Source organism: Malus sylvestris, chromosome 15 (assembly GCF_916048215.2).
Source record: "Malus sylvestris chromosome 15, drMalSylv7.2, whole genome shotgun sequence".
NCBI classification, from domain to species: domain Eukaryota; kingdom Viridiplantae; phylum Streptophyta; class Magnoliopsida; order Rosales; family Rosaceae; genus Malus; species Malus sylvestris.
Window position 1 is genome coordinate 23425225 of NC_062274.1, and position 110576 is coordinate 23535800.

Sequence of the window (110576 nt, forward strand, 5' to 3'; positions counted from 1 at the left end):
GAGCGGGGATGGTAGATCGGTGCCCATTGTGGAAATGGATCTAGTGGGTGTGCTGAGTGATTTGACGGGTGAGGCGGTGATACCTCTCTTGGATTAACCTAGCGAAGAGAGATCTTTGAAAAGGTGAGCTATTGAGGCGAATACAGGGGAAGAGAGGAAGAGATGACGGAGAACAAGTGTTCGAGAGTTTTCATTTCTGCATCTTTGAAAGATAGGTTTGCAGTGACTTTGATTCCTGGGTTTCTGTTGATTCACGGTGGATACTGTGGTAAGGTTTCACGGTGGTGAGATGAAAAAATGAAAAAGAACCGACATAGCTTTTCATGTCGTTTCCCACAAACGGCGCCAAATGTTGATGCACAGAACTGGAGGGGTCTTGGAACAACATAAATCCGACCGTGAATCTGCAAGAAAGTAAAGAACACAAGATGTATCGTGGTTCACCCCAATGTTTGGGCTACGTCCACACTGATGTTGATATTGTTTCACTCTGAATGGTGAATATACAAGAAGGCTAGAGACAATGTGCTTTCTAGCCTATTTTCTGTGTTTGCCCTCTCTGAGATGTTTTCTCTCTTCCCATGGCCTAAACTTTGACCTCCCCTAATGAGGAGAGTGAGGAATCCTTTTATAGAATAAGGGCTCCTAACTTATTACATATTTGCCCTTTCATTTATTACATAATTACATTTGAGTCCCTCGAGTATTTATACGAGGTCTAAATACGGAGGCCTTAAATATGGTACAAGCAAAAGGGTATAGGCAATGATGGATGGTTTAGGTTTAGGTTTATTTTTTTATTTTTTTATTTTTTTAATTTTTTTTTAATATTCATGTGGGCCCATATTGACGCATGGCGCCCAATCATTATCCACATGGGTGCCACGTCATCAGTCAACGGCAAACTTAACAGCCAACTTAACGAATGTATGAGACTGTCTCAAAATTAAGATTTGAGGTATGATGCTGGGACGAAAAAAACTTTATGTACCAAATGTTAAAAACCACGAAACTTTAGGGTAGTAAACTATGATTAACCCTATATTTTAATTAAATTTTGATCATTTAGTGATCTGGTGTTAGGCTCACTTTAATATAATTATTATCCAATGTAGCATGCCCCTTTGTATTTGATTCATTTCCTTGGGGAGGCTTGAAATGATGTCCAAACCAACCTCGAAAATTCTACACTGAATTGATGAGTACGATGTATTGGTACATTGAACGGCTGGATTTGCATGTTTTGATTTTGACAATTGTACTCTTTAATTAGTACTTTATTATTTTATTGAAACTTTGTCTATGATTTTATGTAATGAGCAATTCCTTCTTACGTACAAAATATAGCATTACATGTAAGCAAATAGTTTAACTATGTACTATAGTCTCTTCACACGTAAGAAGTAGGGATGGGCAACGGTTATGACGGCCGGGTAACCGTAGTTATTTACCCATAATCATTTATGTTCAAACCCACATAACCGTTTACCCGTTGGGTAATTGCATAAACGGTTATACCCATATCCATATCCGTTTATAAACGGTTAACCATACCCATAACCGTGTACCCATTTAACCATAACCGTTTACCCATTTAACCATAACCATTTCTTTTAAGTTTGAAAGACCAATTCTTTTATACAGATACATAGCGTTTTATTCAAACAATTCTCTGTTTCCTTCCTCTCATGTAATGCAAAACCAAAGAAGTCCAATTTAATTTCCATTGCAGGTTCAATAGAATATTATTGATGCAAAGTAATCCTCGAAAGAATTTTTTTTTTTTTCAATAGATATAGAGTACCTGGTCAATCAGGACCGATGGATACTCTTTATAACCGCGGGTAATACGCATAACCGTGGGTAATACGCATAACCGATGGATACCCGTTATACTGCCCATTTAAATTTCACGGATAAACGGTTATACCCATAACCGTTTGTTCGTCTAAACGGTTACCTATAACCGTAACCTTGAACTTTAAATGAGCGGATAACTGCAGTTACCCAAACCCATAGGTATTTTGTTCATCCCTAATAAGAATTAATGGCGCGTTTACTAATCCGTAATCAAATTGAGGAGAATTGAATTGAGGAGAAATTGGATTAAGGAGGAAACATAATTAGATTCATGTTGGAGTTGTTTACTAAAACTGTCTGGAATCGGAGTAGGAATGACATCAATTTATATAATCTGTTTACTAATTCATTTGAATCGGAATGAAAATTAACATGATTACTAAAATACCCCTAGTGTAACTAATCTAATTTATATGCTAATTATTCTTAGTTAAACTTTTTTATTTTATTTTTTATGGTAAAGAGTATAGTTTTTCTTTAGTAAAACTTTTATTCTTTTTCTTTTTTCATTTTTTATTGAGACCCTCTCCTTCCCCATCTCTATCTTCCCCTTTCTTTTCATTTTTATCGTGACCCTTCCTATGTCCTATCCCATCTCTTTTCCTTACCCCATAGCCATAGTCTTTCCAATCATCACCAGGCGCCTGCTCTCTCTCTCTCTCTCTCGTCATCTGTTCTTGATTTTGTAAATGTTTAATTTGGGTCGTCACTGACGCACGAGTCGATGATGAATCGAAGTGATTTTAGTTGTTGCCGAGGAAGTAATTTGGGTCGCCACTAAAGCACCAGTCACCTGCTCTGCAAATTCCTCATCTTCTTCTCTTCTAATTTTGGTCATGAAACCATAATCCCGCAGGCCATGAAACCTGGTAAATCTTCTTTTGATAGAGAGAGCAGAGACAGGTTGAAAGAAGAAGGAGATAAGGGTATATTGGGCAGCAAAAGTTGATTCCGGATGGATGCTTTCTCCGGGAGTTCGAATACCACCTATTGTTCGGTAGTCCAATTCTGGGACAATCAGTAACCTGATTCCCCATTTTAGATGGGCCCATCGACACTTTCATTCCGCCAGTTGGTAGACACCGAAATCCTTTAAAAGTAGTGCAATTCCCATTCCCTTCCTTCTATTCCTGTTATGTAAACATGCCCTAAGAAGTCATTGTTACTTATCCGCATCTTAAATTCTTAATCAAGAGTGTTAGAGTAAGTAGTTTTTAAACTGTTGGGAAAATCCATGGGAGTGAGGAACAACCTACTTCTGGTGAGACCAGTACAAATTTTCAACTCCCCGTATGAGTTAACAGAAAGCCACAGTCCTCTTTGTAATTTGGTGGGCCAACCCTCATAAGGTATTATTGGATGTCAGTAGTTCATACTTCGGAGCTTGTGAAATCCAGAATATTATGAGGACTCTAGTATTTGGATTTTTGTTTTGTCCAAAATATGAAGTATTTGGTTTCTAGTGAAGCTTTACCAACATGAATAGTCTTTTTTTTTTTTTAACATTACAAACCCTAAAATCTAGGTTCCAATTAACATGCATATGTTTTCATTAGTTTTTCTCTTTCAAGTGATATTGCTCTTAACGGGTGCATTTTTTGCTCACCTCTTTCAAGTGGTAATAATGTTCGCCACTCCGTTTCTCACCGTTAGATGGGTTTAAATTTTAAAATTTATGTTTATCTACTATATATATCTCATATTTTAAACTAATTTAAAGATAATAAATAGGATGGTGAGATAGCAAATAGAAACGGTAGTGATTTTATTAAGATAACAAATAGATCATATAGAATCAAAGAGGGCACCCACTTCAAATTCGGGGGCTCCTCAAACCAACAAAAATCAGAGGAAAAAGAAAGAGCCAACTTGGCCATACAATGTGTCGCGACGTTAGCAGACTGGTAAACATAGCAAACCTACGAAGCTTCAGATCCCTGCAAGCTAGTTCGAATGTCATCCACCAATAAGTCCATGTGAGACGCACCTTGCTTGAGGCTGCCAATAGCTTGAACAACCTGCAAAGAGTCACTTTCTACAATAATTCGTGGCAAATTCCTTTGCATAGCCCAACAAACACCATCACGAACAGCTAACAATTCAATCATTGTGGGGTTAAGAGCATGGGATATTTGACGAACGAAACCTCCAGCATAGCTATTGGCTTCGTCGCAAAATACCGCACCTACACCACCCAGGTTCGAGGCTGCAAGAAAAAAACCATCTACATTGATCTTAATCCAACCAGTTAGAGGATGACACCAAAGGGACGGTGCTTATCGCTCTTAACTACTTGAATTACAAGTTGATTGCAATATTTTATTTGTTTATTGATGATTAAAATTTGAAAGAAAGTGAGGGAGCTTCCCCTTGTTTTTGAACAATGTGTTTGAAAGGCCAAAAAGGGGGGAAATGGATCCTTCGGATCCTTTCCACCTAATCCACCAAATTTGGATATCTGGATCATTGAAATTTGATCTAACAGCTAAAATTATTATAACTTTTAAAGTGGGTCCCTGTTTGTAGCCGTTTGATCAAATTTCAATGGTTCGAATATCTGAATTTGATGGATTAAGAGGAAGGGATCCAGAGATTATCCCTAACTCTCATGCATTTATACCAAGATATCGACTAGAAGTAGTGTTGGACGAACACATATCATCTCTGGATCTGAGCCTAGGGATCAATAGATTCGGACCATTGAAATTTAATTCAACGGCTACAAATAAGAGCCCCTAAAAGTTATAATAATTGTAGCCGTTAAATCAAATTTCAATGGTCTAGATCTATTGATCCCTAAGCTCAGATTTGGAGAATATCTATGTCCATGTTGGACCGTTATTTGGTCCTTTGCATTTATGGTTTACATTAATGAAACAGACGGAGAAAAGCAGAGTGCATTTAATGGTTCCATGCACCCACTGAGAAAACTGGGAGTTGTTTAAATTTGAAATTGGTCACATCATAGTATAAAAGTACTAATCTTTTGTTTTTAATGTTAATCAAACTACCCGTTAATTAAACATGATTTGTTTATCTTTGGTTATTATATAGAATTATTTTATTGTGATTAGAAGGGATGGAGAGATGGTGATGATGATGATGTCAGCCATAGGGACCAGTGCCACTGGGAAGACAAACAAACTCTTCCATCCGGAAAAGGATCCTCATCGGATTCTTTTTCTCATGGTTCTAGGGATCTCGTGATCGTGACCATTTATCATACGTCGTGCATAATGTATGATGAACGGTTACGATTATGAGATCTCTAAGATCCCCAGGAAAATTATTCTACTTCCTCTCCACTTTGCTTCTGACTCAATCTTGTCATTGATTTAAGAAAATAAATAATGTTAAGAAGACTAAATTTAGAAATTAAATTTGTAAACTAAATGATATGTCATCAATAGAAAAGAGCATGTTTATCAACATTTAAGTAATAAACCAATCATTAGCTTTCATATTTTTTTAGTTTATAAAATTTAATTTACAAATTTAGCATCTCTATCATTACCCCTTAAGAAAAATGTTAAAGAGACTCTCTTAATGTTAGATTTTTTATTAACTTTCTGGCACCCCATGTTTTTTACACAATAATTAATAATATTGATATGAAAATTGTACCAAAAACAAGAGGTAGCGAAGAGTTTGAAAAATCTCAGTTTTGAGGTAAAATCCTTAACATTTCTCTTGATTTAATAGTAATTAGATGCTTTTCTTTTTTAATGATTTTTAAGTGAAAAGAGAGATGAATCAATCATACAAATAGTGGACTAATTGTGATTGATTAGACCTTTGTATTCACGTTGTTTGGTAACTAATGATTAGATAAAAATGAACTTTAACGAAAAGCACCCGGTACTGTTCACTTTAACGAAAAACCACATTTTTACACTAAAAAGTCAATCCTGGTACTATTCACTTTACCCTTTATTTTGTCCTTATCATTAAAACTCAAAATTTTCAAGTCATTTTCATTAGTTTTCCTTAGATAAAATGCATAAAAGAAGGATGGGGAGGCTCATTTGAGCACAGACCAACTCACGACCGATTCTAAGTGAAAAGACAATAAGATGCCAAGCTATAAAAACCCAAAAATGAAGAAAATGGAATGGAGCTTACGTGGTTTTAGGCGTTTACCCTGCATCCAAAGTTGTTATGTTTGTTTTCCTTTTATTTTTTTACATTGCTCGTATATAACATTAAATTCGTCGAAATAGGAAAAATTTTATAATGTATAATTATGAATGTATACACTCGATTACATGACATAATCTATCTTTCAAAAGTCTAATGTGGGTCACAATGTTGATTTGGGAAGATTAGAAAGCCCCACTTCTATAAATTCATAATATCCTTCATCATCTTCATATAATTTCAAATCTCTCTCTCTCTCTCTCATCAATATTGCTCATTAAACAATTACAAGTGGGATTAAACGAAGGGAGCACAAAAACCATGAGAAACCAACCATCCAAAGAAAGGAAGACATAAAAAACTAAGTTTGACAAAAAGGTCGTGTTTGTTATGTTCGTGTCGTTTTTGCATTATATATGTTATCTTAGCAAGTCGTGTTGTGTTAAATCTATTATCGTAATGAGTTTTCAACATGTGATCGATAATGACCCGATTCGTTAACGGGTCTTGTCAAGTTAACATGTCATGCAAAAAATTGTCATGCCTAATGTCTAGATCTGACTAATCGAAATCTTAACGAGGGATTCGATAACGATCCGACTTGTTAAGAGATTCTTAACAGGTGATCTAATAATGACCCGACTCGTTAATAGGTTGATCCGAAATCTGTTATTTTCGTATCACTTCGTGTCAGATTAACGAATTGTGTAAGAAATTGTTAAGGCTAATCAAAACCCATGACGGGGTAAGCTGAATCATTAAGGAGCAGCATCCACAAGATTAGAGGGAATATATAATTCTAGTTATTGTTAACATTATTCAAATCCAAACACGAGAAAAATAAAAAGGCAGGTTGGAGTTGGTCAAATGCCTCTTGACCATAACCTGCACATTATTCCAAATTTAAATTAAGCAAAACCCTAGATGAATACGATGATATTCATCCCAAACTGGCTTTTTAGCTACCATTATTCCAAATCTCTATTGCTATTATGCTACCGCAGGGAGGAGACACCTGCAAGCCACTTACTTACCTGCACATAGAAATTACTATGGATTAAACCCTAAACCCTAATTTATAATAAACATAGATATTAACTTAAGCCATTCAAACAAAACAGACATTATATTGTTGGATGGTATAAGATATCATTTGCTTGACTAATATCGAAGTGTGATGGATTCAGAAATTTTTATTCACAAGGAGAAAAGAATAAGCTCGTGCATCCCTTTGCATAGTTTCCCTTGCCTCCTTACCATGCCTTAACCTCTTTGAGGCATTTTGTCGAATATATGGTCCTAGGAAGCCTTAGTCAAGGAGAACATCAAAGTAACATTGAAAAATTTCATGTATAGTAACAATGGAGTTGGTGGCAAATCCATTGTAGCACAGCGATATCATTCATGTTATATTACCATATTGTCGGGCAATGTATATAACATGTTATTGTTGTTAGATTGTAAATTTGAACAATTAATTGGATTAATTGTTGTCGAAACTTATGATTTAGAATCACGTACACTATGTTACTGTATTAAATTGCTAGATTGTATAACAAGAGAACATTGTCTTGTTTAATTAAAAGTGGGTAAACACATATGCCATGCTTAAGGTCTAACATATAAAACATACCAAATATTATATGTATGTGTGTGTGTGTAGTACCACTATTACACAATATCATATGAAGAAAAAAAGCATGAAATGATGTTAGATAATATACATATAGATAGATACCTGAGGCAGAAGCCAGAGATTGTTGCTGAGTAGCTGTCTTACCCTGATGCTGGTTCGGTACGGCAACACCAGGCCATGAGCGGCACATGCAATGCTTTCCCTGCTCGATGCCAGCGTAGAGATCCTTCAAGTGCTTCCCACATCCTCCCCACGACGCCTTCCCACATTGCTTGCATTCCACTCTGAAACACATCCCTTTTTGATTTCGACAACAAACAACCCTTGATTTTTACTCCAAGTTTCCTGCTTTCTTTCTGTGGAGATCGGGTGGATGTTTGTTTCTTGCTTTGCTTCCCATATTATCCAATTCCAGTTGTATATATGCAGTCTCTTTCGCTTTGATGTCATCGACTTTATTTGTCCCAATGCTCTCAAATGCCCCTCGTTACTTAGTGTTGAAGCCATCGCTTATTGTTATACTCTTTGCATAGTATTTCACATATTTTATTGGCAACAACCAAATGCATTTTGAATAATTTCGGCACATGTTTTCGAATGTTACAATGTGTTTTGGTTGAGATGCTTTTATTCTCCTATGGTTTAATTTTTTATTTTTGATCGTCCTGCATCGTTGTATGATAATTGAAATCGTTCATTTTTTAGGAATGAATAAAATTGAAAATCGTTTGGTCATTTAATTAACAAATGTGATAATTTTGTGTTTGCAATATATTGGACTCATTTATTTATTTAATATCAGTTGGACTTAGATGACTGAACGATTCCAATCAGTAATATCATTTAGATAACAATGGAGGACGGCAATAGTGCCTCAAATGTGAAATGGACCCCATGAAGCATTGAGATGGTAGGAACTAAGAACAACTTTGTCTCACATGTTCATCAGCTGCTCCTGCGTTCATAAGAAATGTCAATCATAGCAATAAATCTGGCTCCAGTCCAAATTTTTTTATTTTGACTAAATTGAAAACCAGAGGCAAACCGATCCGTCCAGTCGAGTGGCGATAACCAGGTCCAAACCCTGGCTTAAATGGCCACCCCGATGTTGAAAATGAGGTGGAAATGGAAACGAAATACGTTACGTAAGTATAAGCTTAAAATCAACAACAACAACAACAACAAAGCCTTTTCCCACTAAGTGGGGTCGGCTATATGAATCCTAGAACGCCATTGCGCTCATTTGTGTCATGTCCTCCGTTAGATCCAAGTACTCAAGTCTTTTCTTAGGGTCTCTTCCAAAGTTTTCCTAGGTCTTCCTCTACTCCTTCGGCCCGAACCTCTGTCCCGTAGTCACATTTTCGAACCGGAGCGTCAGTAGGCATTCTTTGCACATGTCCAAACCACCGGAACCGATTTTCTCTCATATTTCCTTCAATTTTGGCTACTCCTACTTTATCTCGGATATCCTAATTCCCAATCTTATCCTTTCTCGTGTGCCCATACATCCCACGAAGCATCATCATCTCCGCTACACCCATTTTGTGTACGTTGATGCTTCACTGCCCAACATTCTGTGCCATACAACATCGCTGGCCTTATTGCCGTCCTATAAAATTTTCACTTGAGCTTCAGTGGCCTACGACGGTCACACAACACACCGGATGCACTCTTACACTTCATCCATCCAGCTTGTATTCTATGGTTGAGATCTCCATCTAATTCTCCGTTCTCTTGCAAAATAGATCCTAGGTAGCGAAAACGATCACTTTTTGTGATCTTCGCTAGATTGCTCCGGTCATTAGTGTGGATAAGTATATAAATGGATAGAGATAGGAAAGCAAACACAAGATGTACGTGGTTCACCCAGATTGGCTACATCCACGGAATAGAGGAGTTCTCATTAATTGTGAAGGGTTTACACAAGTACATAGGTTCAAGCTCTCCTTTAGTGAGTACAAGTGAATGATTTAGTACAAATGACATTAGGAAATATTGTGGGAGAATGATCTCGTAGCCACGAAACTTCTAAGTACCGGAGTGTGGTATCGTCTTGACTTGCCTTATCTGTCTCATAGGTAGATGTGGCATCTTCTCTGGAAGTACTCTTCCTCCATCCAGGGGTGGTATCTGTAACTGGTGGAGATGCACAAGGTAATGTATCAATTTCACTTGAAGCTTACTTGTAGTTTCATGCTTGGTCAAGCGAGATACAAACCATGTAGTAGAAGTCCCCCAAGTCGCCGAGCTGGGGGATCTGCTGAAAGAGGTGACAAACAAGGTAAGCAATCAGAGCTCCGGCTGATTGTTCACATTCTCCCTATCTTGCAGGCAGCATGAAGGATAAAGAGAAGAAAAATGAGGAGAGATGATATGGGATACTTTTGCTTTTGAAGAAGTAACTTTCCACAGGCTTATTCTTGAACTGGGCTGGAGGGTTTTCTGGTTTCCTCCAGAGTATAAGGTCGACTGAAGAATTTGAGGGTCAAAACAAGTCCATCAAATCTAGAGTACGTTCGACCCTGCTGATATGGGATACTTTTGCTTTTGATAGAGTAGTGGATGTATCGGCACGTGTGCTGTTACGCTTGTCTCCACATGCTTCCTTGTATCCTTCTCACTTGCCCTATATGTTCCTCAGGCAGATGCGGTATCTTCCCTGGAAGCATAAGATGTTGAAGATGAGTACTCGAGAGCAATGCCAGGTAAGTAATCAGGTAAGGGGTTCCAGGCAGTCAGTTCCTGGCTGGAAGCTTGATTCCAAGTGCTGACTGATTGCTCTCTTTCTCCTTGTCTTGCAGGTAAGAACAAGGCCAAAGGAAAAGACAGAGAAAAAGCATGATATGGGATACTCTTGCTTTTAACCCTGATGATATGAGATATTCTTGCTCTAGTATAGCTTGTTTACAGAGGTATTATCGGGGGGAAAGAAAGCTGAATATTTCGAAAGGCTTTGTTGGGAGTGCCCTCTCAGATAAGAGAAAGGGTTGAGCATTTTTGCAGGTCTGCCTGTCCGTTAGGGATGGAAGTCGACATATATAGGAGTCTCCCTAACATCAAGTAATAATGCTATTCCTTTACCCTGCTTGGTTATAGCACGGTAGTGGGAGCTGCCAGCTTCACATGTTTTAACTCTGTCAGAGCACTTTGAAAAAGTGGTTTGTGGTATCTGGAAAGCTGATGTTGCATGTGAAGATTATAGACCTGTCGGGGGTCTGGCTCTCGAGATTCGGAGAACGATGCCTCTTCGATTTTTGAGAAAGCAATCCTGCTGGGGGTCTGGCTCTCGAGATTCGGAGAGAGGTGTCTCTTCGATTTTTGAGAAAGTAATCATGTTGGGAGTCTGGCTCTCGAGATTCGGAGGGCGGTGCCTCTTCGATTTTGGAGCAAGCAATCTTGTTGGGAGTGTTTTCTCGAATGTGAGTAAAGGTTGGGCATGTTTACTAGTCTACCTTGCCATGAAGCACAAAGGTTGACACACAGGGACTTTCCAATTATCCAGCAGTGGTACTGTTCCTTTACCCTCTCTTCGATTTTTGAGAAAGTAATCATGTTGGGAGTCTGGCTCTCGAGATTCGGAGGGCGGTGCCTCTTCGATTTTGGAGCAAGCAATCTTGTTAGGGGTGTTTTCTCGAATGTGAGTAAAGGTTGGGCATGTTTGCTAGTCTACCTTGCCACGAAGCACAGAGGTTGACACACTGGGACTTTCCAATTATCCAGCAGTGGTACTGTTCCTTTACCCTTGTGGGTAATAATATGGTAGCTAGACCTTCAAAATTTATGTGTCTAAACTTTGTTAGTGTTGTTTCTTTGCAATTCTTTTACCCTTCTTGGTCAGAGCGATTTAGTGGGAGCTGCAAGCTTCACGTGTCTCAACTTTGTCAGAGAACTTTGGCAAAGTTATCTGTGGTACCCATGAGCTACTGTTGCGTGTGGGAAGTGGGTGATTGAACAGTACGATTCATGTGCTTTCTAATTCGCCAGAAATCTTCGACATAATGCCCATAATTTCCGCAAAGCTAAGTGTGCGTGTGACAGGTGCTGACAAGGCTGGAAAAGTAGGTGCCTCTTCGATTTCTGAAATCGGCCCTCGTGGTCTCTGAGCAGCCCAGCTTTTGAGAAAGCAAGCCTCTTCGATTTCTGAGATCGGCCTTTGTGGTCTTTGAGCAGCCCAGCTTTTGAGAAAGCAAATACCTCTTCGATTTCTGAGATCGACCCTCGTGGTCTCTGAGCAGCCCAGCTTTTGAGAAAGCAAACGCCTCTTCGATTTCTGAGCAGGCGCCTCTTCGATTTCTGAAGTTTCGTCGAGTGCAGATTTTTATAGGGGCTGACATTAAGTTCCAAAGCACACTTGAATATCCACCAGTAGAAGCTCCATTCTTGCACTTCTAAGATCTTGATTTGTCCGACCTCTTCTCTCTTCAACACCTTTGAAAATGTCTGGCCCTTCCGACCGTCGTTTTGACTTGAACCTTGTTGAAGAGGCAGCCCCGCCTTCTCCAGACAACATATGGCGCCCATCCTTCGTCTCCCCTACTGGTCCTCTTACCGTTGGGGATTCCGTGATGAAGAATGATATGACCGCTGCGGTAGTGGCCAGGAACCTTCTCACTCCCAAAGATAACAGACTACTTTCCAAACGGTCTGATGAGTTGTCTGTTAAGGATTCTTTGGCTCTCAGTGTTCAGTGTGCAGGTTCTGTGTCTAATATGGCCCAACGCCTATTTGCTCGAACCCGCCAAGTTGAATCATTGGCGGCTGAAGTGATGAGTCTCAAATAGGAGATTAGAGGGCTCAAGCATGAGAATAAACAGTTGCACCGGCTCGCACATGACTATGCTACAAACATGAAGAGGAAGCTTGACCAGATGAAGGAATCTGATGGTCAGGTTTTACTTGATCATCAGAGATTTGTGGGTTTGTTCCAAAGGCATTTATTGCCTTCGTCTTCTGGGGCAGTACCGCGTAATGAAGCTCCAAATGATCAATCTCTGATGCCTCCTCCTTCTAGGGTTTTGTCCAGTACTGAGGCTCCGAATGATCCCCCTCCGGTGCCTTCTCTTTCTGGGGCTCTACCGACTGCTGAGACTTCTCCTAAGCAACCTTTGTGAAGGCTCCCTCTTGTTTGTTTATTTTGACTCAAGTATATGTACATATTTGTAACTTATCGGGGATATCAATAAATAAGCTTTCCTTCATTTCAACGTATTGTGTTAAATACACCAAAGCCTTCTTCGCTAAGTTCTTTGAATTTTCTTTTGTTGAAGCTTGTATGTTGAAGCTTTGTGAGTGGAGCATATAGGTTGAGGTAGTGTTCCCTTAATTTCCCGAGTGAGGAAAACTTCTCGGTTGGAGACTTGGAAAATCCAAGTCACTGAGTGGGATCGGCTATATGAATCTTAGAACGCCATTGTGTTCTGTCCTGTGTCATATCCTCCGTTAGATCCAAGTACTCTAAGTCTTTTCTTAGGGTCTCTTCCAAAGTTTTCCTAGGTCTTCCTCTGCCCCTTCGGCCATGAACCTCTGTCCCATAGTCGCATCTTCTAATCGGAGCGTCAGTAGGCCTTCTTTGCACATGTCCAAACCACCGTAACCGATTTTCTCTCATCTTTCCTTCAATTTCAGCTACTCCTACTTTACCCCGGATATCCTCATTCCTAATCTTATCCTTTCTTGTGTGCCCACACATCCAACGAAGCATCCTCATCTCCGCTACACCCATTTTGTGTACGTGTTGATGCTTCACCGCCCAACATTCTGTGCCATACAGCATCGCCGGCCTTATTGCCGTCCTATAAAATTTTCCCTTGAGCTTCAGTGGCATACGGCGGTCACACAACACGCCGGATGCACTCTTCCACTTCATCCATCCAGCTTGTATTCTATGGTTGAGATCTCCATCTAATTCTCCGTTCTTTTGCAAGATAGATCCTAGGTAACGAAAACGGTCGCTCTTTGGTATTTCTTGATCTCCGATCCTCACCCCTAACTCGTTTTGGCCTCCATTTGCACTGAACTTGCACTCCATATATTCTGTCTTTGATCGGCTTAGGCGAAGACCTTTAGATTCCAACACTTCTCTCCAAAGGTTAAGCTTTGCATTTACCCCTTCCTGAGTTTCATCTATCAACACTATATCGTCTGCGAAAAGCATACACCAAGGAATATCACCTTGAATATGTCCTGTTAACTCATCCATTACCAACGCAAAAAGGTAAGGACTTAAGGATGAGCCTTGATGTAATCCTACAGTTATGGGAAAGCTTTCGGTTTGTCCTTCATGAGTTCTTACGGCAGTCTTTGCTCCTTCATACATATCCTGTATAGCTTGGATATATGCTACTCGTACTCCTTTCTTCTCTAAAATCCTCCAAAGAATGTCTCTTGGGACCCTATCATACGCTTTTTCCAAATCTATAAAGACCATGTGTAAATCCTTTTTCCCATCTCTATATCTTTCCATCAATCTTCGTAAGAGATAGATTGCCTCCATGGTTGAGCGCCCTGGCATGAACCCGAATTGGTTGTCCGAAACCCGTGTCTCTTGCCTCAATCTATGCTCAATGACTCTCTCCCAGAGCTTCATTGTATGACTCATTAGCTTAATTCCCCTATAGTTCATGCAATTTTGTACATCGCCCTTATTCTTGTAGATAGGCACCAAAGTGCTCATTCGCCACTCATTCGGCATCTTCTTCGTTTTCAAAATCCTATTGAAAAGGTCAGTGAGCCATGTTATACCTGTCTCTCCCAAAACTTTCCACACTTCGATTGGTATATCGTCTGGGCCTACTGCTTTTCTATGCTTCATCTTCTTCAAAGCTACACCCACTTCTTCATTCCGGATTCTTCGATAAAAAGAGTAGTTTCTACACTCTTCTGAGTTACTCAACTCCCCTAAAGAAGCACTCCTTTCATGTCCTTCATTGAAAAGATTATGAAAATAACATTTCCATCTGTCTTTAACCGCGTTCTCTGTAGCAAGAACCTTTCCATCCTCGTCCTTGATGCACCTCACTTGGTTTAGGTCCTTTGTCTTCTTTTCCCTTGCTCTAGCTAGTTTATAGATATCCAACTCTCCTTCTTTGGTATCTAGTCGCTTATACATATCGTCATAAGCCGCTAACTTAGCTTCTCTCACAGCTTTCTTCGCCTCTTGCTTCGCTTTTCTATACCTTTCACCATTTTCATCGGTCCTATCCTTGTATAAGGCTTTACAACATTCCTTCTTAGCCTTCACCTTTGCTTGTACCTCCTCATTCCACCACCAAGATTCCTTTTGGTGTAGGGCAAAGCCCTTGGACTCTCCTAATTCTTTTGCTACTTTTCGGATACAACTAGCCATGGAATCCCACATTTGGTTAGCTTCCCCCTCTCTATCCCACACACACTGGGTGATTACTTTCTCTTTGAAAATGACTTGTTTTTCTTCTTTTAGATTCCACCATCTAGTCCTTGGGCACTTCCAAGTCTTGTTCTTTTTTCTCACTCTTTTGATATGTACATCCATCACCAACAAGCGATGTTGATTAGTCACGCTCTCTCCTGGTATAACTTTGCAATCCTTACAAGTTATACGATCCCCTTTCCTCATTAGAAGAAAATCTATTTGTGTTTTTGACGACCCACTCTTGTAGGTGATCACATGTTCTTCTCTCTTCTTAAAGAAGGTGTTGGCTAAGAAGAGATCATATGCCATTGCAAAATCCAAGATAGCTTCCTCATCCTCGTTTCTCTCCCCAAAACCATGGCCACCATGAAAACCTACATAGTTGCCTGTCTCCCTGCCCACGTGTCCATTTAAATCTCCTCCTATAAATAACTTCTCCGTCTGAGCAATTCCTTGCACCAAGTCTCCAAGGTCTTCCCAAAATTTCTCATTCGAACTCGTATCCAACCCTACTTGAGGTGCGTACGCACTAATCACATTGATAAGTTCTTGTCCTATTACAATCTTGATTGCCATGATTCTATCTCCTACCCTTTTGACATCTACAACATCTTGTGTCAAGGTCTTGTCCACGATGATGCCAACACCGTTTCTCGTTCTATTTGTGCCCGAATACCATAGTTTAAACCCTGAGTTTTCTAGATCCTTTGCCTTACGACCAACCCACTTAGTTTCTTGTAGGCACATAATATTTATCCTTCTCCTCACCATAACTTCTACTACTTCCATATATTTTCCCGTCAAGGTTCCTATATTCCACGTTCCTAAACGCATTTTGCTCTCTTGAACTCTACCCTTCTGTCCTAGCTTCTTCACCCTTCCCCGTCTAATAGGATCAAAGTACTTCTTTTGTGTGTCCCGTGTAAAGTTGATAGGAGCATATGCTCCCAAACAACTTTGAGTGGAGTCGTTCGAAAAGAAGTTTCTATAGCCCCCTTGCTCATTTAACACTGTATTCGGGTGCCGATGGAGATACAGCGACCCTTGCTCACTTATCACTGTGCTCAGGCCACACAGCGCGCCACTTACGGGTGACGCCCTAGCTTTAGCGCGATTTCGTTCTGGATTCATTTTCATAAGGATTCGACGTGATCATGGAGTGCCGGCTGTCGACTACCTGACGCCCTCCCCCTCCTCCTTTATCCGGGCTTGGGACCAGCAATGTAAGATAAACTTACACGGCGGAGTTTATAAGCTTAAAATCATTTGAGAAAATTCAAAGTTGATGAGTTATCACCATATGGGTTTCATAGTCTCATCTCGTTGATCACCGTGGTAACTAGGGATTCACGGTCATCTACCTTTGAATTTAATATCAATGATACAAATTGAAACACGAAAGCACATACATTCATTCTTCACCTCTAACATCAAATATAAGAGTGACTGCGCGAGTGCCAAAATAGAGAGAAACAAAATTTATTAGGGTTTCATTTCGCATTCAATTTTCATGGACTCGGTACAATTTTTCACTTGAGTAAATAGAATTTCAAAAATAAATCCCCATGTAAAAGGACCTGGCAAGATTATGATCCATTACAAACCAGCATCAACTTTAATCTTTAATCGCATGGAAAATATCCCACTAACCACGGCCTTCAAGGAGTTCATGATCTCAATTTCTAAATATTAAATAGTAAGGTACATCACATACAACTAAAACTACAAGTCTGCTTGAACTTAACTAGGAATCCCTTCGCGTATAATCCTGGAATCCAGAATATAACCTAGATTTCCCAATTCTGTTCATACAATTACGGGAATCCACGACCTTCATGACGCATTTCCCTCACCCTTGTCTTGCGATGAATCCAAAGCAGGTTTCTTCGATGCGCTTGATTCTCCCGAGCCTGTGTTCATCAACACTCGCTTGACTCCTCTTCCTACCACACCAAGATGTGTGACTCCAGAAGCTCCATTCGTATGAGCAGTAGATACAGTTGGGGAGTCAAAACCTCCATTGTTGTCAGCAGTTCCCATCCTTGAAGAGCTAATCACTGACGGAGATTCACTTTTCTCAGTGCCTTTTGCCTTGGCAGACACAAATCCCATAATCTCAGCGAGAATGGATTTTGGGTTTGACGCCAGTTGTTGCAGATCTTCAAGCTACAAACTCAATAATGCAAAAATCAGAAAAAACATAAACGTGACTGTCTTCCATTTTTAAAATTAAAGGATGAAATATTATTAGATACCTTCTTTTCCAGATCTCCAGCGAGTCCAGTTAGTGTTTCGATCTCTGCCTGTATATCTGTCACAATATTATCAGACTTGGTCATATTTGAGGAGAGCGTGACACCTGGCTCCAATACAGAAGCAGGCAACAACGTTGTGGATTCCGTCAAACTCCTTGATTCAAGCATGAGCCGCCGCACACAAGACTTGCAGGTTGATATAGCCTTCTGGCAATACAGAATGGCTTCCTCAGGCTTAGAGCCAATCTCTAGACACAAACATATCCGAAAATTTCTGAATTCTCCAGTTAAGGTTGCGAGTCCCTGACCCAGTGGGAACAGGGGGAAACCAGAATAAAATAAAACAAAAATATAGAAAAGAATCTCTTATTAGTAACAGTTATGAACTCAAAGGCTATATGTAAATCCCGAGTAGGATACAGTTCAGCTATACGTCGACTATCAGGCTCAACCAACTGCTCCAAAATGGAAAGTGCTTTCTGGTAGTCACTGAGAGAAGTTTCAATGTCCTCTACAAGGAGACACAATGTAAGGCCAAATAAAGATGTTTTCAGAAGAAATGAACCAAAAATTATAGTGAAGTTCAAGAACCTCTTCAACTACTATACACAGATTTCAATTCAACCAAACTGAGTACACAACAGACCTCTTTCCAGTGCAACTTCTGCCAAAGCCGATAATATGTCGACCTTCTCCAATGTGTCAGCCGGGTTTTTTTCAACAATGGCTCTTGCCACATCTAGCATTTTCCATGCCAAATCAAGGTCAGTTTCATCTTCATCTGCATCTGCTTCAGCCAGGTCTTCATCATCGCTATCATCATCTTCATCTTTGTCTTTTCCACTAGAAACTGCCTCAGAAAAGAAAATGAACTATTAAACTTCATAATGTAATGATAACAAATAATGATAAGTTATTCTCAAAAATCCGTTTTAGGACAGCAAGTATCATCTGACAGGTCTGTATATACCTAATCTTATGTCCTTTATATCCTTCTTAGCTATTTAGACTCTATTTCTCCGTATCTTACATGGAATATACTGTCAAATGAGTTGCTTAATACACACACTAAACAACAATCCAAAACATTGACGATATGATGCTACGATTCCTCAAGCATCTAAACCAGAAGACATGCACAAACACACACAGAGGATAGAAGTTTAGACTTTTACCGGTTCATCAATGTGCAAAACAGTGTCTCTTGGCAGATTTTATTATCTCAAAATCTTTATAGGATATGAGACTCATGATATGTTCCCAAACAGATGGCATGATTCGTTTGATTTTCCAATAGATTTGAGGTCAAAGAGTAGTAGTGGAGTAGATCTGTATGAGCAGCTATGGTACCATCAAGGAGAGGTAGACACAGTGTCTCATGCACATCAATAGTTATCAATGACGCCAATTTTTACAGGAATACATGACCGCAATATCATTACATTATATGTGATGACGATATCATTATACATGTGCAACATTTATGCAAAAAGCAAAGAGCTAGATTGAATGGCTTTTACTTCTAGTTAAGCAGGTTTGGAATTCACTGCTCTATCATTCCACAGATGTTCATAATTGACTGCCAACAGAAATTCACATGTTCTATTAGACAATTATACTCGAGAAGCATCACAAATGACATACCACCATCAGCATCTGCTCCCTCCTGATTACTCAAACTTGCATCCTGTTCAGCATTACTTGAAACAGCAGCTGTGGAAGATTTACCATTTACAACATTCTTAGCAGATTCTTGCTGCGATTCACCCTCCTTCTTGGGTACAGCACCCAATGGATCGGTCTCCTCTTGAGCTTTGTAAAGCAATGCACATCCATATTTATAGTAAGCATTGACACACTGAGGAGCAAGTTCTCCGAAATGTGCAACCCTGCATTTATTCACATAATCAATAGTAATTACTAATTAGCATACCTAACGAGGTTCTAAAAAAGAGAAGCACCTAAGAAAAGTGCACAGGTCGTCTGCAAATTAACTAATGCAGATTATATGAGAGTACAAATAATAGCAAAAATTAAATGAGAAAGTGAATATGAAGAAATGCAATGGATAAACAAATGCAATACAATATAACAGAGTTTAATACCATAACTAATGCATCCTGCGAATTTGAAATTTTTTGAAGCCATGGTTAAACAAATGCAATACGATGTAACAGAATATCAAAATTGAAAAAGCATAATTCATAGTGTAAACCTTAACCGACGGTAAACTGACCTACAGACAACAATTAGGGTTTATGTCTAGGGAAGCAAAATCCACGAAATATTAAGAAAAGCAGCAAAATTTAAAGCATCACAGAGCCCGAAAACTCAATTTATAAGCAAACAAACAGAATGTGAAGTAAGGCAAGCAAGAAAAATCAGGAAAATAAAAAACCCTAACCTGATTTCCAAAGCACGGCTGAAGCACTCGGTGGCCTCGCCGAAATCAGAGTCCTTGACCGCCTTGGAGCCCTTCTCCATCAGCTCGTCGGCAAACTCGAGCGACTTTTCGCGATCGCCATTGGAGCTGACAGCTGAAGCTTCCTCGCTTTCGTTGTTGCAAGTGGACTCGGTGCCTCCCTGAGCTACCTCCGTGATGGTGGCCTCGTTGGACCTCTGAGACTCCAAGGCTGTGTTTTGGGTTAGTGTTTCGCTCGCCGTCGCCGACGCCGACGCCGATGCTTCTTCGACCATCGCTCAAAAACCCTGTCTTTCTTGGCGCAAAAATGGAGAGCGCTCGATTAAGAAAAAAACCGAAATTTTATAGAGGGAAATTTTGTCTTTATCAACCTCGAAACGCAGCGTTTTGTTGCGTACGGGTGTGGTGCACAAATCCAAGGGTATATTCGTCTTTAAAATTTTAAATATAAATAAATAAAAATGCTAGAGGATTAGTTAGTTAGTTAGCGTGTGGTATCAAAATTCGCAAAATTTTCTGAGAGAAGAAATGGCAGCAAGAGCATCAGTACTAGCTCTCCACCAAGTAAGCAATGCGCACCGCACCTCCACCTCCTCCCCGGCGCACGCTTCCAAGCCTGCGCCGCCTCGTGGACTCGCATTACCCGGGCGGAGACAGTTGGCGCTGTCGCTGACGTGGACGGCGGCGCTGGCAGCTGTGGCTGCGAAGGAAGTGAAGGCGGAGGACATTGGGCTGTTTGGGCTGAGGAGGAAGGTGAAAGAGGCGGAGAAGGAAGTGGAGGTGATAGTGAAGGAAGGGTTCGAGGCGGCGGAGAAGGGGCTGGAAACGGCGGAGAAGGGGCTAGAATCGGCGGAGAAGGGGATAGAATCGGTGGAGCGAGGGATTGAAACGGCTGAGGAAGGGGTGGAAGCGGCGTTGAGCTTCGGGGGTTTGGCACAGGCTGGAGCGGTGGCAGGAGCGGAGGCTGTGGGGGTTTTGGTGGCGACTTCGATTGTGAATGGGATTTTGGGGCCGGATAGTTAGTTAGGAATCGAGAAGTGAAAACTCGATTTCGATTGTGTGGGTTATGTTGTTTTTTTTTTTTTTTTCTTTGTGAAATTTGGATTATTGGGATTGTGCTTTAAGTTGTAAACTTCAAGTATCTAATTATGAGCTAATTAACGAGAATTATTGCTAATAATGCATGTAATTACATTATGATGGTAAATTTCGTGATTAGCAACTTGTAAGGCATTTCTATATGCCACTTAGTAATATTCTTTAAGTGAGAAATCTTAGGTTCGATTTTTATTAAATGCAAATTTGAATTACGTTATTGTTAGTCTATTATGAGACTTACTTCATTCCGTCACTTCTTAGCATGGATAGTATCGTTGATTCAAAAAAAAAAATATATCGTTTATTAAAAAAAAGTCTTTAAAGACTGACAATCTCATACTCAACTGAAGATCGTGCTAAAATCCAACTCCTTTCATGCTAACAAAAAAAACTAATCATGCACAAACCATGATTAATGTTTGGGGAAAGTACAAAAAATTACCTTAACTATTGGTTTCACGACACTTTCATACCTTATCTTTTAAAATTGACAATGTCATACCTCATCTTACGAATTTGTATCAATGTTATACCTTCTGTTACTTGGCTGTTTACTTTTCAGTTAAATGCTGACGTGGCTTGATTCGGGGCCCACTTTCTATTAAAAACTAATTACAATATTATTAAAAAACTAAAAAAAATTTATTTAATTTATTTAATATTAAAATAATAAGAAAAGTAAATTAAAAAAAAAAACCTTTGTTCGTCCCTCCCCCTCCTCATCTTCCTACAACCTAGAAAGAAGAAGGAGGAGGAAGAAGAAGCAAAAGAAGAAGAAGAAGAAGAAGAAGAAAATAAACCTTTGTTCGTCCCTCCCCTCCCCATCTTCCTGCAACCCAGAAAGAAGGAGGAGGAAGAAAAAAAAAAAAAAAACTATCAGATTCGATTACCCTCCCCACCCCCACCCCTTCCTCTCTTTCTCCCATGTTCATGTTCTTCCCCAAATCCCCATTCTTGCAACCCAAAAAAAAAAAAAAAATCCAGTTCATCTTCCCTCCGCACCCGCACCCACCCTCCCACCCTCCCTCCCTCCCCCCCCCCCCCCCATTCTCCTTCCCCTATGTTCATCTTCTTCCCCCAAAACCCCTTCCTGCAACCCAAAAAAAAAAAAAAAAAAATCAACCCAGTTCATCTTCTCCCTGCACCCACTCTACACACCCAACCCCCCCGGGCTCAAATCCCTCCCACGCCTGCAACCCAAATCCACCACCCCCCTAACCTAATAAAAATGCCCAATTCGTCCATCCTCCGTCTATCCCCCCCCCCACCCCATCTTCCTGCAACCCAGAAAGAAGGAGGAGGAAGAAAAAAAAAAACTATCAGATTCGATTACCCTCCCCACTCCCCACCCCCCACCCCTTCCCCTCTTTCTCCCATGTTCATGTTCTTCCCCAAATCCCCATTCCTGCAACCCAAAAAAAAAAAAAAAAAATCCAGTTCGTCTTCCCTCCGCACCCACACCCACCCTCCCTCCCTCCCTCCCTCCCTCCCCCCCCCCCCATTATCCTTCCCCCAAAACCCCTTCCTGCAACCCAAAAAAAAAAAAAAATCAACCCAGTTCATCTTCTCCCCGCACCCACTCTACACACCCAACCCCCCCCCCCCCGGCTCAAATCCCTCCCACACCTGCAACCCAAATCCACCACCCCCCGAACCTAATAAAAATGCCCAATTTTTCCATCCTCCGTCTGTCCCCCCCACCCCCACTTGCAGAAGAAGAAAAAGAAGAAGAGAGAGAAGAAGGAAAAAAAAAAAGGAAACCCAAAACCCAGTTCGTTCGCCCCCCAACCCACCCAACCTGCAGAAGAAGAGAGAGAGAGAGAGAGAAAAGAAAAGAAAGAAAGAAAGAAAAAACAGGTAGGGGAAGAAGATGGGTTTTCAAATTTGGGCCGAGAGGGGGGGTTGAGAGAGAGGGAGGGGGGAGGGGGGAGGGGGAGGGGGTTTGACGAGATATGGGGGGGGTGTGACGGGATCTGGGCGGCAAGTTCAGGTATGGGGTTTCCGGGGGGGGGGGGGTTGATGGGTTTTCAAGTTTTATTTTATTTTATTTTTTTGTTGAAGATTAAGCAGGTAGGGGAAGAAGATGAAGGGGTAGAAGGGAGAGAGGGGGGAAGGGACGAAAGGGTTTTTTTTTTAATAATTTTTTTTTACTTTTTTTATTATTTTAATATTAAAAAATATTAAATAAATTTTTTTTTACTTTTTAATAATTTTTTAATAAAAAGTGGGTCCCAGATCAAGCCATATCAGCATTTAATTGAAAAGCAAACGGCCAAGCTAACGGAAGGTATAACATTGGCACAAATTCATAAGATGAGGTATGACATTGTCAATTTTAAAAGATGAGGTAAGAAAGTGTCGTGACACCAATAGTTGAGGTAATTTTTGTACTTTACCCTTAATATTTTGATTGAAATAACATCGATGTGGTTAGTATTGGGTTCACTTATTCAAAGAAGTATTTTGGACAAGGGAGGGTCAATTCTAAACTTGATCTTTAAGTTTAGGCGCAAATTAAGAGATAAAAAAGATCGTGTTTAGAATTTAAGAACGACATTCGTGCATGTCGATTTGAGGAAAATTTGGTGAAACTAGAAAAGACATGGTGTGAGCCGAGAGGGAGTGAGGGATGTAGAAGAAATGTCGAGGAAGAGAAAGCAAACATGGTTTGTTCGTTGACAAGTTTTTCTTGATTAATTAGGCTCTTCCACTTGTGACAGTCTTAAATTACAAAATTAATATATTTATCGACACACGCTCTAATAGCGGTGAAAGTATTTACAAGCATAAGATCTTAAATTTACTTACCGCGCTTTGGAGGCTTGGAGCGTGAAAAGTGAGAAATGACTTGAAGAAGTCCCAACCCTTTCTCTCATCCACAAAAGAAGTCAGTTTTCGGCCCACTGTTAGAACAGTATTAAAATCAAAAGGGCAGTCGCAGCAGGATTATCTGCAAAATTACAAATGGGTCGCGTGGCTTCAAACCCGGTTAGCCTCCATAGATCCCGGCCATGTTTCCAAACTCCTCGACTTCACCACTACGTTAAGCCCACTCTCCACTTCCCAAACCACCACCGCCGATTTCCGACCGTTTCTTGCCAGCAAACCCCCAACCCACCTGACCCCTCCACAACGGTACGCTTTTATCTTTCCCTCTAAAATCTCCCATCTTTTTGGCATAAATCACTATTTCAAGAGCTCCCTTTCAATAATTTGCATATTTCCCAATTTATCCTTACTGGGTTTCAACTGTGGAGTACAAAGTTATTGTTTTGATGGAGAAAGTTTGCATTTTAGGATTATGGAATTTCCATGATTTTCACATTTATATGAAATTTGGGATTTGGGTAATTTGAAAGTGGTTTATTGTCTTGATTTTTGCTCTGTGGGATTGGAAGTTTGGTAATCTGGTAAATATATGCAGCATTTCCACTATTAATAATTTGACAAGCTTCTGTGTTTTTGGTAAAAACTTCCCTAAATTATGCTGCGTGTATTTTGTTGGTTAATCGTTGCGTATCTGAACCGTCGTTTGCTCAATTTCTTGTTCGAATAGTTTTTCGAGTTGAATTTACAATGTGATTGGTGTTATGTTCATCAACTATTCTAATTCAGGAGAAGTCGGTTGCTGAGCCAGGCTCTGTCAGTGATAGCAGTAGTCAAGCTACGACTTCCTCTACGAGCTCTGGCCCTCCGGAATTTCCAAACAAGAATACCAACAGGCAAGTAGCGGTGGTTTCCACTCTTGCGGCGGTCGTGCTTTTCTTATCAGGAAGACTAGATTTTGGTGTTTCTTTGAAGGACCTATCTCTTGCTGCATTACCTTATGAAGAGGTTCGTCCTATTAGTTATACCCTTTTTACTTTGTCCAGCATCATGAGGTGTTGTGGATGGGTCGGTAGGTGGTTGTGATGAGCATGATTGAGAACCTAGACAAGCATATATCCTCAAAACAATAGCTTAGATATTAAGTTTAAATCAACCATTTCAGTGGTGAGATTCAAACATTATTCCTCAACGGATCATATACGTCCTGGAACTTGGACAATGTAGTAATTTGAACATCAGTCACTCTTGTACTTTTTCAGAAAAGCAAGGCACATATTTGTTGCCTTTTATTTTCTGAAGTTTACGAATCGCATATAGACACATCTTGGTTTGTTAATCCCCGTGACTTCAGTTAGCTAATTTGTGTTTTCCAGCATGTATATGTGTGTCAATGAATGTAGACATAATCTTCAATGTGAAATTTGTGCTGTTATTTTCTTACGATCTTCTGTAATTTATGGTTGATTAGGCTCTTTCGAATGGGAAGCCTACTGTTGTCGAGTTCTATGCCGATTGGTGTGAAGTATGCAAGGAATTAGCTCCAGATGTGTATAAAGTTGAGCAGCAGTACAAGTATGATCTTCAAGTTATAACTTGTTATTGCTTATAATTGCATATCTTTATAACGCGTAAATATAGTGAATGCCATTTTTGGTTATTTATTTTTCTGAAATACTTGAGAATCTAAATATCTGAGAGTTCAGTTTCTTCTTTTGATAATAGTAGATTCTTCATTATCTACCAATTCTTGTATGCAGGGATCGTGTAAATTTTGTTATGCTGAATGTTGACAACACAAAGTGGGAACAAGAGCTTGATGAGTTTGGTGTTGAGGGTATTCCACACTTTGCATTCCTAGATAAAGCGGGAAATGAAGAGGGGAACGTAGTAGGCAGGCTTCCAGAAAAGTACCTGCTTGAGAATGTGGATGCTCTTGCCCGTGGAGAAGCCTCCATACCTCATGCTCGTGTAGTGGGGCAGTTTTCAAGTGCTGAAGCCAGAAAGGTTCACCAAGTTCCTGATCCAAGAAGTCACGGATAGGTGCTCACTAATTTTGGAGAAGAACCCATCAGGTTGTTAAAGGAATTACATATAAAGGTAATCAGTTTCCACCTTGCTAATAAAATGCTGTGAATTTTTTAATTACAATCAAGTTTCTAGTTAGAAACCATTTTATTCGTGGAATTAATTAGTTAGCTGAAGCTTATTGAATTGGAGAACCGTAGATGCCATTTCGTCATTCATTAGCAAAGGATTCCATGCTCGGTACCATGTTAATGAACCCCATTATATCTGATTGGATTGCACCAGATGTGTAATCTGATGAAATTGCTCTTAACAAAGGAATCTGAGTTATAACCTACTTGATAGAGGTAATTTTAGTCGATCTCCAGCACTGTATTGGAAGAAGGTTAGACAGGCTGTTGGCGACCGCATGTATTGCTTTTAGAACTTTATACAGTATCACTACTCTAGCTTGTTTTGCCTCTGTATTTCAGGGGAGGCTGAATCTCGATACTATTTGACCTGCAGGTTAAACATCGCCGAATGATACTAGTTGCTGCCAGTCCTGTTCATATGCCTCTTGTGAGTTACTTGGCTTACTCTTGCGACTCAGTTTTCAACTTGCACTTCAATTGTAAAGCCCCGTAGAGGAAGAGAATCCTTGCATTGCAAATTTATTACTTTGCTAAGACATCTTTCATACTATATACCTTACTTGAATAAATTCTTTGTGGAGTTCCTCTACCATATTGGACACCCCATAAAATACAACTAATAGAAATTGATGGTTTTGATAACAATTAAGATCGTGATGATAAACCACAATTATTTTGTATATGGTGACGACTAAATCATCGTTTAGATGATTAAGAAATCAATGGTATCTACTATGAATCTATGATTGAGTATTTGTTGATCACAACTGAGTTGGAGAACCCTTAATCAAATGCAAGCAAGTTTCAATGGTTTGAAACAACCCTAAGTATTGGCATTTAGTTGGGTGAACCATTTTGAGTAGGAAAGCCTTGTGGATGTAGTCTAATCAAGTTGCAGGTTAACAATGGAATCTTGAGTTCTAAAAAACCCTTAAACCCGTATTGACTTGGGAGCTAGGTAGTTGCCTAGTTGGCTTGAGCATGCACATGCAAAGTTCCTCCTTTCTCAGATGTGGGATTCACTCTCAACCAAGAGTATGATCGGTTCAGGAGTAGATTTTTTAGCATATCCAAGAATAAATGTCAAAGTGAAATGTTAAACTTGAATAAAAGTAACTTGAGTGACAATCTCACATTTGAAATTTTTTGGGACTCCAGTTGAACAGCGGCGGAATGTCAAATGAAAGTTATTTATTTTACTTTTCTAAAAGTAAATGGATGAGATGCAACAAATGTATACGAAATCTAATTCCATTAAATTGGAAAGTGGTTAAACTATTACTTGTGGGAGATAGAGTTTGCATTAGATGGAATTGATGCACAATTAATACGTTTAAAATCTCTTTAGTTACATTACTACTTTTTATTTAGAGCTCTTGGATTCTAGGTGTATTAGCATGGATCTTTAGCAATAAATCGAGGCTTGCTTTTTCTTGTTATAAAAACCCTGCAATATTTTGACCTTGCATCACCACCAAATTGTATCCCGACTCTCTTTCAAGTACATCAATGGCAATCAAACTGCAGTTGGTTTTGTTTTGTATGGTCTTCATAGCTCTCTTGGCTCTTGCCCAATGTAAAACGACTTCCCCGCACTCTCTTTTTCTATCTGCACATTTCTGTTTTATTTTTGTTCTTTGATTTACACATTCCGAATGGTGCCACATATAAGAAGTAAATGTGCGGAAATCATTATATGCATCTCTATATAGGCTTGTCAAAGAAAATTACACTTTCTTCTTGTTTTTGATCTTCGATCTTCTTTAATTTACATATTATATTTTAATTAAACAGGCGATGAAGGAATTGGGATTAGTAGCAACAAGAAGGATATTGTAGTGGAGAATTTAAGAGTGAAAGGTGATGGTGAGAATTTAACGTTTTGTTCACAAGAAACATGTAGCTCGGGCACCGGATTGGGTACAAAAATATGTTTTTGTTGCGCTTTTTTCACTATGTGTTGGGATACTTTCGAAGAATGTAAGGCAAAATGCCATCCCTAGCTAATCCATCTCTTCATCATCAACTTTTAGAGATGGGGACTTGTATTACTATTAGGGCTTATTACTTTGTCTCAACTTTGTAGACGAGCAATAAATAACTTGTGATGAGCCCTTTTCAAGGCTTCTCCTTCTACTTTAATTAGGTTTAGTCTACATTAACAACCAATAATTATCTCAAGAATACATGCAATTATCCTTAAAAATGTTATTCTTACAATCTATTGGTACCACCATTTGTATAGTTTCTATAATAAAGATGAGACTCATATGTGTTGGTAGATCCTACGTTCATTAGAGATATGGTATAAATAGATGATAAATGCAGCACTACTCATTAGTCCTTGAGGTCACCACCCCACCTATACATTTTTGCGAACGTATCTATCGTTAAAAGACTTTTTAAATTTGACTCATTTACTCTCCAATATAAACGAAAAAAGTTGGGAGTTATATATGACTTTGGTACCATATATAATCAAATTCATTTCTGACTTCGGATATAACTCTAGGATTAAAAGTGGAACCCCCACATTTAGCTAAAAAAGAAGTTATATTCAACTCTAAAATTGACTTAAACCCTTATATAACCAAAAAATAACTATGCAAGTTGTATTTCATTGCATGTAAAAGCGCTTTGGCATGCCAAAAGCGCTAATCAGTTGGTATTTTAATTGGAAATTAATCACTCATTTGGACTCACTAAAAATATGTTTTATAATCTAAACTAATATTTTTTAGGTTAATATTGAAAGATCTCCTTGCAAAATTCACTAAAATCGGAAGCCACTTGGTTATCTAATTGTGATATGACATATAGACGATAATAGAGTTGTCGATAAACAATGAAATGTATACAATAATAATTAAATGATTTTAATTCAAATGAAATTTTGTAAGGATGATCTTGTAAGATCCCACATCGCCCAGGGGTGTGGATCCTGTAAGTCTTCTATGTATATTCTCATCTCTACCTAGCACGAGGCCTTTTGGGAACTTACTAGCTTCGGGTTCCATCGGAACTCCGAAGTTAAGCGAGTTTGCGCGAGAGCAATCCCATGATGGGTGACCTACTAGGAAGTTCTCGTGTGAGTTCCCAGAAACAAAACTGTGAGGGCGTGGTCGGGGCCCAAAGCGGACAATATCGTGTTACGGCGGAGTCGAGCCCAGGATGTGACAATTTGGTATTAGAGCCAATCCCTGACCGGAAGTGTGCCGACGAGGACGTCGAGCCCCTAAGGGGGGTGGATTGTAAGATCCCACATCGCCTAGGGTGTGGATCTTGTAAGCCTTATATGTATATTCCTATCTCTACCTAGTACGAGGCATTTTGGGAACTCACTGGCTTCGGGTTCCATCGGAACTTCGAAGTTAAGTGAGTTCGCACAAGAGCAATCTCATGATGGGTGACCCATTGGGAAGTTCTCGTGTGAGTTCCTAGAAACAAAACCGTGAGGGAGTGGTCGGGATCCAAAGCGGACAATATCGTGTTACGGTGGAGTCGAGCCCGGGTCAAGATGTGACAGATCTAGTAATGATAACCTAAATATGAACGGACTGAATCATGAAATTACATTGTAGAGTGGACTTAAACGAGTGGTTATTGCCATATTAAAATACTAACTAGTCAGTGGTTAAGTGCTACAACAATATACTTACACTAAGGGGTAAATGAATAAATTAGTTTCAAACTCGTCATTCTCAACATTCAAATGTAAGACCTCTTACTTACCATTGAAGAAGAATACACCGTAGCACTAGTGATGATACAATAACTAGTGTAATGACTTTAGTTGGCAAGTAGAATTTGGTAAAAATAAGGAAAAGTCAGATAGAGATAACATTTGCTAGAGATAAAAGTGGAACATGTGCAATGTACCACACTATTTATTTTGGTAATTGTATCACACAACGAATGCAGGTAAAGAGAGGGGAGGAATATTGGTATTTTTACTTTCACCTTGATCTTGTGTGTTGTAATGAGGTAACAACCATACCTCTATATATAAGGGTTTTCATCCGACACAACCTTACATGCATGGAGAAAAATTTTACCTCCCTACTTTTCCACCCAAGGCTTTCAATGGATGTCACCAAATCTATTTTGGTTTGCTTCATCATATAATCATATATGTGACATTCACACTAAATTTCACATAAAATTAATTTATTAACTATTGTCAAAGAAGAGAATTGTTTTGATGGACATCTATGAAAACCTAAAATGAGTCCAAATATAAATTTATTTGTTAAACTAAAACTCAATGTCTACATTATAGATTTTTAGAGGTGTTCTACACACCTTTTTTTACTTCTCACACTTTTTGTTAATCTTTGTCCTGTGATCTTTTTCAATTCATTCAATTTGACGGTAAAAAATTGAGAGGGTGTGTGAGAGAATCAAAACATAAAACTCAAGGGAGCTCAGCTAGCTTTGAGATTAGATCTAATATATTCATGAGGGTCTGCACACAAAATGATTTCTGTTTTATGACGTCACTTTACTACATTGCCTAATAAGCTATTTGTTGAAGGTGAACTCTGTTCACTTAACCAAGGATCGTGTACAGAAACAGGAGAGCTATCCTTGTCCTCTTCCATGGAAGCTAGAGAGCTATCTACCCTCAGTGAAACTATTGATCTTTGGCTTCGTATACCGGCCTTCTTAGCCGTCGCACCTCCGAATGACTTCTCACTTCCATTATATGGTGATGAACAAGACGACGCCACTGATGATCCCATGCATATGTTTTCCTTCATTGTTGCCCACCCGCTGCGCCGGACAAACTCCAGTTCTTCTGCCACCTCTGTCATAGAAGGCCTCATGTCACTGTGAAAAGCAAGGCATCGAAATGCAAGCTCAGCCACCTTGTTAACAGAATAAAGAGTCCATGCATCCCTATCTGGCTCAAGAAAGGGATCAACTATCTCGTCCACGCATCCCTTCCCAATCCTATCGATAGCAAGTGCAGCCAAGTTAACTTCACATTGAGGTCGAGCAAAATCAACCACCTTCATCGCGGTTATAATCTCTACTAATACTACCCCAAAACTGTAAACATCACTTTTATCGGAAAGATGGAAGTTTTGATGGTATTGAGGATCCACATAGCCCGGAGTCCCTTGTGGAGCCGTTGATATGTATGACGATTCTGTCATCCCAAGTCGAGAAAGACCAAAATCTGCTACCTTTGACTTGTAGTTGTAATCCAGGAGTATATTGGTGGATTTGATATCTCTATGATAGATTGGTGGATTCATTTCTGAATGGAGATAAGCTATAGCATTAGCAGTTTCAGAGGCGATGGTGAGCCTTATGGTCCACGGAAGTCCTTGGCCCCTCTCTCGTTGAAGATGTTCAGATAGAGTTCCATTAGGCATATATTCATAGACGAGGATCTGTTCACCTCCCTCTATGCAGCAACCTAAGAGGCGCACCAGATTCGGGTGGCTCACAGAGGAAAGGAGTTTGATCTCATTCATGACTTGATCAACGCCATTGGTGTCTCGACGGTTGATCTTCTTTATGGCAACCCACTCATCGTTGTGGAGTTTTCCTGCATAAACTGTACCAAAAGCCCCTGTGCCCAGCCTTTGTTTTTCAGCGAAGCAGTTAGTGGCTCTCGCTATTTCTTTATAGGGGAATAATGAAACATTAGAGTTGCCTGCCGCTTCGCTTAGGAGGCGCCTTGCGCTCATTCGGTTTCTCAAGCAAGTTGAACGACGTCGAACAAAGTAACAGAGAAGAAATAGACCGGCCATTAAGAAAGCTCCAGCAATAACCCCTAAGACAAAAGCAAGGCCACGCATGTATTTAGACAAAGCACAAGATAACCAAATATATGAAATTTTATCAAGTACTACCGGTCATATTTGATCAATATCTCAGCTATGCAACAAGGATTGTATCCCCAGTGGATTTACAGTTCACGCACTCGTGTCTTTAAGACTTATCATGTCTAAAAATGAGATACGGAGAAGGAAGAAGCGGAAACAATTTGAAGAGGGGAAAAAGAGGTAACATACCTGAGCATATGTAAATTTGAAAAGGAGAGAGCAGAAAGTTTACCTCCAATAAGAGCACCAACTCTAGTTGTTCCCCCACAGCGACCAGACATGTACTTTGATGGACTGCACTCGGAAACTAGAGGCACGGAAACCAGTATAAATAACGATTAGAACAAAATAAGCCGGGATTGAAATTGTGATGCTATGCACATTTCAGTTTAATTTAATTTAACCCCATTTCCCCTTAATTAATTAACTGTTTGGTTATCTCACAAAACAAACCCATAGAAAAACATGCATAGTGACGTGGTAGCACGTCATTGGCCAAGTCCAAAATCCCCACCCAAACGGAATTGTCTACTTTTCCACCGCTCGTCAAGGACCATGACTACTAAAAATTTCCGAAGAATCAAAATGCCCGGATGACTAACCTCTCCGGCAACCCCACCCGAGATTGAACCCGTCGCCGTCGAACCCATCATTGCATCTACATCGGTACCCTTCCGGCATCCCATCGCCGAGCTTCACCGTAGTACACGTGGCATTCGCATCGCAGTCGCAGGGTCCCTCGACCCACCATCCCAACTCCACCGTCTCGAACTCCAGCGAGAGAGGCCACTCCCCACCCGACTGAACCGCAAACGACCCGAACAAGTTCTTGCACCCAGTCCGAGTCAAGTCCGAAATTCGTATAACCTCCGACTGATTGTGCTGCTGCGACAGGCAGCTGATGTTATCGGCGCTGGACCTGCAGCTCTCTAAATTGAACTGCTTCCGAACGAAATCGGCCGGAATGATGCAGCCGTTTTGCGGCGCCGAGCAATTCTGGAGGAGAAGGCTGTTGTTCCAAGTCGGGCTGAAGTTCGAGCTGAAGAGTCGGGCCACGGATTCGACCCGACGGTTGCATTTTGCAGGGAGGTTGACGAAGATGCCGTTTGGGGTGACGTTTTGGACTCTGAATTTGCCGAGTGTGATCTCGTTTTTGTCAGAACAGTTCAATGGGATTGCGCAGCTCGGTGAGAATCCAAATGGATAGCGAACAGTTTTGGCTGATTTTCCCGATCCGCATGTGGGTATGCAGGAGCTCGAGTTTTGAGCTTTGGCTATGGCGGCTATGGAGGTTGAAAGGGTAAGGACGCTGACGACGGTGATGAAAGCCAGAGACTTTTGGTGGAGAATGTGGAGAATCATATCCAATTGAGATTAAACTGGGTTTTCATCAGTCATCAAACCTTCTGCAAATTCAAAGATCAATCGGAGTGAAAATTTGAAAAAAAAAAATGAAAATTTGAGATTCTGGGTTTTATTAAAGGAGAAGCAAGCTTAAAACTTGAGAGATTAAATATGGCAGTAGGGAAGCCATCTGCTTTTGTAAATGCAAAATCTTTACCTCTCTGAGAGCTTCTTCAATGATGGGGTTGGATTAATTGCTTCCTACAATTAACTGATTGGATATGTAAAGTTGCATGAAATTTAATGGACTCTGCTAATCTGCCTCTTAATTCAGCTATGTTGAATTTCTGAATTGGCAGCTGTCTGCAACTCCAACTCCTAAAACGTAAAACACATGTTGGGGTGTCAAATTGTCAAATGGTTTTGTTTTTGCTGAGATGTCTGCTGCCTCTTGGTGTTTCTGCAAGCAAAACAATTCGAAATGCCTCGGTTTTTTTGGAATAGGCCCGAGTCCAATGGCAATGATTCGAAACACTTTTTTATTTTATACACTATTTCGAAATCCAATAAATGTTTTCTGACAGAAATGACCTTGAAGGCAATGGGAAATTACAGATATCGGAATGTTGCTAAATTATAAAGGGTTTGACTGACACAAAGGTTGTGTGTGGACAGCATATTAACACACACAGATTTTATTTTATTTTTTATTAAAAAATTGTTTGATTTGATGAAGGTGGGAAGGTGGGAAGGTGCGTCTAAATGATGTTGTTCCAACAGCATCATCTTCCACTATATTATTCCATATGCTTTTTTTTTTCTTTTAAATAAACAAACAACTGCAAAAACAAAAAAAATCATATGCTTTTGGAATGGGCATGTTTTCACTTTTATGTGTAAGTGTGGTAGGATCATAAAAAGGCATACCGATCTTCCACAAATTAGTCTTAAAAGTGTTTGTATGGTGTAAAGGGAAGGTGAAATTTTAATAAACAAATTTAAATAGTCTTTTTAATGAAAATTCCTTTAAAATACATGTCTAAGTAACATTTTCTATGACATTTATCCAATAACAAGTAAGAAACGAGTGGTTTGATGCAATTATTATTGCTCTCTAAAATATAATTTTAATTTGTGTTTTCATTAGTACATGTGATTTTATGTGTGATATTTCAAAGTGGTGCTGTAGAACCTAATCAAAATGCTTCACCAATGTTGTAGTTGCACATGAGATGATGACTTTTGACGGATTCAAATGGCCGTTTTCGAAGTCAATGCAAAATACGTGGAATGTCAAACCAAGTGTATATTGTGATTAGATTCATGATCCCACAGACGCCTGCCCTCTGTCAGCCGTGAAGAAAGAAAAAATAAAGAGGTCAAAGTATTTGACGATAGCACCCATGATGGCCCAAGTTGTCGACCATCGAGTCCCACACTCCAAAACACGAGAAAGCAAGGAAAGAAAAAGAGTGTAATGTATAGTGTAAAACGATCATGAGAAGGCATGTAGATGCTCTCCATCTAGGATCTACTAGGACAGACGGATGTCGATTTGCTTACGTTTTGGAGGAGGATCTCCATCCCTCCAACACAGCCACAGGGCTACATTTTCTCAAGGTTTTCATCCTTTTTTTATTTATGGATTTTTGGCTGTGATTTACATTCCCAGATACTTTATCATAGTTTCTTACCAATCCTTTGTTTACGTCAACGAAACACTACCGCTCATCCACCATATGATATCCTCAAGCGCCAAATAATTCTTCAAATAATGAAGAGATTTTTCAATGTGACAGGAACAATAGATTATACATCACGTGTCATTATACAAATAGTGGGATATGTGTGTTAAAAAGTTAATAACTTAAAAAATACAATTTCATACCACTTATATAAAAACACGTGATGTACCATCCGTATTCTGATCACAATGAATTTTATTTTCTTCCAAATAATGGGTACGTGATGTGATGCAAAAATGTTAATCTGCATGGCAAGTGGCAATCGTGAGGCGTGATTGGATGGAGGCACTCCTGACTGAAATCTGATCGTCTAATTAAGTTTGTACACAATGTTTTGTCCCTATCCATACCAGTACCACCCAAGCCAAGTGTGCCAAATTAATTAGGAGCAAGTCCTTTAGGAATCACAATGATTAAATGGTTTGCCAAGCACAAGGTATTTTGAGTGAATGTCGGATGTCTATTTCAAATGTGCCAGTTTATGGTTATATTGGTAAATCACTTTATAATAATATAACTGATTGAATCATATTATTATACATATGTGAAAGGTTTTTTTTGTAATTGGCACTACGTGCCTTTAAGTGTTTAAAAATAGAGAAAATAATATAACTGATTGATTCACATTATTGTGCGGGTGCGAAATATCTTTTTTATTACCGGAGATATGCGGCTCTTAAGATATTTTAAACGTGTTTAAAAATAGAGAAAATGCACAAGGTATTTTGAATGAATGTCGGATGTCTATTTCAAATGTGCGAGTTTGTGGTTATAGTGGTAAAACACTTTAGAATAATATAACTGATTGAATCATATTATTATACGCATGTGAAAGGTCTTTTTTTTTATAATTGGCATTACGTGCCCTTAAGTGTTTAAAAATAGAAAATAACATAACTGATTGATTCACATTATTGTGCACGTGTGAAAGACTTTTTTATTACCGGCGATATGCAGCTCTTAAGATATTTAAAACGTGTTTAAAAATAGAAAAAATAATATTTAATAAATAACTAATTGAATCACAATATTGCTAGCTCATGGTGAGGCTAAGCCCACCCCCCCTTCTTTTTAGCACTGTTCTAAAAATCCCCGCCTAGCTCCGTCTGGACCCTGCCTAGGCGCTAGACCCCAGCCCACCGCTTAGACCACCTAGGCACCCGCCTAGCCCGCCTAGGCACCCGCCTAGCCTGCCTAGGCACCCACCTAGATCCACCTAGGTTGCAACTCACTTAGATAGAAAATACATAACTTTCATTTTGCATTTTGTTTTTTTCCAATAAATTGTAAGAGACTTGTTGCATACTTGAGTGAACAAACATTATATCCTTATTTCACATATTTTCATTATGTTCCAATACTTCATGATCTATATGCATTATATTTTGTAGTTTATGATGAAATTATATATATTTCAAGTAGAAGCAGACACTTATTTACCTGAAATATGATAGATTTACTTAAATCCGCCTAGGCGGGCGCCTAGTCCGCCTAGGCCCCGCCTAGCTGCCTAGGTGCTAGGCCCCAGCCCGCCGCCCGACTAGCGCCTAGCGACTTTTAAAACCTTGCTTTTTAGTGTAGATAATATCGTTTGTTCGAAAAAAAAAACAGTCATTTGACAACTAATTGAATCACATTATTATGAGTGTGCGATTTTTTTTTTTGTAACCAGCACCACACACCTCTTAAAATGTTTTGAACTTGTTTAAAAATAGAGAAAATAATATTTGATAAACAACTGATTGAATCACATTATTGCTAATATATTGTGAGGTACTAATTATAAAATTAAAAAAAAAATGTACCAAAAAAAAAAACAAAAATAATTAATTATTAAAAAAACACTATTTATATAACGGAAATACCCATGTATTATTTGGTGCATTATTTTGGATTGCTTTTGAACTTTTTTGTTTGGGGAACATTTATGTTCACTTTTTTTTGGTGAAGCTTGTGACCCCAAAAAACCTTGTTCGCAAAAGTATAGTATCCATTAACAAAGTAAGTTGTTTCCAGTTCAAATACTATTTTTACGATGAATAGTGATTTTTTCGTTGTCGGTGTCAAATTTGGGCCCAATATATCTTTTCAAAAAAATGAATAGTGAGTTCAAACGGTGTTTTGCTGCTACTAAAGACGTCTTTTGGCGTTTTATCAATGTTTAGTATGTCAAAAATAAATTTTATTTTGAAGGATACTTCTGAAATTTTCGTAATTTCTTGTTCTATTTTTCTTTCTCATCTAGAGTATGTTAAAGATTATTTAAACAACTATTAAGGTCATATTTCGTTTACCCTATGATATTATTCAATAGAAAATCGACAGTTTCTTTAAAGATTTTGGAGTTTTAGAAACCTTTTTAAGAGTGACCACTAGTGAACTATACCTCTAACTTCCGTTTTGTCATGAACCAAAGAGCTTAAGTTTAGGATTTGTGAAAGCCCATTAGAATTAGGTTTTTGTTTAGAGATTAGGGTTTAGTTTATTATAAATAGGATGTTTGTTTGTCACATTGTAGTCCTTTTAAGTTTTTTTGACATCTTAGCATTCTTGTTTATTGTTTTCCTGTTTATAATATTAATAGTTTTATACTTTGTTTGTTCGCTTATTTGGTACTCTTGTGTTCAATTTACATTGGGGGTACTAGATGCCAAATCCATTAGCAACAATAAATTAGCAAATCTTATGAAACTTTGACCTAAAACAGTGGATTGGAGGAGGGGACAAACAGCCGTTGGAGCTGGTTAAGGGTGGGCAAACGGGTACAGGAACCGTGGGTCGGGGCAGGTAATCAAGGTTCGGGGTGGGTACGAGCCGGTTCCTATTTTGTAAAAACAGAAACGAGGCGGGGTGGGGCGGGCCTTCGAAATTTTCGGTTCGGGCCGGTTCCTGAAGTATAGGAACCGCGGGTACCCGGACCAGCCCGTTTGTAGTTAGAATGGACGGATGGGATTGAAGAGATCATCTCTCCATCCAATCTAAATCGTTGGTTTTAGGTTTCCTCGTCCTCAACCTATCGAATTCTACTGTCACTCTCACTCTGTCGATCGAGTCTTTCTCGTCGTCTGCAGTGCGTTGTCCCCTTCCCTTCACCACCCCGACAACACGACTGCTCAGGCGACCACCATCTTCTTGATTTGTCACCTCTCTTTCACCTCTCTCTCACCTTTCTCTCGCTGTCTCAATTTGACATCTCAGGGACCAGACTTACAGAACCCAGCCACCCCACTACCCATCTTCTCGATTTGTCACCTCTTTTTCATCGTCTCGAGTGCGTCATCCCCTCCCCTCATCGAGGAGGACGGGATTCAGATCCTGCAGGTTTACTCCAAGGAGATTAGCAAGCGCATGCTCGACATCTCAGAAGAAAGTGAAGGGAAAGTAAGTTGAATAATCATTGAAGAGTCTTGCGTATGTAGTCTATACTATCATGTCATTGATTATTGTCTTCGGTAATTTATTTTCTTTGAAGAGATAAATAGGAATTGAATTTTTGAAGAGATAAATAAGAATTGAATTTTTGAGCTAGAATTTCTTTTGTTTAAAAAAATGTAGGATGAATGCCTTTAATTGGTTATGATTATTGCATGAGTAAAGTAAGATTTTGAAAGTTCTTACTGGTGCTTACTTGTTTAATCACAAATTTAGAGGTCGCCATGCTTCTAAAATAACTAAAGAGGAAGAGGATGAAGAGTGCCTTAAGGAGGAAGACGAAGGTTTGGCTGGGGCTGGAACCACACGGCTGTTGACACAACCTTCTTGTGAGAGATTTTTCTTAAATCTAGTTGATTTTCTCTAACTTTCAGAAGGCTGAATTCAAATGACGTACTTCACATTTTAAAGTTTTGGACTTTTCTTTTTTCCTTTTGTCTCAAGGGAATATGAGGTATTGCCAACTGGCTGGTTTGAACTGGCTCATACGACTCTACGAAAATGGAATAAATGGAATCCTTGCATATGAAATGGTAAGCACCGATTTGCGGCTAATAGGGTTAAATCTTTCCCTTCTTCCATGTATTGAATTGTGTATTTACTTTGTGTGAGTTGTCTTAATGATGAATATGTTTTGTTCTCTTCCATCAGGGGCTTGGTAAAACATTGCAAACCATCTCCTTATTGGGATACTTACATGAGTTTAGAGGAATAACTGGCCCTCATATGGTGGTTGCTCCAAAGTCAACTCTTGGAAACTAGATGAATGAGATTCGGCTTTTCTGCCCCATCTTGCGTGCTGTGAAGTTTCTTGGTAATCCTGATGAAAGAGTAAGTCATTCTGGTGTGATTTGTATGGGTGAGTTATTTATGTTTTGGATACTTTGTTCTAGATTTCATTACTTTCTATATCTTGCAGAAGCATATACGTGAGGACCTGCTGGTTGCTGGGAATTTTGATGTATGTGTTACAAGTTTTGAAATGGCCATCATGTGTGTTAGGTCACTCTTAGCTTCGTATTAGGGCTTTCATATCGAGATCTATTCGTATTTATCATGGATTTCTTGTGATGCCTATATACCTAATGACCTGCTAAATATTTAAACTTTGTTAATTTAGCTATATGCTTCAATTTTATGTGGATTATATTATATGGGTTTCTGTTGTGAGTATTGATCTACTGAGTCTTGATCTGCTTTGTTCGGAGATGTTTATGCTCAAGATTTTATAAGGAAGTGGGTGCATTTGGAATTGGAAATTTTTCGAAATCTTTCCTATTGCATTATCTGGGTTCCCTATTGCATAATTTGGGTTTCCTATGCATAATCTACTCCACTGGTGAATCTGTGCAATCAGTGCAAATTCCAGTTTTCTTTTTTTTTTTTGAAAAAAAAACAAAAAAGAAAGACCCATGGACCCGGCCTGATTCGCCCGTTTCAACCGGGCCGGGTAAGGTCCGGTTCCTATATAACAAAATGTAATCCCCGGCCCGTGCCCACCCCTAGGTTCATCGACTTGTCCACAATTAGCATGTTGTTTTGGTACTAGCTACTACAAGGACTACAACGTTGCGTCTCTTTTGGCTGGGAGTTAAAACGTTGTTTTCAATCAAGTATCAAATTACAAATTAGTATTTGGTCCATGATATATAATCTGCTTTATAGACAGAGCTGTATTTTCTGACCGTTGGTGTGACGTCGGTGCCAAAACGCCAGAAACCTACAAAAGCTAATACAAATTAAATTAACAAATCGTTTCACTGAGATAATATTGTATATCACGGCTGGGGATGGTAATCTGCATGACGAGTATCGACATTGCCGTGTAAAATAGACATATTCATGCAATTTGTTTGACTTTAGCTTGTTTTATTTCTTTAACGAGCCCAACTCGATCCAAGTTAGAGCTAATCTACTTATTTAATGGAATAAATTGTAACAATGATCCTTTAACTTTAACTTAATTAGAGTAATGATCCCTCAACTCATCAAACGTGCAACTATGGTCCCTCAACTAAAAATATATTACCATTATCCATCAACTTTAATCCAACTAGAGAAATAGTCTCTCAACTTTAACCCAATTAGAGCAATAGTTCTTCAACTTTAACCCAATTGTAGCAATAGTCATTCCAACATAACTAAATTCTGACAAAGTTGACGAAAATGACCATAGTTATATGTTTTGATGAGTTGAGGAACCTCAATTGTAGCAATGGTCCTTCCAACATAACTCATTTTGACAAAATTTTGACGAAATTGACGAAAAGAATCATAGCTACACATTTTGATGAGTTGAGGGACAATGGTAAATTGGTAATGAATTTTTAGTTGAGAGACCATTGCTTCAATTTGATTAAAGTTGAGGGACCATTGCTACAATTTACTCTATATAATGGGATGAGTTCTTTTATTATATACCCTAATATGAAATAACTCTTTAGGCATATAAGATTTTTTTTTTTAAATCCCAAATTATTATTATTATTATTTTTTGGTCAAGGAAACTTTAACTACAAGGAAACATATTTAGAAATGAAAGGCCTAGAAATAGGAAAACATAAACAAGCAAAAAGACGGGCCAAACACCAAATGACCAAGAGCCCAACCAAACAGTTGAGGCCGAAAAACAGAAAAAAAAAAAAAACCGAGGAGTCTGCTACTACCTCATCCTCCAGAATAGTGCATCTTGACCTGCATAAATCCATGCTCACCACTAAACATTGCCTCGCCGATCTGATCATCCAACACCGATCAGCTCCTCGAGCACAACCATGTAACCAGAAATTGAAATAAATCAGTTGGCTATCGATAGAAAGAAGCCCATGGAACACCATGAGTAACATTGCCAGAACGACAGACAACAGAGAGAAGGTGGTGGTGTTGGGAACACTCGAGTTGGTTGAAACACCGAAAGTTGAAGCACCATCTCGAAAAGTATGGTTGAAGGTCGAAACTTAGATGAAGGATGAGAAGGGATGTTAGCAAGGTAAGAATAGGAGGGCAAATCAAGATGAGGAGGGGGAAAAAGCAGCAGAGAAGGGGAAAAGAGGAGAGAGCAAAAGAAAGGGAAAAGTGACAACTGACCCCAGCCAGAGCTAGAGTCGGTGTCAAAGATCTGAAACAAGATTGCAACCCTCACCAAAAGGGGGAAGAACTCTCAGAGAGAGAAGCTCTCTCACGGAAGGACAGAAGTTGATTTTATGTAATCCCAAATTATTTTTGACGTGGAGTCTAATATTCTTCTTCTCTATTATTTAATAAAACTCTAATCACTAAAATTACATTAAGTTAATGAAAAAATGTTATTTTTGATGAATGAACACAAAATCAACGCTTTAAAGGCTGCAGATGAGGTCATACTTTTCAATATAACTCCACGTTCTCAAGTATTAGATTGCGGACTGTAATTTAGAGGCCTTCGATTCTATATTTGCTAATAAACACAAAAGAAGTCAAGAATCAGAAGACCAAGGCTCAAAATTATCTTGAAATGGGCTCTTGGTTTTATTTTGAGCGGAACAGCAGGTCTTCAATGAACCGGAAATTTCATAAAGAAAATGCTACGAAGACAACATTTCGAATCAGCATCATTTTCTTCTAGTAGGTTAAAATCTTAAACTTCAAGCCTTAAACCAGAAACCCTACGTGTAGCTTAAACCCTCCCAACAAAAGGAAACGTTGGACTCCAAGTATTTCCAATGTTGAATGGAAATACTTGGGTCCAATTACATTTATTTTATTTTATTGCATTTTCTTTTAAAATTTCATTGCACGCCATGAGAGTCTATTAAGGAACCAGGATCCTCTCCTGAGCAGTTCCCTAGGGATCCTAGGGATCCCGCAATCTTGTCCGTTCATTTTATATCGTGCGGTCAGTTTTTGTTAGGTACTATTCATATTTGAATTTTAAAATTTAAATTTTAAATAATTTCTGACCGCACGATATACGATAAACGGATATGATTGCGAGATCCCTAGGGAACTGCTCAGGAGAGGATCTTGGTTCTCTATTAAGATATACTCCTCCCTCTCTCCGCACCGTTGACTAATATGCACCAACGACAATAGCGATCATATTTGTTTCCGATCAAACTTGTAAAACTATAAAATAACAAAACCAACGTTTTATGTTTTAATTTGCTGTGTATTTTATTGCAGGAAGGCAGTTATAATTAGGCCTGGCAAACGGGTCGTGTCAGTCGTGTTCGTGTAACACCTGTTATCTTAACGGGTCGTGTCGTGTCACATCTGTTATCTTAACGGGTCCTTAGGTAAAGTGATCAGACCCATTATGACCCGTTAAGAAAAATATTATTTTTCCTTAAATTTGCACATACCACGCATTGTCACATAAATATTACTTCAAAACATTAAAACACATTTGTCGTTTAAGTACTACATCTACACTTGAAAATAAGAGCCTCATAAAAAATACATCCATACATTACTAATCTATTACAAATATTAAATGTGTAAGGATATGCAAAATGAAAGCGTTTTTGTTTTCAACGTTGTGAAGCCTTTCTCAAAAGTTTAAACCTTGCCAATAGAACTCAAATCTTAATGAAAGTGACCCACTAGTGTGTTTATTCGTACTTTCATTAAGTATAACATAAGATTTTGTGGTATCCACTAGTGTAAATATTTTAAATTGAAGATCGAATTCATTCATTGTATTCATATAGTCTCAAGGAGTGTAGTTGTAAAAAATCATCAAAATTGGAGTTAAAATAACTGTTAAATTGTGAATTTTTGTTTATAACCGTCGAAAAGTTTTGTCCCATTACTTAATCTTTAAATGTTTGTTTTTTGCAATTTTTGGCGTATGTGATCTCGATGCATATACAAACAAGTATGACGGTTAGATCGTTGAAACTAGTTTCGTAGAATGCATATCCTATCAAAATAATAGATTTACTAACACGTAAGAGTTTATTCTTATTTTCATTAAGTATAACATAAGATTTTGTGGTATCCACTAGTGTAAATATTTTAAATTGAAGATCGAATTCATTCATTGTATTCATATAGGGTCAAGGAGTGTAGTTGTAAAAAATCATCAAAATCGGAGTTAAAATAACCGTTAAATTGTGATTTTTTATTTATAACCATCGAAAAGTTTTGTCCCGTTACTTAATCTTTAAATGTTTGCTTTTTGCAATTTTTGGCGTATGCGATCTCGACGCATATACAAACAAGTATGACGGTTAGATCGTTGAAAATAGTTTCGTAGAATGCGTATCCCATCAAAACAATAGATTCACTAACACTTAAGAGTTTATTCTTACTTTCATTATGTATAACATAAGATTTTGTGGTATCCACTAGTGTAAATATTTTAAATTGAAGATCGAATTCATTCATTGTATTCATATAGGATCAAGGAGTGTAGCTGTAAAAAATCATCAAAATCGAAGTTAAAATAACCGTTAAATCGTGATTTTTCGTTTATAACCATCGAAAAGTTTTGTCTCGTTACTTGATCTCTGAATGTTTGTTTTTTGCAATTTTTGGCATATGCAATCTCGAAGTATATACAAACATGTTTGACGGTTGGATCGTTGAAACTAGTTTCGTAGAATGCGTATCCCATCAAAACAATAGATTCACTAACATTTAATAGTTTATTCATACTTTCATCAAGTATAACATAAGATTTTGTGGTATCCACTAGTGTAAATATTTTAAATTGAAGATCGAATTCATTCATTGTATTTATATAGGGTCAAGGAGTGTAGCTGTAAAAAAATCATCAAAATCGGAGTTAAAATAACCGTTAAATTGTGATTTTTCGTTTATAACCGTCGAAAAGTTTTGTCCCGTTACTTGATCCCTGAATGTTTGTTTTTTGCAATTTTTGGCATATGCGATCTCGAAGCATATACAAATAAGTTTGACGGTTGGATCATTGAAACTAGTTTCGCAAAATGCGTATCTCATCAAGACAATATATTCACTAACACTTAAGAGTTTATTAATATTTTCATTAAGTATAACATAAGATTTTGTGGTATCCACTAGTGTAAATATTTTAAATTGAAGATCAAATTCATTCATTGTATTCATATAGGGTCAAGGAGTGTAGCTGTAAAAAATTATCAAAATCGGAGTTAAAAAAACCGTTAAATCGTGATTTTTCGTTTATAACCTCGAAACGTTTTGTCCTGTTACTTGATCTCTGAATGTTTGTTTTTTGCAATTTTTGGCGTATGCGATCTCGAAGTATATACAAACATGTTTGACGGTTGGATCGTTGAAACTAGTTTCGTAGAATGCGTATCCCATCAAAACAATAGATTCACTAACACATAAGAGTTTATTCATACTTTCATCAAGTATAACATAAGATTTTGTGGTATCCACTAGTGTAAATATTTTAAATTGAAGATCGAATTCATTCATTGTATTCATATAGGGTCAAGGAGTGTAGATGTGAAAAATCATCAAAATCGGAGTTAAAATAACCGTTAAATAGTGATTTTTTGTTTATAACCGTCGAAAAGTTTTGTCCCGTTACTTGATATGCGAATGTTTGTTTTTTGCAGTTTTTGGCGTATGCGATCTTGAAGCATATACAAACAAGTTTGACGGCTGGATAGTTGAAACTAGTTTCGCAAAACATGTATCTCATCAAAACAATAGATTCACTAACACTTAAGAGTTTATTCATATTTTCATTAAGTATAACATAAGATTTTGTGGTATCCATTAGTGTAAATATTTTAAATTGAAGATCGAATTCATTCATTGTATTCATATAGGGTCAAGGAGTGTAGCTGTAAAAAATTATCAAAATTGGAGTTAAAATAACCGTTAAATCGTGATTTTTCGTTTATAACCGTCGGAAAGTTTTGTCTCTTTACTTGATCTCTGAATGTTTGTTTTTTTACAATTTTTGGTGTATGCGATCTCGAAGTATATACAAACATGTTTGACGGTTGGATCGTTGAAACTAGTTTCGTAGAATGCGTATCCCATCAAAACAATAGATTCATTAACATTTAAGAGTTTATTCATACTTTCATCAAGTATAACATAAGATTTTGTGGTATCCCCTAGTGTAAATATTTTAAATTGAAGATCGAATTCATTCATTGTATTCATATAGGGTCAAGGAGTGTAGCTGTAAAAAATCATCAAAATCGGAGTTAAAATAACCGTTAAATCGTGATTTTTCGTTTATAATTGTCGAAAAGTTTTGTCTCGTTACTTGATCTGTGAATGTTTGTTTTTTGTAATTTTTGTTATATGCGATCTTGAAGCATATACAAACAAGTTTAACGGTTGGATCGTTGAAATTAGTTTTGTATAATTCGTATCCCATGAAGTTCAATGGTGTGTGTGTGTGTGTATATTTATTTATTTATTTATTTATTTATTTATTTATTAAGTAGATTTAAATCTATTTATTTTGTATGTATAATTATTATAGTTTTTTAGGGGTATAAAATTTAATTTAAAATTTAATATATATATATATATATAAATATATATAAATATAACTATTATAGTTAATATTTTGGGGGTATAATTATTATAGTATATATAATTATTATAATTATTATAGTTAATTTAATATATATATATATAAATATAATTATAGTATTTTTTAGGGTTATAAAATTATTAAATTAATATTCTGCTTATCGTGTATCGTGTTACCCACGTGTATACCCGAACCAACCCATTATCTTAACAGGTGCTTATCGGGTTACCCGATAATGACCCGTTTCGTTATCGTGTCGACCCGAACACCTGTTAATTTCGTGTCGTGTCGTGTCGGGTTATCGGGTCGTGTCAGGAATTGCAGGCCTAGTTATAATGGAAACAAGAAAGAGACTGGATTCAAATTATGTTGATCATCAAGCTTTTTATTTTTTGTTTTTTACAAATGGTAGAGTTGGTGCGTTAAATTGTTAGTTGGTAAGAGGAGAGAAATCGGTAAAGATCGAACACGCACCAAAATGCATATGCATCAAACTTCCTTTGTTTTTGGACCTCATACAAAAGTACATGTGGCATAAAGTTGAAATGCTTAAGCCCTAACTATGTTTCTTTTTTTTAGAAAATTTCATTTTAATCCTTAAAAAAGATGAGTTTTAGACTATAACCTTGTGTAAGATTAAAATACAATTTTAGTCCCTAGTACATTTAATCATCTCATTTATTAGTTATATTTTGATGTTTTATTTATCTTTTTATTTTTATTTTAATGTATTAATTATATTTTATTTAACGAAAAACCACATTTTTACACTAAAAAGTCAATCCTAGTACTATTCATTTTACCCTTTATTTTGTCCTTATCGTTAAAACTCAAAGTTTCCAAGCCTTTTTCATTAGTTTTCCTTATATTTTAATGTCTACATTTAGGCAACTAATTTTTTTATAATATATATTCCAATAACAATTTTGTATGTTCTTGAACTGATGCTCGATATGAGGCGGTGCTCGCTCAACTAGAAGTAGCACACGCTGCGAGGTTGCGAGGCTCATGGCTTATGTTGCCTTGGTTGGCTCGGCTTATGGCTTTTGACGGTGAGGGAGTCCCTTTTATAGAATAAGGGCTCGCTCCTCAATACATGAATGATGGGCTAAGAGTTGATGCTTGCGGCGAGGCGGTTCCTCAGCTGGCGGCGATGCTCTTTCTAATGATGGTGAAGGAGTCCCTTTTATAAAATAAGGGCTCACTCCCCAATACATGAATAATGTGTTGGAGTTGATGCTCGCGGCGAGACAGTTGCTCAGCTGGCGGCGATGCTCTCTAATGATGGTGAGGGAGTCCCTTTTATAGAATAAGGGCTCGCTCCTCAATACATAAATGATGGGCTAGAGTTGATGCTCTCTAATGGTGGTGAGGGAGTCCCTTTTATAGAATAAGGGCTCGCTCCTCAATACATAAATGATGGACTAGAGTTGATGCTCTTTAATGGTGGTGAGGGAGTCTTTTTTATAAAATAAGGGCTCGCTCCTCAATACATAAATAATGGGCTAGAGTTGATGCTCTCTAATGGTGGTGAAGGAGTCCCTTTTATAAAATAAGGGCTCGCTCCTTAATACATAAATAATGGGCTAAGTCTCCCAAGTATTTTTCATGAGGCCCAATATATGGTACATAATGTAGTCCCCTAAGTCTTCAGTCAATAGAGTCTGTTGGCTGGAGACTTCAAATTGAATCCATGTATAGGCCGAAGTGGCGGTTGTTCGGAGGCGTTAGTTGTATACCCTGCGTTGAAGCTTTGTAGGTGAAGCTTTGCAAGTGAATCTTTGAAGCTAGAGCTCTGTAAATGAAGCTTTCGAAGCTGGAGATTTTGTAAATGAAGCTTTTGAAGTTGATTGACATGAGTGATGCTCACGAATGTTTATGTTGATTGACATGAGTGATGCTCATGGATGTTGTCATGAGTGATGCTCAAGCATGTTAACATGAGTGATGCTCATGAATGTTGACATGAATGATGGTCATGAATGTTTATGTATGATTGTCATGAGTGATGCTCATGAATGTTTATGTATGAATGACATGAGTAATGCTCATGTATAATTTGGAGTACTGTGTATACTTTTGATCACTTGGTTGGTGGTATGAAGGAGAGTACGGGTTGTACATTTCATCACCTGGTTGGTGGCATGAATGGCTAGTTGCCAAATGATATTAGAGTACGAGTTGTACATTTCATCACCTGGTTGGTGGTAATAGCGGCAGGTTGCCGAATAATTTTGGAGTACTGGGCGTACTTTTGGTCACCTGGTTGGTGGTAATAGCGGCAGGTTGCCGAATAGTTTTAGAGTACTGGGCGTACTTTTGGTCACCTGGTTGGTGCTATTTTGGGCTTATGGGCCTTCGCCTTCTACAACATGCCAGCCCATTTATTTTAGGCTTTGAAGTTTTTTTGTTTTTTTTTACCCTCTAATGGGGTTTATACAGATGTCTCCAAAAGCTAAGAAAAATAAATCACATCATACAAAAACAAGAAAAGTAAATCACATCATTCTGGTGGGGTGCTTATTCCTTGCTTTTGCTTTCTCTTTTGCTTTCTTTTTCTTGTCGACTCGGCCGGCTGAACTGAATCTCTCTCCAACTTCAAGATTTGAATGGCGCATTTCGTGAATGATAATAACATTGCTTCTGTCAGTGCTTTTGCTTTTCTTCTTTGTGAGCACATGACCCCTCCATAACTGTCCCACTTTTTCTTTTCTCTTTTCCGCTGCACGCTATATGCCTCTTTCCACCTCTATTTTTGCTTTAATTATTCTCTTTCTGTCTCTGGGTTGTCGTGCATGTGCACCCTGTGCTAAAGTAAGTATTGGAAAAGAACACCCCCTGTGCTTGGCCATGGTTAGCCATTGCAACTTCTTATTGGGATCCTTGTGATTGCATTGCTTGTTGGCTACATTTTCCTGCAACTTATAATAACTCCATTCAGTCCGGTCACCAACTGTGTATGAAAGGGGATCGTCACTGCAAAATGCAAACTTAGCTGATGACAAATATAAAATTCCCATTACTGGGCCAGCAGATATGGATAGGCAGCAAGCAAATGTCTTTAGAAGTTGCTCCTCTATGACAGTCTCAAAATTGTGTCGAAAGATCTTCTCATAATCACCTTCTGCAATTACTTTTGTGCTCTGAGCAATTCTTGTCACAACGGCATCAGCAAAATTGGGTCCCGTTTTCAAATGTTACCATATGTTGCCAGCAAGTTCCTCGGCCTTCTTAGTAGCCTCCGCAGCCTTCTTTCCCCATTTTCCAAAAGCATCTTTCACTGAAATCATCGATTTCTTGCCGGATGAGGGGGAGGCGGTGCAGGAGTGGCGACAGCTCTGTCATCTCCGACCATTGATCTTCCTCAAATTTCCCAATTTTCAAAACCAGAGGGTGGGGACGATGAGGCGGACGAATCGGTGTTGAGGATTTCGTCAGTCGTGCGGTGGGGGACGGAGCTAAGGTCTTCATCGTCGTCTTTGTCGGAGAGGAACGAGTGAGCTTCTTTGGTCATGCTGGTGTAGCCCAAGTCGTTGTCGTTGATCCGACTCGAGAGGACTGAAGGTCGTCGATCCGACCTGAGAGGATCTTGGTTGACTCGGTGACAACTTTGTGTATTTCACCTGCACCTCCCGCAACGTCTCCACGTCGCCGCTGCCCTCGATAATGTGGCAGCTCTTGACTAAGTGTTTGTACGCCTGCAGGTTGTCGAAGCGTCGCACCATCGACCATACGGTCCACCGACCACACGGTAGGCACGGACGCCGCTCTACCTTTCACATGAGAGAGAAATCAGATCCTCCTCCTCTTTGGTTTTGGTACTGTGACGACGCCGTGTTCGATGTCGTTGAGGTGGTGGTGTGGACACGGTGGATTAAGACTGAGGATTTAGGCGGGTTGGGTGGCATCTGAGTCATTTCACTCTGGAGCAGATTTAGGGCTGGTTTGGTATTGCTGTGCTTTGAAAAAAAGCTGCTGTGAGAATAAGCGACTGTGCTGTGAGAATAAGCGGCTGTGAAAAAAATCAGCAGAGTGTTTCGTAAACTTTTTTGTAAAAGTGCTTTTGAAAAAAAAAAAGCAGTCTAATTGTGGGTGTTTTCATTAAAGGAGCACTGTATCTCCGTGTGCTTTGAAAAAAAGCCAGTTTTCCAAAGCTACAAATAGCAGCTTCAGCTTTTTCCTTTGATTTCAGCTTATTCTCACAGCAGCTTCCAAAATAAGCTCTTTTTTTTTTCAGTTTACCAAACACCTAAAACCCTCACAGCTTTTTTTCATGGGTGTTTTTTTTAAGCACCTCACTCCCGAACCACCCCTTAAAGTGGTATAGTTTTTTTTTGGGTTTTGGTTATAAATGGTAAATTTGGAGAACTGCTTCTGCTGTAGAGGGAGGCTTTTTGGGGAGATTTTGTTTGCGTTTGAATACAGCTATACACCAAATGTTGAAATGAGATTTGAGTGTTTTGATTTGTTTGGTAGATGGAAATGGAGATTCGTAGGTGTTTTGGATTTCAGGGAGATTTTGTTGTGGTTTTTCTTTCTGGGTTTTGTCAAATTTTGCAGATCCACGGCGGAGGTGAAAAACTGAAAGATAACCGACATAGCTTTTTGTGTCGTTTCCTATAGACGGCGTCAAATGTTGATGCACAAAATCGGAGGGGTCTTGGAACAACGTAAATCTGACCATGAATTTGCAAGAAATGTAAATAACACAAGATGTATCGTGGTTCACCCCAAGGTTTGGGCTACGTCCACACTGATTGTATTTCTGAGTAAGAGAGAGCTCTGAATGAGAGTGAGACCTTTGAGAGGGGGTGAGAGAGCCTAGGAATTGGCCTCAGGAATGTCCTCCCCCTAATTGTGAGGGTGAAGGGTCCTTTTATAGAATAAGGACTCCTCACTTATTACATATTTGCCCCTTCCTTTATTACATAATTACATTTAAGTCCCTCGAGTATTTATACGAGGTCTAAATACGAGACCTTAAATATGGTATAAACAAGATACATTAATTTCGGTGTGTACATTTTGGTACATACATTTCGGAATTGACATTTAGGTACATTAATTCAATATAATACATTTCAGTACATACATTTCGGTATTGACATTTAGGTACAATAATTCAATATAATACATTTCGGTACATACATTTAGATTCATTATAATATATTTCGATACAGTCATGTAGGTACAAATATTTAGGTACAAAAAAGTTAATTTCATATATTTCAGCTGTCACAGCCCGTCCCGAATTATTGTTATCGATGGTGTGAAAAGACGAAATTGCCCTTGGACGTTTTGTGTGAATATGTGGTTTAAGTTTAGAAGTGAACTAATACATTAAGTCCCTAATATTTTGGAACCAATTAGGACTTAAAGTTATTATGGTTTTGTGGTTGTTTGGAAGTAAAAAACAATTTTTGGACCACACACACACTCCAACTCCCTATCTCTCCTTCATGTGTACTCTCTCTCTCCTCCCTCTCGATTCTCTTCTTTTTCCGTACAAACCGTATGGACAAACTCCAACCCTCACAAAGCCTTGCAGATCAAACCTTTAGAGGCCATGTTTGAGTTCCTTGTAACCTTAGGATCTTAACTATACTATTTTTAGGTCGTGAAAGCTTAAAAAACCCCGTGAACTCGAACCCCAGATTTCATGCACTGTTCATGCACTAATTAATGTGACGTTTTTAGGTGTTTTGGAGGACATAGGGAGCTTCAAATCATCCTCACGAAGCTCGGAGAAGAAAAACCAAGTGATTTGGACGTTGGGAAATCGATTTCGACGAGTTTTAAGTTTACGCCGGATTATCGAGCTTTCTTTGGCGAGTTTTCGTGGATTTCAAGCCTTGAAATTGGTAAGGATGTGTTCTTCTAGTTATAAGCTTTAAATTGAGACAAATTTCATGAGTTTTGGTTAAGAAATGACTAAGATATCAAAAATTTTCAAATTCCCAGTTTTCCGGCGACGGTGACGGTCACTGGAGTCAAGGAAGAGAACGAGCGAATATTCCGTCAACTTTGACGGAATATTCTAACGGCGTCAGGTTAGTTTTAACGGTATATGCTATTATTTAACAGAATATTCCCTAACGCCGTTAGGGTTACCGTCAGTGTACCTGGCACGTGCCAGTGCGTGGACGGTGCGTCTGGCAGTGCCTTGGCCGACGGGTGACGGAGCGTGGGTGGTTGGAAAATTTTTCTAAAAATATGGGGATGTTCGTGAGGTTGTGTGGGTCACGTTGGTATATTTATATACCTCATTTGAGCAATGTATGAGAAGTTATTAGCCAACATCGGTTATGTGTTTTAATTAACATTTTTATAGTTGTTTCGCATATAGGGGAGACTTATCTCGAAGACGAGCGCAGTCAAAGGCAGCTTGGGGGCTACGACCCTTCGACATACTAGTGAGTGGACTTTTGGTTTTCAGTATATACTTATATACTTGATATTTCCCAGAAAATGCGTTTAAATGAAAGTATGCTTTGAAATACCATGCATATAAATTTATATTCAGCATATGAATTAGTATATGATGCATAATATATAGTTGTGGTGCTGTGGATGCTAAGGTAAGCCCAGGTGAGTTTATGAATTGTGAACGTGAATAACGGTTGTGATTAATTGAGAAGCATAGAGCTCATAAACCTGCACCCCGGGTGATTGTGATTTAGTTAGAGATATGGTACATGCCTGTTTATAATGTTACCTCCCGCACCCTATGCTCACATTGGATCCAATTTAGGTGCACAGTCTTGTCGTACAGACCATCATAGGTTGTTCCGACTCATAAGTGACTAGCGATTTATCGCATAGCTATCATGAGTGCATAGTATTGAGCATAACTATATTACACCCAGTCTTGTCATATAGACCCTTACAGTGGTTCCGACTCGTGTGTAGTGTAGTTTCGTATAGGTCACTTGTAGTGACTCCGGCTAGATTGATTAATGAGCTATGAATTCAACCGTATAGACTTCTGCAGGGGTTCCGGCTAATATGTTATTTTCACTTGAGTTACTTATTTTGTTTTATATTTTGGCATGGCATACTTATGATTATGGATATGTGAAGCATGATTTGATATATATATATATATATTTTTTTTTTTTATTTATATTCTATTTCTGGGAAAATTATACATGTTTTACAGCAAGGGGTTAGAGCATTTGATAAATGAAATGATTTTTGAAAAGCTTTGTTTTTGCCCCACTCACACTTTCTGTTTTGCGCCCCTCTAAGTTTTAGGTAGACTTGCTGTTGGTGACATATGTGGATCTTGGCGGTTCTGACAAAGTATATTATTTGTAGAACTTCTTCTGGTACTGTATAACTAGTACTTGTCCTACTGGACTGCACCTAGACTTCTATGCTCTGATTAAGTGTATTTACACTTGTATCTCATTCATAGCAATTTCTGCTTATTAGTGCACATTAATTAGCTTTTGGTTCTTATTTATTCGTATATTTCATATCCTTATTGCTTCCGCACTATGCACATGGCTACGTCACCCTCACGTGACGGCTAGCATGCCTTGATCTTTGGTCGGGGTGTGTTATCAGCACAGTCATTTTTGTACACTTATGTATTTATATATTTTTGTATCACAAATTTCTTTTAATATTTTCTCCTTCATGTTCATTTATAATTAAAGAACTAAATACATGCATATTAATACAATTAAAATTTAATGTGGAGAGATTACATAAAAATACACATTAAATAACAAAAATTGAATATAAATTTTGATAAAAGTACACTTCAAGGGATTAAATTGAATATCTAATCTAGCATCATGTTTTTTTGTTTTTTATTTTTTTTATAATTTTAATCTTTTGCAATAACTAATGTTCAAACACCCCACCCCCCCCCCCCCCCCTATTTTTTTTTTTGGCCAAGAAGCGGTAACTAGTTGAGTTGAGGCCTACGAATTGAAAGATGAAACGCATTAGCGTGAAGCATTTGGTGCCTTTTCTTTTTATTTCTTTGCTTAGCAACAATCTGCACCCCAACTCAAATTCCACCCAACCAAAAACAACCCAGCCAATGCTCAGATGGCAAAAAGCACTGTGTGCTAGTTCACGGAGCCGGTCAGGGAGCATGGTGTTAGTATAAATTGGCAACTCTATTGAACTCCATGGGGCACAATGTCACATCTTTAGACTAGGTAGCATAATTTATGTTGCTGTGTTTGTCACCGCTTTCATGCCTGGCCCTGCTCTTAGTTATTCCACGGTAGTTAATGAGGTATTTGTAAAATTATAATACCTTGATTTCATTGATAACACAATATTATAAATATAACTAGTCACTTGACTTTGAGATACAAATATATACTAGGCCACTGGGCAAGTTTAATATTATTTGAGGTGTTAAGAGAAATGATTATGAAAAGTGTCACGGGCTGATCCCGACGTATATTCAGGATCAACATGTGACTTCACCAAGTACTCGTATATCTAACATACCTCGCCTTCGGGATATGGACAAAGCACAACTCAGGATTCGAATTGCGTAGTAATTTTTCGTTTACTCTATGGTTGCATCTAACCTCTTTGTTAGACTGCCTACATACCCTCCGACAAGATCAAGCCATTCGTGGTTCATCATTTTTTAAATTCTGAACTTTTTGTAAAACACTTCTTAACAGAAACATATAGTACCACACTACACATCAACCATAAGCCAAATAGGAGTTGTCATCATGCACACACACATGTGTTTTCCAACACCATTTCACAATCACATCAATCAATAACACGTACAATACACCAAAATGCAGGGCTAGAGCGACACCGGCTGAAGCCTACATCTCTAAAGAATGTGATTTCGGACCACTCAATGAAATCCAACAACATCGAGTTCCAGACCACTCAACGGAACCAAAATATCAAGCGGGATTTCGGACCACTCAATTGAATCGCAGAGTAGAAGGGATTCCAAACATCTCAACGGAATCCGAGTGGATACGATTCTGGACCACTCAACGGAATATCGGAGTACAATGGATATAAGACCACTCAACGAAATCCAAGGCAGGATACAATTCCGGACCACTCAACGGAATCTCAAAGCACGAGGGATTCCGAACCACTCAATGTAATCTAGACGAAGTAGGGAACCAGACTCAATGGAACCGAGCGGAAGTCCAAGAAACATAACAACAGTAGAAGAAATAAGACATGAATCAAGTGCTCAATTTACAAAAGCTTAACGAAATGAAACAAAGCACAAGTACTCAATTTAGAACGAATCAAGAAGCTGAAAATGAACAAGTGTCAAAACAACAAATCCCCATCAAAGTGGGTTAACGATCCATTACTAGCCCTCACATTTCGCAAACAATCCAACAAGCACTTCAAATCACATTTCACAAATATTTCTAATGCACAAGTCAAATCATATTTAATAAAAATAGATCGATGATCAAATATAAAAATAACAATTTTTATAGAAAACATATTTATAAAACCAAGTCATATCCACAAGGGATACTAATATAAGAAATCAGGATAGTAACCATATCACATATATTAAAGTCACTCACTAACCAATGTAGGCCCACAAGACTTCACTTAGTCTCTAGTAGTACTAGTTTTAGTATTTAAGAACAATTTAAAACATGTTAACCAAAAGTCAACTCTCAGTCAATGGTGGGGTCCACAACCCTACGTAATTCGATCCAGAATATCCGCCCCTGGATTCCCATCCGTAATTTCCCAAGAGTCTCATTTATCTTCTAGAACAATATTCTAACGGTTGGATCTTCGCCAATTGCTAGAATTAGGTGGCGGTCAACAATTAGTTTTACAAACTTAAATATTCAATTCATCAAGATCCATACGTCGGATTCCTAATCCGTCAGTTTCTAATGTCCTCAAATATTATGTGCTATATCGATTAAAGTTGGGTGACGATCCAACGATTGGATCGTCGATGGTTATAATGATCAAGAGGCGGACCATAATGAAACTAGGTTTAAACAATCAAATCACATCAAATGGATATCAAATCTAAAATCAGGATATCTAATCAAACTTAAAAAAGGCATCATTGGCCCACTGGCCACGCGCCACCGCAAGCGGCGATTTCCGGCAACTGAAACCCAACTTTCTGACAAACTCCAAATATTACCAATTTTCACAAAAATGTAGAGCAAATCAAGGGGAATAATTTTCATACCTGGGCCGAAATCCAATTTGGTTGGGAAGTGGCTTGAAAACGCATCGATCCACCGGAATCCCTAGAAATGGATGTTCTCAATTTGATGCCAAAACGAACTCCGACTCCTCAACCAATGCATGGGCTTTGTTCCTAAAGTTGAGCGGAGTCTATTGGTGATGCTGGTTGATGAAATTGGTTTTAGAAATGGCGGATTGCCGCCATGGGACCTCGGCACCACTAAAGCCGTTCTTCGCAAAACTAGAGCCAAAACTCGTCGGGTTTGAGTAGAAATGCAGGAAGGAAGGTCGTGGAGTTGGTTTGACAAATTTCGTTGGAAAAATTGACGATTTCACGTCAAAAATTCACGTAGGGACCGGGTCGGGTCACGCGGGTGTAACAGGTCGAGAAGTGACCCGGGTTGGCTGTTTTTCCACTTCTCTCATTTCCCTTATTTCTCCCCCCTGATTGGCCCGTCTCTCCCTTCTTTCCCTTATCTCTCCATCCTAGCCACACATGTGGCACCAAATTAGTGCTCCAGCAAATCTGGAGCCTTCTAGATAATGGCCAAATGACCATTTTGCTCATGTCTTTGCTCGTTTATATCTCATTCGTTATAACTCTGTTTGGTGAACGGTCTCCACCTATGCACTCATTATGTCGAGCTCTATCCAAATATGTAAATAAAAGTGACAAAATATATAGGAATTAAATACGTCCTCGAAAAGTCCGTTTAGTTCATTAAGGGCATTTTCATCATTTTGCTTATAAAAAAAAACTATACGCCGTAATTATAAACGTGTCGAAACTAAGAATACGAAATATGTAATTTTAAAAAGTGAAATCCGGGGGTGGGATTTCACAAAAAGGTTGTAGGAGTTGCTTAAGAGTTAAAAACAGGGTTAACACGTGACCTAAAACCCCTAATTTGTTGAGTTTGGTGGGAGATCCACGTCCAACTCAATACAAAGTCAACCTCTTTTATCTCATTTTCTCAACGCGTAAGGCATTTAATGTATGCTTATATTTATATAGTAGAGCGCACTAGACTTTATTATTTGTTTTTGCCTACAAATAGGCACACACTATGGATAGTCTCTGGAAGGAGCTCTCCCTCTTTCTTTTCCTCTTCCTCTTCTTCCTTTTCCTCGTTCCTCTTAATTCAAGTAAGTCTCTTTGTTTCACTGGTTTTACTCTCTTCATGAGGAAATTGTTGTAAACCAAATTATAAAATGGTGCCTTTCAAGTAATACTAGCCTTCATGCACGCGCTCAGTGAATGCAGACGACATTTTTTGAATCATGGCGTTCTACACGCGATTTACACATTTTAAATGTATTTATATGTGTGAATTGACAAAAGGAAAGTCAAATATTGGAAGTAAATGAATAACCTTAGATCAAACTAGAAAAAATCCCTTACAAACCATTCAAAGCAGCTGAATTCACATAATAAAACCGGTCTTTCAATTTCCATCGACATTCTTTTGAATTTACATTAAGAATAGAGAAAATAATATTTAATATATAACTGATTGAAATACATTATTGCTAGCTCATTGTGAGACTAAGCACACCCCCTCTCCCTTAGCGTAGATAATATTGTTTGTTCAAAAGAAAAATTATTCGACAACTAATTTAATCACATTATTATGTGCGTGCTGAAAACCTTTTTTATAACCGGCATTACACTCATCTTAAGATGTTTTGAACGTGCTTAAAAATAGAGAAAATAATATTTAATGAACAACTGATTGAATCACATTATTGCTAGCCTATTGTGAGGTACTAATTAAAAACAACTGTTAAAAAAAATTAATTATTAAAAAACACTGTTAAAATGATGCAAATGCCCTCACATCTTATTAGTTTAAAAACTAATTATATATTATAGACTCACATCTTATTAGTTTAAAAACTTTGATTCAAGTCCTCCATTTATTATATTGTGAAAAATTACATTTTGCTAGCTCACCTTAACGATGAACATATATGCACCTTAAATTACTAACCTTTCCGCTGAGACCTCCAAATTATCCCAAATTTATATCACATATTAGTGATATCAAGCACACCAAATATCCATTTAATTTGATTTTCAAATTTGAAAAATTAGCACTGCTTATTGGTGGGTACAACCTAGCCAACTAGAACCCACACACAATTTTCTTCTGTAAAATCACCCAAGCAATCCAAAAGATGCAGAGTACAAAATCATAACACCATTAATTGTAGTATATTTGTGGTACAATTGTTTATGTTTCAATCTTTGTACCCATGAACCAAAATTTTCTTTTGTCTTTCTACCCACAAAGTGCAAATTAAATCTACCTTTTGTGTTCATCTTTGTACCCATCTATAATATTATCTCAGATTTATATGTACACATTGAAATTGTACCCCAACAAAGGAATTGTGAGAAAGAATGTACCAATTGTAATGTGGAACTCAAATATACACGTTATAAAAATTGTATATGTAACAAGTCCAGAAAAACCATAACATGTTTATGGGTGCAAATATCCCAAATGCATCAATGGGTACATTTAAATTCACATGTACCCGTTAAAGAAATAACTTGAATTCAAACTAAGATATAAACGAAATAAAAAGCTATGTACCAAAACATATTTTGTTTTGCCTAATATGTAGGAATTGATTAGTTCTCAATAATCTTATGAAATTTTGAAAAGATTTGAATTAATTATATTTATGGGTGGCCTAAAGTTTTAAATGTAAATATGTTGATGTGTATAAATGAGACACCCCGACCGAGGTCAAGGCATGCTGGCCGTCACGTGAGAGTGACGTAGCCATGTGCACAGTGCGGAAGCGATAAAGATAGCAAATATATGAATAATTAAAAACCAGATTATTCGAGTGCACTACTAAACAGAAAGTGATAGGAGTTAATTACAACAGTAAACACTCCTAATTCAGAGCATAAAGTCTAGGTGCAGTCCAGTAGGACAAGTACTAGTTACATAGTACCAGGAATGTCCTACTATTAATCAAATATGTCAGAACTGCCGAAGATCTCGAGCCACCAACAACAATCTTACTTAGAACCCGGAGGGGCGCAAAACAGAAAACGTGAGTGGGCAAAAACAATTGTTTTACAAAATCATTTCATTTATCAACATAACTAACCCCTCGCTGTAAAACATGTATAATTTTCCCAGAATCAAGATATAAGCATATACATACATATATATATATATATATATATATATATATATATCTGAAATCATATCAATTCAATTCATGCTTCACATAATCATATTCATATGTAAACCATGCCAAAATATAACAAAGTAAACAATTCAGGTAAGAATGATTTCATGGAAATATGATATGTTAGCCGGAACTCCTGTGGTAGTCTGTACGGCTGAATTCATAGCTCAAACTCAATCTAGCCGGAGTCACTACTATGACCTATACAACAATATACTGCACATAAGTCGGAACCATTGAAAATGGTCTGTACGACAAGGTTAGGTGTAATATAATTATGCTCAATTTTACTCTCTCAATGCTAGCTATGCGATAATAAGTTAGTCACCTATGAGTCGAAACCACTTATAGTGGTCTGTACGACAAGACTGTGCAACTATTTGGATCCAATGTGAGCATATGATGCGGGAGGTGACATAATATACAGGCATGTGCCAGCTCTCTCTCTTGCTAAATCGCAATTACCCTGGTGCAGGTTATGAGTTCAATGTTCATCAATGCATTTATAATCATTCTATTCACAACTAAGTCTCACCTATATGCGAATTAACTATAAAAACGTTATTTTAAAGCACATAGGCAAAACGAACTAATAACTTCTCATACATTGCTCAAAATGGGTATATGAATATACCACAGTGATCTACACAACCTCACGAATATCGTGATATTTTTAGATAAATTTTTAGGTGGCTCATATGTCCCCACGTGCCGGGGAGGGAACAGCCTCACGCGCCCAACATGCCCATCATCTTCAACCTCCAGACGTCGGAATAGTGTCGCCGGCGCTGGATTATGGGCAGACCTGTAACTACCTTTTTCTCACTCGTTTCTTAACCATTTTTCATGCAATTTATATCAAAATGAAGCTCTTAACTTGTAGAACACGATCATACTAATTCAAAGCTCTAAACGTCACGGAATCTCACCAGAGAATTCTAAGAAAATTGGCCAAACTTCGTCCACACGATCCTGACGCCCAAAACCTTCAAACGAAGCACTCCGAGCTTCCTTGGGACCTCACCAAGCTCGCTATAAGCTTGGATTATCCTAAAACATAACCATTTAAAAGTTCGTGAATAGTGTTCAACTTGGAGCTTGAATTTTCAACGTAATATCGAATGAGTTCTTACCTGAAATGGGTACCTTTGAACTCGTATGGTTCTCACGAACACAATGGTACTAATTTTGACCACGATCCGTGAAGTTTCAAGGGTCTTGGGTGCTTGTCCATACCATTTCGAATGAGAGAGAGAGTGAAAATGAGAGAGAAAAGAGATAGTACGGGAGATTGAGAGAGATAGGTTGTGTGGTCCAAAATTTTGGGTCACCAATCAAAACAACCCATTTTCCTTACTTCCAATTGGTTCCAAAATAATAAGAACTTAACACATTGGTCCTCAACCACACATAGTCCCACAATGCCACAAACACTCAAGGGCATTTTAGTCTTTTCACATCAACGATAACAAAATAATGTACATTTCCAGGACGGGCTGTGACAATCTCCCAACTTATAAAATTTCATCCTTGAAATTACATACAACCACTACATCTACTAATAATCATAAAACAAGCGTGGATACATCTTTCTCATTCGATCCTCTGTCTCCCAAGTAGCTTCTTCCACTGAATGATTTCTCCATAATACCTTCACCAGGCGCACGGTCTTGTTCCTTAATTCCTTATCCTTCCAATCCAATAGAGTCACTGGTTTCTCATCATAAGTCAAATCCGGATTAATTTTCAAAGGTTGAGGAGGAATCATATGTCAAGGATCTGAAACATAATGTCGAAGCATCGAAACATGAAATACATCGTGCACCTTGGATAACTCTGGAGGCAACTCAAGCCGGTAAGCAACTTCGCCGACTCGCTAGGTGATCATATATGGTCCAATGTACCTAGGACTCAACTTTCCTTTCTTTCCAAATCGTACAACACCTTTCCAAGGTGATAGCTTTAGAAATACCCAATCACCTACATCATACTTCCGATCAGTGGCATGCTTGTCTGCTAAGCTCTTTTGTCGATCTTGGGCTGCTTTCAGGTTAGACTTAATTACCTGCACATTTTGTGTAGTCACATCCATAATCTCAGGGCCCACTAAAACTCTTTCGCCAACCTCTGACCAACATAGAGGCGTATGTCAAGATTTCCCATAAAGCGCCTCAAATGGTGCCATCCCAATGCTCGAATGATATCTGTTGTTGTAGGCGAATTCCATCAAATCCAAACAATCATGCCAACTATCTCCAAACTGCAGCACTGAAGATCTCAACATATCCTCTAATGTCTGAATGGTCCTTTTAGATTGTCCATCTGTCTGAGGATGATATGCCGTATTATAAAGCAATCTCGTACCAAGAGCTTCCTAGAATGCTATCCAGAACTTGGAATAAATCTGGGATCTCGATCCGAGATAATATTAACTGGCACACCATGGTACTTCACAATCTGTGAAATAAATAGCTTAGCTAATCGGCTTAACGAATACTTCTCCCTTACTGGAATAAAATGTGCTGACTTCGTAAGCCGATCAACTACTACCCAAATGCCGTCATAACCATTATGTGTACGAGGAAGCTTGTACACAAAATCCATAGTAATATTTTCCCATTTCCACTGTGGAACGGGAAGCGGCTGCATCAATCCAAACGGCTTCTTCATTTCAGCTTTAACCTGTTGGCAAATGGCACACCTACTCACATATTCGACAATTTCTCTTTTCATACCTAGCCAATATTAAAATGGTCTAATGGTATGATACATTTTAGTGCCTCCTGGATGCATCGCATATGCCGAAATATGTGCTTCATCCAAAATTTCTTTCTTTAACTCTGCATTATTCGGCACATACATTATGCTTTCCTGCATAAGCATACCATCAGTTTCTTGAATCTCAAAATCTTTCTTTTTACCTTGATGCCTTGCTTGAATTATTTCCTGAGTCTCCTCATCAATCATCTGAGCCTCAAGCACATGATCAATTAAAACTGGCCTAACCTGAAAATTAGCAAGTAAGGCTTCTTCTCGATCTTCCACTCCTAGCTCCACTCTAGTGGACCTCAAATTTGCTAGGAGAGGAACATGACAATCATAGATGGAATTAAGTCTGACTAGAGTCTTCCTGCTAAGTGCATCAGCAACTGCATTTGCACGACCAAGATGGTACTCAATCGTGCAATCGTAGTCACTAAGTAACTCAATCCACCTCCGCTGATGAAGATTAAGATCTCTCTGAGTAAATAGATACTGGAGACTCTTATGATATGTGAAGATCTTACATTTCTCACCATAAAGATAATGTCTCCAAATCTTCAAGACAAAGATGATAGCTACTAACTCCAAATCATGTGTAGGGTAATTCTTCTCATGAGGTTTCAATTGTCTCAAAGCATAAGAAATTACCCTACCATGTTGCATCAATACACAACCCAAACCATTTAGAGAAGCATCACTATAGACCTCATAATTACCGCTATCATCTGGAAGTGCTAGAACATGTGCATGGGTGAGATAGTACTTCAACTGCTGGAAACTTTGCTCACATTTACTATCCCACTCAAACTTAACATCCTTTCGAATTAACTTCGTCAGTGGTAAAGCAATCATTGAAAAATCCTTAATGAACCGTCTATAATAACCTGCTAAGCCAAGAAAACTCTGTACCTCGGTGACGGTTTGAGGTTGCTCCCAATTCTCCACAGCTGCTACTTTCTAGGAATCCACTTGAATGCCTTGAGAAGAAACGACATGTCCCAAAAATGCTACTTGATTCAACCAAAATTCACATTTGCTAAACTTAGCATATAGTTGGTGTTCCCTCAAACTGTTCAATACCAACTTCAAATGTCTAGCATGCTCAGCCTTAGACTTAGAGTATACCAGAATATCGTCAATGAAGACAATAACAAACCTGTCCAAATATGGCTGGAATACTCGATTCATCAAATCCATAAAAGCTGCAGGTGCATTAGTTAACCCGAATGGCATCACAAGAAACTCATAATGACCATATTGAGTCCTAAATGTGGTTTTAGGGACATCTTCATTTTTAATCTTCAGCTGGTAGTAACCCGACCTTAAGTCAATCTTAGAAAATACACAGGCACCTCTGAGCTAATCAAATAAATCATCTATACGAGGCAATGGATAACGGTTTTTAATTGTTACCCAATTCAATTGCCTGTAATCAATGCACATCCTCAAAGTTCCATCTTTCTTCCTCACAAATAAAACTGGAGCTCTCCAAGGTGAAGTACTCGGCTGAATAAAACCTTTATCCACTAACTCTTGCAACTGTACTTTTAATTCTCTTAATTCAGCAGGAGCCATTCTGTACGGAGTCAATGATATAGGATTCGTACCTCGAAGCAGATCAATAACAAACTCCACCTCTCTATCTGGCGGCAATCCAGACAAATCCTCAGGGAATACATCCGGCAAATATCTGACCACACGAACATCCTCCACACTACTAGGAGTATCATCATTCAGCACCACATGAGCCAAATAACCTTGACAACCTTTCGACAACATTCTCTTTGCTTTCATGGCTAAAAAAAATACCATGTCTCACCCCACTAGGCTCTCCTACAAATGTAACTTCAGGTAATCCAGGACAATGAAATGTGACTGTCTTCCCATAACAATCTATCTTGGCACGATTATAGTGCAATCAATCAGTGCCCAAGATCACATCGAAATCCATAATATTCAACGGCATAAGATTAGCCGGCATAATAACATCCTCTACTATCACTGGACATCCTAGATATACCCGATCCACAAAACATCTATCCCCTTTAGGCATAGAAAACTCTAACTCATATTCTAGAGGTATAAGATGGGGTTATGTCACTTGAGCAAATGTATGAGAAATAACAGAATGTGTAGCACCACAATCAATCAACACTCTAGCAAAATGACCAATAATATTTAACGTACCCATGATTAAATCTGGATTATTCTGAGCATCTTGCAGTGACATGTTGTAAATACGCCCCTGGTTCTGCTGTCGTCCACTGCGACCTCTGTTGGCATGAATACCACATCCCTGCCTCTGCTGACCCGACTGCCTCGAAGGTCCTGTACTACTAGCAGCAATCTCTCCCTGTTGGGGCTGTCCCCCTTGATACCACTGAGAACTTCAGGCTGAATGAGGCTGAGAAGACATAGATCCTTCCTGGTACTAAGGGTACCCACTATGATACTGAAGATCCTGAGAATACTGCTGATGCTGTCCTAAGGTGTAGGGAGCGGCATCACCCTGGTAGTGATAGACACCTCATCGCCCCGTCTGAGTATAACCACCAGATCCTGAAGCGTACTGGGTAGGTGCAGGTGGTGGGAAAGAAGGCTGCTGGGGTCTCTGCTGACTCTGAGGGCATTGAGCAGCCCTATGACCCATCTGTCCACAAGTATAACATCCATTGTTGCCTCTCATACACTCCCCAAAATGCCAATTATTACACCTGCGGCATAAGGGAGCACCAGATCCACCTGAACCACCACAATCTCTCCGCCTCTGGAACCTAGGGCCTCTAGTAAACCTGCCACCTCTCTTCTGCATATTAGTACTCAATCCCCCTCTAGAAGAGCTGGAACTGCCACCACTCATCTTAAAGTTCTGGGTCTTGCGGGGTCCTTGAAAAGCTTGCCCTTTTCCTTTATTATCTCGCTTCTGGCCCCCATTATTTCCTTCCTCGTCCTCACTCTCACTAGGCATGCTCTTTGAAACCTTAATTCTCAATAGAATCTCATAAAACTCCTGGTAAGAGGCATAGTGAGTCGATGTTGCTATGGAACGCCATTTCTTCTTAGTACCCAAGCTGAAATGGAGAAGCATCTCTACCGGATTAGCAGCAACCTCCAGATCATATCTAGACAGATCAGTAAACATCCTGTAATACTCATTAGCGGACATTTTTCCTTGCCTCAGATGAGTAAACTCTTGTTTCTTAAGATCGATATATGCAGGAGGAATGAACCTTTTTCCGAAACCGCTCCTTAAACACTCCCCAGTCCACATTCTCTTCTGGGGTCATCTCGTAAGACTCCTGTCTCCACCAGGATGCAGGCTGTTCCCCCAAAAACCAAGTAGTCGTCTCGACCCACCTATCAGGAGGAAGATTCCCCTGACTCTGCATCACCTGAAAGGTCTTCTCCACATGATTCAACCATTTTTCCGCCCCTTCATGACCTTCATTTCCCATGAAGGTATTCAATTTCAGATTATGAACTGTCTCAAGAGGTGTCCTCTGAGGAGTATGGAATGCTAAATGGCAGAAACTATTACTTCCCCTAATTAGGCAATATCGGGGAATCTAGATTCAGCTGGTTGACGGGGCTCTCTACGAGGCGGCATAGTTCTGACATAAGACATTACAAGGATTAGAACATTCAAGAATTATACACGACTGCTAAACCTAGGCTCTGATACCAAACTGACACACCCCGACCAAGATAGCAAATATACGAATAATTAAAAACCAGATTATTCGAGTGCACTACTAAACAGAAAATGATAGGAGTTAATTACAACAGTAAACACTTCTAATTCAGAGCATAAAGTCTAGGTGCAATCCAGTAGGACAAGTATAAGTTACATAGTACCAGGAATGTCCTACTATTAATCAAATAGGTCAGAAGTGTTGAAGATCCATAGCCACCAACATCAATCTTACTTAGAACTTGGAAGGGCGCAAAACAAAAAACGTGAGTGGGCAAAAACAATTGTTTTACAAAATCATTTCGTTTATCAACATAACTAACCCCTCGCTGTAAAACATGTATAATTTTCCCAGAATCAAGATATAAGCATATACATATATATCTGAAATCATATCAATTCAATTCATGCTTCACATAATCATATTCATATGTAAGCCATGCCAAAATATAACAAAGTAAACAATTCAGGTAAGAATGATTTTATGGAAATATGATATGTTAGCCGGAACTCCTGTGGTAGTCTGTACGGCTAAATTCATAGCTCAAACTCAATCTAACCAGAGTCACTACTATGACCTATACGGCAATATACTGCACATAAGTCGGAACCACTGAAAATGGTCTGTACGACAAGGTTAGGTGTAATATAATTATGCTCAATTTTACTCTCTCAATGCTAGCTGTGCGATAATACGTTAGTCACCTACGAGTCAGAATCATCTATAGTGGTCTGTACGACAAGACTGTGCACCTATTTGGATCCAATGTGAGCATATGGTGCGGGAGGTGACATAATATACAGGCATGTGCCAGCTCTCTCTCTGGCTAAATCGCAATCACCCTGGTGCAGGTTATGAGCTCAATGTTCATCAATGCATTTATAACCATTCTATTCACAACTAAGGCCTTTGTCTCAATTATTGTATGACTGCATCTAATGTTTCGTTAGACTGTCTACATACCCTGAATAGGGATCAAGTCATTCGTAGTTTACATACTCAAAGATAGCTTACCTGAACTTACCTGTGCCTCCACAGAACCACATTTATATATATAAGCAACCATTAAAAGCATAACCAAAATATAAAGGCATTTGGCATGGAAATTCAAGGCATACTTTCATTTAAATGCATTTCTAGGAAATATATCAAGTATATAAATAACCCATTTTCCTTACTTCCAATTGGTTCCAAAATAATAAGAACTTAACACATTGGTCCTCAACCACACATAGTCCCACAATGCCACAAATGCTCAAGGGCATTTTAGTCTTTTCACATCAACGATAACAAAATAATGTACATTTCCGGAACGGGCTGTGAATCATCACCATAGGGGGTACAATCAAAAGTATAGACTAATCAATCTTCATGAGTCTATCTGAAATAAATTAAAGAACATCATTGAAAATGCATTAAAAAGCTGAAAATATGCTGTAAAAAGGCATCCAGCTCTGTATTTACTTGCAAAGCTTCAAAGAAGAGGCCTGTTATATTTTGGCACTTGGGTAATCAACTCGTTACATCATTGTTCACTTGCCTAGAAAAAAAGAACAGAAATGAAATAAATTGCAATATATTTGGAATACTGGTAAATAAAACGTAATTTTCAAATTAGATTCAAGTTAATTGCAATGCCAATCATTTTCAAGTAAGCTTTGGCAATATTAGGGTGTGCCATAAATAGGAAAAGAAAAAACAGTGAACAACAAAATGTAAGTCGTAAGCTACAAAAGATTTATACCTTGACTAACCAAATGAATAGAGAGTGAAAACATCTAAAATCCTATTAATTAAGTACAATTAAAACGGGGAAGGAGAAATGAAATAGATTTGCAACTGATGGTTGTGCAACAGAGTTGGAGAGAAAGTATAGAAGGACATGCAATACAATGGTCTACAACTGATCAATCATGTAAAAAAACTGTCTAAAAGTTGTAATTACATTTAGTTGTTGAAAAGCTGTAAGGGGAAAAGCTTAAATTTGTCACCTTCAGTATAGATAGTTTGTAAGGATGCGGATGCAATTGAGAAAAACAAAGGGGCAGGGTTATCTGAAACAGAAAACAAAATCTAATTAAACGCCTACATGGAGATGCATTTTTCAGATGCCGGAAAAGCAAAGGACAAATGTACTCCCAGGCATGTAACTTACAGATATTTGTCAGCTTCGGTGTAGATAGATTGCAAGGATGCGGATACAACTGGGAAAAACAAAATGGCAGGGTAATCTGAAACAGAAAACAAAATGTAATAGTATACCTACCTAGAGATACATTTTTCAGATGCAGGAAAAACAAAGGACAAATGAATTCTCAGGCATTTAATTCAAAGAATAAACAAAAATTTTAAACTTAAGTACAAAATAAAATTGAAAAGTGAGAATTTGAAAGTAAGGATAAAGCATGAGCACCTAGGCATTGTTATCTGGACTTTTATCGCCAAAGTTCATATAATCTTCCACAATTTTTACTAAAAAAGATAAATAGGAAAAGGAAAATAAATAGAACTTAAGCACAACACACTATTCACTAAACACCAAACTTGTAAATAAACAAAAAATATACATATATATATATATATATATAATAAAAACATACCGATTCTATTTTTCTGAAAAAATGCTTGACCCTTATTTATAAGATTATGATTCTCGTCGTCAACATACTATTCACTAAACACCAAACTTGTAAATAAACAAAAAATATACATATATATATATATATATATATATATATGATAAAAACATACCAATTCTATTTTTCTGAAAAAATGCTTGACCCTTATTTATAAGATTATGATTCTCGTCATCAAATATTTTTTCAACTGTGTTATCAAGATTATTTGATAAAACTTACAACTTGTTTCCTCTTTTGATCAGAACCATGAACCATTTTTTTCAATATGTGTAATGTGATGTGCTTTATCATAATTGACATCTTTGATAGCATATTGCATAACAGTTGATCTGCTAGGACTGCACTGATGTTTAAACCGTGAAGTTCAATAAAGAAATGTATCTGTTTCAGACGAAACAGTACTTTGACAATTTTCGATATAACTGCTTCTATAAACTTTTTTGGCTAGTGACCATATTTGACTAAGAGATTATATTGAGTGTCACTATTGTTTTGTTTTTGCTTTATACCATCATTTGTTGATGCATTTGTAGATCTTTTAGACATATTGGAAATAAATTGTTATAGCCAATTCAAAAACACACAGCTGCAAAAAGATTGGAAAAAAGGAAAAAAAAAATTAACAAAAACATGACACAGATACTAAAACAAATAACATTAAATGTAAAGAAAGCACCACAATCCAAAATTTAATTCAAATATAATTAAACCTAAAAAGAATATGAAACTTTATTCAAATTGTAAAAAATAAGACCAAAGAAGATACTAAAAATTTGAACTTAACAATTCCAGTAGTTTAAATCACATACCTTTAGCGTAGACAGCCATGCAACACAAATACAACTAGGTTAAAATCCAAAAATGCCGCGTTGTCAAACTCTACGAAAAATCAACATAAATATTATTCAGCAACAAATTCATTGACATGTGAAGTAACAAAAATGGACAACCATCAACAAACATGTTTTCACCTCTGTTTCTAATTCTAACCAAAAAAAAGGAAGAAAAAAAAAGTTTCAAGCACATCAGCTCATGGAGGATATACGATATGATCTAACTAATTTATATTGCTTCACAAAAATAAAACACACCAAAAATGACATAAATGAAAATATAATCTTAACGTGCTTTTATGTGCCAGAAAATTTTCATGGACCATACAAATAGCAGCATATATATATATATATGTGTGTGTGTAAATAATTATCAATATGATTAATGAAGATTTGTAAATTCTAAATTTGTCACTGCTTGGTGGCTTGACTCACCGTTGTTTTTTACTATTTCAGCAAGAGCACTTTGTAGCTTATATAAACTGCTTTGGTAATAATCTGCAATAGAAAATGTAGTTACAAATCAGATACACAAAACACCTTTTTTTCTTTTTATTTTTTTATTTTTGCATTCAAACCATTGCATAACTGAGAAATCTGTATTTCTAAGAAAGATTAAAACTTTTTTACAAAGCACACTTACTTTAAAACCTCACATTAATAAACAATGGAACTTTTTGTTACAATTTTGTTTCTTTAAGTTGTTCAAAGTTAATTTCCTCTCTCTGTTTTTCAAGCTTGACAAAATTATCAAAACACAAACAACAACACTCAACCCTATTACCGATCATATAAATCTGAACCCAGTATATCTATTTAGCGACACAATTTACCTCTCTCTATTCTTCCCCCTCTTTAACCATATAAAAACTCATTTGTCTCACTAAATAAAAACCTCAAATTTGTTTTTTCAAACCTGCAACAACATCACTAAAAACACCAACAACAACAACAACAACAACAAAGCCTTTTCCCACCAAGTGGGGTCGGCTATATGAATTCTGGAACGCCATTGCGCTCGGTTTTGTGTCATGTCCTCCATTAGATCCAAGTACTCTAAGTTTTTTCGTAGGGTCTCTTCCAAAGTTTTCCTAGATCTTCCTCTACCCCTTCGGCCCTGAACCTCTGTCCCGTAGTCACATCTTCGAACCAGAGCGTCAGTAGGCCTTCTTTGCACATGTCCAAACCACCGTAACTGATTTTCTCTCATCTTTCTTTCAATTTCGGCTACTCCTACTTTACCTCGGATATCCTCATTCCTAATCTTATCCTTTCTCGTGTGCCCACACATCCAACGAAGCATCCTCATCTCCGCTACACCCATTTTGTGTACGTGTTGATGCTTCACCGCCCAACATTCTGTGCCATACAGCATCGCCGGCCTTATTGCCGTCCTATAAAATTTTCCCTTGAGCTTCAGTGGCCTACGACGGTCACACAACACGCCGGATGCACTCTTCCACTTCATCCATCCGACTTGTATTCTATGGTTGAGATCTCCATCTAATTCTCCGTTCTTTTGCAAGATAGATCCTAGGTAGCTAAAACGGTCGCTCTTTGGTATTTCCTGATCTCCGATCCTCACCCCTAACTCATTTTGGCCTCAATTTGCACTGAACTTGCACTCCATATATTTTGTCTTTGATCGGCTTAGGCGAAGACCTTTAGATTCCAACACTTCTCTCCAAAGGTTAAGCTTCGCATTTACCCCTTCCTGAGTTTCATCTATCAACACTATATCGTTTGCGAAAAGCATACACCAAGGAATATCATCTTGAATATGTCCTGTTAACTCGTCCATTACCAACACAAAAATGTAAGGACTTAAGGATTGTTGATGCACAAAATCAGTGAGGACTTTGGTACAACAGAAAGTATTAAGTTTGTGATCTTCGCTAGATTGCTCTGGTCATTAGTGTGGATAAGTATGTAAATGGATAGAGACAGGAAAGCAAACACAAGATGTACGTGGTTCATCTAGATTGGCTACGTCCACGGAATAGAGGAGTTCTCATTAATTGTGAAGGGTTTACACAAGTACATAGGTTCAAGCTCTCCTTTAGTGAGTACAAGTGAATGATTTAATACAAATGACATTAGGAAATATTGTGGGAGAATGATCTCGTAATCACGAAACTTCTAAGTACCTAAGTGTGGTATCGTCTTCACTTGCCTTATCTGTCTCATAGGTAGATGTGGCATCTTCTCTAGAAGTATTCTTCCTCCATCCAGGGGTGGTATCTTTAATTGGTGGAGATGCACAAGGTAATGTATTAATTTCACTTAAAGCTTACTTGTAGTTTCAGGCTTGGTCAAGCGCGATACAAACCATGTAGTAGGAGTTTCCCAAGTCGCCGAGCTAGGGGATCTGCTGAAAGAGGTGACAAACAAGGTAAGAAATCAGAGCTTCAAGCAATCAGTCCCAGATCAGAAGTTTGATTTCGAGTTCCGGCTGATTGTTCTCATTCTCCCTATCTTGCAGGCAGCATGAAGGATAAAGAGAAGAAAAAGGAGAAGAGATGATATGAGATACTTTTGCTTTTGAAGAAGTAACTTTCCACAGGATTATTCTTGAACTTGGCTGGAGGGTTTTCTGGTTTCCTCCAGAGTATAAGGCCGACTGAAGAATTTAAGGGTCAAAACAAGTCCATCAAATCTAGAGTACGTTCGACCCTGCTGATATGGGATACTTTTTCTGTTGACAAAGTAGTGGATGTATCGGCACGTGTTCTGTTACGCTTGTCTCCACATGCTTCCTTGTATCCTTCTCACTTGCCCTATCTGTTCCTCAGGCAGATTTGGCATCTTCTCTGGAAGCATAAGATGTTGAAGATGAATACTTGAGAGTAATGCCATGTAAGTAATCAAGTAAGGGGTTCCAGGCAGTCAGTTCCTGACTGGAAGCTTGATTCCAAGTGCTGACTGATTGCTCTCTTTCTCCTTGTCTTGCAGGTTAGAACAAGACTAAAGGAAAAGATAGGGAAAAAGCATGATATGGGATGCTCTTGCTTTTAACACTGATGATATGAGATATTCTTGCTCTGGTGTAGCTTGTTTGCAGAGGTATTATCGGAGGGAAAGAAAACTGAGTATTTCGAGATGCTTCGTTGGAAGTGCCCTCTTAGATATGAGGAAGGGTTGAACATTTTTGCAGGTCTGCTTGTCTGTTGAGGATGGAGGTCGACATATATAGGAGTCTCCCTAACAACAAGTAGTAATGCTATTCCTTTACCCTGCTTGGTCATAGCACGGTAGTGGGAGCTGCCAGCTTCACGTGTTTTAACTCTGTCATAGTACTTTGAAAAAGTGGTATGTGGTATCTGGAAAGTTGATGTTGTGTGTGAAGATTACAGACAAGCATTATCCAAGGAGATCTGGCTCTCAAAGTTGAGAAAACGGTGCCTCTTCGGTTTTCGAACAAGCAATGTAATAAATTTTTTAAAAAACCAATCCAATTTAAGTCGAGAAGCAAATGACCAAACTTTCTTAATTTCTTCTTAAGTTATAACAATACACCACATCCACAACTACAAACAACAAAACAAAAAACCAAAAATAGGTTCAACTTAAATTTCTTTTTCTACCAGAAATTGAAAAACCATGTGATTTATAGCCATGTCATCAACAGTACCACCACATCTTAAATAAATGAATGACAATATACTAACTGAAGCTTAACTAAGAATCCCAAGCTTGAACACAAACCAAGACATAAGATACTCACCAAACTTTTTAAATGACTCAATTGTTTGCTTAACTTGACAACTTTTTCCTGCAATTCGTAAATAAGATCATTCGATGTAGTAAATAAAAATTATAAAAGCAAGATTCTTACCTCAGGTATGCAAGAGAGGTTAAATTTCTAATGTAAAAAAATATAACTCTTCCATCTAGCGAACCTAGTTAGTCCTTAACACGAAACAAACAGATTTTAAGCAGTTAAATGCACATCCAGCTACAAAGAAACCAATTCAAGGCTTAAACCTAGCTTATGAGTACATTGAAATGACAAAGAAAGTCCATATTAACAAAATGATAGAAACTTGTTCCACACTACTAATATAGAAAATCTTACTAATGGCCAGGCCGAAACGAATACAACAACAAAGCCTTTTCCCACTAAGTGGGGTCGGCTATATGAATCCTAGAACGCCATTGCGCTCGGTTTTGTGTCATGTCCTTCGTTAGATCCAAGTACTCAAGTCTTTTCTTAGGGTCTCTTCCAAAGTTTTCCTAGGTCTTCCTCTACCCCTTCGGCCCTGAACCTCTGTCCCGTAGTCACATTTTCGAACCGGAGCGTCAGTAGGCCTTTTTTGCACATGTCCAAACCACCGAAATCGATTTTCTCTCATATCTCCTTCAATTTTGGCTACTCCTACTTTACCTCGGATATCCTCATTCCCAATCTTATCCTTTCTCGTGTGCCCATACATCCCATGAAGTATCCTCATCTCCGCTACACCTATTTTGTGTACGTGTTAATGCTTCACCGCCCAACATTCTGTGCCATACAACATCGCTGGCCTTATTGCCGTCTTATAAAATTTTCCCTTGAGCTTCAGTGGCCTACGACGGTCACACAACACGCCGGATGCACTCTTACACTTCATCCATCCAGCTTGTATTCTATGGTTGAGATCTCCATCTAATTCTCCGTTCTCTTGCAAGATAGATCCTAGGTAGCGAAAACGGTCACTTTTTGTGATCTTCGCTAGATTGCTCCGGTCATTAGTGTGGATAAGTATATAGATGGATAGAGATAGGAAAGCAAACACAAGATGTACGTGGTTCACCCAGATTGGCTACGTCCACGGAATAGAGGAGTTCTCATTAATTGTGAAGGGTTTACACAAGTACATAGGTTCAAGCTCTCCTTTAGTGAGTACAAGTGAATGATTTAGTACAAATGACATTAGGAAATATTGTGGGAGAATGATCTCGTAACCACGAAACTTCTAAGTACCGGAGTATGGTATCGTCTTGACTTGCCTTATCTGTCTCATAGGTAGATGTGGCATCTTCTCTGGAAGTACTCTTCCTCCATCCAGGGGTGGTATCTGTAACTGGTGAAGATGCACAAGGTAATGTATCAATTTCACTTGAAGCTTATTTGTACTTTCAGGCTTGGTCAAGCGCGATACAAACCATGTAGTAGGAGTCCCCCAAGTCGCCGAGCTAGGGGATCTGCTGAAAGAGGTGACAGACAAGGTAAGCAATCAGAGCTCCGGCTGATTGTTCACATTCTCCCTATCTTGCAGGCAACATGATGGATAAAGAGAAGAAAAATGAGAAGAGATGATATGAGATACTTTTGCTTTTGAATAAGTAACTTTCCACAGGCTTATTCTTGAACTGGGCTGGAGGGTTTTCCGGTTTCCTCCAGAGTATAAGGCCGACTGAAGAATTTGAGGGTCAAAACAAGTCCATCAAATCTAGAGTACGTTCGACCCTGCTGATATGGGATACGTTTGCTTTTGACAGAGTAGTGGATGTATCGGAACATGTGCTGTTACGCTTGTCTCCACATACTTCCTTGTATCTTTCTCACTTGCCCTATATGTTCCTCAGGCAGATGCGGTATCTTCCCTAGAAGCATAAGATGTTGAAGATGAGTACTCGAGAGCAATGCTAGGTAAGTAATCAGGTAAGGGGTTCCAGGCAGTCAGTTCCTGGCTGGAAGCTTGATTCCAAGTGCTGACTGATTGCTCTCTTTCTCCTTGTCTTGCAGGTAAGAACAAGGCCAAAGGAAAAGACAGGGAAAAAGCATGATATGGGATACTCTTGCTTTTAACCCTGATGATATGAGATATTCTTGCTCTAGTATAGCTTGTTTACAGAGGTATTATCAGGGGGAAAGAAAGCTGAATATTTCGAAAGGCTTCGTTGGGAGTGCCCTCTCAGATAAGAGGAAGGGTTGAGCATTTTTGCAGGTCTGCCTGTCCGTTGGGGATGGAGGTCGACATATATAGGAGTCTCCCTAACATCAAGTAATAATGTTATTCCTTTACCCTGCTTGGTCATAGCACGGTAGTGGGAGCTGCCAACTTCACATGTTTTAACTCGGTCAGAGCACTTTGAAAAAGTGGTCTATGGTATCTGGAAAGCTGATGTTGCGTGTGAAGATTACAGACAAGTTTTATCCAAGGAGATCCAGCTCTTGAAGTTGGGAAAGTGGTGCCTCTTCGGTTTTCGAACAAGCAATCCTGTCGGGGATCTGGCTCTCGAGATTCAGATAACGATGCCTTTTCGATTTTTGAGAAAGCATTCCTGCTAGGGGTCTGGCTCTCGAGATTCGGGGAGCGGTGTCTCTTCGATTTTTGAGAAAGTAATCATGTTGGGAGTCTGGCTCTCGAGATTCGGAGGGCGGTGCCTCTTCTATTTTGGAGCAAGCAATCTTGTTGGGAGTGTTTTCTCGAATGTGAGTAAAGGTTGGGCATGTTTGCTAGTCTACCTTGCCACGAAGCACAGAGGTTGACACACAGGGACTTTCCAATTATCCAGCAGTGGTACTGTTCCTTTACCCTCTCTTCGATTTTTGAGAAAGTAATCATGTTGGGAGGCTGGCTCTCGAGATTCGGAGGGCGGTGCCTCTTCGATTTTGGAGCAAGCAATCTTGTTGGGAGTGTTTTCTCGAATGTAAGTAAAGGTTGGGCATGTTTGCTAGTCTACCTTGCCACGAAGCACAGAGGTTGACACACAGGGACTTTCCAATTATCCAGCAGTGGTACTGTTCCTTTACCCTTGTGGGTAATAATATGGTAGCTAGACCTTCAAAATTTATGTGTCTAAACTTTGTTAGTGTTGTTTCTTTGCTATTCTTTTACCCTTCTTGGTCAGAACGATGTAGTGGGAGCTGCAAGCTTCACGTGTCTCAACTCTGTCAGAGAACTTTGGCAAAGTTATCTGTGGTACCCATGAGCTACTGTTGCGTATGGGAAGTGGGTGATTGAACAGTACGATTCATGTGCTTTCTACTTCGCCAGAAATCTTCGACAGAATGCCCATAATTTTCGCAAAGCTGAGTGTGCGTGTGACAGGTGCTGACAAGGCTGGAAAAGTAGGTGCCTCTTCGATTTCTGAGATCGGCCCTCGTAGTCTCTGAGCAGCCCAGTTTTTGAGAAAGCAAGCCTCTTCGATTTCTGAGATCGGCCTTCATGATCTTTGAGCAGCCCAGCTTTTGAGAAAGCAGACGCCTCTTCGATTTCTGAGATCGACCCTCGTGGTCTCATAGCAGCCCAGCTTTTGAGAAAGCAAACGCCTCTTCGATTTCTGAGCAGGCGCCTCTTCGATTTCTGAAGTTTCGTCGAGTGCATATTTTTATAGGGGCTGACATTAAGTTCCAAAGCACACTTGAATATCCACCAGTAGAAGCTCCATTCTTGCACTTCTAAGATCTTGATTTGTCAGACCTCTTCTCTCTTCAACACCTTTGAAAATGTCTGGCCCCTCCGACCGTCGTTTTGACTTGAACCTTGTTGAAGAGGCAGCCCCGCCTTCTCCAGACAACATATGGCGCCCATCCTTCGTCTCCCCTACTGGTCCTCTTACCGTTGGCGATTCCGTGATGAAGAATGATATGACCGCTGCGGTAGTGGCCAGGAACCTTCTCACTCCCAAAGATAACAGACTACTTTCCAAACGGTCTGATGAGTTGGCTGTTAAGGATTCTCTGGCTCTCAGTGTTCAGTGTGCAGGTTCTGTGTCTAATATGGCCCAATGCCTATCTGCTCGAACCCGCCAAGTTGAATCATTGGCGGCTGAAGTGATGAGTCTCAAACAGGAGATTAGAGGGCTCAAGCATGAGAATAAACAGTTGCACCGGCTCGCACATGACTATGCTACAAACATGAAGAGGAAGCTTGACCAGATGAAGGAATCTGATGGTCAGGTTTTACTTGATCATCAGAGATTTGTGGGTTTGTTCCAAAGGCATTTATTGCATTCGTCTTCTGGGGCTGTACCGCATAATGAAGCTCCAAATGATCAACCTCTGATGCCTCCTCCTTCTAGGGTTCTGTCCAGACCACAACATTGTTTTCATTAAATTTAAGTAACAATATGTCAAATTCATAGATTTCACCTCGAGGCCAATGTTACTTGAGTACAAAAAGCTTTGAAGCCTGCAAATAAAAGCCCCAAAATCTGAAGAAAAAAAAGAGACTCCTGAGTCTGAAAACTAAACCAAATCAAACACCAAGATATACGATCCGAGGTTAGAAACAAAACCCCCAAAATTACAAAAACGAAATTCGAACACAAAACCTATTTTTAAAACATAATATGCAAAACACAAAATTACCACTCAAATCGGGTGAAGAACTCACAGAAGACAATACCTTTTATGGGCTTTTTTTTTTAATCGACACCAATTCACCGTTTTCAGCGAGAGGAGGTTATGGTGTGTAGTTTATGAAGGAAAGTACCATCAACAAAGTGAAAGAGAGAAGTCGAGGATTAAGAGCGAGAGAATGGTGAGAGAGAGAGACGAACCTTCTTGAGGAGGCTAGGGTTACGTGCTTGAGACAGAACCCGAGATATCTGTTATGGAATCAAATGGAAAAGCTGATGGAATCAAATGGAAAAGCTCACCTTTTCCATCCTTCTTCAATTCCATGATGAGCAACAAGTGTAAAGAGTCTGGAAGCAAATGGAACCGCCCGACTTTTCCATCGCATAGAAGCTGACAGATGCGCAATGAGGAAAAAAGTGAGGAAGAGAGAGCTAACCAACGGCATTCCGCCCTTTCACTATTAATGAATATTGCTGAAAACTGGGTTTTAGTATATGTATAATTTGTTTGGGAGTATGTGTATCCACATGATGTAACATTAGTAAAAATTGCCCGCTCGATGCTGCGGGTTTTAAAACTATAAAAAACATGTTAAAAGCTTTAAATATATATACAATAGACAATACTATTTACATACGTGTTTACAATAAGGAACAAAATAGTTGGCAAATGCATCTCCAAGAGGATAAAGCATGGTTGGAACCACAATATTGTTTTTCTGGAGGCCCATTAAAACATGAGATGCCACCTTAACCAACCAATATCAACAATTAGAGGGACTATGTGTATCACATGAAACAAATAAATAGCAAACTGATGACTTCAGGATAACACGAAACCTATTTCTATTTTTTAAGCAGTGCAATGGCTGCGAGAAGAAACTTAACATCTCCTTTATCCCTAGCCTTAGATTGAAGACATTTGGAAGCAAGTTCAACCATTTTTGTGGCATCATCATTCGCATACTGCCATTCAATGATGAATCCATCAACAATAATACATTTTTCCCCCTTATCAAGTCCAGTGCCTGAAGATACAATAATCCATTAAACAATCCTCATATCTTTTAAAGCAGTAAACTAAAGAGAATTATTTTCCAACTTTATATTCCTAAAAAAGTTCGGGTTTAATGCAATTTGAGCTCAGGAAGATTCATAAAAGTAAAAAATATTCAACATAAAAGTAGTGTTTTGAGTAAACATAATGAACCTATACTATTCATGAAGTCCAATTTTTACTTGTTTGTAGATGGGATTTCCAAATTAGACACTAAATTCTTAAAGAAAATGCAAAAATAATGTTTTGTGAAAAATTGAGTGATTGATAGCGAAAATCTGAAATCAACACAACATGCATGAGCTCTACAAAGGTTTCAGAGAACGACGTCAGAAGCAAGGGAAAATGGGAAGTGGCGAGATTGCAGCAAAGGTCATGGTGAAAAGGAAAACAGTGGACCAACATAGGAGCGACATATGAGCAAGTTTGGGGTTCTGAGTTTCAAATTTCTAGTTCAAGGGAAATGGAGGAAATAAAATAAACTAATTGGGGATAAAACTGGAAAGACACTGTTCTTATGAACAATAAAACAATGTTTTTTCAATTTTAGTATAGATTGAATTTGTTTGGGTGTATGTGTACCCACAAGATGTAAAATTAGCAATATCCTTGGTAAGATTTTTTCCGATCATCAATGAGGAAATAAAACTCACCAAGGAGAAATATGGGTTGATTCGTAGAGTATTTATCGTGTATAGGCAAGACAATACAATAAAGGAGGATCAGCAGAGGTGGATGATCGAGAAAAATCCTCCAGATGAAGTGGAAGTGAAAGTGATAAATGGCTCTGACCATATGGTTATGTCTTCCAAACCACTGGAGTTGGCCTTTCACTTCCGAGTCGTTGAGAAATAAGGGTAATGCTAGCGACACTAAATTTTTAAACTAAATTAGTAAACCGAATAATGTGGTTGTTGATAATTAGATTATTACTTAAGTGTTGATTTTGTGCTTATTTCTTATTGGCGACACATCATTTAGTTTACAATTTTTGTCTCTTTAGCATAATTCGAGAAATAATGTCCTAGCTACCTCTAGGAGCTTAATTATATGCTAATTCAACAATGAAACTAGTAAATCTCAAGTAAAGTATGTATTTTTGTTTGATTAAAATATAATGTTGTATTAGCTTTCATGAAGTTTCTATCGGTGAAATCATGTTCTTGGATTTCATGTATTTGCGGAATTTTATATTATTTTTGTAAATTTATTTTAATCTTATTAGTTTTAGATTTTTTTATTATACTAGTTAGAAAGTTTGGATTTTGGTCAATGGTCGTTAAATATTGATAGACTGTTAGGGATTAAAGTTAATATTTTTTTTATGGAGCTCGATCCCACGAATGCATAGGCAAAGTTTGAGAAAGAGAATTATGACGAGGGAGAAATAAACAAATAAAGGTTGGGGTATTTTGTAATTAGGACATTTTATAAATGGAATGTCTTAGAATCTGGGAGGGGGAGATTCCCTGATCTGGAAACCTACACGAGTCGACCCGATGACCCAATTGGCTGCGAATTTAACTTGTTTCTAGGCAGGGTTCTAGGCATCGTTCACAATGTTTTCCAATGTTGATGGATCCGACCACCACTTGGGTTCAACTCATGACAACGCCACGGTCATGTGGCATCCAATTTCTTCCCCTTCTGACCATAAATCACGACGGATTGAGGCTTGGATTTTGTGAGTTTTCAGAATGACGATTGCAATTTCTCTATTCATATCAACGACAGTTACCATCAACAATCAATTATACATGATCCAAGTTGCATAACTCGTGGCTCAAACTAGTCATTAAGCACTGGTGAGCTCACGGAGAGAGGCGACATTTCCAGGAAATCTGAGAGTCTCCAACATATTTCAATGTTCTCCGACCATATTTAGACCCCCAACGTAGGTATGGAAAATGCTCCCCTCTTCAATATCTACAAATTGGTGTAATTTGAGAAAATTTGGCATTGATTGGAATTTTTGGCAAGGTTTGGCCGCTGGCCGCCACGTGGGCCAGTGACCTGACCTTGTCATTATAAATAGAGTTCGATACTCTAAGTCCAATTTTGACATCCGTTTGACGAGATTCGTCCGTTTGAACCTAATTCCATTAAGGTCCGCCACTTGATCCTTGTAGTGAATGACGATCTGATAGTCGGATTGTCACTAAACTTTGATATGTTATTATACGTATTATTTGATGACCTATGAGCTTATGGATCAAAAATTTTGATGTACTGATCTTCCAGATTGAAAATTAATATTTGAGAAATTTAGGAACTTACGGATCGGGAATTCGACATATGAATTTTTCTAGATTGAATTTCTAAGTATTAAGGAAACGTCATCGCCTCCTAAATTTGAGATTGGCAGATATTTGACCATCAGATCATCAAACAATTTTAATGTATTGTTATAGAAACACATTGAAATCCTTAGGAAGTGACGGATCGGAAATCCGGTGGGGGGATCTTTCAAATTGGATTACTAAGGTGGTTGACCGTTTCATTGACCACATCGACCGAAAGTTGACTTTTGGTCAACATATTATGTCGAATATCAGAGTATTTAAGTTTTGTTGCTTGAATCTTATCCAACTTTGACTCAACTAGTTTTATTTCTTTAACAAGCCCAACTCGATATAAGCTCGAGCTAATCTAGGATGAGTTTTTTTATTATGTATCCTAACATGAAATGGTTTTTTAATCCCGTAAGATTTCCAAAAAAAAACTATTTTCTGAACATCCCAATTTATTTTCAACGTGTATTCTAAGATTCTCCTGCTTCATTGTAAAACAAAACTCTAATAACTAAAATCACAAATGTGATAGTGAAAATTCACCATCGTCAATCTTAACGAATTTGTACCTACATAACAATCAACACCTTTGATGAAAGACAGTCTCACGCGCCCACAAGAAGTTAGGGGGAAAAGTGGGGATTTGGCTAGTGGATCTCTAATGCCGAAGTTAGTTTCTCTAAAAGGAGTGAGTGTTTAGGGCTTGTAAGGGCAATAAAAGCTTACCAAAATTTGGTAGAGATTGAGGTATATATAGGTAAGGGGCCAGCCATGGGTGTAGGATTTTGCCATGCACATAGCGGCATCATATTAACCATGGTGTGTCATCTGTTGGATGAATGAGGAAAAAATATTCCCAAGATATTAATTAGGCGATAATATCTTGGGATAATGGTGAAAGTATCCCTAATTGATTGGAATATGGATTACTTACTTGATGAAGTTGATCACTACTACAAAATTAACTATAACTGGCGGTTCAAAAATCGACAAAAAAAATATATTACTATCGGATTTTAAGCAAAATCCGACAGAAAATGGATGCAGTGACGGATATAATAAGTGACAGAATTGCCTGCGTCAGGAAATGAATTTTCCGACAGAAAATACTCTAAAACAGACAGAAATCCTGTCGATTATATCCGACAGAAATCCTGTCGGTTATAACTGACAGTCTATATATTTATTTATTAGAATTTCTGTCAGTTATACCGACAGATAATTTATTATAAAAATAATTAAAATCATTATTGTCGGATAAAACCGACAGAAAATATATTAATAATAAAAAAAAATTTTGCATTCACCATCCGAAACCTCGCCAGAGCTCGATCTCGAAAGCCTCAGAGCCCTGAAAATCTCGAAAACCTCAGGGAGCAATGGGTAAGAAAACACATCAGATCCCTCAAGAACTTGAACAAACACCCAAAAACCTAAGAAAACACACACAAAAGCTGAGAGAGAGTAGCAGAGAAAATGCTTACCAGGTCGTCCTTAAAGGTAAGGGATTTCTGGCGTTTGTGGGTTTTTCAGATCTAAAAGAGTGAGTGCATGTTCTTCCTCAGTGCAATCTCTGAGAGTGTGAGAGTGATGAAAGCTAACTAAGGACAGAGAAGGAAATATTTTTCCAGGAAAACCCATCCATAGCCGCTCTCTTTGTCGACTTAGAATTTTGGTTGGGGATGACATTTTCGTTCCTACACCAGCCTGCCACATCATCTCTACATCCAGCCGGTTCCAGTAAGATAAGACCAAAATTTCGTGCATAAATGCCATCCCCAAAATAAAACTTCTTGAAAAATACAAAATAAAACTTGCCTCGCTTCCTCTCGAGCTCTTCATCAAGCTCCTGTTTCCACTTTCTTTGCATATCAGAAAAGCTTGCACTGAAATTAAACCCATCTCCATTAAGTCACAGCAGAATAGTGGACATTAGCTAACCGAATGGCATCAAACATCAAAGACAAACCTTAGACTAAATGATTCTTTCTGATCATGAGGGAGCTTTTTCCAATGTGCAATCTCGAGCAACATCAGCACCATAATGCTGTGCTAACCATTCTGAGCGACGACATTCGCTCGTAGCACCACCACCAACATCATCCAACCCACTGAAACAAACAACACAAAATTATTCGCCATATGAGAGACATAGAGTATATTACTGAGAGAGAGAGAGAGAGAGAGAGAGAGAGAGAGAGCGAGAAGGAGAGTGTTACCTTCTTATTCGCCTTATTCGAGATAGCTAATGAACTTTGGTTGCAAGTGTTCGAACTGGAAGTAAATGAGGAGAGGAGAGGAGAGAAGGAGAAGGAAATGAGGAGAGGAGAAAATGGGGAAGGGAGAAGCACCGGCGCAAGGAAGAGATGGAGGGGTTATAATGTGGAAATGTTCATTACTGTCGGTTTTAACCGACATAAATGTTTTTTAAAATAAAAACCGACAGAAACTTTTCATTAATGTCAGTTATAACTGGCAGCAACAAAATGGCGGCAAAAATCCCTCCAAAATTCCCTCTGAAAATTTTAAACTTTCCCCCAAATTTTAAATTTTAAACTTTCCCTCTAAAAACATATTCTATTTAAATAAATAATATGTATTTAAATAGAATATGTTTTTAAAAATTAAATAAATAATTGTTTGGTTTGATAGATAATTTTTACATTTTTGGTTTAATAGATAATTTTTGCATTTTTGGTTTAATAGATAATAATTCATGTAAAATATGCGATAAAGAAATAAAAAGAGAATTGTACAATGAAAATGTCTTCACACAAACTAAATATTGTCTAATCAATACTTGAAAAACATAAATAAAAATTTAGCACAAATTACTTTTCCCACTTCAAAATTTTGGCAAATTTATGCATTCTACAAAACTAGTTTCCAGAATCTAACCGTCAAACTTGTTTATAGATACTACAAGATCGCATATGTAAAAAATTGTAAAAAAAATCATTCAAAGATTACGTAACGGAACAAAAGTTTTCGACGGTTATAATCATAATTTAACGGTTATTTTAGCTCTGATTTTGATGATTTTTTACAGCTACACTCTACGAAACTAGTTTCAACGATCCAACCGTCAAATATGTTTGTATATACTCTGAGATAGCATGTGTAAAAATTCGCAAAAAACAAAAACATTAAGAGATTAGGTAACGGGACCGTGAGTGAAAAAAAAAATTAAACCATTTGTTTATTTATTTATTTATTTTTAATCAATCTAACATTTTAAAATAATAAAATAGTCAATTTTTGTCGGTTATAACCGCCACCATTAACTTAGAAACCGCTAGAATATGTTAAAAATATTTTTTTAAAAATCAAAAATACTGAGGGTTATAATAATTTTAGAGTTCATAGCTTCTGCTTTCTGCTTAGTTGTTATCTATGGTATGTGTTAATCTATTTCTAATGCACACGAAAATTTAAAGTTAAAAGTTATATTTGATGTAAATTTCACGCATTATCTCTCCAATGAACCGGAAAAGTTGGATCGTATATGAGTTTGGTTCTTTTCCATAACTTTTTCCCAACCACTTCGTCCTCCATTACATTTCATTCTTTTCCCAGACAAAATACTGTCCAGTTCGTCAAGCTCTCCGACTCTGTTGACAGAAATTTGTGATTTGGGAACATACTTCTTCCAACAAAATTTCACCGTGATTAAAAAAGAATACGGTTTTATTGTTTATGTTGGGACCTATTCAAGATTAAATAATTTTTTAATTACAATCTCTTGTAATGACGACACAAGAGAAACACCCTTTGATAAGTTACGAAGAAACACCCTTTAATATTTTTTTTAAAATATTAAAAAATAAAATAAAAAATATTGAGGGTTATAATAATTTTATGGCGGTTAAATCTGCCAGTAAAAATCCGCCAGTAATTTATGTCGGATATATCCGACAGAAAGTAACTTTAATCTGACAGTAAATAAATTATGTGTCGGATATCTTTTATCCGTCAGAATGGCTTATTAACCGCCAGGATCATCCGACACCTAAAGCTAATATTGTAGTAGTGGATCTTCAATTGGAAATGTATTAAAGATAGAATTTGGTAATTAATCCTTATCTTTAACCTTTGACTTTTTCATGCCACGAGCATGAGAGCTTTGAGCAGTCGTAGTCCCCTACTTAAATCCCAAGATATTAATTAGGCGATAATATCTTGGGATAATGGTGGAAGTATCCCTAATTGATTGGAATATGGATTACTTACTTGATGAAGTTGATCTTCAATTGGAAATGTATTAAAGATAGGATTTGGTAATTAATCCCTATCTTTAACCTTTGACTTTTTCATGCCACGAGCATGAGAGCTTTGAGCAGTCGTAGTCCACTACTTAAACTTCTAGGGATACTGAAATGCTTGCCCACTACTCAAACCATAAACCAAAATACATAATATGGAAATCAAAGTCAATGAAACAAACCAAAATACATTATATATATCAACCAAAATACCATAAACCATTATGGAAATCAAAGTCAATGAAACAAACCATTTTGCTTTGGTAGATGACTTCGTTCTGCTTGCTAATCGGAGGGACCTCTTCAGTAAGGTCAGAACAAATATAGCATGCTTACAAAAATTGAGATCATCAGTGGCACATGGTAAATCAATTCAACCAAAACACTAGCATGAAGATTGAAATAGAACAAAACTGTTATTCTTCTTAGTGCCATGGTTTCCACTGTAAAATACATAATATAATACCACGCCTTACATATATGCTTCTTTACGTTCCTATTTGATTATAGGATTCCAATTCCTATATGGTTTTTAAATTTCATGCTTCAATACTATAAGAATATTATATAAATTCTATGCTTCAATTCCATAATTTAATTCATGCTTGATCAAAAGCACCTCTAAGCGTAGTTCAATTTCCAATTGGCAAGCAAAGCTATGTGGTTATATATAATACACCGCATACAATATTATGGATTCGTGCTATAATCAGGCAACTTGTCTTGCTGATAATAATCAAGGTATCAATTAGCATAGTTCTTAATAAATTTCCCTTGACTGCAACCATAATATTAGTGAAAAATATTCTTGATTAAAACTGAATAATTATGCAACCTGATCATAATTAACAATTGAACTTATTCAAATCGCATGGTGATATTGCCGAGTATATGCAATGGGAATTTGGATTAAACACGCAGTTCAAGAGAATATTATATAACATTAAACCTAATAGGTTTTAATTATATAACCAGTGGCTCTGATACCAATTGTTAGCCTTATAAGGTTATACAATTAAAACACAATCGAATGAGTCACTGACCTAATTCCAACGACGGCCATGGAAGTCGAACACGAAAATAGGCAGGGCACGGCAACACCAAGATCTTCTATAAACTCCTAGCCGAATACAACTACTCTATGGGAAGCATTATGTTGTGTGTTCTAGGGCTTATAAGGACCGGTGTTTTTATATAGGCTAAAAGTTAGGGTGTCCATCCATAAAGGAAACCTAAACTTACTTTATTAGCCTCCAAGTCAAGTATCATAATCATATTCAATTAAGGATTCCATCAATCCTATTTCCAATATAAGACACCTTATATAGGACTGATATCTTTAAGAGATCAAATCACAATTAACATTATTCTCCAATATTACATTCCTATTACATGTAGTAGACCACTTAAAAGTTGATTTATATGGTATAATTTGTCTGTCTTTGTCATCGTTCATGTTTGGTTGTTTGGTTGTGATTTATTGTTAAAAAAATATTAAAAAATTCAGTTTGTTCTGACATTCTTCCGCGCTGTCCGCGATCTTTGTAGCACGACCCACAGTCTGCTCACCTGCTCGAACCGTTGCAGTCAGGGCATCCAAGTTCGACGAATTGGACCACCGTCCCACCACCTCGCCGGCCCGCACCTGAACCGTACCCAATGTTGCAACCCACACCAATCTGATATGAAGACTAGACCTCAGGAAAGGGAAGTAAAGAAAAAAGGAAGAGAAAAAAAGAAAAAGGAAAAAATAAGAAAAGAAAGAGAAGGAAAAAATAAGGAAAAAGGAAAAGAAATATTTGGTTGTTTGTTTTGAGAGGCCCACACAGGCAGAGAAGTGAAAAATGGTGGACTTTGTTTTAAAGGCCCACACAGTTCGGGTATCTGCCGTTGTTCTTCACAATGATCACTTAAGTGTTTGGATTTGTGACCACTTGAGTAACGTTGTGTACCTGGTAGATCATTTTCTAGAATTAGATCATTTGCTAGAATTGGATCATTTGCTACCAGTTTGTCAAGTCAAGTCAAGGCCAGTCGAGTCAAGTCAAGTCCAGTCCATCTAACGAAGTCAGTCCGTATCTGCTTGTTTGTAAACTCATGTCATGTACCATCATCATTTTGACAGGGGGTGTTGAAAAATATTATTTTGATGATTATTTGAGTTTGCTTGTTTGTTTAATATATGGGCTTAGCTCATCCGAACTAAGGTTTTTAGGTTTTGCTCTCTATAAATATAGCTTATAGTTTAGTATGAATAAAATTAGTCACGATGTAGTCTCTTGTGGTTTTGTAGCCATTTTCGACATTCTCGTTTGTTTCATAATATTCTTCTTAGTTTGTAGTCTTGTTTATCACACTTTGATATTCAACTAATACATGTCAGTCATAGGAGTTGAAAGGAGCTCTTTGGCTTGCTTTCACTAATGATTTCATTTCATTGTAGAAACTGTAAATGGATTTTCTTAATTTTCTCTTCCACCCTCTTGAATCAACATCATCAAATTTAATTTCTGATAGTCACTAGAATTCAGTTGTTTTATATGTGGTACCAGCGGGGTTGAATCAAACGAAACTTTGCTTTTTCGCTAACAAAAGTTACATAATCGCATACAACAATTTTTCTTGGTAGTGAATTCAAAATTATTCATAAGCTTATGAAATTTCCATACTTTTATCCAGTAGGCTTTGGATTTTAGGTTTATGTTGTTTTTAATTTTGAGGGTATTTAAGTCTATTCACCTGTAGTTTTGGCTATGTTTGAAATATTTTATAAAAACTGACATTTAGAAATTGAAGCCTTAATTTTGGCTGTTAAAGAGTTTTTTTTATTTTTTTATTATTATTTTTTTAACAAACGATAATATCTATACTAAGGAGGAGGTGGTGGATTTAACATCGCAATGAGCTAGTAATAACGTTATTTAAATTTACTTTTGACGAAATTCGAATCTAATACCTCTAACTTACAAGTGAAGAAAAATATCATGCTGCTTAAAAGTTAAAAAGGGGGTTAAAACATGACCTAAAACCCCTAAATTGTTGTATGTCGAACTCAATACAAAGTCAACCTCTTTTATCTCCATTTGTCCACGTATATATCAGGCATTCAATGCGTGCTCGTATGTATACAGTAGAGTGCGACACACTTTATTATTTGTTTTTCCCTACAAATAGGCGCACACCCTGAGTCTGGATAGTGTATGGGAGGAGCTCCTCCCTCTTCTCTTCCTCTTCTCTTCCTCATCCTCCCATTTCGAGTAAGTCTTTTTGTTTTACTGGTTTACTCAATTTTTGTGTTATTCAAGTAATTAATTCAGTTTAGGTTTTTTTTTGTAAGATTGTACATTTCAAAATAGTAGGATCAATGATTTTTCACTTTTCACTTTTTACTCTAATTATCTAGTTGGATATCATGTTTATTTGGTTAAACAATTCTTTCTTTATTCTTTCTACCCACTTATGTATTTGTATTTAAGAATGGGGTAGGTTGTGTGGTTTTTCATGTTCTTACATGTGGTGCATATGTGTAACAATGTAGTAATTTTACATTATTTATCGGAAATGAATTGTTATTAGCACTTCAAATATAGAAAGTTTGGAGTGTAGAATGAGATTTTTTGAGTGCTAATGACAATTCCCTTATCGAAATTCAAATATTTTTAAGTTAAAATGTTCATAAAAATAAATTAGGATAATTCACATCAATTTTATATTTAAAAAGTTACCCAAAAAAATAGTAGGCTAAATGCATTCTTTAATAATTTCAAGCTAAACTTTTAATCTAAAACCATTGGAGTAGAAAAACGTTTCTAGGTTAGAACTTTTGTGGGCTAAAAGCTAAAAATTAAAGTTCTAACCCCAACCATTGGAGTTAGCCTTAAGATCAGCAATTTGCTACCTCTTATGTTAACTTAATATATATATATTTGTCTCAAACTTCTCACTTATAAATGAAAATAAATACTTTAATTATTAAAACAATTAATTTTCTTAAATTGATATATATATATATATATATATATATATATTTTTTTTTTTTTTTTTGACAAGAGAAAGTATTAGTAGATTAAATTGTTAGTTGTTAGAAAAAAAAAGAAATCAGTGCAGATTCAAACCACCCAGATTGCTTTCCGCCATGCGATAAAACACCACTTTCTCAATTTTAGCTGTACTAGTTTTTGATGGTGCTGTTTACAATAAGGTAAAGTTAAATTAATTAAAACAAAGTTAACAGAACAAAAAATTTAGCATCTAATCAAATTATTACATAAAACTATATAAGCCCCAAATTTTAAGTTTTTACAATGACTCTCTCATTTGAGACGATATTTCTATAAAGACCCAAATATTTCATTGAATTCTATAAAGACCCAAATATTTCATTGTATCTCCCTACGAGTCCTTGAAGATAATGGTCGAGAACTAAAATAGTCTCCTCTTGTAGATGCTCTTCGAAGTCAATATTTTCGTAAGGAAATTGTTGTAAACCAAATTATATATAGAGTGGGCGAGAGAGAGAAGATATTTTTTTTTGCCTTATTTTTATTTTCTGGTAGGGAGAGAAAGGCTCAGATGTATGAGAATTGTATGTTCATCTTTTGGTCTTATTTTTATTTATACTAGCATATGGGCACACACAAAGTGTGAGAAATTTTTTTATTTTTGTTTTTGAAATAGAAGGAGAGAGGAAGAGAGTGAGAGAATGTGGGAGTAGGAAGTTTATTTTTTTATTTTTTTATTTTTTTAATTAGAAATATGTTAGGATTACATGTAGGTGAGGCTTTGAAAAAAAAAAGAGCAAAATTTAGTTTTGTGAAATTACATTTTTGCCCCAAATTTCTTATTCATGTTCTGTTTTAATTAGAAGGTTAAAATGGTAATTTCATATGATTTTGGTTGATAATGAGTGTTTTATTAATTAGTAGAGATTAACTACGATGAGCTTTTTTGCCTTTCAAGTAATATAAAAATCTATGATAATTTGAACTCCAAATTCTCTTAAGACTCTGCTTTAAGTTTACAAAATTACATTCTTAATTAATTAAGGAGGATATGGTCGTTAGATGGCCTTTGTTTATAATAGATTTATGCTTTTTTCATGATAATGATTTTAACTTAATTTTGATCTTATAAATTTCCAACGAAAAAAAACTGGAAATACTTGGGTCCAATTACATTTATTTTATTTTATTTCATTTTCTTTTAAAATTTCATTGCACGCTATTGGAGTCTATAAATATATATACCCTTGCTCTCCACGCACATTGACTAATATGCACCGACGACAATAGGTGATCCTATATTTCCTGTCAAACTTGTAAAACTATAAAATAATAAAACAAACGCTTTAATCTTTTAATTTGCTGTGTATTTTATTGCAAGATGGGAGTTATAATGGAAAACAAGAAAGAGACTGCGTTGATTAGTTAAGTATTAATTAGTTGATTAAATTGTTAGTTGTTAAAAGAAACAGATAAAAAAAATCAAACTAGCACTAGAATGCATAAGTATTAATTAGTTGATTAAATTGTTAGTTGTTAAAAGAAACTGATAAAAAAAATCAAACTAGCTCTAGAATGCATAGGCATTAAGCTTTTTTGATAGACTTGTTTTTGAACCTCATACAAAAAAATACACATGGTATAAAGTTGAAATGCTTCACCGCTAACTAGTTTTATTTTATTTTTTATTTTTGTCAAAAAGCAGTAACTAGGTGAGGCCTACGAATTGAAAGATGAAATGTATTAGAGTGAAGGATTTGGTTCCTTTCATTTTATTTCTTTGCTTAGCAACAATCTGCACCCCAACTCGAATTCCACCCAACCAAAACCAACCGAGCCAAAGGTCAGATTGCAAAAGGCACTTTGTGCTAGTTCACGGAGCTGGTGTTGGAGCATGGTGTTGGTATACATTGGCAACACTACTGAACTCTACAGGGCACAATGTTACAACTCTAGACATGGCAGCATCTGGGATAAATCCTAAGCAAGTACAACAAGTCAATTCATTCTCAGACTACGTTGAGCCCTTGATTGAATTCATGGAGTCTCTCCCACCGAAGGAGAGGGTTATTCTGGTCAGCCATAGCTTTGGCGGGGCTTCCATATCTATTGCCATGGAGAGGTTCCCTCAGAAAATTTATGTTGCTGTATTTGTCACCTCTTCGATGCTTGATCCTGATCTCAATTATTCGACAGTATAATTTATTTTTTCAGCAGTTATGTTCGATAAGGTTGAACCCTTGTTAATATTCACTAATCATATCCTTATTTCTTTTGTCAGAATTCCCTAATTACATCTTTGAAAATAATAATAATATATAGGTTGCGAGTAAATTGAACTTTATGGATTCTATATTTAGAAAAGACAACGGGACAGAACACCCTCAAATCTCGGTACTTTTTGGGCCTAAGTTTGTGTCATCGATGTTTTACCAACTTGCCACCAGAAGTAAGTCTTAGCTAGTGGAGGGTTTGGGCACAGGGATAAATTTTACATTTTCTATTATGATACACAGATGATAAATTATTTCAAACTTATATGTTCTATAGCCATGAGGATAATACTTGCCTCCCCATTTGGGAATGCACGTTTCCCATTTATGAATAACGCACCTTGATTGAACAAAATCAACAATTAGAATCATTTAATCTACTGGTCTTTATTTGAAGATCATTCCTATAAAAATCATTCGAATTGGAAATCATTTTATCATTCAAACGTACAAATAAATGGACTGTTCATCATGAATATATCACTTGATACCGAACCGTCAATTTATTTTATACGTTTGAATGACTAAATGATCTCCGATTGAAATAATTATTTGCACGGATGACCTTCAAATGAAGATTAAGATTAAAAAAATTAAACAATTTTAATTATGAGATTTGTACGATCAAGATATGTTATTCGCAAATAGGAAAATACCTCATCCCCGCAAGTATTATCCCATGCATGCATTTTTAAACAATGCCTACCCTTTTCTGGTTCACAATTTCAAGTACACACATAAAAAGTGGGTTAACACGTGACCTAAAACCCCTAATTTGTTGATTTTGGTGGCAGATCGACTTGCAGCTCAATAAAAAGTCAACCTTTATCTCCCTTTGTTCACGTATCAGGCATTCAATGCGTGCTCATATTTATACGGTAAAGCGCCACTTTATTATTTGTGGTTTTTTTTTTTTTTTTTTGGGTAAACCACTTTATTATTTGTTTTTTGCCTATAAATAGGCACACACCCTGGATAGTCTATGGAAGGAGCTCTCCCTCTTCTCTTCCTCTTCCTCATCCTCCCATTTCAAGTAAGTCTCTTTGTTTCACTGGTTTTACTCCTTTTTTGTTTTATTCAAGTAATTAATTCAGTTTAGTTGTTTTGTAAGATCGTACATATCAAAAGAGTAAGATCCATGATTTTTCATTTTTCACTTTTTACGCTAATTATTCAGTTGGATATCATGTTTCTTTCATCTAGCAATTCTTTTTTTTTCTTTCTACCCACCTATGTATTTGTGTTTAAGAATGAGGTAGGTTGTGTGGTTTTCATGTTCTTTCATGTGATGCATATGTGTAAGAATGAGATAGGTTTAGTAATTTTTCATTATTTATTGGAATTTAAATATTTTTAAGTTAAAATATTCATAAAATAAATTAGGATGATTCACATCAATTTTATTTTTAAAAAGTTACCCAAAAAAATAGTAGGAAAAAAATAGCTTTTTTGTTAGAACCTAAATTTTGTGAGCTAAAAACTAAAAATTAAAGTTCTAACCCCAACCATTGAAGTTAGTCTTAGGGTCAGCAATTTGCTACCTCTTCTATTAAAAAAATAAAAAATAAAAAAACTTTATTCGTTTTTGTCTCTGACTTTTTACTTATAAATGAAAATGAATATCTCTAGACTTTAATAAGAGTTTAAATTTTTTGTTAAAATGTTCACAAAATAAATCAAAGTCTTGGTTATTAAAACAATTAATTTTCTTAAATTGATATATATATGTATATATTGACAAACGAAAGTGTTAGTAGATTAAGTTGTTAGTTGTTAGAAGGGAAGGGGATCGGTGGGGGTTGAACCCACTCATAATACATCGCCATAATTGCTTTCCGCCACTACAATAAAACACCATTTTCTCAATTTCAGTTGTACTAGTTTCTTATGGTGAACCACAAACACAATTGACAATAAGGTAAAGTTAGATTGATTAAAACAAAGTTAACAGAGCAAAAAAGTTAGCATCTAATCAAATTATTACATAAAACTATATAAGCCCCAAGTTTAACTTTTTACAATGACTCTCTCATTTGAGACAATATTTCTATAAAGACCCAAATATTATTGAATTCTATAAAGACCCAAATATTTCATTGTATCCCCCTACGAGTCCTTGAAGATAATGGTCGAGAACTAAAATAATCTCCTCTTATAGATGCTCTTCGAAGTCAATATTTTCATAAGGAAATTGTTGTAAACCAAATTATAAAGTGGGTGAGAGAGAGAGAAGAGACGACAGATGTAGGGAGAGAAAGGTTCAGATGTATGAGAATTATATGTTTATCTTCTGGTCTTATGTTCATCTCGTTTTAGCGTAAAAATATCGATGTACTAAAAAAAAAACCTACAATAATTTGATCTCCTAACTCTCTTAAGATCTTGCTTTAAGTTACAAAATTACATTCTTAATTAATTAAGAAGGATATGGTCGTTAGATGACCTTTGTTTATAATAGATTTATGCTTTTTTCATGATAATTATTTTAACTTAATTTTGATCTTGTAAGTTTCCAACCGAAAAAAAAAATGGAAATACTTGGGTCCAATTGCATTTATTTTATTTTATTTCATTTTCTTTTAAAATTTCATTGCACGCTATTGGAGTCTATTGAGAGATATCCCCTCGCTCTCCTCACACGTTGACTAATATGCACCGACGACAATAGGTGATCATATATTTCCGGTCAAACTTGTAAAACTATAAAATAACAAAACAAACGCTTTAATCTTTTAATTTGCTGTGTATTTTATTGCAAGATGGGAGTTATAATAGAAAACAAGAAAGAGACTGTGTTGATTAATGTTAAGCATTACTTAGTTGATTAAAGTGTTACTTGTTAAGAGAAACAGATTGAAAAAGATCGAACTAGCATATGTGTATAGGCATTAAGCTTTCTTGATAAATTTGTTTTTGAATCTCATACAAAAAAAATACACATGGTATATAGTTGAAATGCTTCAGCGCTAACTAGTTTTATTTTATTTTTTATTTTTGTCAAAAAGCCGTAACTAGGTGAGGCCTACGAATTGAAAGATGAAATGTATTAGAGTGAAGGATTTGGTTCCTTTCATTTTATTTCTTTGCTTAGCAACAATCTGCACCCCAACTCGAATTCCATCCAACCAAAACCAACCGAGCCAAAGGTCAGATTGCAAAAGGCACTTTGTGCTAGTTCACGGAGCTGGTGTTGGAGCATGGTGTTGGTATAAATTGGCAACACTACTGAACTCTACAGGGCACAATGTTACAACTCTAGACATGGCAGCATCTGGGATAAATCCTAAGCAGGTACAACAAGTCAATTCCTTCTCAGACTACGTTGAGCCCTTGATTGAATTCATGGAATCTCTCCCACCGAAGGAGAGGGTTATTCTGGTCGGCCATAGCTTTGGCGGGGCTTCCATATCTATTGCCATGGAGAGGTTCCCTCAGAAAATTTATGTTGCTGTATTTGTCACCGCTTTGATGCCTGGCCCTGATCTTAATTATTCGACAGTAGTTAATGAGGTATATATTTTGTTTTTTCAGCAGTTATGTTCGATAAGATTGAACCCTTGTTAATATTCACTAATCATATCCTTATTTCTTGTGTCCGAATTCACTAATTACATCTTTGAAAATAATAATAATATATAGGTTGAGAGAATTGGACTTTATGGATTCTATATTCGGACAAGACATTGAGGCCGAACACCCGCAAACCTCGGTACTTTTTGGGCCTAAGTTTGTGTCATCGATGTTCTACCAACTCTCGCCCCCAGAAGTAAGTCTTTCTTAGTGGAGGGTTTGGGCACAGGGATAAATTTTATATTTTCTATTATGATACACAGGTGAAAAATTATTTCAAATATATATGTTCTATAGGCATGAGGATAATACTTGCCTCCCCATGAGGGAATGCACCTAAATGAATAACGCATCTTGATCGAACAAAATTAATAAGTAGAATCATTTAATTTATTAGTTTTTATTTGAAGATCAAGTTGAATATCAGAGTGCGCAACGAACAAGACTAACAAATAATAAGAATATTATTAAACAAACTGAGAATGCCGAAACGGCTACAAAACCCTAAGAGACTACATTGTGGCTAACTTGTTCTCTAATGAATAACAAAGCACCCTATTTATAATAGACTAACCCTAATCTCTAACAAAACCTAATTCTAACGGGCTAAGTTCAGAAAACCAAACATTCAAATAAACCAAAATACTAATATTTTCCAACACCCCCCTTCAAACTCATGGCGGTACACGACATGAGTTTGCCAACAAGCAGATGTGGATGCAAGCCTCCAAATTCCAATGTCAGTGCCAATGCCGAAGCCAATACCAATGTCGATGTTGATGTCGATGCCGATGCCAATACCAATGCTGATGCCAACTTCTGAACAAACAAACAAAAAATCTAACCAAATTTTTTCCCCTTTGCCCGCATAGGCCTCAAACAAGCAACCAATATTTTCTTGTTTCTTCCTTTTTTTTTTTACTACCCTTTTTTTCCTTCTTTTTTCATTCCATTCTACTTTTTCCTCTTTTTTCCTTTGCAGCAATACAGACTTGCGGACACTCCTGCAGGCTGCGGCGTTGAAAGGTGCAGAAGCAGAGTCACGGGACAAAAAACGAACGAACAATTTTTTTTCTTCTTGCAAACAATCAATACCAACTAACAATCTGCACACGAACGACAACGGATACAAGCAAACAGATACCAACCCGAAGCAAATTAAATCCCGAAGGATCAAACCTGCTTTGATACCAAATTGAATATCAAAGTGCGCAACGAACAAGACTAACAAATAATAAGAATATTATTAAACAAACTGAGAATGCCGAAACGGCTACAAAACCCTAAGAGACTACATTGTGGCTAACTTGTTCTCTAATGAATAACAAAGCACCCTATTTATAATAAAATAACCCTAATCTCTAACAAAACCTAATTCTAACGGGCTAAGCCCAGAAAACCAAACATTCAAATAAACCAAAATACTAATATTTTCCAACAGATCAATCCTAATTGGAGTCATTTAATCACCCAAACATACAAATAAATAAACTGTTCATTATGAATAAATTACTTGATATTTACACCATCATTTTATTTTATACATTTGAATGACTAAATGATCTCCAATCGAAATAATTATATGGACGGGTGATCTTCAAATGAGGATTAAGATTAAAAAATTAAACGATTCTAATTATGAGATTTGTAGGGTCAAAATATGTTATTCACAAATGGGGAAATACCTCATCCCCGCAAGTATTATCGCAGCCATAATCCCATGCATTCATTTTTAAAACAATGCCTACCCCTTTCCGGTTCCCTTATCATGATATATTTTTAACAAAAAATAGGAATAAAAGATAATTGTGATACAAAAGTTCAAGTACAAACATGGTTATATTTTTCAATTGATTAGCTAATACTTGAACTCCTTTATCTGTTATATTTCTTATTTGGTTGGGTGTATCCACAGGATGTTACACTAGCAATTTCTTTGGTGAGATTTTTTCCGATCATCAATGAGGAAATAAAACTCACCAAAGAGAAATATGGGTCAGTTCGTAGAGTATTTGTCGTGTCCAGGCAAGACAATACAATAAAGGAGGTTCAACAGAGGTGGATGATCGCGAAAAATCCTCCAGATGAAGTGAAAGTGATAAATGGCTCTGATCATATGGTCATGTCTTCCAAACCACTGGAGTTGGCCTTCCACCTCCAAGAGATCGCTCAGAAATAATGACCTAGCTACTTCTAGGAGCATAATTGTATGCTAATGCACAAATGAAACTAATAAATCTCAACTATGTGTTTTTGTTTGATTGAAAATATAATGTTGTATAAGCTTTCATGGAGTTTCTATCTTTTTAAGTCATGAATGATTCACAATAGGGTAAATTATATTTTATCCCTTAGTTTTGGGTGCAAATGAGACCTCATAAAACATCTTTAAAACATTTCACCTAAATCTTAGGGGAAAAGGGTAATTTACCCTTACCAATTTATGTAAACCCTAATTTACCCTTCACAATAGCACTAACAAAAGCGCAAAAGTTGAAGGTAAAAACTTAGTATATCTTTCCACACTATTGAAAATGAATATCACTAGGCGAATAACAAGTTAGTCAAAACTTGTAGTAGTTGATGATGATTGTTTTGATCTCTTCAGATACATATTTCTACAAGTAAATGACTTTTTTTTTCTTTTTTTTTTAATTTTTATACATAATTTATGTAACGTATAGCAATACAAAACTCGTAACGAAAGTAAACCTATCCTAATCCCTAAGAGGAAATAGAATTCAATTGGGAGAGGAGAATTAAACTTTGAGACCTCCTTCAAAGAGAAAATACAACTAGATGAATAGTTAGTTGGTCTAGAATTTAGAGAATTTGGACAATTGTGTTGATCTCAAAGTATATTTAAGGAAATTTTCTTGAAATGTCATATGAATTTGTACACATGTTTCATTTTGTCATATAAACTTAAATTTTAAGCAATTTATCATACCAACTTTCTGAAATTATCAATTTGTCATCTTATCCTAACTCCGTTAAGTTTTCCATCCAAAATAAGTCATGTGCAAGATACATGACTTGTGTTTAGGGTATTCTTGTCATTTTAACACCCGACTTCCTTCTATTAAGTTGCATTGGATCAAAGCAATTCTAGGGTTTCTAAAACCGTAAAAAGGGATTGATATATGATACATGGTCTGAGAGTTCTCGTTCAAAAAGGGAACAATGGCACTTGTGTGTGTTTCGAATTGAAGATGGCTCAAGAATATAGAGTCACCAGAAACCCTCCAATCTATGTTAAAGTTGGATGAAATTATTTATTATGGCTTTGTCTGAGACAATAAGAGATTTTGATTCTTCTACTTGTAGTCCCGTTTTCTATGTTTATTTGCTTTCTTATTTGATGGAATGACTTTTTCTATGAGATTCGAATAGTTTTTCTTCTTCTTTTTTTATTTTTTATAATTTGGTTCTTTGTTTCGTTTGAATGTCTGTGTGTTGATGTTGACTACGTGTTTCATTTTAATGCCTTCATGTGCTTTGTTTAGTGTTTGTTATGTATCGAATGTCCACCACACCCCTACCTCCAATACACCCCGATCCGGAATGTCCACTTGGACTCCGAATGGAGTTGTGTTGGCCAACATTGAGAAGGTGACGAAGCCATAAAGTGAAGTGATGTGGAAAATGTGGGTAAATTTAAACCTAAAAGTGCCTAATTGCAAGATTGTCATGTGAGCGGGATTGAATCAAATTCACACGTGATGTCAAAGTATAAGTAAAGTACAGTATAAGTAGATTGAGAATTAAACCATCGAAGATAGTCGCCAAGATTTGCCAAGAATCCTCGTCGACACGAAAGCTCAGCTACTAAAACATGGAGGGGCGAAAAATAAGGGTGAGTGGACCTAAAAATAAATCTTTGTAAAACCTTTTTGAAAACGTAATAACCCCTCGCTGTAAAACAAGTATAGTTTACAAAACACAGCATACTACGTATAAAATGATAATACTTACCGTAAACAGTAACATCTCAAAAGTGCAAAACTTCACAATATTTCATAAATAAACCATAGTGTATGACAACCACAATAACTAACATAAAAGAATATCAACACGGGTGCTCATCGACATATGCTGACACCGAGTTCATGCAGAGGTATTCTGACTTGAACAGGACTAGGTGTAATAATGATTTACGCTCTAGTACTACAATCATGTGAAGACTGCGCGCTATGCGCGTCACGTACGAGTCCTAATTGCCTATGGAAAACTAGGACAGGACTGGCACCTACAATGGATCCAAAGTGAGCGTACGGTGCAATGTGAACATACACGTAAAGACTAGCCTAACTGGGGCAAGTACTAACGCCAGTGTAGCACACGATGAGCAGATAACGTAAATATGATCATGCCACAATAATTCAACAATTCTAGTCAATATAATACCATCTATAGCCGTAAATATAATTAAGGCACCCCTCATAGTCCGCTTATCTATGCATCCCGTAGGATTACTCATAATTTCCCAACAATACGACATTTCTTTATAACCGTTAATTTAATTATGGCAATCATGTATAAAATTCATTAATAAATATATATGTGGAAACTAACAAATATATATACTATATAAAAGACAAAACCCACTAACAGAGGCTTGCGAGGTCGTAGTCGTTCAAACGAGTAAATACGGATCGCCTATGCTAATTGTACCTAAGCATAATAGAGACCCATTAGTAAAACTTAATTAAAACATTTGAATTTGGAGAAACGAACAGCGGATTCGGAATTAGTGCGTCGAAATACTCTAAGAAAGGTCTCGAGCAATTTTCGTAAAAAGTCAACGAAAAGTTAACGGTCAATCATAAAAAGTCAATTGAGACGCCGAGTCTGTCAACTACGTTAAAACTTTGGAATTTCACTAAATAAATGACAAAAACGGACTCCAGACATAGAAATTAGCCTATGAGGGTTTCCGAGAAAATTTCGAAAATGTCAACACAAGGAATATTCTAAGAATATTTCAGGAATATTCCGAATCCACATTAGAATTGGGCAGGGCCGGATCCTAGGTTTGAATCCGGATCTGGTGTTTTATTTTTATTTTTTTGTTCTCGGGTCGGGTTGACCCGTTGGGCTAGCGGGTTGGTTGGACCCAATGAAGGAGAAAGCCGGAAACTGAGAATTTTGGCCGGGAAACTTCCCCGGCTCTGTTTAGCTTCAAAACTCAACTAAAACTAGCATACAATATATGAAATTGAAGCTTAAAAGGAGATGAAGAGAAATATACCAGCACGAGGTCTTGTCGTGGCCGAAAAATAGCTCAAAAGTCGTCGGGTTTCTCGCCTAAAACTAGGGAAGTTCTTCCCCGATGTGGTTCTGCGTTCACACATCACTAAAATCCTTAAAAGACACTGGAAACATATAGTAAAACACGATCCACGAAGATTTTGGTGGTTTTCAAAACTTACCAACGTCGAAGACGCCGTGAACTCGTTGGATTCTCCTCGGCGTTCATGTGTAGCGAGCATAGAGAGAGAACTTCGAGCGTTTAGGATCATTAGGAAAAATGGAAGTGTGAGGCGCGGTGGTGGGGTTCGTAGAGCGCCGACAGTGTGCGATGGTGTTGGTGCACACGGAGGAGAGATAGGGGACGAGAAAGTAGAGTGAGGGTGAGCAGGTCTGAGAGGGTAAGTGTCAAGAGAGAGATAGATGAGTGTGGAAAAAGGGACACTTGGCAAGAGAGAAGTGCAGAGTTTGGTTAGGTGTGGGCCACACAGGCCAGAAAAGATTAAAATAATTAAAATATCCCAATAGAAAAATATTAAAACAATAATATATTAATATAATAATTAAAAGAATATATATAAGATATAAAATAGTAATTTTTTTACAAAAGTATTTTCGGATTCGTAGTTCCGTAGAATCTTCATCGTAGTTTCGAATTCGATTCCACTTGGCCTACGCACTCATACTGTCGAGTACTTCGAGAATACGGTAAAATAGTAGCTCTTACACGTCTGAAATGACGATCAACAAAAGTCAACAATCTCGCCTATAGGGACATTTTCTTCAATTCACTCTTTTCAAATTAATAAAATCATAAAATTAGGGATGGATTGTCACAATAAGTCGCACTTGAGCACTCTGCATCCCAAAATTTAAAGCACTGAAACCTATTTTCATGTCCATGCACTTTTTATTGATGGTTACTTTGTATCTAAGTAGAGAATGTTTATTTGATTTGTCATTTTACCCATTGCTTAAACTTTGATCATTTATCTTGTACACATAAATCTGAGTTATTTACAATGGAAATTCACCATGGAGGTCACTTTATAGGAGCATGTAATGGGACAATGACTTATGTTGGTGGCCATGTTGCCTGGTTTTACAATATGAACCATGATCTAATGTCCAGGTGGGATATTGAGGATTCTGCGAAGAAGCTAGGGTATACTAAGACTGCTAAGTATTATTACACATTGCCAAACTTGTTTGACAAATGAAATTGGGGAAATCAATCTCATAGGCCTATGAAGAAGCTGGGAGGGGGACAAACTTGTTTGACAAATGAAATTGGCCATAACTCACCCACTATTGAAAGTGGGCAAACACAAGCAATGGTGTGCTCATTGAAAACTTTGGTATTTTAATTTTTAGTCTTGTATTCATAGGCAAATGTATGTGTAACTCTTTTATTGATCATTTTGTAGCATGCCACTGGAGGAAATATGGGCAGTGAAACTTCACCAAATCAGGGACAAGAATAATTTGCATCTAATATAACCCATGCCATTTGTTAAATTTTCAGTTTTTTATTTTTTTTATTTTTTTGGGTTCTATTGTTTGTAGGTTTCTAAAAGGGTTAGAGTGAAACAAAATGCAATCAGTGCATAATTCAAGAAAGCCACCTGAAAACCGTAGAATTTGAAGGAAATCATTTGAAAATTTAGACTTTTTGTTAATTCCAATTTTTTTTAAATTTTTTTTTATTTAATGAAAACAATGTTATGAACTTTAAGCAATCTTTCCTCAATATTTGGTGTTTTAAATTTGAACATAATCAAGCAATGGAACAATATTTTTGATTTGGTAGCAGTGAAATTATCATGCATTGCATTCTCGTATGGTTGCTCAAAATATGCTGAGATACACAAATGAGTGTGTTCAGTTAGTATGTCATGAAATCGAATTTTATACAGCCTTTGTAATATGAGAAACGGCTTGAGGATTGGTGCCAGAAATAGAGTTGTAGATGCATATATACTATTGCATGAACACAACGATCCACTTGAATACCAGTGAACACAAAATTTGAAGGTTTTACTAAAGAAAAGTAAAGAACTTGTAAAAAGATCTTAAAATGACATAAATAACCTTGAACACAAGTCACATAACTTGTTTTGGATGTAAAATTTAATGAAGTTAGGGTGAGATGACAAATTGGTTAAAATTTTAGTTTATATGACAAATTGAAAAATGTGTACAAGTTCATATGATATTTCAAAAAAAAAATTCCTATATTTAATGGGAGATGCAAAATGTCTTGAAATGTGTATTTTACATTTTTGGTTGGTCAGAAAACTTTTCAATGGAGAAATGTAAAATATCTTGATCGGAAAATGTAAATAAAAACCTAAATTTACAACTTCTTTACATCCGTCGACGGTGGATCCCACCAATCAAAGATTAAAAATTAAAAAGGATCTCAAACTCACATCTCTCCTGTTACATCTCTTGAAAATAAAATGAGATACAAATATAATGGGCACCCCCTTTGTTATCACCAAGGATTTATGGGGCACTGTTACCGTTTAGCCCATAACGCCAAGCCCAAGGCCCAATATTAACTCAAATTGGATTTCTTCTTTATTTTGGATCACCAACAGGTCTTCCATGACCCGATAATTTCAGAGTTAGCATCGTCCCCTTCCGTTCTTGGAGTAGGTTAAAAGCCTTAAACCATAACCCAAGGCGCCACAAAAACGGATTGGAATCCGATGTCGAACGGAGAAGATTACGACTCGGACACGCCGGAGGAGCTCACGGCCGAGCAGGTAATCCAAGTCTCTGAAGAGAATTCAAAGTTCAATAATTTTTTTTTTCCGACTGTAAAGTTCTGAACTTTGTTCGGACGTTGTTGATGGTTACAGGGAGTTCAACAAGACCAAGAACTTAGCAAGCTCCAGAAAGAGCATAGTTCCAGGTGGGTTTTACTTGTTTACCTTGTTCTCTTTTGCTAAACAATGTTTAATGTTTTTATTTTTTAAAGTTTCGGTTTGTTGCTTTGTAAATGTTGGAAATTGAATTCATTGATTGAGATGGGCTGGGCTGAGTTCTTATGAAAATGCTGATTTGAGCTGCGTGGCTCAATTTTAAGAAACTAAAAGCCGAAAATTTCAGGAAACTCAGAATTCTGTTTAGGATTCTTTGTATGAGAGGGGATCGGAGAATCGGTTCGTCTAATTTTGTTTGATTTTTTATTCGCTTTGGTTGATTACGATGTGAAATTATGTTTCTTTTTCTTATTCTTCGTGGTAAAGTGGTATGCCTGAAATCGTGTTCGTGAAGGGAATAGATAAACGAATTTATGGGATCACATTGAAGTTGTGTGGTTGAATCCATATCTGATAGTTTTCTTGTATAAGAAGTTAAAATGGTTGCTTCGTTGCATTATCACATGATTACTGTGTTTATATGTGATCAGCTGTGATTGACTGGAAGTAACATTGTGGAATCTGTTTGCGTTGTTCGGGAATTGGTGCCAGCCTGAAAATGTTCTAACATATATGTCAGAGTAGACAAGTTTTATGCCCGTATATTGTTGACATGAGTTCCTAAAGTTCGTTTAAGAAGTATTACTCGATTATGGATTTTCTTCCTTTTCTCTTTTTTTTTTGGGGTGAAGCACCAATTTGTGAAAAAACTTGGTGGTGTAGATGATGGTATCTACATTTTGCATATACTTGCCTCACAAATAAATTTTAAAGGGAAAAGATATTACTTTATATAGGGTGGTTCGTGAAGCAAAAGAACGTCGTAGACAATGGGCCCAAAAGAAAACACAAAAGCCATTTGCTGAAGTTGAAAGTGTTCAAGATACCTCTGAACCTAAAGCAAACCAAGAATCTTTGGGTAATGGAGGGATGCTTCCAAGCAACATTGTTGAGCTGCTTGCATCTCGTGAGAAGTATGAGCCCTCTCTCTTTCTCTCTCTCTTCTCTCTTCTCTTTGTGTGTGGATGCTGATCTTTAGTTATGAGATTGTAATCGAATGGCCACATTCCATGTGCAGGCAAAAGTTCCTCTCCGACTCTGAGGATGAGAAGACCGACTCAAAGTCCACTAAGAAAAAGAAAAAACTAAAATGCTCAGGGTGAGTGTCCTCTTCTATACAGCGAAAGATACATGTAATGCCAATCCGTTACGAATCAATGTGATCTCTAACAAGCGAAAATTGTGAATTGCAGGGTGGATGCTATTTTATTGAAGGAGACACCTGCCCCTCAATGCTTACAGAATTCCTTAGCGTTCTTGGAGAAAAGGAGAATGCAGGTACCTAGATCATCTGCAGTGTTGAACAACTCCGACCAAACATTACGCCTCCTCTCTTCGTCAGGCCTGTTAAGTAGACAGTGACGAACTAAAATGTCAGCATTTTTCACCCTTGATGTATCCTATTATATTGTATGATGCTACGCTGCCATACATCGTACTTGGCTCCCCGAGGAGGACTTGCCTACGAATGATGAACAAATGGGGAGGGATCTGTCCCGTGGCTTTTGACCGTTGAACTTATAGATTCTGCAGTTGTGTTGTAACACACATTGTTCTTCATCATATTTAACTGTATTTTTCTTACAATTTTGTTATATCGATAAAAGAATGAGTTTTTCGATCTCTTGTGCCCTGGTCCTTCTTTTATCTTTTGAAAAGCTTGTCCATTAATTTCAGAATATCGATAGAAGTATGAAGTTCGAATCACATCACCATTCTTAAAAAAACGTAGTTTGAGCACTATTTTTTTGACTTTATGATCATACAAGCCTTTTCGTTTTTCCTTTTAGCATTGGGAGAAGTTACTAGCATTCTACAAAGACAAATACAAATAATACTTTCTCAAAAGTTGAACTATTTATGGACAGTTTGTCACTTCATTGTTTTTTGGCATAATATTTTATAATGTTGACATGAAGATTGACATAAAACTCTGAGGTGTTAGAAAGTTTATAGAGAGTTCCACTTCAAGATAGTCCCGTTAACATTTCTCCTAAAAAGGTCATTGTGCATTCACACTCTTAATAAGTGTACCTTTTGTTTTTCTTCGAACAAACAATATTATCTATACTACAGAAGATGAGGGTGGGCTGACCACACAATGGGCTAACAACAATGTGGTTCATATTCACATTTGTCGAGAATCAAACCTAAGACCTCTCACTTACAAGTGAAGAAGAATTCCACTAGACCGTAGTATTGTCACATACTTTTTGTTTTAAATATAATCCAGCCACTAATCCAGCCAACTTCGTTAAACACATATGTCGTTTATTGTATGGGGTGTGCTACACACCCCATTTTACTTTTCACACATTTTTGATAATTTTTGTTCATTAATCTTCTTCAATTCATTCGATCCGACAATTCAAAATTAGAAAAAATATTTGAGAAATAAAATGAGATGCGTGTCGTATTATTGTTTCCATTAACTGGTTGCAAAGTGAAAGCATAAAGCTGTTGCCCCATTTACCAAAAATAAATTAAAAAGAAAAGTCTTGTCCCCACTTTTCCTTCATCAGATTAGATCGTTTTGTTTTATGCCCTGGATTTATGCAGAAAGTAAAACCACCATTCAGGTCCCATGGAGTCACTCAGTGATCTGTTTGCTTCCTCAACATCATATCAAAATATGTGTAAAGCTTTGATCAGAGAACTGAAATTTTAAGATGGGTTGAAAGCATGAAATGCTACAAGCCATAGATTATGAGAAAAGCTGCTTAATACAGAACTGCTTCTCATCTAAGGGGAGGAGAAAGAGTCCTCCTGGTGCAGCCATGTTTCATGATGGATGTTAGAAGTAGTAGATTATGAGAAAAGCTGCTTAATACAGAACTGCTTCTCATCTAAGGGGAGGAGAAAGAGTCCTCCTGGTGCAGCCATGTTTCATGATGGATGTTAGAAGTAGGAGTCATAGGGCTAGTAGCTGGTTCTGGAGAGCTGCTGCTTCCCATGAAAGCTTGAAAAGCACTTTTGACCTTGCTCAAGTGCTTATGGTGGCGAATGCGTCTGAGAACAACATCTCTGTCCAGGGAAGCTGCAGCGGGTGATTTCAGGTACACGTGGCTTGTGATGGAGCTCTGTGACTCGGGAGAAACTTCATGGCCATCTTTGATCTTCCCAGAAGTAGCTTCTGAGAAAGGTGACGGTTGTTGCTGTTGAGCTTTGGAAATTATGAAAGCCATTTTCTTTGGGGGAGAGTTAAAAGGGTTTGGTGAAGGATGTAGGAATTGAGAGCTTTCGACTTTTGGTTTCTGGCTTATGGCGCTTGGTTTTATAGGAGAATGTTATTGGTGACTTTTGGAGTTACTTATTAATGCAGTTTTGTTGTTTTGTTCTAGCTAGTAAGTGGTTTTTTGGGTTTCAAGGTTCGCTATGGCCTGTGGTTTTTCTTAAAGCATGTACATTTGATCCAACGGCCAGCAATTCCATTTGATTGATTTTTCTTCTTTTTTTCTTCATTTTTGTATTAGTTTTCAAAAGGTGGAGTATACAGCATTGATCTTCTTACCCCCCCCCCCCAAAACAATAGAAGAAGTATAATTTAAGGGAATTGTTATTAGCACTCTAAAAATCTTATTTTACACTCCAAACTTTCTATATTAGGAAAGAAAAATACACTTATGAGGAGTGTAGAATGAAATTTTTGAAGTGCCAATAACACTTTCCTAATTTAAAGAATATTTAGTTTTGGGAAAATACTCTTTACTATTGGAAGTATAATTTAAAGAAGGTTTAGTTTTTTTTTTTTTTTTTTGCAAGTGGCATTTTACCACAGTGGTGGAAAGATGTTGAGCCCTTACATGAGTACGTGAGTTCAAAACCTATCAATGAATAATCTAACTTCTAATCTATCTATCATTTGACCCCAAAAAAAAAAATTAGTTTTGGGAAAATATATATATATTTACTATTATTGTTTAAAGCAAATATATATATATATTTTTTTAAAAGGGAATCAACTGATGCCTAATGGCGTCGCCAAGGCAGTCCATCATTTCGAGGGTCGGGAAGACTCATAGAAGCATTTCAGCCTCCTTCTGGCTACCATCATGCAATTCACTATCGTTAAGAATCGAACTCAGAACGAGCCATGTGAAATTCGAGCTTCAAATCGTCTTCAACCATTGGGCTTCCTCATGATGGTTTATTGTTTAAAGTGAATTGAGTATCACTTTAGCAACAACCTTATTTATGTGGTATTTTAACTAAGTGACATATATATGGTCTCTTATTAACTTTAAAGTTTGATCCGTAATAGTAATAGATTTAGAGCATTTTTTCTGTCATGTAGAAAGACATGACATCTTAAAAAAAAACTTCACTTTTATTATGTTAACTTTAACACTAGTTGTATTTGAAATTGGTACAAGGTGGATTACCTTACAATAAAAACTTTGAAACCAATTGTACTAACTAGTTAAACATACTAGTCAAGTGAATACAGATTGTTAAGTGCTCACAAGTATATAAACCAAGCAAACTTATAATGCTAAAACAATGCAGTGTGATCTTCAGTTATGTTTTAAACTTAATTCTTGAGTTATGTTTACTTGGTTAACAAAGTGTCAATACTAGCAAACCCTACAATGTTTACCTCTAATGGTTATTTGGCCAAAAAAACTCACCTCTTGGTTAAAAAACCAAGGACTCTCCATTGAGTCCAATCCACTAGTGTAAACAAAGTTCATACAAAGACCACACTAGCTCAATTCCTAAATCCCTATCTACAGAGAAGCTTTACCTTCGTATAACCTTGTCTTACACAAGATGAATTCTTTCGGTCCACGAGATGGCAGCTCCTCCTGAGCTCTTCACCTTGTGGCACCGAGATCAACACGATCAAAGATATGATGTTATAATATGCTTATGAATTAAGAACTCAAACGACCAGTCAGGTTCTCCAATCAAACAGTTAAAGAAGAACCTAAGATGAATCCAAAAAATTGGTCTATGAAGGATATGAAACATAGGTTTAGACCAATAACTTAATACAAAACCATGAATATAATGCAACCCTAATATGCAACGATTGGGTGTTTGTGCATGAGATGGCTTTGTGGCTAGGGTTTCGGTTTGGAAGCTTAGGAGGTAGCTCTAGGCTAAATGCACTATTTTTCTTGAAACGTGAATAACCTAGCCAACTACAAATGAAACTTTGGAACCTCTTTTAATGAAAGAGTTGGATGTTTCAGACAAGAGGAACCAGGGGACACAAGGTGAGAAATCCACGAATGGGAAAGGGTGTCAGATGGCCCATGTGGGCTGTCTTAATTTGCGTGCCTAAATAGTTGGACAACAAAAGGAATTTCTAATTAGACAACTACACTAAACAAAAAAAATCTGAAAAAAAATAAGCTTGATATGCATATGCAAATGTATGGTTCAAACCTTTTGCAGTGAAGAGGGCTAGTGTTTTTGATAGTTCAATCCAGTAGTAATCTCAGATTAGCATTGTACTCTAACTCTAAATTATGAGTATGTGTGGTAACATTTACAAATTTTAGCAAGGGAAGCCAAACAATAAACCTAATACTCTACAATATTTATTAACCTAGTCTATTAGGGTTTAGATTTTAAAACCAACACTTGAAGCTTAGACTTTAAATTTCGAGTCTCAATCCTGTCAATAGTTAAAGTCAGGGAAATGAGTAAAAATGAAATTTTATCCATAAATTGATGACATTACGTGAGTCACAAGTTGATAAATACGTAAACCCAATTGTGGCGAAACTTTATATCACCGATTTACCACCAAACTTAAATTCTCCTTGATCTTTAAAAAAGAAAAAAAATATCTAAAACTCTCCTTTTTGTTTGGGATATTTGTTTCTTGTTGTAAAAATAACATGGAGTTGTTTCTGCGAGGGGAGTCATGGCGGTTGATTTTGTCAACCACCTGAAGAGTGACAAACTGATACACGGTTTCGGATTCTCTCTCCTCATATTTCTTTACACTTCTATTTGAACGCTCAAGATTATGTCATGTCAACATGGTTGAATCCCTCAAGTGTTTAATTATGCCCGTTAAGGCTGCAAAAATGTTGTGAATTGCATATTGGAAATGCTTTGAACGGCTGTGAGAAAGAAGAGGATAGGAGAGCAGAGAAATAGAAGGGCAAAGAATCTGAATCCTACCTGAGATCAGGTTAATGTTGATTCTAATCATGTTGGCACCACATTATTATACTTATCCTTATTCCTTGTAATTTATTTTGAACATTATTTATAGAAAAATTTGAACAAACTTGTTGGAACCCTCATTTGTCCCACATCGGACAGAGGAAGAAGAGAAGAGTACTTTATATAGATTTACCCTACTCTAACTAACACTGAGGCCTTTTGTGATAAAACCCCACACTTGAGGATTGTGCAGGTAGTTAAGTAGGGACAGTATCAGTGTTGTTGGAGTAGGCCCTCGGCCCGTCGACCTGAAAATTCCACATGGTATTAGAGCCAGGAGGTGGGCCCGTACAGCCACATGATTGGGTGGGTCCCCTTTGGCCCCTCGCGATGTCCACGTAGACCAATGATGCCATGTGATTGGGTGGGTTCCCGTTTGGCCCCACACGATGGGTGAGCCCCCACTGGCTCCACGTGGTTGCCAATGTAGATTTCCTCGTGTCACCCATAAAAATGGGGTCTCACGTGCGGGGAAGTGTTGAAACCCTCATTTGTCCCACATCGGACAGAGGGAGAAAAGAAGAGTACTTGATATAGATTTACCCCACTCTAACTAACACTGAGGCATTTTGTGATAAAACCCCACACTTGAGGATTGTGCAGGTAGTTAAGTGGGAACAATATCGGTGTTGTTGAAGTGGGCTTAAAGAAGAGTACTTTATATAGATTTACCTCACTCTAACTAACACTGAGACCTTTTGTGATAAAACCTCACACTTGAGGATTGTGCAAGTAGTTAAGTGGAACAATATCAATGTTGTTAAAGTGGGCCCTCAACCTATCGACTTGAAAAATTCCACAAAACTAAACTCATAACGCACGAAAGTTATTTAAGAAAGGAAAAGAATCAAATCTCAGTCTTGACCTTGAATACTTGAGCTAAGTCTTAAGACCTATAGGCAAGAAGGTCGTTGAAAATTATCTTGGAAAATGAATTTTTTTTTTCTCTTTATACACACTTTTGTTCACTTGTCTCTTAATTTTTTCGTTTAATTTATTTCAATTCAAATTTCAGAAATAAACGTCACTTAATACTATAATCTAGTAGTATTTCTCTTCACTTGTAAGTTGTAAGTGAGAGATCTTAGATTCGATTCTCTCCAAAAGTGAGTTTGAACCACATTATTACTAGTCCATTGTAAGGCTAAGTTCACTACTTCCCCTTTAGTATAGATAATATCGTTTGTTAAAAAATATCATAAATAAACAAAAATATATACCCGAATAGAATATAAAAATGTGGGAATATCATCTCCCTTCGTTTGTGGCCAACGATATAATAGATCATCAAAGCTTGTAAGTAGGTTGCATGCCGAATCTTACAAGTTGTAATTGTGAAGATTGGGTCTTTTAAGTCGACTGTGGTATTATCCTTTAAAGATTATTTCTCATCCAAATCCCAATACAAATATTTGCACGTTGATTTGGAGCTTCCTCAAACATATCCCT

The 110576-nt window shown here is 37.4% G+C and overlaps 7 protein-coding genes and 2 pseudogenes across 10 annotated transcripts; 6 read left to right on the forward strand and 3 right to left on the reverse strand.

Annotated features, from left to right (window-relative positions):
• Positions 1-6777: 6777 nt before the first annotated feature.
• On the reverse strand, positions 6778-8367 carry LOC126601751 (uncharacterized; annotated as a pseudogene).
• Positions 8368-10191: 1824 nt separating this feature from the next.
• LOC126602826 (uncharacterized) lies at positions 10192-77005 on the forward strand. The gene is made up of 2 exons (XM_050269676.1): positions 10192-10338; positions 74606-77005. Exon 2 carries the CDS (start codon positions 76397-76399, stop codon positions 77003-77005), a length of 609 nt encoding a protein of 202 aa, XP_050125633.1. The 5' UTR covers positions 10192-10338; positions 74606-76396.
• LOC126601744 (NASP-related protein sim3-like) lies at positions 16487-20032 on the reverse strand. The gene is made up of 6 exons (XM_050268503.1): positions 19683-20032; positions 18923-19167; positions 17925-18128; positions 17699-17789; positions 17279-17552; positions 16487-17189 (listed from the first exon to the last, which is right to left on the reverse strand). Exons 1-6 carry the CDS (start codon positions 19973-19975, stop codon positions 16857-16859), a joined length of 1440 nt encoding a protein of 479 aa, XP_050124460.1. The 5' UTR covers positions 19976-20032; the 3' UTR covers positions 16487-16856.
• LOC126601749 (uncharacterized) lies at positions 20177-21026 on the forward strand. The gene has a single exon (XM_050268512.1). The coding sequence runs from the start codon at positions 20229-20231 to the stop codon at positions 20721-20723; it is 495 nt and encodes a 164-aa protein (XP_050124469.1). The 5' UTR covers positions 20177-20228; the 3' UTR covers positions 20724-21026.
• On the forward strand, positions 23650-27928 carry LOC126601746 (thioredoxin-like protein HCF164, chloroplastic). Of its 4 annotated transcripts, none has more exons than XM_050268509.1 (6): positions 23650-23933; positions 24414-24632; positions 25096-25199; positions 25385-25724; positions 26126-26213; positions 27581-27928. In XM_050268509.1, exons 1-4 carry the CDS (start codon positions 23763-23765, stop codon positions 25665-25667), a joined length of 777 nt encoding a protein of 258 aa, XP_050124466.1. In that variant the 5' UTR covers positions 23650-23762; the 3' UTR covers positions 25668-25724; positions 26126-26213; positions 27581-27928. The 4 variants fall into 4 exon arrangements, with proteins under 4 accessions (XP_050124466.1, XP_050124465.1, XP_050124464.1 ...); XM_050268508.1 differs by having other exon boundaries at positions 26160-26213; XM_050268507.1 differs by lacking the exon at positions 27581-27928 and having other exon boundaries at positions 26126-26431.
• On the reverse strand, positions 30195-33491 carry LOC126601743 (wall-associated receptor kinase-like 14). Its single transcript, XM_050268502.1, has 4 exons — positions 33185-33491; positions 32226-33029; positions 31856-31930; positions 30195-31571 (listed from the first exon to the last, which is right to left on the reverse strand). The coding sequence occupies exons 2-4, from the start codon at positions 32983-32985 to the stop codon at positions 30283-30285; spliced, it is 2124 nt and encodes a 707-aa protein (XP_050124459.1). The 5' UTR covers positions 32986-33029; positions 33185-33491; the 3' UTR covers positions 30195-30282.
• LOC126601752 (ISWI chromatin-remodeling complex ATPase CHR11-like) lies at positions 38594-39353 on the forward strand (annotated as a pseudogene).
• A 13814-nt stretch (positions 77006-90819) lies between the features above and the next one.
• On the forward strand, positions 90820-96998 carry LOC126602827 (methyl jasmonate esterase 1-like). The gene is made up of 4 exons (XM_050269677.1): positions 90820-90983; positions 94560-94655; positions 94774-94900; positions 96620-96998. Exons 1-4 carry the CDS (start codon positions 90820-90822, stop codon positions 96881-96883), a joined length of 651 nt encoding a protein of 216 aa, XP_050125634.1. The 3' UTR covers positions 96884-96998.
• A 5560-nt stretch (positions 96999-102558) lies between these two features.
• On the forward strand, positions 102559-104565 carry LOC126601747 (uncharacterized). The gene is made up of 5 exons (XM_050268510.1): positions 102559-102725; positions 102822-102874; positions 103682-103858; positions 103963-104043; positions 104138-104565. The coding sequence occupies exons 1-5, from the start codon at positions 102669-102671 to the stop codon at positions 104304-104306; spliced, it is 537 nt and encodes a 178-aa protein (XP_050124467.1). The 5' UTR covers positions 102559-102668; the 3' UTR covers positions 104307-104565.
• Positions 104566-110576: the final 6011 nt, after the last annotated feature.

Bases quoted from the DNA above. Each gene is read 5' to 3' on its own strand.
- LOC126602826 (XM_050269676.1), top strand. From the start codon at position 76,397: ATGTCTGGCCCCTCCGACCGTCGTTTTGACTTGAACCTTGTTGAAGAG.
- LOC126601743 (XM_050268502.1), bottom strand. From the start codon at position 32,985: ATGATTCTCCACATTCTCCACCAAAAGTCTCTGGCTTTCATCACCGTC. The intron at 31,931-32,225 runs GTTAGTCATCCG...CCGTGCCTCTAG, and splicing joins CGGGTGGGGTTGCCGGAGAG to TTTCCGAGTGCAGTCCATCA. The intron at 31,572-31,855 runs GTAAACTTTCTG...CTTTTGTCTTAG, and splicing joins AGTTGGTGCTCTTATTGGAG to GGGTTATTGCTGGAGCTTTC.
- LOC126601749 (XM_050268512.1), top strand. From the start codon at position 20,229: ATGGCAGCAAGAGCATCAGTACTAGCTCTCCACCAAGTAAGCAATGCG.
- LOC126602827 (XM_050269677.1), top strand. From the start codon at position 90,820: ATGGCAGCATCTGGGATAAATCCTAAGCAAGTACAACAAGTCAATTCA. The intron at 90,984-94,559 runs GTTCCCTCAGAA...TGCCATGGAGAG, and splicing joins ATATCTATTGCCATGGAGAG to GTTCCCTCAGAAAATTTATG. The intron at 94,901-96,619 runs GTAAGTCTTTCT...GTGTATCCACAG, and splicing joins ACCAACTCTCGCCCCCAGAA to GATGTTACACTAGCAATTTC.
- LOC126601746 (XM_050268509.1), top strand. From the start codon at position 23,763: ATGGGTCGCGTGGCTTCAAACCCGGTTAGCCTCCATAGATCCCGGCCA. The intron at 23,934-24,413 runs GTACGCTTTTAT...ATTCTAATTCAG, and splicing joins CACCTGACCCCTCCACAACG to GAGAAGTCGGTTGCTGAGCC. The intron at 25,200-25,384 runs GTATGATCTTCA...TCTTGTATGCAG, and splicing joins AAAGTTGAGCAGCAGTACAA to GGATCGTGTAAATTTTGTTA.
- LOC126601747 (XM_050268510.1), top strand. From the start codon at position 102,669: ATGTCGAACGGAGAAGATTACGACTCGGACACGCCGGAGGAGCTCACG. The intron at 102,726-102,821 runs GTAATCCAAGTC...TGATGGTTACAG, and splicing joins AGGAGCTCACGGCCGAGCAG to GGAGTTCAACAAGACCAAGA. The intron at 102,875-103,681 runs GTGGGTTTTACT...TACTTTATATAG, and splicing joins CAGAAAGAGCATAGTTCCAG to GGTGGTTCGTGAAGCAAAAG.
- LOC126601744 (XM_050268503.1), bottom strand. From the start codon at position 19,975: ATGGTCGAAGAAGCATCGGCGTCGGCGTCGGCGACGGCGAGCGAAACA. The intron at 18,129-18,922 runs GTATGTCATTTG...TTTCTGAGGCAG, and splicing joins GGGAGCAGATGCTGATGGTG to TTTCTAGTGGAAAAGACAAA. The intron at 17,553-17,698 runs GTATCCTACTCG...TGGAGAATTCAG, and splicing joins AGTCGACGTATAGCTGAACT to AAATTTTCGGATATGTTTGT.